The sequence below is a fragment of the Oncorhynchus mykiss genome, chromosome 10 (genome assembly GCF_013265735.2).
Source record: "Oncorhynchus mykiss isolate Arlee chromosome 10, USDA_OmykA_1.1, whole genome shotgun sequence".
Lineage (NCBI taxonomy): Eukaryota > Metazoa > Chordata > Actinopteri > Salmoniformes > Salmonidae > Oncorhynchus > Oncorhynchus mykiss.
Genome location: NC_048574.1, coordinates 36,667,103 through 36,807,789, shown reverse-complemented (window position 1 = coordinate 36,807,789; position 140,687 = coordinate 36,667,103). Strand labels below are relative to the sequence as shown.

Genomic DNA, 140,687 nt, shown 5'->3' with positions numbered 1-140,687 from the left:
GCCACTAGATGGCAGCAGTGTATGTGCAAAGTTTTAGAGTGATCCAATGAACCATTGCATTTCTGTTTTTTGTTTTTTTAAATCAACACTGCCCAAATATGCCTAACTTGTTTATTAATAACTTTTTATGTAAAAAATTGTGCACTCTCCTCAAACAATAGCATGGTATTATTTCACTGTAATTGCTACTGTAAATTGGACAGTGCAGTTAGATCAACAAGAATTTAAGCTTTCTGCCAATATCAGACATGTGTATATCCTGGGAAATGTTATTGTTACTTACAACCTCATGCTAATCGCATTAGCCTGCGTTAGCTCAACCGTCCCATGGAAGGGACACCGATTCCGAAGAAGTTTTAAATAGTACCCGCAAAACACCTGTCTCAACGTCAACAGTGAAGAGACGACTCCGGGATGCTGGCCTTCTAGGCAGAGTTCCTCTGTCCAGTGTCTGTGTTCTTTTGCCCATCTTAATCTTTTCTTTTTATTGGCCATTCCGAGATATGGCTTTTTCTTTGCAACTCTGCCTAGAAAGCCAGCATCCCGGAGTCACCTCTTCACTGTTGACGTTGAGACTGGTGTTTTGCTGGTAATATTTAATGAAGCTGCCAGCTGAGGACTTGTGAGGCGTCTGTTTCTCAAACTAGACACTCTAATGTACTTGTCCTCTTGCTCAGTTGTGCACCAGGGCCTCCCACTCCTCGTTCTATTCTGGTTAGAGACAGTTTGCGCTGTTCTGTGAAGGGAGTAGTACACAGCGTTGTACGAGATCTTTAGTTTCTTGGCAATTTCTCGCATGGAATAGCCTTCATTTCTCAGAACAAGAATAGACTGACGAGTTTCAGAAGAAAGTTATTTGTTTCTGGCTATTTTGAGCCTGTAATTGAACCCACAAATGCTGATGCTCCAGATACTCAACTAGTCTGAAGAATGCCAGTTTTATTGCTTCTTTAGTCAGAACAACGGTTTTCAGCTGTGCTAACATAATTGCAAAAGGGTTTTCTAATTATCAATTAGCCTTTTAAAATTATAAGCTTGGATTAGATAACACAACGTGCCATTGGAACACAGGAGTGATGGTTGCTGATAATGGGCCTCTGTACGCATATGTAGATATTCCATAAAAAATCTGCCATTTCCAGCTACAATAGTCAATGGGGCGGCAGGGTAGCCTAGTGGTTAGAGCGTTGGCCTAGTAACCGAAAGGTGGCAAGTTCATATCCCCGAGCTGACATGGTACAAATCTGTCATTCTGCCCCTGAACAGGCAGTTAACCCACTGTCATTGAAAATAAGAATTTGTTCTTAACTGACTTGCCTAGTTAAATAAAGGTAAATAAGTTGACAACATTAACAAAAAGTATTTTTTTTTATATAACACAGTATTTCTGATCAATTTGATGTTATTTTAATGGACAAAAAATGTGTTTTTCTTTCAAAAACGAGGACATTTCTAAGTGATATTTATATTCCAGACTCTGGTCCAGAAGCAAAGTGACATAGCTCACTAATATATCTACTGCTGTTCATATAATTCTTAGTGTGCGTTGTGTTTTTTAAATGTTTATTATTATTTGTGTACTTGTTTGACATTTTACTGTATTGTTAGGAGCTAGGAACATAAGCATGTCGCCGCACCCGCTGTAACATCTGCTAAACTGTGAACGCGACCAATAAACGTTGATTTGATCTCACTATAACAGCAGTACAGTCAAATATGTTTTTCTCATTGTTCTGTCCGTGGTACCGTAATAAAGGACCTATCCGATATGCAATTTCACGCATGCGCACAGGACCTACTCCTTCTAACAGACTTGGCTGGAGAGGCTTGGGAATTCCCCAGGACATCTCCTTTCGCGAGACGACTTGACCTGTAAACAATTTAGCACGGTAACGTTAATATTTATTTTACTCCGTGAAAAACCATCAAAGATGAACTTTGATGATATCAGTTAGAGCTTAGATGCAGCGCCCTGTACTGTTTTCGTAGACTTGGTCCTCTAGCACCTTTAGCGTGCTAGCTAGCTAACTAACTGCTTGGACATCAGTTACCAGCTTGAAAGCACAGCTAGCCTGCTACATTGCTTTCGCAAACTGGTTACTAGAATCAATCGATTTTAACCAGCTGTTGCAAAATAGTCTTATAAAAAACGAATAGCTAGCTAGCAACAGTATTCGTGATGGCTGGTATTCAGCCCAGGTGCGATTTTGGAAAGCAGCATGCACGGCCTATGCTTGGCTTCGGGCTTGACAAACACGAAACTCTGGGTACTTCTGCACCGGATGATTGGTGCGACAGTGGGCTAGAATGTCTGAGTGGAACAGCGCTGAGCCTGGATGACTCCTTCAGCAATGAGACATCCAAAACCTGGGGGCCCAGGTCCCCTCCTCACACGGCCTCCTACCCCTCACTGGATGACACTGACAAGCACCCTATGGACTTTAGTTCACTGGGTGGTGGAGAGAGGTTGGACTCGGCTATAGGGGACTCAATTACAGATGAGACGGTGGGGAGTATATCACAGGGGCTGGGGACCATGCACCTGAATGAACCAGTTATCAGTTACACAGTCGACGACCGTGGGAGGCAAGCAGCACCGAGCCTGGAGGAGGAAAGACAAAGGAGAGACGAGATGCTCAACACACTGAACTTTGTGTCTGAGGATGGAGACACGTGAGTAGGCTCTCGTTACTATTCACATGATGAACAGCAGTTTGTTGGCTATTTGTCATTGTTATCTCAAACATCTCCTTTGTTCATAGGGCTCTTCACTTGGCTCTTATCCACGAACACTGGGCCTTCGTACAATACTTACTGGGGGTGATCGCTCTGGACAGGAGCTGGGTGCCTTACCTGGACATCCAGAACCACTTGGGACAGGTAAGCACAGGGACACACTGCTCTTCTGAGCTGAGATCAGCCACACCAGCATAGGGAGGTTTCCCAAATGGGGGGGTTTATTAACATGTAATTAACATGTCCACTTTCATTTTATTGGTCTCCTCACTCTTCATTTGGCCCTCTCAAATCTCCTACTTTGGGGACTTTTTGTCTCTATTGTGTTTTCCTCTATTTTCAATGTCCACTTCTTTTCTTCCTCCTCCTTACTTCCTCTGTCAGACTGCCCTCCACCTGGCTGTCATAGTGGACCAGTCCCAGTGTGTGCGGGGGCTGCTGTGGGGCGGTGCGAGTGCTGAGCTCCAGGAGAGAGGAGGGAACACACCACTGCACTTGGCTGTCAGGGAGCTGAGGCAGGACTGTGTACGAGAGATCACCTCCAACTGCCAGAACACCGACTATCTATACGTCACCAACTACTCGGGTACACAGATCGCCCAGACGACGTGTAGCCTGTCGTTGTACCGTTAGAAACTTTACATACCGTAACTTTATCATCCCTGTTTTACCTTTTAGGTTTCTCTATTTGTAATGTCACCTTCCCTCTCTCTGTCCCTCCTTTAGGGGTGAGTGCACTGCATTTGGCAGTACAGAGGGGCAAGGAGGACATAATCAGCATGCTGATTGAGGCAGGAGCTGATGTTAACCAGAGGGTGAGTAGACTGATATAGACAGGGTGGGTCCTCCATGCCTGCTGGGTTCCAACATGCCTCAGCACTTCATTCAATAAAGTCATTAAAGGTCCCCTCACCTGCTGAGCAAGATAATTACACTTAAAGGTTATGATGATCCACTCACTGCCTCTCTCTCCCTTTCTGCACACCCAGGACCCAGGCTCAGGCCGTTCCCCTCTCCATTGGGCCGTGGAGTCCCAGAGCCCCAGGGTGGTGCAGTTGCTGCTGCAGAGGGGAGCCAATGTAGACCAGCCCTCCTATGCAGGCCACACAGCCCTCTACTGCTCCCTGCACAGGCCCAACAAGGAGGTACAGGCCCTGCTCAAGGCTGGAGGGGCCTCTGACGCACAGGCCCAGGACGAAGAGGAGAGGGAGAGTGAAGAGGTGAGGGTGGTCTGGGGGAGTTAGTTGGCACTGCAGATATGAACTTCTTTATTTGTCTGTCATAGATCTATTGACATTTCAGAAGTCACAGTGTCCATCATGGCTGTAAGTGTTACTATTGGGTTTATATGACTCCATGACACTGGAGTCATATTAACTCTGCTGTTCTCTGCGTTTGCCTCCTGTAGGAGTTTGATGACGTTGTTATCAATGGACAACGAGTGCACTAACCATGAACATGGAACCTGAGCCACATGGAGTCATGGCGCTGCTGTTGGGCTAAGCGATTGATGTGCATCATGTGCATTTGTGTGTGTGTGGTTCGTGTATGTATGTGTGCCTGTAAATTGTATATAGCAAGGCTGCAGAGTAGGTAAAGTTCTCAACCCAGTCCGGACTTAAGTCATTCGATTTAATTGATCAGTTCCTGTGTCAATTTAGTTCCTTTACATTGTGCAGGGGGTAAGCTAATGTTAGTTGGGTCACATGGTTTTAGTGTTTGTCTGGAGCTTGCCAAGACTAGTGTTGCCTACCTTACGCATGGGAGAATGATCCAAACAAAAGCTGTGTTCTGTCAAACTATTTGCCAGTTTCACCACTACAGATTCCAACTTTAAAGCTGGAGTCCTTCATGTTGAAACTGCCACACCCGTTTGCGATATGACAACAAAGAAGTTACTGCAAACAATGAACTGTGTTTTTCTCTCGAACATGATTGGACGCGAGATAGAACAGCAGTGTATATAGTGCATTTATTTTTACCATGAGACCCAACGCTCCTCGGCTCTGCTTCGTCAACAAAACAAAAACAGCCGTGGCGCAGTTTCCCCTACTGCGGATTCTATCTTTAAGGCTATAGATGAGAGATGTGGGTTTGGGACTAAAGCAGTTAGAAGGATCTGATATGTTACCATTATTAACAAGGCAGGGTTAGGGGAAGATGTGAATGTATATAAGGTAGAGAGAGGTTTATGCATGCCAAGGTAAGTAGTTAACAAGGGATGGGAGGAGAAAAGAGAGGGGCAAACTCAACACATTGCTAAATCATCTTTGCCTCAAGTTGAAATAAATGATCGTTTAACGGCATTTGGGAACCTTTGCAAGTCTATATGAGTTGAGATTTTTTGACCTATCACATGGGTAGAGGGTAATGTGATGTGACAATTTCAATAATGAATCAGTTCCTGACTATGAGTGCTCTAACCAGGGCCTGACGACTATCCCTGGAATACCCTGGAGTGATGTCATTCAGTTCATTTGATGTATAGTTCACAAATTAAAGACAGAGCTACAAAAAGCAGACACGGAGACCCGCCAGAACAAGGGTTTAATCTGGTGTATATTCGCTTTCTGTATTTTTGACTTATTTTTGTATTCTTTTGAAAAAGGATTGACTGGTGATTTGACAGGCTAGGATGCCTCTGTATTTGCTCGTCAGCAGGAGCATGATGTCTACATGATTATTGTAATAAAAATGTATAGAGTATTGTTTATTTTCCCTGAACACTCATCAGTATGGATTCTGTATCAAAGTTGTAGCCAAGCTTTACTTCCATGCACAGCTTCGATACAGATACAGTTACAGCATCCGGGAGCCGAGGCTCCATAATTATACTGAATAAAAATATTAATGCCAAATGCAACAATTTCAAAGATTTTACTGAGTTACAGTTCATATAAGGAAATAAGTCAATTGAAATAAGTCTCTTATGGTAGAGAAATTAACATAAAATTATCTTACAACAGCTCTGGTGGACATTCCTACAGTCAACATGCCAATTGCAGGCTACCTCAACTTGAGACATGTGGCATTGTGTTGTGGGACAAAACTGCACATTTTAGAGTGGCCTTTTATTGTCCCCAGCACAAGGGGGACAATGATAATAATAATGATGATCAATAATGATGATCATGAATAATCATGATGTAATGATCATGCTGTTTAATATCTGAGGGGTGCGGGGACTGCCTTAATCGACATCCATGGCACCCGGGGAACAGAATAGCTCAGGGATTTGATCCAGCAACCTTTGGGTTACTGGCCCAAAGCTCTAACCACTAGGCTACCTGCCGCCCGTTACAATCATAGTACCTACACCCATTGGTCACACTTGCCAGGGACTCAGTCTGTAGATCCAAAATAGTCTTTGTGCTTCTTTAAATGTTCATCATGGGGAAACTGGTGTAGTAACTTAAATGTTGCTAGATTAATGTGGATAATAAATGATGTCCACTAAAGTAGGCTGATGTTAAATGTTTATTGTTGAACATATGGAGTAATTTAGTTAGCTGGTTTGGGACTAAAGCAGTTGAAAGGATCTGAGATGTAAGCATTATTAACAAGGCAGGGTTAGGGGAAGATGCCCTTCCGCTGTCCCACATCCAAGGGAGCATGCTTTCATTGTGCACCGTCCTCAGATGCCTCAGCATCTTGTCATTGAGGTTAAAGCTCTTTCCACAGCGGGTACAGAGGAAGGGCTTTGCCTGGGAGTGAAGAAGCTTGTGTTTTGTCAGGTTGTGGCTGTGATGGAAGCCCTCCCACACACACTGCAGCGGAATGGCCTTTTTCTGTGTAGATGTTGCTGCCCTTTCAGCTGAAAACAGACGTCCCCGCAGTCTATACATGTATAAGTGGTCTCACCTGTGTGGGTCCTCGTAAGATTTCTGATTACACTTGTCCCTGAACTGCTTTCCACACTCAGGGCAGCCCACAACCGTATTATTGATTCTGGGGTGGTGGGTCAGGCATGTCTGAGAAGTAAAGGTTTGGTCACAGTCAGTGGAATTTAGGGAAGGCACTGCAACTGTGTTTACTGACAAAGTCAGCCTGTTTGTAGTTCTTACCACAGTCAGGACAGCAGTGGCTTGGTCTATGGGAGGGATCTTTTGTTTTTACGTTTCAGGTAGGAGAGGGTCTCTCTCAGCGGTGTTAGGGCTGGACGAGGAGATGATGGGCAGATACACATCTCTTGGCCCTCCCAGAGACAGGCATCTGATTTGCTATGTTTCTTAGCTGACCCCTCTCAACCTTCTCAGTATTTCTAGCCATGTCAATAGACTGTCCCATCTCAGAGGCTGACCCGATCTCAACCTTTACTTCAGACTGGCTATTGTATTTTATCTCCTCCTTAACCCAGTCCTCATGTTCAGCAAAATCATCTTCCCCATCAAGTCTCCTATCCTCACTGTAAATGTCATCAGATGTCTGGCATCTATATTGAAACTAAAGTACAGGCAGACTCGACACATCTATCCTCTTCAGAAACAACCCTGGGCACAGTCCTGTGACTTTAATCTTCTCACAGTTAACTTTAGGTTCTGCATGTCTGAAAATAAATTGAAATAGACATATCAACAAATGCATTCCAATAAACCCACAATATTTGTAGGCAACATATGAGTAAGAAATACTCAAAACATGATCTGTCCATACCCTGCTGTTTCTTCTCTCTGTTGGTCTACAGAGTACCCCTCTCCATCAGAGTGGTTGTCCATCTCACTACTCTACTCCCCAGGTGTGTTGTTCAGGTACTCCTTAGCCATGCAGATAGTTTCCTCCATCTCCTGGGGGAACTGTTTCAGCACTCAGTCTCCAACGTCTTTGGGGAGAAGGGATACAGAACTCTGCAGGGCCACACACCTCACCACATCCACAGCTGTCCTCCTCGGAGACAGTAATGGGCAGCACTCTCCAGCCCTTTCCCCAGCTCCCTGGGCGGTCTCTCTGGGTCGTACCTTATAGAGCTGAAGCCCTGCTGCTGTAGTCTCTGTTCTGCCCTGACTGGGCTCAGGCTTGATCCTCCACTTCCTCCAGCTTCACATTGGGCTCCATTCTCCTGAGCACCTCCTTCTCCAGTAACTGTACCATAGAGTCTGGATCTCTCCCTGTACAGTCAGGGCTTGTAGCTGCTGTCTGTGCACTGCTAGTAGGTCTGTAAATAACCGCACCACTTCCATGGTTCCACTCTTGGAGTCTCTATGATTATAAACATTTGGTAATGATTGTGCCACTGGGCAATGACGATAACTTGGATGTAACTTTATAATACATTCTGTGAAAATACAATGTTGATAGCCACCTAAGCCTTGATTGGCTATGTTTCTAACACGTGATCTAAGAGGTTGTGAAAGTTTAAAAGGCTGTACATCTGGCTAGCTAACTCATTTAAATGTATCTCTGGATGAGGGATAACGTTAGCTAACTGGCCTAGCTAACCAGCTAACGTTAGCGCAGTTCAGTAGGCTAGCTAAGTTAACGCTAGCTGACCAGACAGGCTATAGACAACTTTCACCGACTATCAAGCTGACCAAAACCACAGGTAGAAAAATAACGTTACTGACCGTAAAGCTAAGGCTTCTTTTGGTATTTTACTCGTATTGTATTTCGTGCAAGTTAGTCTACAGTTAGCTAGATAACGTTACGTAAACAGTTTTATATTGTTTCCGGGGTACCATTTGATTGTGACGACGCCTGTGTGGTGTAACATTGTAAACATTCCTCACGTCTATTGTTGTCAAAATATTATTTGTAGCTAGCTAGCTAGCTACTGAAACGTCCACGGCGAGTAGTTAACAATCACAGGTAAATTCTATTACTTTGAGTTATGTTCTATTCTGTGTAATATATTTTCAGATAATATCATTTTGCTGTCGTTTAAAAAAAAATAAAATACGTTTAAATCTCCCACTTAACGTTGTCCACCTTGCTAACTAGTTATGTTGCCGTGAAGCTACTGGAAATTTGACTCTAATAATTAGCTAGCAATGATTTTGGGGTAATATATGCCTTTGTGATCCAGTAGTCCATTTATTTGACTGCTCTCACCATAGGCACCTGCAATCAATATGAATGTAGTTGAGTTCCTGGTGTCCCTGCTGGATGTGCATAAACAACAGCTGAAAGCACTGACCAGACAGGGGGAGATCCAGGAAAAGGTCCTCAGCCAGCTGGTCAAGGATGGTTTAACCAAAACCCTTGACCGGTCTTCACCGCAGGATGAAGAGGAACAGAGAAGGCCTGGGATGACAACAGGGAGAGATAAAGACCCAGAGGACTGGGTTGCTAGGCTGGCTGGGCTGCTGCAAGAGGAGACACAGAAGAAGAGTCAACCGATCAGACCCCAGGGGTTGACTAATGCCTCCCAGACCAGGGTACAGGGACAGATGTGGACTGTGGAGGACAAGAGCAGGCAGGACTTCCTGTCCCTGAGGTACGACACCCAGAAGGGAGCCAGAGAGCTGGGGCAGAGGCTTGACTCAGCTGCTAAGCACTGGCTTAGGCCTGACCTAAGGACTGCTGCACAAGTAGAACAGTGTGTTGCCATGGAGCAGTTTCTGTCCCTATTGCCAAAGGAGGCTGGTGCCTGGGTGCAGAAGCAGCAGCCCAGGGATATGGAGGAAGCAATCAGCATGGCTGAGCAGCGGCTTGGGTCTGGGGTCTTCACCGTCTCCTCGCCTGCCCCTACACAGACTGACACAGCACAGAGCTCAACAGAGGCACATGAACAAGGGTAGGTCAATGTGTGGCTGCTATTGATCTTATCGTATCTTCAGTTATTCTATCATCCTCAGTGTTTTACATTTTTAAATGTTTAGTCACATTCATATCACAACAACGATTCACTATGATTAACCTTTATCTCTTGAAATGTAAGTGCCCTTGATTGTATTTCATTTTTTTAATTTAAAGGAGTGTCAAGATGCAGAGCACCAGTGATCAGCCAGATGCTTTGACCAAGTCATTTCTCAACCAGCTGGAGACAGTTAAACTGGAGTCTGTCCATTTCAGCCTGGAGATTCCTGACGTGGGGATGACCAGCTATCAGGAGGAGCAGGACGAGCATAAGAGGGTCCCAGAGGAAGGGTCCATCTTTGTGTGTAAGCAGGAAGTGGAAGATCCTGACTGGCATCAGGAGAGTGCTCCTCCAGAGCCCATCCAAATGTCTGTGAGAACAACAGAACATGAAAGCATGTCTGTGGACACACCTTACATCTTCCTTCCCAGAAACAACCCTCTCTCCTCCACCATGTACACGCATCCAACACCCACAGTGTCCAGTCAGATCCCCTCCCCACAGTCACCCCCACCCCTAGCTCCTGATGCCTATCATCCACATGTCCAGGACAGCCCAGTGATAGACGGACTGCGGAGTAATGCTTCTAGTGACGAGACTGAGCTTACTGCCAGGTACACAAGGCTAATCTCTGAAGATGGACAGTTGACCTGGGGGACCCTCTCGGGTGTTCCTTCACCCTCCTTCCACACTCGCCAGCCATCACCCTCGCCCTCCCATCAGTGCCCAGACTGTGGCTGCTGCTTCGCCCAGCAGAGGAACCTGGAGGAGCACAGGAACATTCACACGGGAGCGAGGCCCTTCGTCTGTGGGGTGTGTGGGAAGGCCTTCTGCCACCGCCGCACCCTCAACAAACACACACGCATCCACTCCTGGGAGAGACCCTTTCAATGTACTGACTGTGGACAGACCTTCAAACTCAAAGACACCATGAAGAGGCACCAGGTTTCCCACAGCAAGCCAGGGCCAGGGGCACGTCACCTCTCTCACTCACGCTGATACTCTAACTATCAGCACTTCACCTGGCTGGGAGGAGGCCTCATGAGAATTGACACACAACAATGACTTGAAGTAGGACTGGTCAGGTGGCTTTCTCTGTAAATGTCCTACGTAGGCAGATGTATTTGTGAGAACTACCAGTGTTTTCTGTTGGCGTGTTCCATAAACAGAGGACACTGCTTTGGGTTTCACAGGTGAACTGGTTGGTGGAACATCGCTCCCATGTTTCCATGTAAACAAGCTCAAATTACTTGTTCTTTATTTATAATTTTTTTGTAGATGCCCTTGATCCAAGATATAGGTATTTCATGCATTTTGATATTGTGATAGTTAATCTTTAATTATTTGTTTGTGATCATGGTAGTACTTATTTTCAGAACAGAGATCAGAAAACATTGTGTGACAGTGTACTGTATTTATTTTTAGAATCAATATGTTTTATGCATGATGTATGTACAGTACCAGTCAAAAGCTTGGACACCTTCATTCAAGGGTTTTTCTTTATTTGACTATTTTCTACATAGTAGCATAATAGAAGACATAAAATCTATGAAATAACACATGGAATCATGTAGTAACTAAAAGTGTTAAGTAAATCAAAATATATTTTAGATAAGTAGCCACCCTTTGCCTTGATGACAGCTTTGCACACACTTGGTATTCTCTCAACCTGGAATGCTTTTCCAACAGTCTTGAAGGAGTTCCCACATATGCTGAGCACTTGTTGGCTGCTTTTCCTTTATTCTGCAGTCCAACTCATCCCAAACCATCTGAATTGGGTTGAGGTTGGGTGATTGTGGAGGCCAGATCATCTGATGCAGCATTCCTTCACTCTCCTCCTTGGTCAAATAGCCCTTACACAGCCTGGAGGTGTGTTGGGTCATTGTCCTGTTGAAAACAAATGATAGTCCAACTAAGAGCAAACTAGATGGGATGGCGTAACGCTGCGGAATACTTTGGTAGCCATGCTGGTTAAGTGTGCCTTCATTTCAAAATAAATCACAGTGTCACCAACAAAGCACCATCACACCTCCTCTGTTCTTCACAGTGGGAACCACACATGCGGAGATCATTGGTTCACCTACTCTGCATCTCACAAAGACAGCGGTTGGGGTAAAAAAATGTAACATTTGGACTCGTCAGACCAAAGGACAGATTTCCACCCGCCTAATGTCCATTGTCGTGTTTCTCGGCCCAAGCAAGTCTCTTCTTATTATTGGTGTCCTTTAGTAGTAGTTTCTTTGCAGCAATTCGACCATGAAGGCCTGATTTTCATGCAGTTTCCTCTGAAAAGTTGATGTTGAGATGTCTGTTACTTGAACTCAAAGCAGTTATTTGGGTTGCAATTTCTGAGGTTGGTAACTCTAATGAACTTATCCTCTGCAGCAGAGGGAACTCTGGGTCTTCCTTTCCTGTGGCGGTCCTCATGAGATCGTTTCATCATAGCGCTTGATGTTTTTTTTTTGACTACACTTGAAGACACTTTCAAAGTTCTTGAAATTTTCCGTATTGACTGACCTTCATGTCTTAAAGTAATGGTGGACTGTTGTTTCTCTTTGCTTATTTGAGCTGTTCTTGCCATAATATGGACTTGGTCTTTTACCAAATAGGACTGTATTCTGTATACCACCCCTACCCTGTAACACAACTGATTGGCTCAAACACAATAAGATTGAAAGAAATTCCACAAAATAACTTCTTTGGGATAGGGGGCAGCATTTTCACTTTTGGATGAATAGCGTGCCCAGAGTAAACTGCCTCCTACTCAGTCCCAGATGCTAATATATGCATATTATTATTAGTATTGGATAGAAAACACTGAAGTTTCTAAAACTGTTTGAATGATGTCTGTGAGTATAACATAACTAATATGGCAGGCAAAAACCTGAGAAAAAATCCAAACAGGAAGTGGGAAATCTGTTTGTAGTTTTTGATCTCAGCCCCTATCGAATACACAATGGGATATGGGTTATTTTCCACTAGATGTCAACAGTCTTTAGAACGTTGTTTCAGGCTTCTACAGTGAAGGGGGGCCGGATGAGAGCTGTTTGACTAAGGGGTCTGCCAGCAGCCTCGTTCTCAGTCACACGCATTTCACATGAGAGGTAGCTCTCGTTCTATTGCTTTTCTACAGACAATGGAATTCTCCGGTTGGAACATTATTGAACATTTATGATAAAAACATCCTAAAGATTGATTCTATACTTAGTTTGACAAGTTTTAGCGCAGTGCACGCTAACCAGGTCGCCAGGTGTACCGTGTTTCCTCCGACACATTAGTGCGGCTGGCTTCCGGGTTGGATGCGCGCTGTGTTAAGAAGCAGTGCGGCCTGGTTGGGTTGTGTTTCGGAGGACGCATGGCTTTTCAACCTTCGTCTCTCTCCAGCCCATATGGGAGTTGTAGCAATGAGACAAGATGGTAACTACTAACAATTGGATACCACAAAATTGGGGAGAAAAGGGGGTAATTTTTTTTTTTTTAAAATGGTGCCTAATACTTGTATGTTTGAGAAATTTGATTTATGGGATTTTTGTTGATTTGTATTTGCCGCCCTGCAATTTCATTGGCTGTTGGCGAGGAACCCCAGTCCTAGACGGGTTAACTTTAAACCAGGCACACCTGTTAACTGAAATGCATTCCAGGTGACTACCTCATGAAGCTGGTTGAGAGAATGTCAAGAGTGTGCAAAGCTGTCAAGGCAAAGGGTGGCTACTTTGAAGAATCTCAAATATAAAGTATATTTTGATTTGTTTAACTCTTTTGGTTACTACATGATTCCATGTGTTATTTCATAGTTTTGATGTCTTCACTATTATTCTACAATGTAGAAAATAGTACAAATAAAGAAAAACCCTTGAATTAGTCAGTGTTCAAACTTTTGACTGGTTACTGTAAGTATTCAGACCCTTTACTTTGCTGAAGCGCCTTTGGCAGCGATTGTAGCCTTGAGTCTTCTTTGGCATGACGCTATAAGCTTGGCACACCTTTATTTGGGGAGTTTCTCCCATTCTTCTCTGCAGATCCTCTCAAGCTCTTTCAGAGACTTGTTCCTGAAGCCACTCCTGCGTTGTCTTGGCTGTGTGCTTAGGGTCGTTGTCCTGTTGGAAGGTGAACACTCGCCCCAGTCTAAGGTCCTGAGCGCTCTGGAGCAGGTTTTCATCAAGGATCTCTCTGTACTTTGCTCCGTTCATCTTTCCCTCGATCTTGACTAGTCTCCCAGTCCCTGCCGCTGAAAAGCATCCCCGCAGCATGATGATGCTGCCACCACGCTTCACCTTCGGGATGGTGCCAGGTTTCCTCCATACGTGACACTTGGCATTCAGGCCAAAGACTTCAATCTTGGTTTCATCAGACAAGAGAATCTTGTTTCTCATGGTCTGAGAATACTTTAGGTGCCTTTTGGCAAACTCCAAGCGGGCTGTTGTATGCTTTTTACGAAGGGGTGGCTTCCGTCTGGCCGACTCTACCATAAGGGCCTGATTGTTGGAATGCTGCAGAGATGGTTGTCCTTCAAGAAGGTTCTCCCATATCCACAGAGGAACTCTGGAGCTCTGTCAGTGACCATCAGGTTCTTGGTCACCTCCCTGACCTTTCTCCCCCGATTGCTCAGTTTGGCCAGCCAGTCAGCTAACTCTAGGAAGAGTCTTGTTGATTCCAAACTTCTTTCATTTAAAAATGATGGAGGCCACTGGGTTCTTGGGGACCTTCAATGCTGCAGTAATTTTTTGGTACTCTTGCCCAGACATTTACCTTCAACACAATCCAGTCTCGGAGCTCTACAGACATTTCCTTCGACCACATGGCTTGGTTTTTGCTCTGACATGCACTGTCAACTGTGGGACCTTAAATAGACAGGTGTGTGCCTTTCCAAACCATGTCCAATCAATTGAATTTAACACAGGTGGACTCCAATCAAGTTGTAGAAACATCTAAAAAATGATCAATGGAAACAGGATGCACCTGAGCTCAATTTCTTTCTTTTTTTATTTGTATTAAATTTGCAAAAATGTCAACCTGTTTTCACTTTGTCATTATAGGGTATTGTGTGTAGAATGAAGAGATTTTTAAAAATCCATTTTAGAATAAGGCTATATTGTAACAAGATGTGGAAAAAAGGGGAGGAGTCTGAATACTTTCCGAATACACTGTATACACATTTGTATCAGATACTGTAGCTGGAGGATGTTCATATTTATTTACTTGCACAGTTTGTAAAGAGAACCATTGATATATTTCCAATTTAGGAATGATCTTTGACTAAGATTACATGTCACAGTAATAAAGTCAAAGGAATGATTTGATTATAGTTTCTGTTTTTATCATTTGCAATATCCTTAACTCTTCACTCATACAGTTTTATATTTTATTGAAATGTGTTAAATTTAAATGTTTCGTAATGTGTGCAACATTAGCAATGTGTAGTTTACATAGTCGTATTTTCACTGAGTAGATGCCCTTCAGTCTGTTATCACTGTGCTCGGTAAGGTTGGAGGTTCTCCTTTAGTTGGCAGAGGGACACGGAAGAACCCACTCCAAAGCCTGCATACAGGGGCTCAGAGAACTGGGCCTTGAATTTGTGGATCAGCTCCATGGCCTCTGACACAGAGTAGAAGGCCACCGTGTTGGCAGTGTAGTCCAAGTACACTCCAACCCGTGTGGCCCGCGGGGCCTCTGGCAGGTCTTTGTCCATCTTGTTGTGCCATGCGGAGTAGCCCGAGTCAGAGCAGAGCAGACTCCAGGACTTGTCGTTGTAGCCCAGCAGACTGTGAGAGTTCTTACTCTTGCGGCTGATGCTCTTATAGGCCACTCCGATTGAGAACTCCCCGCTCCACTCTGCTTCCCAGTAGTACCTGAACCCACCTAGTGACTCCCTGCATAGAACCTGGGAGAAGCCATCGAATCGCTCGGGGTGGTCCGGGTAAAACTGGACTGTTTTCTTCCGCATCACTTTGTGGTTCCCTTCAAACAGAACCAGTTCTTTGTAGGCTGTGTTGGGGTCAAAGGTGAGCGGACAGGAATCTGATGGAAAAGTAATATTTATTGGCGTTATCAGAAAATGATATGATTGAGTTGGTATGAAGAACAGACAAGAACAGACCACTCACATCTCAGGAAGTCTGCCCTAGTTTTGGGTTCCTGAAAATCTGCCCTGGAGGGTGCTGTATTAGTGCCAGAACAAATGATGGATTATATCATCAGAGATAGTCAGATTGAACAAATTATAATTTTTCACAGATAATAAACCAGTGTAAACTTCATAAATATATACCTTTGAATTGTTTGTCTCCACCTCTTGGTGAAAGTATGTAAACAGGGGTATCACTTACTGTAAATGTAAAATTACAGTTGGTTATCACAATGTAATGCTATATTCTTGCTGTACAAAGGCTGTGTTATAGGCGTCTAAGTCGCATTAATATACTAACCTAGCTTGGAGATTTTGCTCAGCTCCTTCTTACAGATGTCATCTAGATGCTCCTTCATGTCGGTGGCAGTCTTCGTGATCTCTCCGAAGGAGAACTGGGGGTTGATTAGTACTTTGGGCACCATGGGCTCAGGAGGAACACACAGCGTGGGGAAATTCTACGTAGTGCAGAAGTAAGAAATGAAATACTGTTTCAGTGAGTCATTTTTTATTAAATAGACACAAGGAGAATAACATATTTGAATTGAATAGACTTGCTTTTCATTGTAATGCCAATGCTAGAGTCATAATATTTTGTTAAATATTGTACTGATCCTTGTTCCGACAGCCGTGTGTCCCCCCTCCCTCTAGTCCACTACCTGTAGGAAGTGGATGTTATCCTCTGTGTCCAGGATCTGGCGCAGCTCAACATCTTTGCGCTGCAGCTCCAGGATCTCCTGCTCCAGCCGCTCCACGTATCCCTCAGCCTGTGACATGGCCACCTGCATGTTGGCCTTAGTCAGCTGGCTCACCTCAGCGTGCCATCGCTCCACTGCCTGCAACATCTCACTGAAGATCTTATCACTGTCCGATATCACCCGCTGGGCATTACTCTGACGTTAGGGGAGGGAGATACTGTATATTACACAAATATCATTGTGTTGTTTTATATGTATGTATATATATATATATATATACAGTGCCTTGCGAAAGTATTCGGCCCCCTTGAACTTTGCGACCTTTTGCCACATTTCAGGCTTCAAACATAAAGATATAAAACTGTATTTTTTTGTGAAGAATCAACAACAAGTGGGACACAATCATGAAGTGGAACGACATTTATTGGATATTTCAAACTTTTTTAACAAATCAAAAACTGAAAAATTGGGCGTGCAAAATTATTCAGCCCCTTTACTTTCAGTGCAGCAAACTCTCTCCAGAAGTTCAGTGAGGATCTCTGAATGATCCAATGTTGGCCTAAATGACTAATGATGATAAATACAATCCACCTGTGTGCAATCAAATCTCCGTATAAATGCACCTGCACTGTGATAGTCTCAGAGGTCCGTTAAAAGCGCAGAGAGCATCATGAAGAACAAGGAACACACCAGGCAGGTCCGAGATACTGTTGTGAAGAAGTTTAAAGCCGGATTTGGATACAAAAAGATTTCCCAAGCTTTAAACATCCCAAGGAGCACTGTGCAAGCGATAATATTGAAATGGAAGGAGTATCAGACCACTGCAAATTTACCAAGACCTGGCCGTCCCTCTAAACTTTCAGCTCATACAAGGAGAAGACTGATCAGAGATGCAGCCAAGAGGCCCATGATCACTCTGGATGAACTGCAGAGATCTACAGCTGAGGTGGGAGACTCTGTCCATAGGACAACAATCAGTCGTATATTGCACAAATCTGGCCTTTATGGAAAAGTGTCAAGAAGAAAGCCATTTCTTAAAGATATCCATAAAAAGTGTTGTTTAAAGTTTGTCACAAGCCACCTGGGAGACACACCAAACATGTGGAAGAAGGTGCTCTGGTCAGATGAAACCAAAATTGAACTTTTTGTCAACAATACAAAACGTTATGTTTGGCGTAAAAGCAACACAGCTGAACACACCATCCCCACTGTCAAACATGGTGGTGGCAGCATCATGGTTTGGGCCTGCTTTTCTTCAGCAGGGACAGGGAAGATGGTTAAAATTGATGGGAAGATGGATGGAGCCAAATACAGGACCATTCTGGAAGAAAACCTGATGGAGTCTGCAAAAGACCTGGGACGGAGATTTGTCTTCCAACAAGACAATGATCCAAAACATAAAGCAAAATCTACAATGGAATGGTTCAAAAATAAACATATCCAGGTGTTAGAATGGCCAAGTCAAAGTCCAGACCTGAATCCAATCGAGAATCTGTGGAAAGAACTGAAAACTGCTGTTCACAAATGCTCTCCATCCAACCTCACTGAGCTTGAGCTGTTTTGCAAGGAGGAATGGGAAAAAATTTCAGCCTCTCGATGTGCAAAACTGATAGAGACATACCCCAAGTGACTTACAGCTGTAATCGCAGCAAAAGGTGGCGCTACAAAGTATTAACTTAAGGGGGCTGAATAATTTTGCACGCCCAATTTTTCAGTTTTTGATTTGTTAAAAAAGTTTGAAATATCCAATAAATGTCGTTCCACTTCATGATTGTGTCCCACTTGTTGTTGATTCTTCACAAAAAAATACAGTTTTATATCTTTATGTTTGAAGCCTGAAATGTGGCAAAAGGTCGCAAAGTTCAAGGGGGCCGAATACTTTCGCAAGGCACTATATATAAAATTAAAAACAAAACATTGCTAACTCACATTGTTTTAATTCATATACTATATCATAGTAATGATTTTGTGCCTCTAAGACAAAAGTTTATGATCAACCAAATATACCATTAATGAAGGGATGTAGTCTCATAAAAAGTACCATATTGACCTAGGAAATGGACCTAACCTTGAGAACGTTAACATTGTGTCTCAACTCCTGCAGTTCCTTCATCTGCTCCTGAATGATGTGCTGGACCTCAGACTGGGTCACTGCCAGGTTTTTCTGTTGAAGAAGAGGAAGAGGAACCACAAGACCCTTTTGTCTTTAGAAGTTTCAAATGAGTTTCAGCCATAGCATTGCAGTTGTCATGTACTGGTAGAGCGGTGAGGGTAGGTATGTGTGTAAGAGCAGTCTTGCCTGTTTCTCAGCGCGCTCCTCCTCAGCAGAGATGATGTTGTGGCTGCGGTGCTCCCGGACTGTACACAGCACACAGATACACATCTGGTCCGAGCGACAGAAGAGCTCCAGGCCCTTCTGGTGCTGCGGACAGATTTTCCTGTCCAGGTGACCCGTCTCATCCACCAGCTTGTGCCTCTTGAAGGTGGCCGACTCGTAGTGAGGCTTGACGTGTGTCTCGCAGTAGTAGGCCAGGCACATCAGGCAGGACTTGACAGCCTTGCTGCGGCGGCCTACACAGAAGTCACACAGTGAATCCCTCTGGAGGTAGGGGAAGGGCTGCAGCTCGAGCTCATGGGTCACGTTGGGCACATTGCGTCTCAGCACGGGGCGAGGGCTGAAAGTGGCCCGGCACTGTGGGCAGCTGTACACCCCCAGGTGGTCGTACTGGTCCCAGTAGATCTTGATGCACTCCAGACAGTAGGTGTCTCCACAGGAGATGGTGACGGGGTCTCGCAGCATGTCTGCACACAGAAGACATGTGTAGCCATCTGGAGGCAGGGGGAAGTTAGACTCAGCCATGGTCCTGCTGGGTCAGACTGTCTGAGACAGGGAAATAACCTGTTAGGAGAAAAGAACTGACTGATCACAGAATGATTCTCCACTGACCTGTGTTTAAAGAGAGTAAAGCCAGAGCCCAGTCCCCCTCCACAGGTATTTAAAGGTGAGGCTGTGTTTTAGTGTAAACAGAGAATACATGAAAAGACACTCAGATGTTTTTGTTGACACAACAGCAGTGAGAGTTTAATGGTGGCCGACAACGTCCACGGTCAAAACAGTCTGTCCTGCTTCTTCTCTGTAAAATAAATCTAGGACCTCTCCTCTGGGACCCCCAGATGTTTCCCAATGTTGTTGTAGCCCTGAACTAACTCACCTGATTCACCTAGTTAAGGGCTTGATGATTAATTAGTTGACAATTTGAATCAGGTGTGCTAGTTGTGTAATAGTTAAAATACATGGACCGTCTGGGAGTCCCTGCGGAGAGGTTTGAGAACCCTAAATCTAGGACACAGCACCATCATGTTTATACGTACACAACACAGTTACAGTAAACATAGCCTAAAGGACAAGGTCAAATCTCTGCCTGTCCCATCTGGGTCAACATGCCCTCTGAATCACACAGTTTAATAATCTACAGTTGAAGTCGGAAGTTTACATACACCTTAGCCAAATACATTTAAACTCAGTTTTTCACAATTCCTGAGATTTAATCCTAATAAAAATTCCCTGATTTAGTTCAGTTAGTATCACCACTTTATTTTAAGAATGTGAAATGTCAGAACAATAGTAGAGAGTGATTTATTTCAGCTTTTATTTCTTTCATCACATTCCCAGTGGGTCAGAAGTTTAGATACACTCAATTAGTATTTGGTAGCATTGCCTTCAAATTGTTTAACCTGGGTCAAACATTTCGGGTAGCCTTCCACAAGCTTCCCACAATAAGTTGGGTGAATTTTGTCCCATTCCTCCTGACAGAACTAGTGTAACTGAGTCAGGTTTGTAGGCATCCTTGCTCGCACACACTTTTTCAGTTCTGCCCACACATTTTCTATAGGATTGAGGTCAGGGCTTTGTAATGGCCACTCCAATACCTTGACTTTGTTGACCTTAAGCCATTTGGCCACAAGTTTGGAAGTATGATTGGGGTCATTGTTCATTTGAAAGACCTATTTGCAACCAAGTTTTAACTGATGTCTTGAGATGTTGCTTCAATATATCCACATAATTTTCCTCCCTCATGGTGCCATCTATTTTGTGAAGTGCACCAGTCACTCCTGCAGCAAAGCACCCCACAACATGATTCTGCCACCCCCATGCTTCACGGTTGGGATGGTGTTCGTCAGCTTGCAAGGCTCCACTTTTTCCTCCAAACATAATGATGGTCATTATGGCCAAACAGTTCTATTTTTATTTCATCAGACCAGAGGATATTTCTCCAAAAAGTACGAACTTTGTCCCCATGTGCAGTTGCAAACCGTAGTCTGGCTTTTTTATGGCGGTTTTGGAGCAGTTGCTTCTTCCTTGCTGAGTGGCCTTTCAGGTTATGTTGATATAGGACTCGTTTTACTGTGGATATAGATACTTTTGTACCTGTTTCCTCCAGCATCTTCACAAGGTCCTTTGCTGTTGTTATGGGATTGATTTGCACTTTTCACACCAAAGTACGTTCATCTCTAGGAGACAGAACGTGTCTCCTTCCTGAGCGGTATGACGGCTGCGAGGTCCCATGGTCTTTGTACTTGTGTACTATTGTTTGTACAGATGAACGTGGTACCTTCAGGCGTTTGGAAATTGCTCCCAAGGAGGAACCAGACTTGTGGAGGTCTACAATTATTTTTCTGGGGTCTTGGCTGATTTCTTTTCATTTTCCCATGATGTCTAGCAAAGAGGCACTGAGTTTGAAGGTAGGCTTGAAATACATCCACAGGTACACCTCCAATTGACTCAAATTCTATCAATTAGCCTATCAGAAGCTTCTAAAGCCATGACATAATTTTCTGTCGTTTTTCAAGCTGTTTAAAGGCACAGTCAATTTAGTGTATGTAAACTTCTGACCCACTGGAATTGTGATACAGTGAATTATAAGTGAAATAATCTGTCTGTAAATTTTTTGGGGACAAATTACAAAGTAGATGTCCTAACCGATTTACTAAAACTATAGTTTGTTAACAAGAAATTTGTGGAGTGGTTGAAAAACGAGTGTTAATGACTCCAACCTAAGTGTATGTAAACTTCCGACTTCAACTGTATGTGTATCTTGTAAACAGAACATTATTCTAGATAATTCCCACTCTCTAGAACGGAACAGAACATTATCCACATGATATTTGTGGTGCCAGTACCAGATTAGCCACTAGAGGGTGGGGTTTCATCCTACATCCTTTCTCATGAAAGGAATGGGTTTCACTGTTCAATTATAATGACCACGTGTTAAAGATGTGTCGAACATGGGGTGAGGGTTATGATTGAGTCAGTGTTAAAAAAAACTAATATGCTTCATAGACAGAGCGAAAGGCAGTGAATAGTAACAAATAAACAGAATTGCTGCGTATGGATTTGTGTATCATGTTAGTTTAAATAAGGTCCTGACTGGCGCAGGGGTCAAAGACACTGTATCTCAGTGTAAGAGGCATCACTGCAGTACCTGGTTTGAATCCAGGCTGCATCACGTCCGGCCGTGATTGGGAGTCCCATCGGGCGGCGCACAATTAATTAGTCCAGCGTCGTCCAGGGTAGTCGTTGTAAATAAGAATTTGTTCTCAACTGACTTGCCTAGTTGAATAAAGGTTAAATAAATAAATACAAGTATTAGATGTTTACTGTTCATGTACAGATTAGTGCTATCCTCATTTTATAGGCTGTTCTTCATGTTTGTCAAAACAAGGGCCCTCTTTGTTGCTCTGGACAGGCAGACAGCGAACAGACAGAGGACAGGGCGTGGTTGCACCAGTTGTGAGCCAAATCATAAAGGACAGAGAGGGGAGGGGGAAGGAGCCCGGGAGGGGGAGAAAGGGAGGGGGTAAGGTTGAGAGAAAGAGGGAGTGAACGAGCAAACGCATGCGCCCAAGAGTGACAGGCAGCATATGATGTCATGGCTTGTGCTGGTCTGTGCTCTCTCTCTCTCCCCACCCTCTGTTCTTCATCTCCCTCCCCTCTCTCTCCACCTCTCTCATCATTGTTAAGGTGGTGTGAGTGGCAGGGCTAGGAGGAGGACACACAGCATTAGCACGGGCATCCCCAGCATCATCACTCAGCATCCCTTCACCTAAAAGGTAAACATGTCTATATTTATAGTTATTCTGTACCGAGTCTATGGACCAGAAATGAAGAGGTTCAAACACAATGCATGACAGAAAATCATAGAAATGAGAAGCCATTTGTTTGACATCATTTAATGTGCTCACTGTCCTCTTTTCGGTTTACTTCTTTTTTGTGCTTTCAGGCATCTTTACTAGACTCCGTTGTCATACTTCATTTGAAATTAACATACGTGTAGACATACATACACTGAGTGTACAAAACATTAGGAACACCTGCTCTTTCCATGACATCAACTGACCAGGTGAATCCAGGCGAAAGCTATTGTCCCTTATTGATGTCACTTGTTAAATCGACTTTAATCAGTCTAGATGAAGGGGTGGAAACAGGTTAAAGAAGGATTTTTAAGCCTTGAGACAATTGAGACATGGATTGTGTGTATGTGTGTCATTCAGAGGGTGAATGGGCAAGATTAAAGAGTTAAGTGCCTTTGAATGGGGTATGGTAGTAGGTGCCAGGTGCACCGGTTTGAGTGTGTCAAGAACTGCAACGCTGCTGGGTTTTTCACACTCAACAGTTTCCTGTGTGTATCAAGAATGGTCCACCCCCCCAAAGGACTTCCAGCCAACTTGACACAATTGTGGGAAGCATTGGAGTCAACATGGGCCAGCATCCCGTTGGAACGCTTTCGACACCTTGTAGAGTCCATGCCCTGATGAATTCAGGGCTGTTCTGAGGGCAGAAGAATGTGTTCTTAATGATTTGTACACTCAGTGTATATTATATGTTATGGGGCTATATTGCATAATGTTTGTGTTTAACTTGTGGAATGTTCCTGTACTGTAAAAAATGACTTCAAGATAATAATAATAATATTTCTTTACATTTTGAATATCAAATGCTCCATGGCCCAGTCTTGGATAAAATACATGAACTTGTTAGCCATCATGAATGGACAAGACCCATTATAAAACAGAGAGAGTGAGCAGTCTGGTGGTCTCATTTAGTGAAAATAATTGAGATATTTTCCGCAACAACAGGCTGATCTCCAGGAATGATACATCATGGAACGTTATTTAATTAAGTAGCTGCCAGAGAGTAGCTGAAACAACAGTAACAGTTCAAGATGGGTGTGTGTGTGGATATGGGTGTGTGTGTGTGGATATGGGTGTGTTTGTGTGGATATGGGTGTGGGTGTGTGTGTGTGTGTGTGGGTGGGTGGGTGGGTGTGTGTGTGTGGATATGGGTGTGTGTGTGTTCACCATAAGTCAGCGACCACAGCAGCCATTTCTTGGTGGGGCAGGGAATCAATCCAGCTAATGGATTTATTACAAACAAGTGAGCATGTGAGTAATGCCCAGAAGACATGGTGTGCTGAATGTCTTGCCTTAACGACCAAATCTCTCCCAATAGTTAATACCTCATTTCCTGTTCGTGGACACACCGCGTCCTCCCAATGTTCTTTCAATATTATGGCAGGGAACCTGGTCTTTGTGTGAGAAACAACAACCCTCTCAACTGTATGCCTTTCTCATACATCCCATCCTTAATGTTGTACCTCTCCCTCTCATCATCTCTCTCTCTCATCATCCGCTTCTATCTCTCTCTCATCACCCCCCTCTCTCATCACCCCCCCCCTCTCTCTCTCTCTCATCATCCCCCCTCTCCCTCATCATCTCTCTCTCTCATCATCCGCTTCTATCTTTCTCTCATCACCCCCCTCTCTCATCACCCCCCCTCTCTCTCTCTCTCCCTCTCTCTCTCTCATCATCACCCCTATCCCTCATCATCTCTACCCCTCTCTTTCTCATCATCTGCCTCTCTCTCTCTCTCTCTCTCTCTTTCTCATCATCCGCCTCTCTCTTTCTCTCTCATATCATCCCCCTCTCTCTCATCACCCCCCCTCTCTCTCACCCCCCTCTCTCTCATCATCCGCTTCTATCTCTCTCTCATCACCCCCCTCTCTCATCACCCCCCCCCCCTCTCTCTCTCTCATCATCCCCCCTCTCCCTCATCATCTCTCTCTCTCATCATCCGCTTCTATCTTTCTCTCATCACCCCCCTCTCTCATCACCCCCCCCTCTCTCTCTCTCCCTCTCTCTCTCTCTCATCATCACCCCTATCCCTCATCATCTCTACCCCTCTCTTTCTCATCATCTGCCTCTCTCTCTCTCTCTCTCTCTCTCTCTCTCTCTCTCTCTCTCTTTCTCATCATCCGCCTCTCTCTTTCTCTCTCATATCATCCCCCTCTCTCTCATCACCCCCCTCTCTCTCACCCCCCTCTCTCTCATCATCTCTCTTGCTCTCATCATCCACCTCTCTCATCATCCCCCCTCTCTCATCATCCCTCTCGCTCTCTCATCCTCTCTCTCTCTCTCATCCCTTTTTCATCCCTCTCTCATCCTTCTCTTGCATCATCCCTCTCTCTCCCTCCCTCTCTGTATAGGACAGAATGGCAGAGGGCTCAGTATCAGAAGCAGAGGTAGAGACGGCCTTCAAGAAGTTTGCCATTCATGGGGACACCAAGGCTACTGGGAAGGAGATGAACGGCAAGAACTTTGCCAAACTCTGCAAGGACTGCCGGGTTATCGACGGCAAGAACGTCACTGCCACCGACGTGGACATCGTCTTCACTAAAGTCAAGTGAGAAACTCCGTACAGTTTCAAATCTCCACACTGAAAGATCCACAGTCATCTTTCTAGTGAGAGGGAAAACGAGAGGGAAAACGACCACAACATTTTGTGTCTATGTATTTTAGGGCGAAGACAGCTCGTGTGATCACCTTTGAGCAATTCAGCCAGGCCCTGTCAGAGTTGGCCCCGAAACGTTTCAAAGGGAAGGGCCAGGAGGAGACGCTGCAGCAGCTCTATGGCCTCATAGCAGGGAAGGAGCCCTCCAACGCGGGCGTCACCGTGAGTGTCTACCTGTCAGCAGCACACTGCCTGATAATGCTGGTCCCAGAGAGAGCAAGAGTGTGTGTGTGTGTGCGCTGTGTGTTTGCATATGTGTAAGGGGTGGGTAAGTTCTTGCTTTGTATGCTCATCTCTCATTCTCTCTTTCCTTCTCTCTTTTTCCTGCTCATAGAAAGTGGCCAAGGCAGCGGCGGTGGACAGACTGACAGACACCACCAAATTCACGGGGGCACACAAGGAGCGTTTTGACGAGACTGGCAAAGGGAAGGGCAAGGCTGGGCGAGAGGAGATCCCAGATGCCAGTGGCTATGTGGGGGCCTACAAGGGCAAGGGCACCTATGAGGATAAGGTCAAGGAAGCATAGGCAGGATAAAGGAAACAGAGTGAGAGCTACTCAGACCCTACCATTTACCCCAAAGGCACCCTAAATACTGGACTTTCAATTAGAACTGAGAACTGAACAGGTACAGGAGGATGGACTGTTCAGTCACTGGATACCATAGTATCAGGGGAGGCCGCAATTGTCAACAATAATTTCTTCTTAACGGACTTGCCTAGTTAAATAAAGGTTACATTTAAAAATGATAAATATATCCTCAGAGTTACAGGGTGGGGTTGGGGTGGTAGGATGGAGAGGGCAGGTGTAACGCTTCCAGTGGGGAGTAAACCTGAATATGAAACATTACCTGTATTAGTTGATAAAGAATAATGATTTCGTAGGGAGAAAATGTACTTAAATAATCTATATACTCCCCCTTCGTAAATGCTCCAGCCCAACCCCTGACCCCATCCCTCCCAGCTTTACTAAACACCTCAGTCAGCACACTTATTACTACAGGAAGTAACTCAGCTCCCTACTACTACAGAAAGTAACTCAGCTCCCTACTACTACAGAAAGTAACTCAGCTTCCTACTACTACAGGAAGTAACTCAGCTCCCTACTACTACAGGAAGTAACTCAGCTCCCTACTACTACAGGAAGTAACTCAGCTTCCTACTACTACAGGAAGTAACTCAGCTTTCTACTACTATACACATTGTGCCTTATCATTGAGGTTGCTTCTAACACTAATGCCCTGGTATTATGCACTTCCTTCACCCACATCCTTCTCAACTGATGTACATAGCTTAATCTGCTCTGCTATAATAACTGTATATTGGAAATGTAAATGGATGAATTAATAAATACATTATTAGATGAAGTAATAGATTAATGAATGGTGAATACATTCAAATATATATCAACTGTATCTGGACATTATAGTCCTTTGCTTGTGCTGTAGATTGGACACATGGAATAAGAGACAGATGAGTCCTCTCCTCCTCTGAGAAGATGAGAACACTGTCTGTTGGAGGACTGGGAGCCTCCTGACTGCACTGCATTGTTGTTCTGTCCTTCCTGATCACTGTCCAGTCTAGCTGTGTCTCCCTCTGTTCTGAAGAGCTGGAAAATACTATGTAAACTCTAAAATAAATCACTGAGCAGCAAATCAGACCATGTGAAATAGTTATTTTTTTTCTCTCTGTCACACACACACACACACACACACACACACACACACACACACACACACACACACACACACACACACACACACACACACACACACACACACACACACACACACACACACACACACACACACACACACAAATCTCTATCAATTCATGTCAAAGTCACAGGGATTAGTACTATTCCTTTGGGTACTGCACACCCCAAAACACAGTATCTGTCCCTAATATCTTTACAAAGCCAGTCTGCTTCCTCTGTTATTAAGTCCCATACTGGTGCAACAAGGCAACAAAGTGAATGAGGACCTCCCCAAGACATAGTCACCCCCTGTCTATCTGAGACCTGTGCTGAGCTGAAAGATGTGAGGTGAGACACATGGAATGGTGTTTATGGTAGTTGACTGTCCTCTGTAGTATGTTGCTATGGGTGGAACATCCCTCTGGAGTAGGTGATGAATGATGCTCTGCTTGCATGTGACATTCTATGTCATGTTCAGTGGGAGAGTGCTTTGGTGAATGTTCAGATCAGTTCAGCATAGTTCAATCCACTACTGTGTTATGAATGTACTTAAAAATAAATGCCTTGTGTGTGAGGGTGTGTCTGTGTCGTGTTCTGTCTTCTCTCCCCGGTATCGTGCTGCTGTGTGTTTTGTAGACAGGATCTACTCCTGGAACAGCCCGGGACAACACTGTGAGAGACAAAGAACAAAGAGGAAGTGTCTATACTGTATATAAGTGTTTATAATAGTAATGGTTTGAATCTCAATGAGGATGTGTGTTAGTGTGTACAGAGTGTTAGTATGTTAGTGTGTACAGATTGTTAGTGTGTTAGTGTGTACAGTGTGTTAGTGTGTACAGTGTGTTAGTGTGTACAGAGTGTTAGTGTGTACAGAGTGTTAGTGTGTACAGATTGTTAGTGTTTACAGAGTGTTAGTATGTTAGTATGTTAGTGTGTACAGATTGTTAGTGTGTTAGTGTGTACAGATTGTTAGTGTGTACAGAGTGTTGGTATGTCAGTGTGTACAGAGTGTTCATGTGTACAGAGTGTTAGTGTGTACAGATTGTTAGTGTGTTAGTGTATACAGATTGTTAGTGTGTACAGATTGTTATAGTGTATATAGAGTGTTAGTGTGTTAGTGTGTACAGATTTTTGGTGTGTTAGTGTGTACAGATTGTAGGTATGTTAGTGTGTACAGAATGTTAGTGTGTACAGATTGTTAGTGTGTACAGATTGTTAGTGTGTACAGATTGTTAGTGTGTTAGTGTGTACAGATTGTTAGTGTGTTAGTGTGTACAGAGTGTTAGTGTGTTAGTGTGTACAGAGTGTTAGTGTGTAGAGATTGTTAGTGTGTACAGATTGTTAGTGTGTACAGATTGTTAGTGTGTTAGTGTGTACAGATTGTTAGTGTGTTAGTGTGTACAGAGTGTTAGTGTGTACAGAGTGTTAGTGTGTACAGATTGTTAGTGTGTACAGATTGTTAGTGTGTTAGTGTGTACAGAGTGTTAGTGTGTACAGATTGTTAGTGTGTACAGATTGTTAGTGTGTTAGTGTGTGCAGATTGTTAGTGTGTACAGAGTGTTAGTGTGTTAGTGTGTACAGAGTGTTAGTGTGTTAGTGTGTACAGAGTGTTAGTGTGTACAAATTGTTAGTGTGGACAGATTGTTAGTGTGTTAGTGTGTACAGATTGTTAGTGTGTACAGAGTGTTAGTGTGTACAGAGTGTTAGTGTGTACAGAGTGTTAGTGTGTACAGATTGTTAGTGTGTACAGATTGTTAGTGTGTTAGTGTGTACAGAGTGTTAGTGTGTACAGATTGTTAGTGTGTACAGATTGTTAGTGTGTTAGTGTGTACAGATTGTTAGTGTGTTAGTGTGCACAGAGTGTTAGTGTGTACAGAGTGTTAGTGTGTACAGAGTGTTAGTGTGTACCGAGTGTTTGTGTGTACAGATTGTTAGTGTGTTAGTGTTTACAGATTGTTAGTGTGTTAGGGTGTACAGAGTGTTAGTGTGTACAGAGTGTTAGTGTGTTAGTTTGCACAGAGTGTTAGTGTGTACAGAGTGTTAGTGTGTACAGATTGTTAGTGTGTACAGATTGTTAGTGTGTTAGTGTGCACAGAGTGTTAGTGTGTACAGATTGTTAGTGTGTACAGATTGTTAGTGTGTTAGTGTGCACAGAGTGTTAGTGTGTACAGAGTGTTAGTGTGTACAGAGTGTTAGTGTGTACCGAGTGTTAGTGTGTACAGAGTGTTCATGTTTACAGATTGTTAGTGTGTTAGTGTGTACAGAGTGTTAGTGTGTACAGAGTGTTAGTGTGTTAGTTTGTACAGATTGTTAGTGTGTACAGATTGTTAGTGTGTACAGATTGTTAGTGTGTTAGTGTGTACAAAGTGTTAGTGTGTACAGAGTGTTAGTGTGTACAGAGTGTTAGTGTGTACCGAGTGTTTGTGTGTACAGATTGTTAGTGTGTTAGTGTTTACAGATTGTTAGTGTGTTAGGGTGTACAGAGTGTTAGTGTGTACAGAGTGTTAGTGTGTTACTTTGCACAGAGTGTTAGTGTGTACAGAGTGTTAGTGTGTACAGATTGTTAGTGTGTACAGATTGTTAGTGTGTTAGTGTGCACAGTGTTAGTGTGTACAGATTGTTAGTGTGTACAGATTGTTAGTGTGTTAGTGTGCACAGAGTGTTAGTGTGTACAGAGTGTTAGTGTGTACAGAGTGTTAGTGTGTACCGAGTGTTAGTGTGTACAGAGTGTTCATGTGTACAGATTGTTAGTGTGTTAGTGTGTACAGAGTGTTAGTGTGTACAGAGTGTTAGTGTGTTAGTTTGTACAGATTGTTAGTGTGTACAGATTGTTAGTGTGTACAGATTGTTAGTGTGTTAGTGTGTACAAAGTGTTAGTGTGTACAGAGTGTTAGTGTGTACAGATTGTTAGTGTGTACGGATTGTTAGTGTGTTAATGTGTACAGAGTGTTAGTGTGTACAGATTGTTAGTGTGTACAGATTGTTAGTCTGTTAGTGTGTACAGATTGTTCGTGTGTACAGAGTGTTAGTGTGTACAGAGTGTCAGTGTGTAGAGATTGTTAGTGTGTTAGTATGTAGAGATTGTTAGTGTGTACAGATTGTTAGTGTGTTAGTGTGTACAGATTGTTAGTGTGTTAGTGTGTACAGATTGTTAGTGTGTTAGTGTGTACAGAGTGTTAGTGTGTTAGTGTGTACAGAGTGTTAGTGTGTACAGAGTGTTAGTGTGTACAGAGTGTTAGTGTGTAGAGATTGTTAGTGTGTTAGTATGTAGAGATTGTTAGTGTGTACAGATTGTTAGTGTGTTAGTGTGTACAGATTGTTAGTGTGTTAGTGTGTACAGATTGTTAGTGTGTTAGTGTGTACAGAGTGTTAGTGTGTTAGTGTGTACAGAGTGTTAGTGTGTACAGAGTGTTAGTGTGTACAGAGTGTTAGTGTGTACCGAGTGTTAGTGTGTACAGAGTGTTCGTGTGTACAGATTGTTAGTGTGTTAGTGCGTACAGATTGTTAGTGTGTTAGTTTGTACAGGGTGTTAGTGTGTACAGAGTGTTAGTGTGTTAGTGTGTACAGAGTGTTAGTGTGTAGAGATTGTTAGTGTGTTAGTGTGTACAGATTGTTAGTGTGTTAGTGTGTACAGAGTGTTAGTGTGTACAGATTGTTAGTGTGTACAGATTGTTAGTGTGTTAGTGTGCACAGAGTGTTAGTGTGTACACATTGTTAGTGTGTACAGATTGTTAGTGTGTTAGTGTGCACAGAGTGTTAGTGTGTACAGAGTGTTAGTGTGCACAGAGTGTTAGTGTGTTCAGAGTGTTCGTGTGTACAGATTGTTAGTGTGTTAGTGTGTACAGATTGTTAGTGTGTTAGTGTGTACAGAGTGTTAGTATGTACAGAGTGTTAGTGTGTTAGTGTGTACAGATTGTTAGTGTGTACAGATTGTTAGTGTGTACAGATTGTTAGTGTGTTAGTGTGTACAGATTGTTAGTGTGTTAGTGTATACAGAGTGTTAGTGTGTACAGATTGTTAGTGTGTACAGATTGTTAGTGTGTTAGTGTGTACAGATTGTTAGTGTGTACAGTGTTAGTGTGTACAGATTGTTAGTGTGTTAGTGTGTACAGATTGTTAGTGTGTTAGTGTGCACAGAGTGTTAGTGTGTACAGTGTGTTAGCGTGTACCGAGTGTTAGTGTGTACAGAGTGTTCGTGTGTACAGATTGTTAGTGTGTTAGTGTGTACAGATTGTTAGTGTGTTAGTGTGTACAGAGTGTTAGTGTGTACATAGTGTTAGTGTGTTAGTGTGTAGAGAGTGTTAGTGTGTACAGATTGTTAGTGTGTTAGTGAGTACAGATTTTTAGTGTGTAAGTGTGTACAGAGTGTTAGTGTGTACAGATTGTTAGTTAGTACAGATTGTTAGTGTATTAGTGTGTACAGAGTGTTAGTGTGTTCAGAGTGTTAGTGTGTACAGAGTGTTAGTGTGTACAGAGTGTTAGTGTGTACCGAGTGTTAGTGTGTACAGAGTGTTAGTGTGTACAGATTGTTAGTGTGTACAGAGTGTTAGTGTGTACAGAGTGTTAGTGTGTACAGATTGTTAGTGTGTACTGATTGTTAGTGTGTTAGTGTGTACAGTGTTAGTGTGTACAGATTGTTACTGTGTTAGTGTGTACAGATTGTTAGTGTGTTAGTGTGCACAGAGTGTTAGTGTGTACAGAGTGTTAGTGTGTACAGAGTGTTAGTGTGTACCGAGTGTTAGTGTGTACAGAGTGTTCGTGTGTACAGAGTGTTCGTGTGTACAGATTGTTAGTGTGTTAGTGTGTACAGATTGTTAGTGTGTTAGTGTGTACAGAGTGTTAGTGTGTACATGGTGTTAGTGTGTTAGTGTGTACAGAGTGCTAGTGTGAACAGATTGTTAGTGTGTACAGATTGTTAGTGTGTTAGTGTGTACAGAGTGTTAGTGTGTACATAATGTTAGTGTGTTAGTGTGTACAGAGTGTTAGTGTGTACAGATTGTTAGTGTGTTAGTGAGTACAGATTTTTAGTGTGTTAGTGTGTACAGAGTGTTAGTGTGTACAGATTGTTAGTGTGTACAGATTGTCAGTGTGTTAGTGTGTACAGAGTGTTAGTGTATACAGAGTGTTAGTGTGTACAGAGTGTTAGTGTGTACCGAGTGTTAGTGTGTACCGAGTGTTAGTGTGTACAGAGTGTTCGTGTGTACAGAGTGTTAGTGTGTTAGTGTGTACAGAGTGTTAGTGTGTACAGAGTGTTAGTGTGTTAGTGTGTACAGATTATTAGTGTGTACAGATTGTTAGTGTGTACAGATTGTTAGTCTGTTAGTGTGTACAGATTGTTAGAGTGTTAGTGTGTACAGAGTGTTAGTGTGTTAGTGTGCACAGAGTGTTAGTGTGTACAGAGTGTTAGTGTGTACAGCGTGTTAGCGTGTACCGAGTGTTAGCGTGTACAGAGTGTTCGTGTGTACAGATTGTTAGTGTATTAGTGTGTACAGAGTGTTAGTGTGTACAGATTGTTAGTGTGTACAGATTGTTAGTGTGTACAGAGTGTTAGTGTTTACAGAGTGTTAGTGTGTACAGATTGTTAGTGTGTACTGATTGTTAGTGTGTTAGTGTGTACAGTGTTAGTGTGTACAGATTGTTACTGTGTTAGTGTGTACAGATTGTTAGTGTGTTAGTTTGTACAGAGTGTTAGTGTGTACAGAGTGTTAGTGTGTACAGAGTGTTCGTGTGTACAGAGTGTTCGTGTGTACAGATTGTTAGTGTGTTAGTGTGTACAGATTGTTAGTGTGTTAGTGTGTACAGAGTGTTAGTGTGTACATGGTGTTAGTGTGTTAGTGTGTACAGAGTGTTAGTGTGAACAGATTGTTAGTGTGTTAGTGTGTACAGATTGTTAGTGTGTTAGTGTGTACAGAGTGTTAGTGTGTACAGATTGTTAGTGTGTTAGTGTGTACAGAGTGTTAGTGTGTACAGAGTGTTAGTGTGTACAGATTGTTAGTGTGTACTGATTGTTAGTGTGTTAGTGTGTACAGTGTTAGTGTGTACAGATTGTTACTGTGTTAGTGTGTACAGATTGTTAGTGTGTTAGTGTGCACAGAGTGTTAGTGTGTACAGAGTGTTAGTGTGTACAGAGTGTTAGTGTGTACCGAGTGTTAGTGTGTACAGAGTGTTAGTGTGTTAGTGTGTACAGATTGTTAGTGTGTACATGGTGTTAGTGTGTTAGTGTGTACAGAGTGTTAGTGTGAACAGATTGTTAGTGTGTTAGTGTGTACAGATTGTTAGTGTGTTAGTGTGTACAGAGTGTTGGTGTGTACAGATTGTTAGTGTGTACAGATTGTTAGTGTGTTAGTGTGTACAGAGTGTTAGTGTGTACCGAGTGTTAGTGTGTACAGAGTGTTCGTGTGTACAGAGTGTTCGTGTGTACAGATTGTTAGTGTGTTAGTGTGTACAGATTGTTAGTGTGTTAGTGTGTACAGAGTGTTAGTGTGTACAGATTGTTAGTGTGTACAGATTGTTAGTGTGTTAGTGTGCACAGAGTGTTAGTGTGTACAGAGTGTTAGTGTGTACAGAGTGTTAGTGTGTACCGAGTGTTAGTGTGTACAGAGTGTTCATGTGTACAGATTGTTAGTGTGTTAGTGTGTACAGAGTGTTAGTGTGTACAGAGTGTTAGTGTGTTAGTTTGTACAGATTGTTAGTGTGTACAGATTGTTAGTGTGTACAGATTGTTAGTGTGTTAGTGTGTACAAAGTGTTAGTGTGTACAGAGTGTTAGTGTGTACAGATTGTTAGTGTGTACGGATTGTTAGTGTGTTAATGTGTACAGAGTGTTAGTGTGTACAGATTGTTAGTGTGTACAGATTGTTAGTCTGTTAGTGTGTACAGATTGTTCGTGTGTACAGAGTGTTAGTGTGTACAGAGTGTCAGTGTGTAGAGATTGTTAGTGTGTTAGTATGTAGAGATTGTTAGTGTGTACAGATTGTTAGTGTGTTAGTGTGTACAGATTGTTAGTGTGTTAGTGTGTACAGATTGTTAGTGTGTTAGTGTGTACAGAGTGTTAGTGTGTTAGTGTGTACAGAGTGTTAGTGTGTACAGAGTGTTAGTGTGTACAGAGTGTTAGTGTGTAGAGATTGTTAGTGTGTTAGTATGTAGAGATTGTTAGTGTGTACAGATTGTTAGTGTGTTAGTGTGTACAGATTGTTAGTGTGTTAGTGTGTACAGATTGTTAGTGTGTTAGTGTGTACAGAGTGTTAGTGTGTTAGTGTGTACAGAGTGTTAGTGTGTACAGAGTGTTAGTGTGTACAGAGTGTTAGTGTGTTAGTGCGTACAGATTGTTAGTGTGTTAGTTTGTACAGGGTGTTAGTGTGTACAGAGTGTTAGTGTGTTAGTGTGTACAGAGTGTTAGTGTGTAGAGATTGTTAGTGTGTTAGTGTGTACAGATTGTTAGTGTGTTAGTGTGTACAGAGTGTTAGTGTGTACAGATTGTTAGTGTGTACAGATTGTTAGTGTGTTAGTGTGCACAGAGTGTTAGTGTGTACACATTGTTAGTGTGTACAGATTGTTAGTGTGTTAGTGTGCACAGAGTGTTAGTGTGTACAGAGTGTTAGTGTGCACAGAGTGTTAGTGTGTTCAGAGTGTTCGTGTGTACAGATTGTTAGTGTGTTAGTGTGTACAGATTGTTAGTGTGTTAGTGTGTACAGAGTGTTAGTATGTACAGAGTGTTAGTGTGTTAGTGTGTACAGATTGTTAGTGTGTACAGATTGTTAGTGTGTACAGATTGTTAGTGTGTTAGTGTGTACAGATTGTTAGTGTGTTAGTGTATACAGAGTGTTAGTGTGTACAGATTGTTAGTGTGTACAGATTGTTAGTGTGTTAGTGTGTACAGATTGTTAGTGTGTACAGTGTTAGTGTGTACAGATTGTTACTGTGTTAGTGTGTACAGATTGTTAGTGTGTTAGTGTGCACAGAGTGTTAGTGTGTTCAGAGTGTTCGTGTGTACAGATTGTTAGTGTGTTAGTGTGTACAGATTGTTAGTGTGTTAGTGTGTACAGAGTGTTAGTGTGTACAGAGTGTTAGTGTGTTAGTTTGTACAGATTGTTAGTGTGTACAGATTGTTAGTGTGTACAGATTGTTAGTGTGTTAGTGTGTACAAAGTGTTAGTGTGTACAGAGTGTTAGTGTGTACAGATTGTTAGTGTGTACGGATTGTTAGTGTGTTAATGTGTACAGAGTGTTAGTGTGTACAGATTGTTAGTGTGTACAGATTGTTAGTCTGTTAGTGTGTACAGATTGTTCGTGTGTACAGAGTGTTAGTGTGTACAGAGTGTCAGTGTGTAGAGATTGTTAGTGTGTTAGTATGTAGAGATTGTTAGTGTGTACAGATTGTTAGTGTGTTAGTGTGTACAGATTGTTAGTGTGTTAGTGTGTACAGATTGTTAGTGTGTTAGTGTGTACAGAGTGTTAGTGTGTTAGTGTGTACAGAGTGTTAGTGTGTACAGAGTGTTAGTGTGTACAGAGTGTTAGTGTGTAGAGATTGTTAGTGTGTTAGTATGTAGAGATTGTTAGTGTGTACAGATTGTTAGTGTGTTAGTGTGTACAGATTGTTAGTGTGTTAGTGTGTACAGATTGTTAGTGTGTTAGTGTGTACAGAGTGTTAGTGTGTTAGTGTGTACAGAGTGTTAGTGTGTACAGAGTGTTAGTGTGTACAGAGTGTTAGTGTGTTAGTGCGTACAGATTGTTAGTGTGTTAGTTTGTACAGGGTGTTAGTGTGTACAGAGTGTTAGTGTGTTAGTGTGTACAGAGTGTTAGTGTGTAGAGATTGTTAGTGTGTTAGTGTGTACAGATTGTTAGTGTGTTAGTGTGTACAGAGTGTTAGTGTGTACAGATTGTTAGTGTGTACAGATTGTTAGTGTGTTAGTGTGCACAGAGTGTTAGTGTGTACACATTGTTAGTGTGTACAGATTGTTAGTGTGTTAGTGTGCACAGAGTGTTAGTGTGTACAGAGTGTTAGTGTGCACAGAGTGTTAGTGTGTTCAGAGTGTTCGTGTGTACAGATTGTTAGTGTGTTAGTGTGTACAGATTGTTAGTGTGTTAGTGTGTACAGAGTGTTAGTATGTACAGAGTGTTAGTGTGTTAGTGTGTACAGATTGTTAGTGTGTACAGATTGTTAGTGTGTACAGATTGTTAGTGTGTTAGTGTGTACAGATTGTTAGTGTGTTAGTGTATACAGAGTGTTAGTGTGTACAGATTGTTAGTGTGTACAGATTGTTAGTGTGTTAGTGTGTACAGATTGTTAGTGTGTACAGTGTTAGTGTGTACAGATTGTTACTGTGTTAGTGTGTACAGATTGTTAGTGTGTTAGTGTGCACAGAGTGTTAGTGTGTTAGTGTGTACAGATTATTAGTGTGTACAGATTGTTAGTGTGTACAGATTGTTAGTCTGTTAGTGTGTACAGATTGTTAGAGTGTTAGTGTGTACAGAGTGTTAGTGTGTTAGTGTGCACAGAGTGTTAGTGTGTACAGAGTGTTAGTGTGTACAGCGTGTTAGCGTGTACCGAGTGTTAGCGTGTACAGAGTGTTCGTGTGTACAGATTGTTAGTGTATTAGTGTGTACAGAGTGTTAGTGTGTACAGAGTGTTAGTGTGTACAGATTGTTAGTGTGTACAGATTGTTAGTGTGTACAGAGTGTTAGTGTGTACAGAGTGTTAGTGTGTACAGATTGTTAGTGTGTACTGATTGTTAGTGTGTTAGTGTGTACAGTGTTAGTGTGTACAGATTGTTACTGTGTTAGTGTGTACAGATTGTTAGTGTGTTAGTTTGTACAGAGTGTTAGTGTGTACAGAGTGTTAGTGTGTACAGAGTGTTCGTGTGTACAGAGTGTTCGTGTGTACAGATTGTTAGTGTGTTAGTGTGTACAGATTGTTAGTGTGTTAGTGTGTACAGAGTGTTAGTGTGTACATGGTGTTAGTGTGTTAGTGTGTACAGAGTGTTAGTGTGAACAGATTGTTAGTGTGTTAGTGTGTACAGATTGTTAGTGTGTTAGTGTGTACAGAGTGTTAGTGTGTACAGATTGTTAGTGTGTTAGTGTGTACAGAGTGTTAGTGTGTACAGAGTGTTAGTGTGTACAGATTGTTAGTGTGTACTGATTGTTAGTGTGTTAGTGTGTACAGTGTTAGTGTGTACAGATTGTTACTGTGTTAGTGTGTACAGATTGTTAGTGTGTTAGTGTGCACAGAGTGTTAGTGTGTACAGAGTGTTAGTGTGTACAGAGTGTTAGTGTGTACCGAGTGTTAGTGTGTACAGAGTGTTAGTGTGTTAGTGTGTACAGATTGTTAGTGTGTACATGGTGTTAGTGTGTTAGTGTGTACAGAGTGTTAGTGTGAACAGATTGTTAGTGTGTTAGTGTGTACAGATTGTTAGTGTGTTAGTGTGTACAGAGTGTTGGTGTGTACAGATTGTTAGTGTGTACAGATTGTTAGTGTGTTAGTGTGTACAGAGTGTTAGTGTGTACCGAGTGTTAGTGTGTACAGAGTGTTCGTGTGTACAGAGTGTTCGTGTGTACAGATTGTTAGTGTGTTAGTGTGTACAGATTGTTAGTGTGTTAGTGTGTACAGAGTGTTAGTGTGTACAGATTGTTAGTGTGTACAGATTGTTAGTGTGTTAGTGTGCACAGAGTGTTAGTGTGTACAGAGTGTTAGTGTGTACAGAGTGTTAGTGTGTACCGAGTGTTAGTGTGTACAGAGTGTTCATGTGTACAGATTGTTAGTGTGTTAGTGTGTACAGAGTGTTAGTGTGTACAGAGTGTTAGTGTGTTAGTTTGTACAGATTGTTAGTGTGTACAGATTGTTAGTGTGTACAGATTGTTAGTGTGTTAGTGTGTACAAAGTGTTAGTGTGTACAGAGTGTTAGTGTGTACAGATTGTTAGTGTGTACGGATTGTTAGTGTGTTAATGTGTACAGAGTGTTAGTGTGTACAGATTGTTAGTGTGTACAGATTGTTAGTCTGTTAGTGTGTACAGATTGTTCGTGTGTACAGAGTGTTAGTGTGTACAGAGTGTCAGTGTGTAGAGATTGTTAGTGTGTTAGTATGTAGAGATTGTTAGTGTGTACAGATTGTTAGTGTGTTAGTGTGTACAGATTGTTAGTGTGTTAGTGTGTACAGATTGTTAGTGTGTTAGTGTGTACAGAGTGTTAGTGTGTTAGTGTGTACAGAGTGTTAGTGTGTACAGAGTGTTAGTGTGTACAGAGTGTTAGTGTGTAGAGATTGTTAGTGTGTTAGTATGTAGAGATTGTTAGTGTGTACAGATTGTTAGTGTGTTAGTGTGTACAGATTGTTAGTGTGTTAGTGTGTACAGATTGTTAGTGTGTTAGTGTGTACAGAGTGTTAGTGTGTTAGTGTGTACAGAGTGTTAGTGTGTACAGAGTGTTAGTGTGTACAGAGTGTTAGTGTGTTAGTGCGTACAGATTGTTAGTGTGTTAGTTTGTACAGGGTGTTAGTGTGTACAGAGTGTTAGTGTGTTAGTGTGTACAGAGTGTTAGTGTGTAGAGATTGTTAGTGTGTTAGTGTGTACAGATTGTTAGTGTGTTAGTGTGTACAGAGTGTTAGTGTGTACAGATTGTTAGTGTGTACAGATTGTTAGTGTGTTAGTGTGCACAGAGTGTTAGTGTGTACACATTGTTAGTGTGTACAGATTGTTAGTGTGTTAGTGTGCACAGAGTGTTAGTGTGTACAGAGTGTTAGTGTGCACAGAGTGTTAGTGTGTTCAGAGTGTTCGTGTGTACAGATTGTTAGTGTGTTAGTGTGTACAGATTGTTAGTGTGTTAGTGTGTACAGAGTGTTAGTATGTACAGAGTGTTAGTGTGTTAGTGTGTACAGATTGTTAGTGTGTACAGATTGTTAGTGTGTACAGATTGTTAGTGTGTTAGTGTGTACAGATTGTTAGTGTGTTAGTGTATACAGAGTGTTAGTGTGTACAGATTGTTAGTGTGTACAGATTGTTAGTGTGTTAGTGTGTACAGATTGTTAGTGTGTACAGTGTTAGTGTGTACAGATTGTTACTGTGTTAGTGTGTACAGATTGTTAGTGTGTTAGTGTGCACAGAGTGTTAGTGTGTACAGTGTGTTAGCGTGTACCGAGTGTTAGTGTGTACAGAGTGTTCGTGTGTACAGATTGTTAGTGTGTTAGTGTGTACAGATTGTTAGTGTGTTAGTGTGTACAGAGTGTTAGTGTGTACATAGTGTTAGTGTGTTAGTGTGTAGAGAGTGTTAGTGTGTACAGATTGTTAGTGTGTTAGTGAGTACAGATTTTTAGTGTGTAAGTGTGTACAGAGTGTTAGTGTGTACAGATTGTTAGTTAGTACAGATTGTTAGTGTATTAGTGTGTACAGAGTGTTAGTGTGTTCAGAGTGTTAGTGTGTACAGAGTGTTAGTGTGTACAGAGTGTTAGTGTGTACCGAGTGTTAGTGTGTACAGAGTGTTAGTGTGTACAGATTGTTAGTGTGTACAGAGTGTTAGTGTGTACAGAGTGTTAGTGTGTACAGATTGTTAGTGTGTACTGATTGTTAGTGTGTTAGTGTGTACAGTGTTAGTGTGTACAGATTGTTACTGTGTTAGTGTGTACAGATTGTTAGTGTGTTAGTGTGCACAGAGTGTTAGTGTGTACAGAGTGTTAGTGTGTACCGAGTGTTAGTGTGTACAGAGTGTTCGTGTGTACAGAGTGTTCGTGTGTACAGATTGTTAGTGTGTTAGTGTGTACAGATTGTTAGTGTGTTAGTGTGTACAGAGTGTTAGTGTGTACATGGTGTTAGTGTGTTAGTGTGTACAGAGTGCTAGTGTGAACAGATTGTTAGTGTGTACAGATTGTTAGTGTGTTAGTGTGTACAGAGTGTTAGTGTGTACATAATGTTAGTGTGTTAGTGTGTACAGAGTGTTAGTGTGTACAGATTGTTAGTGTGTTAGTGAGTACAGATTTTTAGTGTGTTAGTGTGTACAGAGTGTTAGTGTGTACAGATTGTTAGTGTGTACAGATTGTCAGTGTGTTAGTGTGTACAGAGTGTTAGTGTATACAGAGTGTTAGTGTGTACAGAGTGTTAGTGTGTACCGAGTGTTAGTGTGTACCGAGTGTTAGTGTGTACAGAGTGTTCGTGTGTACAGAGTGTTAGTGTGTTAGTGTGTACAGAGTGTTAGTGTGTACAGAGTGTTAGTGTGTTAGTGTGTACAGATTATTAGTGTGTACAGATTGTTAGTGTGTACAGATTGTTAGTCTGTTAGTGTGTACAGATTGTTAGAGTGTTAGTGTGTACAGAGTGTTAGTGTGTTAGTGTGCACAGAGTGTTAGTGTGTACAGAGTGTTAGTGTGTACAGCGTGTTAGCGTGTACCGAGTGTTAGCGTGTACAGAGTGTTCGTGTGTACAGATTGTTAGTGTATTAGTGTGTACAGAGTGTTAGTGTGTTCAGAGTGTTAGTGTGTACAGATTGTTAGTGTGTACAGATTGTTAGTGTGTACAGAGTGTTAGTGTGTACAGAGTGTTAGTGTGTACAGATTGTTAGTGTGTACTGATTGTTAGTGTGTTAGTGTGTACAGTGTTAGTGTGTACAGATTGTTACTGTGTTAGTGTGTACAGATTGTTAGTGTGTTAGTTTGTACAGAGTGTTAGTGTGTACAGAGTGTTCGTGTGTACAGAGTGTTCGTGTGTACAGATTGTTAGTGTGTTAGTGTGTACAGATTGTTAGTGTGTTAGTGTGTACAGAGTGTTAGTGTGTACATGGTGTTAGTGTGTTAGTGTGTACAGAGTGTTAGTGTGAACAGATTGTTAGTGTGTTAGTGTGTACAGATTGTTAGTGTGTTAGTGTGTACAGAGTGTTAGTGTGTACAGATTGTTAGTGTGTTAGTGTGTACAGATTGTTAGTGTGTACAGAGTGTTAGTGTGTACAGATTGTTAGTGTGTACTGATTGTTAGTGTGTTAGTGTGTACAGTGTTAGTGTGTACAGATTGTTACTGTGTTAGTGTGTACAGATTGTTAGTGTGTTAGTGTGCACAGAGTGTTAGTGTGTACAGAGTGTTAGTGTGTACAGAGTGTTAGTGTGTACCGAGTGTTAGTGTGTACAGAGTGTTAGTGTGTTAGTGTGTACAGATTGTTAGTGTGTACATGGTGTTAGTGTGTTAGTCTGTACAGAGTGTTAGTGTGAACAGATTGTTAGTGTGTTAGTGTGTACAGATTGTTAGTGTGTTAGTGTGTACAGAGTGTTGGTGTGTACAGATTGTTAGTGTGTACAGATTGTTAGTGTGTTAGTGTGTACAGAGTGTTAGTGTGTACCGAGTGTTAGTGTGTACAGAGTGTTCGTGAGTACAGAGTGTTCGTGTGTACAGATTGTTAGTGTGTTAGTGTGTACAGATTGTTAGTGTGTTAGTGTGTACAGAGTGTTAGTGTGTACATGGTGTTAGTGTGTTAGTGTGTACAGAGTGCTAGTGTGAACAGATTGTTAGTGTGTTAGTGTGTACAGAGTGTTAGTGTGTACAGATTGTTAGTGTGTACAGATTGTTAGTGTGTTAGTGTGTACAGAGTGTTAGTGTGTACATAATGTTAGTGTGTTAGTGTGTACAGAGTGTTAGTGTGTACAGATTGTTAGTGTGTTAGTGAGTACAGATTTTTAGTGTGTTAGTGTGTACAGAGTGTTAGTGTGTACAGATTGTTAGTGTGTACAGATTGTTAGTGTGTTAGTGTGTACAGAGTGTTAGTGTGTACATAATGTTAGTGTGTTAGTGTGTACAGATTGTTAGTGTGTACAGATTGTCAGTGTGTTAGTGTGTACAGAGTGTTAGTGTATACAGAGTGTTAGTGTGTACAGAGTGTTAGTGTGTACCGAGTGTTAGTGTGTACAGAGTGTTCGTGTGTACAGAGTGTTAGTGTGTTAGTGTGTACAGAGTGTTAGTGTGTACAGAGTGTTAGTGTGTTAGTGTGTACAGATTATTAGTGTGTACAGATTGTTAGTGTGTACAGATTGTTAGTCTGTTAGTGTGTACAGATTGTTAGTGTGTTAGTGTGTACAGAGTGTTAGTGTGTTAGTGTGCACAGAGTGTTAGTGTGTACAGAGTGTTAGTGTGTACAGCGTGTTAGCGTGTACCGAGTGTTAGCGTGTACAGAGTGTTCGTGTGTACAGATTGTTAGTGTATTAGTGTGTACAGAGTGTTAGTGTGTACAGAGTGTTAGTGTGTACAGATTGTTAGTGTGTACAGATTGTTAGTGTGTACAGAGTGTTAGTGTGTACAGAGTGTTAGTGTGTACAGATTGTTAGTGTGTACTGATTGTTAGTGTGTTAGTGTGTACAGTGTTAGTGTGTACAGATTGTTACTGTGTTAGTGTGTACAGATTGTTAGTGTGTTAGTTTGTACAGAGTGTTAGTGTGTACAGAGTGTTAGTGTGTACAGAGTGTTCGTGTGTACAGAGTGTTCGTGTGTACAGATTGTTAGTGTGTTAGTGTGTACAGATTGTTAGTGTGTTAGTGTGTACAGAGTGTTAGTGTGTACATGGTGTTAGTGTGTTAGTGTGTACAGAGTGTTAGTGTGAACAGATTGTTAGTGTGTTAGTGTGTACAGAGTGTTAGTGTGTACAGAGTGTTAGTGTGTACAGATTGTTAGTGTGTACAGATTGTTAGTGTGTACAGAGTGTTAGTGTGTACAGAGTGTTAGTGTGTACAGATTGTTAGTGTGTACTGATTGTTAGTGTGTTAGTGTGTACAGTGTTAGTGTGTACAGATTGTTACTGTGTTAGTGTGTACAGATTGTTAGTGTGTTAGTTTGTACAGAGTGTTAGTGTGTACAGAGTGTTAGTGTGTACAGAGTGTTCGTGTGTACAGAGTGTTCGTGTGTACAGATTGTTAGTGTGTTAGTGTGTACAGATTGTTAGTGTGTTAGTGTGTACAGAGTGTTAGTGTGTACATGGTGTTAGTGTGTTAGTGTGTACAGAGTGTTAGTGTGAACAGATTGTTAGTGTGTTAGTGTGTACAGATTGTTAGTGTGTTAGTGTGTACAGAGTGTTAGTGTGTACAGATTGTTAGTGTGTTAGTGTGTACAGAGTGTTAGTGTGTACAGAGTGTTAGTGTGTACAGATTGTTAGTGTGTACTGATTGTTAGTGTGTTAGTGTGTACAGTGTTAGTGTGTACAGATTGTTACTGTGTTAGTGTGTACAGATTGTTAGTGTGTTAGTGTGCACAGAGTGTTAGTGTGTACAGAGTGTTAGTGTGTACAGAGTGTTAGTGTGTACCGAGTGTTAGTGTGTACAGAGTGTTAGTGTGTTAGTGTGTACAGATTGTTAGTGTGTACATGGTGTTAGTGTGTTAGTGTGTACAGAGTGTTAGTGTGAACAGATTGATAGTGTGTTAGTGTGTACAGATTGTTAGTGTGTTAGTGTGTACAGAGTGTTGGTGTGTACAGATTGTTAGTGTGTACAGATTGTTAGTGTGTTAGTGTGTACAGAGTGTTAGTGTGTACATAGTGTTAGTGTGTTAGTGTGTACAGAGTGTTAGTGTGTACAGATTGTTAGTGTGTTAGTGAGTACAGATTTTTAGTGTGTTAGTGTGTACAGAGTGTTAGTGTGTACAGATTGTTAGTGTGTACAGATTGTTAGTGTGTTAGTGTGTACAGAGTGTTAGTGTGTACAGAGTGTTAGTGTGTTAGTGTGTGCAGATTATTAGTGTGTACAGATTGTTAGTGTGTACAGATTGTTAGTCTGTTAGTGTGTACAGATTGTTAGTGTGTTAGTGTGTACAGAGTGTTAGTGTGTTAGTGTGCACAGAGTGTTAGTGTGTACAGAGTGTTAGTGTGTACAGCGTGTTAGCGTGTACCAAGTGTTAGTGTGTACAGAGTGTTCGTGTGTACAGATTGTTAATGTGTTAGTGTGTACAGATTGTTAGTGTGTTAGTGTGTACAGAGTGTTAGTGTGTACATAGTGTTAGTGTGTTAGTGTGTACAGAGTGTTAGTGTGTACAGATTGTTAGTGTGTTAGTGAGTACAGAGTTTTAGTGTGTTAGTGTGTACAGAGTGTTAGTGTGTACAGATTTTTAGTGTGTACAGATTGTTAGTGTGTTAGTGTGTACAGAGTGTTAGTGTGTACAGAGTGTTAGTGTGTACAGAGTGTTAGTGTGTACCGAGTGTTAGTGTGTACAGAGTGTTCGTGTGTACAGAGTGTTAGTGTGTTAGTGTGTACAGAGTGTTAGTGTGTACAGAGTGTTAGTGTGTTAGTGTGTACAGATTGTTAGTGTGTACAGATTGTTAGTGAGTACAGATTGTTAGTCTGTTAGTGTGTACAGATTGTTAGTGTGTTAGTGTGTACAGAGTGTTAGTGTGTACATGGTGTTAGTGTGTTAGTGTGTACAGAGTGTTAGTGTGAACAGATTGTTAGTGTGTTAGTGTGTACAGATTGTTAGTGTGTTAGTGTGTACAGAGTGTTAGTGTGTACAGATTGTTAGTGTGTTAGTGTGTACAGAGTGTTAGTGTGTACAGAGTGTTAGTGTGTACAGATTGTTAGTGTGTACTGATTGTTAGTGTGTTAGTGTGTACAGTGTTAGTGTGTACAGATTGTTACTGTGTTAGTGTGTACAGATTGTTAGTGTGTTAGTGTGCACAGAGTGTTAGTGTGTACAGAGTGTTAGTGTGTACAGAGTGTTAGTGTGTACCGAGTGTTAGTGTGTACAGAGTGTTAGTGTGTTAGTGTGTACAGATTGTTAGTGTGTACATGGTGTTAGTGTGTTAGTGTGTACAGAGTGTTAGTGTGAACAGATTGATAGTGTGTTAGTGTGTACAGATTGTTAGTGTGTTAGTGTGTACAGAGTGTTGGTGTGTACAGATTGTTAGTGTGTACAGATTGTTAGTGTGTTAGTGTGTACAGAGTGTTAGTGTGTACATAGTGTTAGTGTGTTAGTGTGTACAGAGTGTTAGTGTGTACAGATTGTTAGTGTGTTAGTGAGTACAGATTTTTAGTGTGTTAGTGTGTACAGAGTGTTAGTGTGTACAGATTGTTAGTGTGTACAGATTGTTAGTGTGTTAGTGTGTACAGAGTGTTAGTGTGTACAGAGTGTTAGTGTGTTAGTGTGTGCAGATTATTAGTGTGTACAGATTGTTAGTGTGTACAGATTGTTAGTCTGTTAGTGTGTACAGATTGTTAGTGTGTTAGTGTGTACAGAGTGTTAGTGTGTTAGTGTGCACAGAGTGTTAGTGTGTACAGAGTGTTAGTGTGTACAGCGTGTTAGCGTGTACCAAGTGTTAGTGTGTACAGAGTGTTCGTGTGTACAGATTGTTAATGTGTTAGTGTGTACAGATTGTTAGTGTGTTAGTGTGTACAGAGTGTTAGTGTGTACATAGTGTTAGTGTGTTAGTGTGTACAGAGTGTTAGTGTGTACAGATTGTTAGTGTGTTAGTGAGTACAGAGTTTTAGTGTGTTAGTGTGTACAGAGTGTTAGTGTGTACAGATTTTTAGTGTGTACAGATTGTTAGTGTGTTAGTGTGTACAGAGTGTTAGTGTGTACAGAGTGTTAGTGTGTACAGAGTGTTAGTGTGTACCGAGTGTTAGTGTGTACAGAGTGTTCGTGTGTACAGAGTGTTAGTGTGTTAGTGTGTACAGAGTGTTAGTGTGTACAGAGTGTTAGTGTGTTAGTGTGTACAGATTGTTAGTGTGTACAGATTGTTAGTGAGTACAGATTGTTAGTCTGTTAGTGTGTACAGATTGTTAGTGTGTTAGTGTGTACAGAGTGTTAGTGTGTACAGAGTGTTAGTGTGTACAGATTGTTAGTGTGTACAGAGTGTTAGTGTGTACAGATTGTTAGTGTGTACAGAGTGTTAGTGTGTACAGAGTGTTAGTGTGTACAGATTGTTAGTGTGTACTGATTGTTAGTGTGTTAGTGTGTACAGTGTTAGTGTGTACAGATTGTTACTGTGTTAGTGTGTACAGATTGTTAGTGTGTTAGTGTGCACAGAGTGTTCGTGTGTACAGAGTGTTCGTGTGTACAGATTGTTAGTGTGTTAGTGTGTACAGATTGTTAGTGTGTTAGTGTGTACAGAGTGTTAGTGTGTACATGGTGTTAGTGTGTTAGTGTGTACAGAGTGTTAGTGTGAACAGATTGTTAGTGTGTTAGTGTGTACAGATTGTTAGTGTGTTAGTGTGTACAGAGTGTTAGTGTGTACAGATTGTTAGTGTGTACAGATTGTTAGTGTGTTAGTGTGTACAGAGTGTTAGTGTGTACAGATTGTTAGTGTGTACAGATTGTTAGTGTGTTAGTGTGTACAGAGTGTTAGTGTGTACATAGTGTTAGTGTGTTAGTGTGTACAGAGTGTTAGTGTGTACAGATTGTTAGTGTGTTAGTGAGTACAGATTTTTAGTGTGTTAGTGTGTACAGAGTGTTAGTGTGTACAGATTGTTAGTGTGTACAGATTGTTAGTGTGTTAGTGTGTACAGAGTGTTAGTGTGTACAGAGTGTTAGTGTGTTAGTGTGTGCAGATTATTAGTGTGTACAGATTGTTAGTGTGTACAGATTGTTAGTCTGTTAGTGTGTACAGATTGTTAGTGTGTTAGTGTGTACAGAGTGTTAGTGTGTTAGTGTGCACAGAGTGTTAGTGTGTACAGAGTGTTAGTGTGTACAGCGTGTTAGCGTGTACCAAGTGTTAGTGTGTACAGAGTGTTCGTGTGTACAGATTGTTAATGTGTTAGTGTGTACAGATTGTTAGTGTGTTAGTGTGTACAGAGTGTTAGTGTGTACATAGTGTTAGTGTGTTAGTGTGTACAGAGTGTTAGTGTGTACAGATTGTTAGTGTGTTAGTGAGTACAGAGTTTTAGTGTGTTAGTGTGTACAGAGTGTTAGTGTGTACAGATTTTTAGTGTGTACAGATTGTTAGTGTGTTAGTGTGTACAGAGTGTTAGTGTGTACAGAGTGTTAGTGTGTACAGAGTGTTAGTGTGTACCGAGTGTTAGTGTGTACAGAGTGTTCGTGTGTACAGAGTGTTAGTGTGTTAGTGTGTACAGAGTGTTAGTGTGTACAGAGTGTTAGTGTGTTAGTGTGTACAGATTGTTAGTGTGTACAGATTGTTAGTGAGTACAGATTGTTAGTCTGTTAGTGTGTACAGATTGTTAGTGTGTTAGTGTGTACAGAGTGTTAGTGTGTACAGATTGTTAGTGTGTACAGATTGTTAGTGTGTTAGTGTGTACAGAGTGTTAGTGTGTACAGATTGTTAGTGTGTACAGATTGTTAGTGTGTTAGTGTGTACAGAGTGTTAGTGTGTACATAGTGTTAGTGTGTTAGTGTGTACAGAGTGTTAGTGTGTACAGATTGTTAGTGTGTTAGTGAGTACAGATTTTTAGTGTGTTAGTGTGTACAGAGTGTTAGTGTGTACAGATTGTTAGTGTGTACAGAGTGTTAGTGTGTACAGAGTGTTAGTGTGTACCGAGTGTTAGTGTGTACAGAGTGTTAGTGTATAGAGTGTTCGTGTGTACAGATTGTTAGTGTGTTAGTGTGTACAGATTGTTAGTGTGTTAGTGTGTACAGATTGTTAGTGTGTTAGTGTGTACAGAGTGTTAGTGTGTACAGATTGTTAGTGTGTACAGATTGTTAGTGTGTTAGTGTGTACAGAGTGTTAGTGTGTACATAGTGTTAGTGTGTTAGTGTGTACAGATTGTTAGTGTGTACAGATTGTTAGTGTGTTAGTGAGTACAGATTTTTAGTGTGTTAGTGTTTACAGAGTTTTAGTGTGTACAGAGTGTTAGTGTGTTAGTGTGTACAGATTGTTAGTGTGTACAGATTGTTAGTGTGTACAGATTGTTAGTCTGTTAGTGTGTACAGATTGTTAGTGTGTTAGTGTGTACAGAGTGTTAGTGTGTACAGAGTGTTAGTGTGTACAGATTGTTAGTGTGTACAGAGTGTTAGTGTGTACAGATTGTTAGTGTGTACAGAGTGTTAGTGTGTACAGAGTGTTAGTGTGTACAGATTGTTAGTGTGTACAGATTGTTAGTGTGTTAGTGTGTACAGTGTTAGTGTGTACAGATTGTTACTGTGTTAGTGTGTACAGAGTGTTAGTGTGTACAGAGTGTTAGTGTGTATAGAGTGTTCGTGTGTACAGAGTGTTCGTGTGTACAGATTGTTAGTGTGTTAGTGTGTACAGATTGTTAGTGTGTTAGTGTGTACAGAGTGTTAGTGTGTACATGGTGTTAGTGTGTTAGTGTGTACAGAGTGTTAGTGTGTACAGAGTGTTAGTGTGTACAGATTGTTAGTGTGTACAGATTGTTAGTGTGTTAGTGTGTACAGAGTGTTAGTGTGTACATAGTGTTAGTGTGTTAGTGTGTACAGATTGTTAGTGTGTACAGATTGTTAGTGTGTTAGTGAGTACAGATTTTTAGTGTGTTAGTGTGTACAGAGTGTTAGTGTGTACAGATTGTTAGTGTGTACAGATTGTTAGTGTGTTAGTGTGTACAGAGTTTTAGTGTGTACAGAGTGTTAGTGTGTACAGAGTGTTAGTGTGTACCGAGTGTTAGTGTGTACAGAGTGTTCGTGTGTACAGAGTGTTAGTGTGTTAGTGTGTACAGAGTGTTAGTGTGTACAGAGTGTTAGTGTGTTAGTGTGTACAGATTGTTAGTGTGTACAGATTGTTAGTGTGTACAGATTGTTAGTCTGTTAGTGTGTACAGATTGTTAGTGTGTTAGTGTGTACAGAGTGTTAGTGTGTACAGAGTGTTAGTGTGTACAGATTGTTAGTGTGTACAGAGTGTTAGTGTGTACAGATTGTTAGTGTGTACAGAGTGTTAGTGTGTACAGAGTGTTAGTGTGTACAGATTGTTAGTGTGTACTGATTGTTAGTGTGTTAGTGTGTACAGTGTTAGTGTGTACAGATTGTTACTGTGTTAGTGTGTACAGATTGTTAGTGTTAGTGTGCACAGAGTGTTAGTGTGTACAGAGTGTTCGTGTGTACAGAGTGTTAGTGTGTACCGAGTGTTAGTGTGTACCGAGTGTTAGTGTGTACAGAGTGTTAGTGTGTACAGAGTGTTCGTGTGTACAGAGTGTTCGTGTGTACAGATTGTTAGTGTGTTAGTGTGTACAGATTGTTAGTGTGTTAGTGTGTACAGAGTGTTAGTGTGTACATGGTGTTAGTGTGTTAGTGTTTACAGAGTGTTAGTGTGAACAGATTGTTAGTGTGTTAGTGTTTACAGTTTGTTAGTGTGTTAGTGTGTACAGAGTGTTAGTGTGTACAGATTGTTAGTGTGTACTGATTGTTAGTGTGTTAGTATGTACAGTGTTAGTGTGTACAGATTGTTACTGTGTTAGTGTGTACAGATTGTTAGTGTGTTAGTGTGCACAGAGTGTTAGTGTGTACAGAGTGTTAGTGTGTACAGAGTGTTAGTGTGTACCGAGTGTTAGTGTGTACAGAGTGTTAGTGTGTACAGAGTGTTCGTGTGTACAGAGTGTTCGTGTGTACAGATTGTTAGTGTGTTAGTGTGTACAGATTGTTAGTGTGTTAGTGTGTACAGAGTGTTAGTGTGAACAGATTGTTAGTGTGTTAGTGTGTACAGATTGTTAGTGTGTTAGTGTGTACAGAGTGTTAGTGTGTACAGATTGTTAGTGTGTACAGATTGTTAGTGTGTTAGTGTGTACAGAGTGTTAGTGTGTACATAGTGTTAGTGTGTTAGTGTGTACAGAGTGTTAGTGTGTACAGAGTGTTAGTGTGTTAGTGAGTACAGATTTTTAGTGTGTTAGTGTGTACAGAGTGTTAGTGTGTACAGATTGTTAGTGTGTACAGATTGTTAGTGTGTTAGTGTGTACAGAGTGTTAGTGTGTACAGAGTGTTAGTGTGTACAGAGTGTTAGTGTGTACCGAGTGTTAGTGTGTACAGAGTGTTCGTGTGTACAGAGTGTTAGTGTGTTAGTGTGTACAGAGTGTTAGTGTGTACAGAGTGTTAGTGTGTACAGATTGTTAGTGTGTACAGATTGTTAGTGTGTACTGATTGTTAGTGTGTTAGTGTGTACAGTGTTAGTGTGTACAGATTGTTACTGTGTTAGTGTGTACAGATTGTTAGTGTGTTAGTGTGCACAGAGTGTTAGTGTGTACAGAGTGTTAGTGTGAACAGAGTGTTAGTGTGTACCGAGTGTTAGTGTGTACAGAGTGTTAGTGTGTACAGAGTGTTCGTGTGTACAGAGTGTTAGTGTGTACAGATTGTTAGTGTGTTAGTGTGTACAGATTGTTAGTGTGTTAGTGTTGTTCAGAGTGTTAGTGTTTACATGGTGTTAGTGTGTTAGTGTGTACAGAGTGTTAGTGTGAACAGATTGTTAGTGTGTTAGTGTGTACAGATTGTTAGTGTGTTAGTGTGTACAGAGTGTTAGTGTGTACAGAGTGTTAGTGTGTACAGATTGTTAGTGTGTACAGATTGTTAATGTGTTAGTGTGTACAGATTGTTAGTGTGTACAGAGTGTTAGTGTGTTAGTGTGTACAGATTGTTAGTGTGTACAGAGTGTTAGTGTGTACAGATTGTTAGTGTGTTAGTATGTACAGATTGTTAGTGTGTACAGATTGTTAGTGTGTTAGTGTGTACAGATTGTTAGTGTGTTAGTGTGTACAGAGTGTCCGTGTGTACAGATTGTTAGTGTGTTAGTGTTTACAGAGTGTTAGTGTGTACAGATTGTTAGTGTGTTAGTGTGTACAGATTGTTAGTGTGTACAGATTGTTAGTGTGTACAGATTGTTAGTGTGTACAGATTGTTAGTGTGTTAGTGTGTACAGATTTTTAGTGTGTTAGTGTGTACAGATTGTTAGTGTGTTAGTGTGTACAGATTGTTAGTGTGTTAGTGTGTACAGAGTGTTAGTGTGTTAGTGTGTACTGAGTGTTAGTGTCTACAGAGTGTTAGTGTGTAAAGTGTGTACAGAGTGTTAGTGTGTTAGTGTGTACAAAGTGTTAGTGTGTACAGATTGTTAGTGTGTTAGTGTGTTAGTGTGTTCGTGTGTACAGAGTGTTAGTTTGTTAGTGTGTACAGATTGTTAGTTTGTTAGTGTGTACAGAGTGTACAGAGTGTTAGTTTGTTAGTGTGTACAGAGTGTTAGTGTGTACAGAGTGTTAGTTTGTTAGTGTGTACAGAGTGTTAGTGTGTTAGTGTGTACAGAGTGTTAGTGTGTTAGTGTGTACTGAGTGTTAGTTTGTTAGTGTGTGCAGAGTGTTAGTTTGTTAGTGTGTACAGATTGTTAGTGTGTACAGATTGTTAGTGTGTACAGATTGTTAGTGTGTTAGTGTGTACAGAGTGTTAGTGTCTACAGAGTGTTAGTGTGTACAGATTGTTAGTGTGTTAGTGTGTACAGAGTGTTAGTGTGTACAGATTGTTAGTGTGTACAGATTGTTAGTGTGTTAGTGTGTACAGATTGTTAGTGTGTACAGAGTGTTAGTGTGTACAGATTGTTAGTGTGTTAGTATGTACAGATTGTTAGTGTGTACAGATTGTTAGTGTGTTAGTGTGTACAGATTGTTAGTGTGTTAGTGTGTAAAGATTGTTAGTGTGCACAGAGTGTTAGTGTGTTATTGTGTACAGAGTGTCCGTGTGTACAGATTGTTAGTGTGTTAATGTGTACAGAGTGTTAGTGTGTCAGTGTGTACAAAGTGTTAGTGTGTACAGATTGTTAGTGTGTTAGTGTGTTAGTGTGTTCGTGTTTACAGAGTGTTAGTTTGTTAGTGTGTACAGAGTGTTAGTTTGTTAGTGTGTACAGAGTGTACAGAGTGTTAGTTTGTTAGTGTGTACAGAGTGTTAGTGTGTACAGAGTGTTAGTTTGTTAGTGTGTACAGAGTGTTAGTGTGTTAGTGTGTACATGTAACGGATGTGAAACGGCTAGTTTAGTTAGCAGTGTGCGGTAAATAGCGTTTCAATCGGTGACGTCACTTGCTCTGAGACCTTGAAGTAGTATTTCCCCTTGCTCTGCAAGGGCCGCGGCTTTTGTGGAGCGATGGGTAACGACGCTTCGTGGGTGACTGTTGTTGATGTGTGCAGAAGGTCCCTGGTTTGCGCCCGGGTATGGGCGAGGGGACGGTCTAAATTTATACTGTTACATTGATGCTGTTGACCCGGATTACTGGTTGCTGCGGAAAAAGGAGGAAGGTCAAAAGGGGGGTGAGTGTAACGGATGTGAAACGGCTAGTTTAGTTAGCAGTGTGCGCTAAATGTTAGTGTGTACAGAGTGTTAGTTTGTTAGTGTGTTAGTTTGTTAGTGTGTACAGAGTGTTAGTGTGTTAGTGTGTACAGAGTTTTAGTGTGTTAGTGTGTACAGAGTGTTAGTTTGTTAGTGCGTACAGAGTTTGACAGACCCAGCATCCTACGGTGTGATGCAGAGACAGGTGGGGCAGCTGCAGAACTATTACAACACTACTCTGACCCAACTAAAGACACACCTAGAGACAGACTGCACTGGCTGACATTAAGAGAGTCTTATCTATGCCTGCCTATCTGTGTGTTTTACAATCAGATTATGAACCACCCATGTGTTGCCTGGCGAAGGTAAACCCAGCACAGGACACAAAACTCCATTGGGGTTGTTTTTTCTGTCAAAGCTTGAGTTTAAAATAGGATCATGTTCTGTAGGAGGGAAGTCACCATAAAGTAAAGTTCAGTCTAAATCAATCAAGTGAAACACACATTAGTGAAGTGCACATACACATTATGTTAGAGTCGTGTGTATAGGTGGCAGGGAAGTCAGGCGCAGGAGAGTCAAACAGAGTGTAAATGGAGTCTTTTAACATAAGTCCACTTAACATGCTCCAAACACTAAATACGTATATACATAAATAAACATGGGTACGAGGACCCGTCGCTGACAAGGACATGAGGGGAAACAGAGGGTTAAATACACAACAGGTAATGAATGGGATTGAAAACAGGTGTGTGGGAAGACAAGACAAAATGGATCAATGATGGCTAGAAGGCCGGTGACGTCGACCGCCGAGCACCGCCCGAACAAGGAGAGGCAACGACTTCGGCAGAAGTCGTGACACATTAGTGAAGTGCATAAAAACACTCCTCTTCATGAGTAGAGTCTTTGTCTCTATCCTTCCTTCTCTAACGTTGTTCTTGTCCCAGATTCGGCTCTTATTAGCTCTATCACCTGCTCAACAAGCCCTGTGGGATAAAACACATTGTTAATGGCATATTACTCTAATAAATGTTTTACCAGACTTGGGGTTTCAACTAATCAATGTTAAAATATATTAAATGGAAATGGTTTGGAATTCTAACATGTATGAACACAACCCTTTGGTGTAGAAGTACACGATACAGGTGGCTGGCTGAAGAGAAAAGTAGATGCCATGAACCCAGCAGTGTTGGGGAGTAGTGAACTTCATGTAGTTCAACTAGTAATTAAACTACATTTTGCAGTAGCTTGGTGGTAGTTGTACTAAATGCAAATGCTGGTAGTGTTTTCAGTAGTTAATCATTTTTTGCCATTTGGCAGTGTAGCTAACTACTGAAACTACGCACTACTTTTTTGCTAAATTAAATATGGGTGGTAGGCAAGTAGGCAAGAATTGTATTTTTGTTTTCAGCATAAGACCTGCCTAATTCTCACTTCAAACATAGTTTTTGTGTTTAGTAGGCTAAATTACACATTATGTTAACATCACAAAGTAGTTTGGATGTAGTGAACTACTTTTCTAAAGTAACTTTAGTTAATCTGTGTCCCCCCCATGGGATGGTTGAGCTAATGTGTGCTAATGTGATTAGCATATGATGTTGTAAGTAACAAACAAAATTCCCAGGACATAGACATGTCTTATATGGGCAGAAAGCTTACATTATTGTTCATCTAACTGCACTGTCCCAATTTACGGTAGCTATTACAGTGAAAAAAGACCATGCTATTGTTTGAGGAGAGTGCACAACAACAAAACACTTTTACCACAACAACTGGTTTGATACATTCACCTCTGAAGGTAAATAATTCAGTAATTTTGCTCTGATTTGTCATCCTGAGGGTCCCAGAGATAAAATGTAGCATAGTTTTGTTTGAAAAAATTCATTTTTATATTCAAATGTAGGAACTGGGTTCTACAGTTTAAACCCTTGCTGTGTGTGCCGACCCACCCACATTGGAATTGTACACCTACTGTCATGTACTGAATGTACACTGTGTTGCCATGGTTTCAACTTTCCAACAACAAATTGCAGTGATGAGAAATATCAGACGGATTGCTCCATTATTGTCTCTGTTTCACTTACAAACACTCCTAATGGCACAACCATCAATCAAATTCAGTCAAATGCATTTATAAAGCCCTTCTTACATCAGCTGATGTCACAATGGCCAGAGTGATTCATTATTATTTGTAAAATGTCAGCATCAACGGTGTCAAAAATGTGTGTTTATTTCAGACAGATGTCAATGATAAGCTTTTTCTATTGTTCTGGGAATATGATTCAATTATGAAATACCAAGTGTTAACCACATATTTATACCTAAGACACCCGAAACCAGGCACAATATCCTAAAATTGAACCCTGAGTATGAACCAGAACTAGCCTACTTATAAACTCAAAAACACTTTCATTGCAGCATTGTGTCCTCCAAAACAACACAACCAGCCAGGTAGCAAGCATATTCAGGCCTTATATTTCTGTCTCCTATTTAGGGCTCATATTTAGTAATGAGGTGTGATCTCTCAGTTATCTGATCAGGGATCAGATATGGTAATAAGTTATTGGAAAACCACAGGACTATGATAGAGGAATATTAACCATCTTTACTGCCTTTTCCCCCCGTCTTAGATGAAGCTGATATCAAGTTGTGTTGCAGCTTTTGATCTGGGGGTTATAAAATACATAATTAGTTAAATGGATGACTGCACAGCAGGAGGACAATGGAGGAAGGAATATTTATAAATGATCAGATTTATCAACAGTTTAGTCCCAACAGTTACCTACAGTACCAGTCTAAAGTTTGGACACAGCTACACATTCAAGGATTTCTCTTTATTTGAACTATTTTCTACACTATAGAATAATAAGTGAAGACGTCAAATCTATGAAATAACAGAAATGGAATCATGTAGTAAACAAATCAAAATATATTTTACATTTGAGATTCTTCTAAGTAGCCACCCTTCGCATTGATGACAGCTTTGCACACTCTTGGCATCTCTTTTGATGTCTTCACTATTGTTCTACAATGTACAACATAGTAAAATAAAGAAAAACCCTTGAATGAGTAGGTGTGTCCTAACTTTTGACTGGTACTGTATGTGAGCATGGATGTCTATATTTTCTTCATACGTGTAATTAATGTACACTCTTCTAAAACGGAGTTTAGTCAGCAGACAATCCACCAGAATAGCAGCACTTTGCAAAGTGATCATATTACATGAGAGTGTAACTCCTCTACTTCCTCCTGTCTCTCTAATATGGTTATTATGAGAGGTAGTGACTGAGGTGATTAGTGAAGATAATAACAGTTCCTCAGGTCCATCAACTCCTCTCTCTGTCCTGTGTTCTCGGGGAGAGGTAAGGGGATTATAGCACAGAGAGCTTGGTGTCCATAACTTTAGCTTTCCCCCAGAAATCTTTGTTCAAGCGCAGCCTGTGCCAGCTTTCAGAAGATCCTAATCTCAGAACAATGTGCCCCTCAGAACCATTTTGATGTGAATTGGATGTGACGACACTGATCACGACAGTGAGCTAGGATAAAATGTCAATAGATAGATTACCTGCCCAGCGTGTTATTCACACAAACCATGACACCTTCACTGTCAGATTCACTACTTATTTACACCAATGAACCCTGGGAATGAGTGAGTAGGACAGGAAAGGGGGAAGGACAATCCCCTAAACTAGGCCCCCCCCCTTGATCAGGCATTATCAGTGTCCTACTGAAACCCAAGAACACTGGAACTGAGACAAAACCAGGAGGAACCCACTCACAGATCATAATCAACAACCTCACTGATGCTATCAGTCCACCTGCCACCAGTGACCTAATAATAATAATAATAATACACACAGACAGCTACAGTAACTGTACACATTACACACTGCCTGATAAACTAAGTGGACCCTGCAGGTTCCTGCCTTCACACCTAGTTTGGGTGTCCTGTCCAGGGACCTGGGATTGGATGTGTGTGTGGAAAGGGATTTAGGGGATTGTGCTGGCAGTGGGGTGTGTCAGAAAGGAAAATAACTTGTTTGGGTGTCCTGTCCAGGGACCTGGGATTGGATGTGTGTGTGGAAAGGGATTTAGGGGATTGTGCTGGCAGTGGGGTGTGTCAGAAAGGAAAATAACTTGTTTGGGTGTCCTGTCCAGGGACCTGGGATTGGATGTGTGTGTGGAAAGGGATTTAGGGGATTGTGCTGACAGTGGGGTGTGTCAGAAAGGAAAATAACTTGTTTGGGTGTCCTGTCCAGGGACCTGGGATTGGATGTGTGTGTGGAAAGGGATTTAGGGGATTGTGCTGGCAGTGGGGTGTGTCAGAAAGGAAAATAACTTGTTTGGGTGTCCTGTCCAGGGACCTGGGATTGGATGTGTGTGTGGAAAGGGATTTAGGGGATTGTGCTGACAGTGGGGTGTGTCAGAAAGGAAAATAACTTGCATTACTGTTTTTGCTGTGTTGTGCATGTTAAATGGATGCTGTGTTTGTAGATTTTCTACTCTATATTATAAGCAAGATAACATTGTATTTTAGGGCTATAAAATGATATTTCTCCCCACATTTTCCAGTGCTGTCTGTGTCCTTTGGGTCTCAGATGAGTGTTCACTATGTTCCTCTTGGGGGCGCTGAGTCTCAACGCGAGAGTCCAGACCTTCCTGAAGGAAGCAGCAGGTAAAGCATTCATCATCATCATGCCTATGAAAGTTTATGAACTCTGGGACTTTATACTCTGTAAAACAGTACTAAAATCCCTGTACATGTTTACAAAACATTACAAATCAACACGTGTTAAAGTAGCTACTTTGCATCATCCAACATCAGTTACAGTAGGCTACATTAATGTCTCAACCCTCCTCCCTCCGTCTCTTCCCTCCTCCCTCCTCCCTCCGTCTCTTCTCTCTCTGCTGTGGTCAGTGGCATGAGAGGGTTCTTGGTCACCTCCCTGATCAAGTCCCTTCTCCCCTGATTGCTTAGTTTGGCCGGGCGGCCAGCTCTAGGAAGAGTCTTGGTGGTTCCAAACTTATTCCATTTAAGAACGATGGAGGCCACAGTGTTCTTGGGGACCTTCAATGCTGCAGATATTTGTTGGTACCCTTCTCCAGATCTGTGCCTCGACACAATCCTGTCTTGGAGCTCTACGGACAATTCCTTTGACCTCATGGCTTGGTTTTTGCTCTGACATGCACTGTTAACTGTGGGACTTTATATAGACAGCCTTTCCAAATCATGTCCAATAAATTTTATTTACCACAGGTGGACTCCAATTAAGTTGTTGAAACATCTCAAGGAAGATCAATGCAAACAGGATGCACCTGAGCTCAATTTCAAGTATCATAGCAAAGGGTCTGAATACTTATGTAAATAAGGTGTTTCTGTTTTCGCTTTGTCATTATGAAGTATTGTGTGTAAATGTTTTATTTATTTAATACATTTTACAATAAGGCTGTAACGTAACAAAATGTGGAAAAAGTCAAGGGGTCTGAATAATTTCCGAAGGCGCTCTATAAGTGCAGTGGAAACGTCTAGGAGCAACGACGGCTCAGCCGTGAAGTGGTAAGCCACAAAAGCTCACAGAACGGGACCACCGAGTGCTGAAGTGTATAACATGTAAAAATCGCCTGTCCTTGGTTGCAACACTCACTATCGAGTTCCAAACTGCCTCTGGAAGTAACTTCTGCACAAGAACTGTTCGTCGGGAGCTTCATGTGATAAGTTTCCATGGCCAAGCAGCCACACACAAGCTTAAGATCACCATGTACAATGCCAAAGGTCGGCTGGAGTGGTGTAAAGCTCGCCGCCATTGGACTCTGGGGCCGTTGAAATGCATTCTCTGGAGTGATGAATCATGCGTCACCATCTGGCAGACCAACAGACAAATCTGGGTTTGGTGGATGCCAGGAAAAGCTACCTGCCCCAATATATAGTGCCAACTGTTAAGTTTGGTGGAAGAAGAATAATGGTCTGGGGCTGTTTTTCATGGTTCAGACTAGGCCCCTTAGTTCCAGTGGAAAATCTTAACACTACAGCATACAGTGACATTCTAGACAATTCTGTGCTTCCAACTTTGTGGCAACAGTTTGGGGAAGGCCCTTTCCTGTTTCAGCATGACAAATCCCTCATGCACAAAGCGTGGTCCATACAGATATGGTTTGTCGGGATCGGTGTGGAAGAACTTGACTGGCCTGCACAGAGCCCTGACCTCAACTCCATCGAACACCTTTGGAATGAATTGGAACGCAGACTGCGAGCCAGGCCTAATCACCAAACATCAGTGCCTGACCTCATTAATGCTCTTGTGTCCCCTCAGCAATATTCCAACATCTAGTGGAAAGCCTTCCCAGAAGAGTGGAGGCTGTTAAAGTAGAAAGGGGGGGGGGGGGGGGGTGGGGGGCAACTCCATATTAGTGCCCATGATTTTGGAATGATGTTCAACGAGCAGGGGTCCACATACTTTTGGTCATGTAGTGCACACTCCCACATACAACAGTACTTCACAGTCAATACCAACACGTAAATTGCAGTTGACTGATCATCCTCCTTAAAAAAACGCTTTCTATGTATTATTCAGAAAAATAAAATAAAAATTCTTAAAAACCCAGCTGTTAATTTTGTTTAATTTCACATCACCAAAGCAACTGCTACAAGGTTTCTGTGATTTAGCATGATGTACAGTGTAAAACGGAAATCATTAAACGTAGTCATTAACTTTAGCTCCAGTGCTGCTGGTTGCTAAACATTATCGAAGGTCATGAATAAATGCTAAAACAGCAGAAGAACTCTTCTACCACCAGCTCAAGGACTCAGGTCTCATACACACGTGGTATTTCTCATCGGTGTGCACTGGGACCATTCACAGGTTGGCTGGCCATGTTCACACACACTGTTTGCTTATCTTTCCTCTACCTTTGCATTTTCCCCCTTCCCCTCAATCTGTCTGTCCATCATTTTCCCCCTTCCCCTCAATCTGTCTGTCTGTCATCCTCTGCCTTATATAGGATAATTTCAATCAATCAATCAAATGTATTTATAAAGCCCTTTTTACACCAGCAGATGTCACAAAGTGCTGTACAGAAACCCAGCCTAAAACCCCAAACAGAAAGCAATGCAGATGTAGAAGCAGGGTGGCTAGGAAAAAATATCTCGGAAGGCAGGATGCTAGGAAGAAACCTAAAGAGGAACCATGCTCTGAGGGGTGGCCGTTCCTATTCTGGCTGTGCCGGGTGGAGATTATAACATTATACTTGGCCATTTAAGAACAGATTGTTCTTTAAGATGTTCAAACATTCATAGATGACCAGCAGGGTCAAATAATGATCACAGTGGTTGTAGAGGGTGTAACAGGTGCATACAAACGCCCATCAGTAACCTTTGTTTTGCCAACGCAATAAGCTACAGTCACAAATACACTGTAAATAGATCAAGACTATGCCCTGAGCCAACCCAGGAAAGCTGGAATATCTAATCAGAATAATTAGGGTCTTCAGTGGACCAATTCAGTTTAGGATGGGGTAAGGACTTCCATTAAACAATGTTGTAGTTTTACTAGCTCAGTTGCCCAAGGCCTGGTGCCTAAAGTGATATTTTTCAGTCTGGTGCCTTTGAATGGAGAACAATAGGCAATATAGACAAATCACACATGGCACCTCTACACAGAGTAGCCTCTGATACAACATTACCCAATAACTTTCCTTGGAATGACCTTTGAGGTCAGACAGTTACTTCATACTAAAGCTGACTCTTCCCACTCTGTGATGTCAATGTTTAACCTCAATGGCTTCTCAAGCTATAGAATGCCCCACCAAGGCTGTTGAGGGTGTGATTGTGTGATTGTGTGTGTCAAATCAAATTTTATTGGTCACATACACATGGTTAGCAGATGTTAATGCGAGTGTAGGGAAATTCTTGTGCTTCTAGTTCCGACAGTACAGTAATATCTAATAAGTAATCTAACAAATTCGCAACAACTACCTTATACCCACAAATGTAAAGGGAATAATAAGAATATATACATATAAATATATGGATGAGCGATGGCCGAATGGCATAGGCAGGATGCAGTAGATGGTATAGAATACAGCATACATATATGAGATGAGTAATGTAGGGTAAGTTAACATTATATAAAGTGGCATTGTTTAAAGTGACTATTGATACATTTATTACATCCAATTATTCATTATTAAAGTGGCTAGAGATTTGAGTCAGTATGTTCGCAGCAGCCACTCATTGTTAGTGACGGCTGTTAAACAGTCTATAGGCCTTGAGATAGAGGCTGTTTTTCAGTCTCTCGGTCCCAGCTTTGATGCTGTCAGTAATTAGAGTGTGTCTGTAATGCTGTCAGTAATTAGAGTGTGTCTGTAATGCTGTCATATACCACTGGCATGGGTGTGTTTATATGTGATTGGGGTTTATGTTCTTTAGAACCAGGGAAACGTTCAAAAGAAGGATAAGGAATTTAACTAAACACCCAACAAAGCAAATCAAATCAGCAGTATTTGCACTTTGACTGACATTATGGTTCCTCTCATTTGCTCAAGCCCTCACTTAGGTACTTATCGTACTGTACTTCTCTCATGGAACAAAAGTACATTCCATGGCTACCAGACATTTTCTTTTACCTTTTATGAAAGACTTCATAAACCACAAATAACACAATATTAATATAGAGGCAATAAAGTCAACTTCCCCCTAGAAGTGCCTCCTTCCTTACACTCTCTAATTAGTGAAAGCATCTCCCTCCCCCTGGTCTCCCTAAACCACCGTACTCTCTACTTTATTCCCCATTCATCCCTCCTTCCCTCTCTCCCTCCCTCCGTCTGTTCTCTAGACAAAGTGGTAGATGGAGATATTTGGAGAATTCCTCAAGCTGACCAAACCAACCCCTTTGGCAGCGGCCCTCTCACTCCCCGTCCTTCTCCCAAATAAGGAGGTACACTTACAGGGGTGAAAAGAGAGAGAAAATAAAAAGATGTGTCATAGAATGAAATAAGAGGACTAGAAGCTCATAGAAAAATCTAGAGAAAAAAAGTCCATATCCTTTTAAGGCTGTGGTTTCCTCCTCCCCTTCTGTCCCCTCCTCCCCTCTTTCTCTCTCACTCGCTTTTTCTCTTGAATGTGGTGAAGTCATTTAAGACAAACGTGTTTGTTCTTTTTAAGCCGGCACTCCCTGAGAGCAGACTCTGTACTCTGTTGTAAAGGAGACGAGAGGAACTATTTTACACCAGCTCACAGAAACACAGGCCCAAAGCCACTTGCACGCATCTGAACAACTAAAGCTGCTCCCAACTAAACACTGTAAGTACATACCTGGCTCCTTCTTAACACATTTGTCTCTTATTCATACTGTTACATTTCCTGGTGTATCAGACATTGTCAAAATGGTGACTAGTACTTTCTCTAGCATGCTTGATAAGTTGCTACTGACAGCGTTCTATAGTTTTGGACAGTCTATTTTAGGATTACATGGATGAGAGAGAGGGCGAAAAGGCTGTAGACATACTCACATGGGGTACACCTTCATCTTTTTATATTCAGCCTCTAAACACACACACACACACACACCAGTGGCGGTCGGTGCCGTACTCAAAATAATAATGAGTATGGCCTTATTTCTATTACAGCATATTGGATGACTGTCATTCATATTCCATTCACCCAGCTCAATGTACCATTGATTCTTTTAGGGTACTACATGATACTAAACTTTTCCCTAATTCCATCACGAGGTTGCTACAACCTAGCTTATGAATTAAAGTTACCAACATACAACAGGTCGAGAGAACAATTTGAGGTGACAGACATTGACACATTCAATACTGCCTTGTACACTCTGGCCTGCATCTAGCCATTATTCCAACAGTTGCAAACAAGAGTTTCTATTGGACAAATTCAGGTATGTTTATCCTTGTTTTTTTCCGTTTGCTTCCATTTAGAATTTTTTTTCAACAGGATCAGCGGAATGAATACACCCCTTATCACATGTAAGCACAGATCACTTTCATGGCAGCCACGTTGTATTCCTTCTCAAATCTATGCGCGCTCCTCCTCTCACCTTTTCCCCTTCACCTGTGGACTTCAATGAATGTGACCAGGTGAAAAAACCTTTCCAAGACAAACCATCTCATAACTGCTACAGTCATAGCCTTTTAGCTAACATAGCATCCCTCTGTTTGAGCCGGGTGTTTGAGTAGGATAAACTAGCTAGCTGCATATGCCAGCTAAGTAAGTGAAAGTCTCCTTCATTTTTTTCTGCTTCTCCTTCATTTTTGAAGACATTAAGTTGTTCAAAACTGTTCAACCATTGTCTTTCTCTCTCTTTGAGTCAACTACTCACCACATGTTATGCACTGCAGTGCTAGCTAGCTGTAGCTTATGCTTTCAGTACTAGATTCATTCGCTGATCCTTTGATCGGGTGGACAACATGTCAGTTCATGCTGCAAGAGCTCTGATAGGTTGGAGGACGTCCCCTTGAGGACGTCCCCTTGATAATTTCTGTGTAAGTCTATGGAAGGGGTGAGAACCATGAGCCTCCTAGGTTTTGTATTGAAGTCAATGTACCCAGAGGAGGACGGAAGCTAGCTGTCCTCCGGCTACACCACGGTGCTACCCTACAGAGTGCTGTTTTAATCGATTATCTGGTGGTGTGAATATATTTAGCATAGTTTTATCTAAAAATTATAACTTTTAAATGTTTCAATATTATTATTTTTATGAAATTCACTGAGGAAGATGGTCTTCCCTGACTCACACACATCCTGCCCTCTCTCATGCCGTCTCTGCATGGCATGTATCTAATTAATTAATTAATTCCATAATAACAGAATGTTGCGGTGACTCAGATTCTTCACTTTTTTTTCACTTTTAGTACTTACTGCAAAGATTGGTAAAATAATGAAGGTTTGTGCTGTTTGTGCCGTCATTCTGTTACCAAACTTTGCATCTGTTCTACAAGTAAATGTGTTTTTGTAAAATTTTCAGTGGAAATTGTTAAAAGAGGCCTTTGTGCATACAGCTGTATGTTTTGTTTAACTTTGCAAGCATTGGTTTTTGTTTGGCATACATTTTACAGTGAAAAATGTGAGTGTAAGCATCAATTTGTTACCATGGAATTGTCCTCAGTTCATGCGTACAAAAGTCTCTCTTCACTCTGCCCAGAGAGGCTCTATCAGATGGATCCTGTTCACTATCAGATCCTGCATCATCAGATCCTGCTTCTTATCAAGTCCTGCTCTCAGCACTCTCACACACATTCAACTAGCTCGAAGTGTTTAAGGTTCCGAAGTGTTTTCGAAGTGTTTAAGGTTAAGTTTAGGCATTAACTCAGAAATCTTAAGGTTAGGCATTAACTCCGAATGGTTAAGGTAAGCGTTAAGGTTTGGGATAGGCTTAGAACAAAATTCTCAAAACGCCGGATTCAAACTTCCAACCTTTGGAATCAGAAGCAGATGCTGACACCCATCCACCATCCCCTTCCACAACACCCTAGCTAAACCAAAATCTACTTGAAGGTAACAACGCTCACTGTTGCCCCGAGTGGCCGGTTTCCACGTCATCTCCCAACGTCGAATACTGACTTGTATCACGGGAGTCACACTAGCTACACCCCTTTTTAAAACGGGCAGCTCCATGCAAGACAAATGGAATGATATAGGGGCTTTCTTTCTCATGATGTATGTACTGTATCTTTGAGATGGAGAAATGGCTATCTATCTCAACATGCGGTCAGAGAGTGTTGTGTAATACATGGTTCCTCTTCATTCCCTGTCTATCTGCCGGTACCAGACTAGATTAGTGTAGCTGTGGTGTGGGAGTCAAACCTTATATGTGAGGGATGTTTAAGTGTATTCCCTGAAAACACTGTGACATGACATTTACAAGTTGCTTTGGAAACATTGAATGATGGATCTTTTGTGCAGTGACCCGAGTAGCTTTCACACTCTGTTTCACATCCCTGTAATAAAGTCACCTGTAACAGCAATGATTGAGCCATGTTTGAATGAGGACACAGAGCACATATTGGGTAATAGGAGGTACAAATGGCTTTACAGGCTGAGTAAGGGCAGACTGTTGTTTTGAGAAGCCTGGCCTGAGCCTGTAGCAGAGGGCCTTGTCAGGAGCCAACAGCTCTATCCTGCCCCCCTCCTCCCACTCCAAGCATATACAATAGCAGACTATGCTAGCAGCCCTCCTCTCCTTCCTCTTTTCCCTTCCTGGGGAAAAGTGCAGTAAACAGATTTATCAACTCTCAATCACACATGGATGTATTCCGGTTCTTTGACGCAGAACACAGGTTTAACCCAAGGCTTTTCACACAGTTTATAGAACCTGTTAGAAACTTTCTATAAGGTTTGAGTGAGGTTTGGGAGGGTTAGGGGTATCTGTAGTAATCTAACTGCCCCTGCCATTAACCCATAACGGTCCTCATCAGCCAATCAAGAGCCTCCATGTTGAGAAGGCCTGATCCAGCCAGTGATGTGTGCCTGTACTAGTGATGCGTCAATCGCAAACAAACGGTTATTTTTGAACGTCGGTTCCCTGATTTGCATTCTGTTACTACAGCTTTTTGAGGTCCAGATAACGATTATCTGCAGATAACACATTTTTATCCAAACACATTTTTGGAGTGTGTAAAAAGAATGGCAGGCCATCTAATGATTTGGTCAGGTAAAAATGTATATGAACTCACGTCACGACCTGACATAATGGCAGGCATCTATGTAGGCTTTACATTTGCAGTTTTTTAATGGTTTCAGGTACACGTTTAAGTGCTACTGAACGAAACCCGGTTAGGAGGCAAATTAACGTCTCTTTTTGAACGGAGACAAATGAGCCGGCTCACTGAAAATACTCAGAATGTCCATCACTACTCTGTACTGAGCTGAAGGCGGATCCTCTCTGGGCATGCTACAACAGTGCTCTGAGGCAGATCATCAGATTGAGAAACAGCCCTTCAGATTGGTTAGAGCAGAATCGGGTATTTATGATGATATTTACAAGAGTTGTTGTCGGGCAATTCCATGGTAAGAGAATGACGTGGAGACTTTTCCCTTTAAATGTATGCCAAACAAAAACCATTGATTGCAAAGTTAAACAAACCATACAACTCTATGCAAAATGACTACTTTTAACAATTTCCACAGAAAATCTTACAAAAACACATCTACTCGAAGAACAGTGCGGATGTACAGTTTGGTAACAGAGTGACGGCAAACTCTCCCTCAGTTTTTTATGTGATCACATTTTCCCAAAACTCTGTTAAATATCTACTCTGAATTAAGATTCAAAGATGTCTGCAGACAGAATTGGGTGTCAGCTATGATACGACACCTTGAATTTGAGAAATGCTTGATGACGAGCCCTTCCCAACGATGCAGAGTAAAAAATAAATAAATAAGAGGAATACAATACACAGATTGAAGCTATATACAGGGAGTACCAGTACCAGATCGATGTGCAGGGGTACGAGGTATTTGAGCTAGATATGTACATAAAGTCAAGGTAAAGTGACTAGGCATCAGGATAGATAAGAATAAGGTATTTGAGGTAGATATGTATATGAAGGCAGGGTAAAGTGACTAGGCATCAGGATAGATAATGATAAGGTATTTGAAGTAGATAATGTACATAAAGTCAGGATAAAGTGACTAGGCATCAGGATAGATAAGAATAAGGTATTTGAGGTAGATATGTACATAAAGTCAGGATAAAGTGACTAGGCATCAGGATAGATAAGAATAAGGTATTTGAGGTAGATATGTACATAAAGTCAGGATAAAGTGACTAGGCATCAGGATAGATAAGAATAAGGTATTTGAAGTAGATAATGTACATAAAGTCAGGATAAAGTGACTAGGCATCAGGATAGATAAGAATAAGGTATTTGAGGTAGATATGTACATAAAGTCAGGATAAAGTGACTAGGCATCAGGATAGATAAGAATAAGGTATTTGAGGTAGATATGTATATGAAGGCAGGGTAAAGTGACTAGGCATCAGGATAGATAATGATAAGGTATTTGAGGTAGATATGTACATAAAGTCAGGATAAAGTGACTAGGCATCAGGATAGATAAGAATAAGGTATTTGAGGTAGATATGTACATAAAGTCAGGATAAAGTGACTAGGCATCAGGATAGATAAGAATAAGGTATTTGAGGTAGATATGTACATAAAGTCAGGGTAAAGTGACTAGGCATCAGGATAGATAAGAATAAGGTATTTGAGGTAGATATGTATATGAAGGCAGGGTAAAGTGACTAGGCATCAGGATAGATAAGAATAGGGTATTTGAAGTAGATAATGTACATAAAGGCAGGGTAAAGTGACTAGGCATCAGGATAGATTATTGCAAAACTACCATTCCAGTGTTTTACTTGCTATATTGTATTTACCTTGCCACCAAGGCCTTTTTTTGCCTTTACCTCCCTTCTCACCTCATTTGCTCACATTGTATATAGACTTGTTTATACTTTATTATTGACTGTATGTTTGTTTTACTCCATGTGTAACTCTGTGTTGTTGTATCTGTCGAACTGCTTTGCTTTATCTTGGCCAGGTCGCAATTGTAAATGAGAACTTGTTCTCAACTTGCCTACCTGGTTAAATAAAGGTAAAATAAAAAATAAAAAAATAAATAGATAAGAATAGGGTATTTGAAGTAGATAATGTACATAAAGGCAGGGTAAAGTGACTAGGCATCAGGATAGATAATAATACGAGTAAGAATAAAGAACAGATCAGCAGCAGCATATGATGAGTGTAAAAGTGTGTATGTGTGTGTGTTAGCATGTGTCGGTATTCGTGTCTGTCCGTATGTAGTGTACAGTATGTGAATGTGTGTGGTATTTGTGTGTGAGTGAGTGTGTATACTGTATAGGGTGTATATATAGTCTTGTGAGTGTGCAGTCTTGTGAGTGGGTCACCATTTAATTAACTACAGTGCCTTCCTAAAGTATTCACAATCCTTGACTTTTTCCACATTTTGTTGTGTCACAGCATGAATTTAAAATAGATTACATTGAGATGTTTTTGTCACTGGCCCACATGCAATAATGTTAAAGTATTGTGTTTTTATGTTTTTAATTATGTTTTTAGAAAATGGTTTTAAATTCATTAAAAAGGAAAAGATGAAAGGTCTCGAGTCAATAAATATTCAACCCCTTTGTTATGGCATGTCTAAATAAGCTCAGGAGTATACATTTGCTTAACAAGTCACAGAATAAGTTGCATGGACTCTATGTGCAATAATGGTGTTTAACATGATTGTTGAATGACTACCTCCTCTCTGTACCCCACACATACAATTATATGTAAGGTGCCTCAGTCGAGCAGTGAATTTCAAACACAGATTCAACCACAAAGACCAGGGAGGTTTTCCAATGCCTTGCAAAGAAGGGCACCTATTGGTAGATGGATAAAAAAAACAGACATTGAATATCCTTTTAAGCATGGTGAAGTTATTAATGACACTTTGGATGGTGTATCAATACACCCAGTCCCTAAGATACAGATGTAGAAAGCTCTTAGAGACTTACCCAGAAAGACTCACAGCTGCCAAAAGTGCCTCTTCAAAGTATTGACTCAGGTGTGTGAATATTTATGTAAATGAGATATTTCTGAATTTCATGTTCAATACATTTGGTTTACATCAGGTAAATATAACCAAATATTTCATCTATTATGAAATGGGGCTGTAACACTAGAATGTGGAAAAGGTCAAGGGGTATGAATACTTTCTGAAGGCTCTGTATTTATCATTCTTATGGCTTGGGTTAGAAGCTATCTCTGTTGATCTGAAAGCCGATGCTCCTGTACTGTTTGCTAGACGGTAGCAGCGTGAACAGTATGGCTTAGGTGGCTGAATAAGTACACAAAGGTAGAAACATGTCAAATAATCCGTTGCATGTTTGGGTATTATTCTACACACTGCCTATTATACTAATGAGCTCCGCCCCCAAGCAAGACCCAACCTGGACCAATCATAGACATCTATGTTTCACAAGTTTGGACATCACAGTGCAGCACAGTAGAGTACAGTACAGCACAGCAAAGCATAGTACAGTACACTACAACACAGTCAATTATACTGCACTCTACTCTAGTGTGCTCTACTGTACTGTACTGTCCAAACTTGTGAAACAGATTGGTTCAGATTTGGACTGACCAAATTTTAACTAGCACTACTTTCCAACTTCCAAGGACACCTGGTGTCGGTCGGTGCTGAGAGGGTGATTACAGTGAGGGCTGACTACAGTAAATGGAAAGAGAGGGGGCTCATGGGTAGGTGTCAGTAAGAGCCAGGAGAGGTGATGTTAACTGCAGAAAAGGAAAGAGGGAGCGGTTGTCCAGACTGTTTTCACACTCTTGCTTTGACCACCAGACGACAGAAAGAGACAGAAAACAGTTATGAGCTGAACGTAACAGTATGCCAGTGGAAGGGAGGACAGTAATGAACTTCCCTTGTAGCCATTGAAGTTGCAGTCATTCTGTTACTGATGTTTGATTTGGTAACCGAATGATGTGTTTTAATCACTTAATAAATCCTAAACCAAATGTTATCAGTCAGAACACTAATGATTTAGTAGGTCTACCTATACTTGTTAATTCTGTTTAATTTCATTACCGTCCCCCATCACGAGGGAGAGAAATTAGAAAACATTTTAAATATATCTGGGTTTTTGGTAAAAGAATGACAAGACATTAGGCAATATTTCTGAAACTTACAGAAGGGCAAAAAATTCAGCAAAACTAAATATAATTGTTGGTATTAGTTTTCAGGAGTCTTTACATCAACATTATTGTGCTTAGATGTATTTCTAATACCTTAAAAAAACTATACTAAATGTTTTCTAAGATCACTTTTCCATCTGTTTGACCAGAATTCAAAGCCTTTGCTTATTCCAAATGTTTACATTTAGAAAAATGTACATATATACAATATATATGCCTTAATTTGTAAAAAATATAGACCCTGACCAACCACCCTACTCTTGTTTTTGCCTTCAAGATGTACTATGCAGAAATCGCTCCTCCAATTCCTGGTTGCTAAAATTATAATAGTTAGCCTAATGTCAGTATATGTGACTAAACAAGCAAGTATAGTGTAGAGAATCATTGTACCATCTAAACAGCTGTGAAATATATTTTCCAGAACCAAAATATTGTATTTTCAGCTGTTTAAAGCTCGTGTACAAAACCATAAGTAAAAGATGCAAAAATAAACTAGAAAACGGGAAGCATAGAAATAGAGCACATAGAACCAATCTACCGCTTCTTAGACTTGTTTTCAATGAGAATGACAGATCTATAACTCATATCGCCCCAAAAAGTTACATATTACAGCTTTAAGTAACCTTTCGTCTTATGTAACCAGACCAAACGTAACATATCATACTAATTTGAGTGTCACATCCTGTTACAAACTCTGGTTGTGACATAACTAGTCGGACAGATAAGAGAACAACAGGACCTTCCTCTGCATCCCATATAACATATGTAGTAATATCCCTACACTGCTCTGCTTTTCTCTGGGTGCGGAGAGACACTGACATTGAACTATTAGCTATTAGCTCTTATAGCTCTGGTCTGGGAGTCATTAGCTACTGGATGACAGCTAGTGAATTAGGATTAGGAAGTAATGCTTTCTCTGTGTTAGAGCTGACCAACATCAATAAATGCTAACAACTGTCACAAACAGTACGGCAGTGCATGCAACCACTCATATTGAGAAACACTTACAAACCTCTTGTGAAAGAATCAAGATAGTTGTGGCCCGGCCAAAACAGAATCATTAACACAATGGATTGCACAAATAAAATGCAAGCATGGCCAATCTGAAATTCTGTCTTGGATTCTATTTTAGACACAATCAATCTTTGTGTGTGTGTGTGTGTGTGTGTGTCTGTCGTTGCTAAGGCCAGAGAGATCATAGAGGATCTCTCACAGATGTTTCTCTCACTCTGCACAAAAACAGGAAGCAGAGCATTGAGGTGCTTAAGGAAGAGAATGTGCTCTCCAGTTTCACTGTAGTCTGGTTTGCCAGTGCCATTTCAAACATCACTTACAAGCTCTGTGAACGAACAGACGTGTACCTGCATGCTACAGTGTCATATTGGGCCTGTCTTCAAATACAACTATGCTCCTACACACACACACTGACATTGACATATGCACTCAAGCAGTGCCTCCACCTCCTTTCCAAACAGTTTTAAGCCATTATTAAAGTGCTTGTCCTTTTCTTTTGCATGTTGATACCCCTATACAGCACAGGAGGTTGGTGGCACCTTAATTGGGGAGGACGTGCTTGTGGTAATGGCTGGAGCGGAATGAGTGGAATGGTATCAAACACGTGGTTTATATTGTATGTGTTCGCCAATTCCATTTGATCCATTCTAGTCATTCTTATGAACCGTCCCCCTCTTAGCAGCCTCCACTGCTATACAGCCACAAGACCTGATTGAATACTATTGTGATAGCATGAATCAATGTGGTTTGATAACTGATACCTGAATGTTTACTTTAGAGGCAAGTGAAGAGGAGAGGGGAGGATGTTGCTGTTAATTCTAGCTGCTCGTGATAATATCTCTTACTAATATCTCATATGTTTCACACACCATGCAGCAACATGAGTCATCCTTTGAACAATGTCCTGTTCAGAGGGGATATTCAGTATGCCTCACTTTGAGACATGCAGTAAGATCATAAGGTAATTGCGGATGTAGACATTTAACCTAACAATCTCATCTAGCTAGCATTATACTCTGTGCATTTACAGACGTTGCATAGTATTGACTGGGGAATAGGGTTTGCCGTTTGCCACAGTGTCCTTTGTTGGGCACTAATACGCAGAAGAATCAATACACATATCAGAGTGAGTATGTCTATGAAGGTTAACTGTAAAAACTACCGCAGTGAGAAAGGAAGGAAGTGACAGAGGAGAACCAGCTGGGAGGACTAAGCCAAACAGGATGTAGACAGCAGGGTGTGGCCGGGGAGGACAGGAAGCAGCTAGGAGCCTATGAGAGCAGCAGGCTCACAGAGAGATGACATTAACCTTTGACCCTCAGCTCTGAGCTGTTCAGTGATAGTAATGATTCAAGATACCATCACAGGAGCTGAGACTTTTCGATTCCACAGTCCAAGAATTAGGTATAGATTTGAAGTCTCCATCTTGTGGTCTGTACTATGGCCATGTTTATTTTTTAAATTTAACCAGGTAAAATCAGTTAAGAACAAATCCTTATTCACAATGACGGCCTAACCCAGCCAAACCCTACCCTAACTCAGACGACGCTGGGCCAATTGTGTGCCGCTCTATAGGACTCCCGATCACGTCCGGTTGAGATACAGCCCAGGATCGAACCAGAGTCTGTGGTGACGCCTCTAGCACTGAGATGCAGTGCCTTAGACCGCTGCGCCACTCTGGAGACCCCACTACTATGTGCCCCCCTAGCATAGTAGTCTTCAAGTTGGTAGGCATTTAGGGTCTCTGTTATAAGTTCTGAACTCCAGATCAGATCAGAGGGCCTGACAAATATATCTGCACACATACACACACACAGACAGAGAAAGAGATCATCAGACTCTGATTACGGACCTATTTGTGTTGGCTCAGGGCCAGTTTTGAGGGTGTCGGCAGGCCAGGGACATGAATGTGAGTCCTGTTCCATCTATTAAGTGTCCCTGTTGAGCCAAGACAAAACCAAAAATAGTTACACTGCTACTGTTACACATATAGACAACCTATCACAGTATTCATGGAATTCTCTATGTGAGGAAGTTGCTCCTCACCTACAGACATTTCTGGTTTATCATATTTACGCAAAGTATATATATTTCTTCAAGTTATTTATTTAAGATCAAGTTGTGTTTTGTGTATGTATTTATTCAGTCAGTCACTTCCACAGTTCTACGTTTACTTGTCCACCATATCAAACCTCTACAGCAAATTGTTGTCATGTGTTTGATCATTTCTTTATTTATAATGGCTAAGCAGTAATGATGTGGCTAACTGACACAGCTGATTTCATCCCTGGTAATTAGGTCACCTGCCATTTAAATAGGTGTGCCCAAATTGTTTTCAGTCGGTTGTATTGTAACCCAGGTGAGCCATGGTTTTAAGCTGCCGATGCATTAGGGGTTTACTTCATTCTGGAAAGCATGGTTAATGGTTTAAAAAAATATATTTTACCTTTCTTTAACTAGGCAAGTCAGTTAAGAACATTCTTATTGTGTTGAAATATGATACCTTTGAACAGTTGTTCAATCTTTAAAGCTGTTTAAGGAGTAATATCTTGTATGATGTATATGTAGGCTGTTCTGTTGTGATTGTTTGGACCCCAGGAAGTAAGCAGCAGCTAATGGGGATCCTAATAAATCTTACCACTATGGGTTAGAGTAAGGCCAATTATTTTATTGTCTTAGATACTTCGTCTTTACCTTTTATGTTAGCTTCTATGGAATTCAAGTGTATGGAATTGTCAATACTACCTACAACAAAGAGAACACACCAATGTTTGCCTGCCCTATCTGAAACAATCTCTCTCCTTGCAGGAACAGTCATGGCAAACAAAGGTCCCTCCTACGGTCTGAGCCGTGAGGTGCAGAGTAAGATCGATAAGAAGTATGACCAGGATCTGGAGGAGAGGCTGACCGAGTGGATCATCGCCCAGTGTGGAGCCGGAGTGGGCCAACCCGAGGCAGGCAAGACTGGTTGGCAGAACTGGCTCAAGGACGGATGTGTGAGTGCCTCTTTCTCATACCTTGTGGGAGGGGGGGGGGGGTGGAGGTAGCTGTCTGCTTGAATTTGTCTGCCAGTCTTGCACAGGTAGTGAATGCCCTCTCCCTGTCTCCCCCTCTCCAGGTGCTGTGTGAGCTGATAAACAGCCTGTCCAGTGGGAACAAGCCCATCAGGAAGATCCAGAGCTCAGGCATGGCCTTCAAACAGATGGAGCAGATCTCCCAGTTCCTCAACGCGGCTGAGAAGTACGGCATCACCAAGACCGACATGTTCCAGACAGTCGACCTCTGGGAGGGTATGTACATCCAGCCAGCTGCCGTCAGCTGTACCCTCCCACATTACACCAAATACACATCACTTCTATCCTCAGTTCAACTAGCTGCTCTACAGAGCATTTAAAATACTATTGCTGCTTATTCACCATGTCTAAAGGAGCTACATTCATTGTTTCATAGAATATTCTGCACAGTAGTTGCATTTCCATCTTACTAAAGTGTATTAATGTCTACTGTGTGTTCATGTCTGCAGGGAAAGACCTGGCTGCAGTCCAGAGGACCCTGATGGCCCTGGGAAACCTGGCTGTCACCAGGGATGATGGGACTTACCGTGGCGACCCCAACTGGTTCCATAAGTGAGTCAGAACCTCCTTGTCCTGTCATTAAACTGATCTCAAAGGGAAACGTTTGCTTACTTGAACAGTGACTATAAATGTAGTGTGGTGTACATGACGGTTTCTGTCTGCAGGAAATCGATGGAGAACAGACGTGATTTCTCAGAGGACCAGCTGAATGAAGGCAAGAGCGTCATCGGCCTGCAGATGGGCACCAATAAGGGGGCGTCTCAGGCTGGCATGACAGGGTATGGGCGACCCAGGCAGATCCTAAACAACAACCCCTAAAACCATGACAATGCCCTGTCACCCCACACCTCAGTACATTCCTCCCTCTCTGGGCCAGTCACTGAAGACAGAAGCTCTCTAACTCAAACAGGAGAGACTCCAAAAATAAATAAATGTAAGACCAAACTGGACCAAAACAGGGACTATAAAACATACTCCTACACACAAACCTAGTGACCAAAGTCTGTAAAATAATATTTTATTGAATATGTCGACTAGACATGGCTACATAAGAAAGAAACAGACGTTTCATTTAGATTCTGCTTTTAAAACGGCACTCTGATGGTAGTAAGTCTAAATGTTGGGTTTGTACTGGGAAAGATGCTGTCAATAATAGATGTTAGGCCACCTTTCAAGAGCTCTGTAGTTCTTGTATGTTGATTCTGAAATAAAGTTAAGTTTAATTTGAAAAATGCTTCTCATTCTTTACAACGCCTTGATACCAAAAATCTACACTGTACGATGACTATAATGAAATATAAACTCAACATTGTAAAGTTTTGGTCCAATGTTTCATGAGCTGAAATAAAGTCTTCCAGAAATTTTACATTTTCAAAGCTTATTTCTCATTTTGTGTACAAATGTTTATAGCACTGTTAGCATTCCTGCATTGCCAAGATAATACATCCACCTGACAGGTGTGGCATATAAAGAAGCCTATTAAACAATGATCATTACACAGGTGCACCTTGTGCTGGAGACATGGCCACTTTAAAATGTGCAGTTTTGTCACAACACGATGACAGTTTTGAGGGAGTGTGCAACTGTCATGCTGTCCAGCAGCGCTGTTGCCAGAATTTAATCATTTCTATACCATAAGCTGCCTCAATGCTATTTTTAAAGAATTTGGCAGTCAGACCACGTGGAACCATGCCAGCCCAGGACCTCATCCGGTTTTAACTGTGGGATTGTCTGCAACAAGCCACCTGGACAGGAGTATTTCTGTCTGTAATAATGCCCTTTTGTGGGGAAAAACTCATTCTGATTGGCTGGGCCTCTGCCCAGTCATATGAAATTCATAGATTAGGGCCTAATGAATTATTTCAATTGATAGATTTCCTTATGAACTCTTAACTCGGTAAAATCTTTGAAATTGTTGCATGCTGCATTTTATATTTTTGTTCGGTATAGTTAGACCGGGATTTTGTGGTTTATTTATATACCGGTTTATACATTGAGGTTAGGACAGTTGCTGTAGGCTACTCTCAATATGATTTGTACAGTCAGATGAGAAAGTACAGAACTAATACAGTGCCTTGCGAAAGTATTCGGCCCCCTTGAACTTTGCGACCTTTTGCCACATTTCAGGCTTCAAATGGGAAAACTTGATTACACACAGGTGGATTGTATTTATCATCATTAGTCATTTAGGTCAACATTGGATCATTCAGAGATCCTCACTGAACTTCTGGAGAGAGTTTGCTGCACTGAAAGTAAATAGGCTGAATAATTTTGCACGCCCAATTTTTCAGTTTTTGATTTGTTAAAAAAGTTTGAAATATCCAATAAATGTCGTTCCACTTCATGATTGTGTCCCACTTGTTGATTCTTCACAAAAAAATACAGTTTTATATCTTTATGTTTGAAGCCTGAAATGTGGCAAAAGGTCGCAAAGTTCAAGAGGGCCGAATACTTTCGCAAGGCACTGTATGCAGCATAGTAACATACTTTTCTCTTATCCATATTTTTTGAAACTGCACTAAGGGGCTCGTAAGTAAGCATTTCACTGTAAGGTCTATTCGGCGCAGGTGACTAAAACAATTTGATTGGATAAGGCCTAGTTTAAATGAAATCCAACTCTCTTTGCCATCTAACCCTGCTGCAGCCGGTTGGTCATTACAGGAGAACTCTAGGATCTTTGGCGGGGCCCTTTCTCCACACTCCTGGAGATATAGGTATGTGATAGGGAAAGACTATTACAAAAAAATGAAAATCAGACGAGTATGGTGGGAGGGAGGGAGAGGTATTGGCTGGCTGGATTCTTTAACTGCTGATACTAAGTCTTTCTGACAGGGCACACTAACCCTGACTGCCAGCACACAGATTATTTTCTAACTGACAGTGAGGCAGGGAGAGAGGAAGAGGGACAACAGGAGTGAGGGGAGGGATTCAGTGGAGGAGCATTACCCTTCCCTCTCCTGCCAAGGATTTGTTTATACTGTGTTCAGCCTGAGTGCCGACTAAGCTGTTCAGCATGATGTTAGGAGGAAAGGCCAGGGACAGAGAAAAGGAGGTTGGGAACAGGAAAGGTTAGGTGGGATAAGACCGGGAGAGAAAGAAAGGGAGATGGAAGAGATGGTGAAGAGAGTGAACATGAGGATACTTAGGGCATACATGGTGTCAGATATGGGAGAGTGAATGGATATGTATAAGAGTGATAGCTCTCTACATGGTGTCAGATAGAGAGAGTGAACGGAGATATATAAGAGTGATAGCTCTCTACATGGTGTCAGATAGGGAGAGTGAATGGAGATGTATACGGGTGATAGCTCTCTACATGGTGTCAGATAGGGAGAGTGAATAGAGATGTATAAGAGTGATAGCTCTCTACATGGTGTCAGATAGGGAGAGTGAATGGAGATGTATACGGGTGATAGCTCTCTACATGGTGTCAGATAGGGAGAGTGAATGGAGATGTATACAGGTGATAGCTCTCTACATGGTGTCAGATCGGGAGAGTGATTGGAGATGTATAAGAGTGATAGCTCTCTCTACATTGGGGTACAGTGTCTGGAATCAGAGAACATTTCCTAAAAAGGACTGATCACAGCAGGGTACCAGGTACCACCTCTCATTCTTTCGTTCCATTTCTTAGAGATGGCATGTATACACACAGTAACACAGTGTGGGGAATACAGTCTTACCACCTCTGACCAGCTAAACAATATCAGCTAACCTCATATCAACTCTGACCTGGCTGGAGGCACACACACACCAACTGGATCAACTCTCAGTTCAAAAAGAAAGGACATTTTCCTACTGCCCCTATTCTCCAGCCAATCTACATGAAAGGTTCACAGTGTTCTCAGAGGTTCTAGAAAAGAGGAGGGAATATAGAAGGTGAGATGAGGTACAATGTAGAAAGGGAGGCACAGGAGGTTGCTGGCACTTTACTTGGGGAGGATGGGCTCGTGGTAATGGCTGGAGTGGAATAAGTAGAGTGGTATCACATGGTTTGATACCATTCCATTTGCTCCGTTCCAGATATTATTATGAGCCGTCCTCCCCTCAGCAGCCTCCCCTGAAAGGAGGTGTATGTGTCCCAGAGCTGTGTGCCAAACAGTGGCGTCAACCACATCTGCTAATAATCCATTAATACAATAGCAGTAAAGGACACAGTGTGATCCACTGTAAAACCAATAACCTCTGAATAGCATATGATGCTATGCCCTAGTAGTAGACGAAGAGGTCTATTTTTCCGCCAAAGTACACACACTTTCTCGAACATAAATATGTTTTGACGTGTTTACCATAGAAACAAAGTGAGGCATATAGCGGTGTGACCTATTCCCTCTAGCTGCGGTAGAAAGTAACAGTAGGTGTGACCTATTCCCTCTAGCTGCGGTAGAAAGTAACAGTAGGTGTGACCTATTCCCTCTAGCTGCGGTAGAAAGTAACAGTAGGTGTGACCTATTCCCTCTAGCTGCGGTAGAAAGTAACAGTAGGTGTGACCTATTCCCTCTAGCTGCGGTAGAAAGTAACAGTAGGTGTGACCTATTCCCTCTAGCTGCGGTAGAAAGTAACAGTAGGTGTGACCTATTCCCTCTAGCTGCGGTAGAAAGTAACAGTAGGTGTGACCTATTCCCTCTAGCTGCGGTAGAAAGTAACAGTAGGTGTGACCTATTCCCTCTAGCTGCGGTAGAAAGTAACAGTAGGTGTGACCTATTCCCTCTAGCTGCGGTAGAAAGTAACAGTAGGTGTGACCTATTCCCTCTAGCTGCGGTAGAAAGTAACAGTAGGTGTGACCTATTCCCTCTAGCTGCGGTAGAAAGTAACAGTAGGTGTGACCTATTCCCTCTAGCTGCGGTAGAAAGTAACAGTAGGTGTGACCTATTCCCTCTAGCTGCGGTAGAAAGTAACAGTAGGTGTGAACTAACTGGTGAAGTGAGGTGAGGTGACAGAAAGGATATATGAGATGTTTCAGTTTTCTGTCTGATTGAGAAACACACCAATCATGTCAAATCAAATCAAAATCTATTTTATTTGTCACATGCACCAAATACAACAGGTGTAGACCTTACCAGGAAATGCTGACTTACAAACCCTTAACCAACAATGCAGTTTTAAGAAAAATACGTGTTAAGTAAAAAATAAGAAATAAAAGTAACAAATAATTAAACAGCAGCAGTAAAATAACAATAGTGGGGCTGTATACAGCTATATACATGTCCTGACTCTTTCTCTGACTGCGGAATGGTGGCAACGTTTTGAAGATTGTGTCGGTTTTCCTGGTTCTCTCTGTGATGTCATCATTATACTGACCTCAACTCTCCCGCCTCACAGTGGGAGGGCAGTGCAGTGTAGAGCCTGGGAAGACATTAGTAGAGGTGGGATGGAGGCGGGGGTCCTGTACAGCTGTAATGAGGTATTATTAGGATTTTAAAAAGGTGGGAAGACTGAAAGTGTATGTGGATAAGACTGTAATTGAAGAGGGAGGGGTCTGGGTGGAGTGTACAAAGTTTATATTATGACCCAGCCAAAGACAGTGTCCACGATATCAGTGTCACTCTCACACACCCTCACAGCCCATGACATCATCAGACATGGTTTGATCACCAGGGAAACAGCAAACAACAGTAAGCAAAGCAGTCATCTCTTCCTTCCTTCCCTCCTTCCTTCCTTTCTCTGGTGATGACTATCAGCATTTGTTTTTAGCCTATCACAGCAGAACACATATATTACCCGTGGGGTGGGCGGCTTTAGGGTCATTAAATATTGTGTGGATGAAGGGCGGGTAGGTGGCGGGAGAGTTGAATACAGAGAAAACAATACCTTAAAAATCAATAAATGTATCATTCTTGTGCAATTTATATCTGTAAGCCACATTGAGGTTTTTCTTTCATTATTTTAGGCTGTCTGGCATTAGTGCTTGTGCTTAAACTTAAGCTTTAGGGCCTAACCAAAAATATTTATAACTAACTCAATATAGACCAGAGCCTGTCGTTTTCAATGGGAGCAAATTAATCATAGTGGTCAGAACAAGCAAGGAGGTGGGCAGAGCCAAGTACGAGCTAGTGAGATCCTATTTGCGTGTTCTAGCATTTATTTGCATATTTTCATTAGGGAACACATACTCTGTGAAGTGTGCATGTAGTTATTGCACATGCACACTTCACAGAGTATGCCTTCCCTAATGAAAATATGCAATTTGCCCTTGCACTCCTTCTAAACAACACCATTTTTTTTTTTTTGGCAAATGTACAGTACCAGTCAAAAGTTTGAACACACCTCCTCATTCAAGGGTTTTTCTTTATTTGTACTAGTTTCTACAATGTAGAATAATAGTGAAGACATTAAAACTATGAAATAGTTATGTAGTAACCAAAAAAGTGTCAAACAAATCTAAATATATTTTAGATTTGAGATTCTTCAAAGTAGCCACCCTTTGCACACTCTTGGCGTTCTCTCAACCAGCTTCATTAGGTAGTCACCTGGAATGCATTTCAATTAACAGGTGTTAAAAGTTAATTTGTGGAATTTATTACCTTGTTAATACATTTGAGCCAATCAGTTGTGTTGTGACAAGGTAGAGGTGGTATAGAGAAGATTTGAAAAATAGAATAATAATGGCGCCGGAGGAGATGGCTGACCTTCTATGTCCCCTAACCAATTGTGTTATTGTGTGTTTTTCACGTTATTTGTGACTTATTTTGTACATAATGTTTCTGCCACCATCTCGTATGACCAAAAAGAGCTTCTAGATATCAGGACAGCGATTGCTCACCTCGTACTGGACGAAGATTTTTTCATTAACGAGTCGGATACGAAGGATTTACTTCAGATGCCCGACAAGGCCCTCATTCCCGTCATTCGCAGGAGAAAGAGACGGGGATAATGGGGATGTAGGTCTGGGTGCCTTGTAAGGATCCAACGGCGAGTGGGTAATTTGCCTTTACCATCAGTCCTATTAGCCAACGTACAATCATTGGATAATAAAATAGACAAACTACGAGCACGTATATCCTACCAACGGGACATTAAAAACTGTAATATATGTTTCACCGAGTCGTGGCTGAATGACGTAGCTGTCTATTTACCACCACAAATCGATGCTGGCACTAAGACCGCTCTCAATGAGCTGTATAAGCAAACAGGAAAACTCTCATCCAGAGAAGACACCCCTAGTGGCCGGGGACTTTAATGCAGGGAAACTTAAATCCATTTTACCTCATTTCTACCAGCATGTTAAATGTGCAACCAGAGCGGGAAAAAAACTCTAAATCAACCTTTACTCCACACACAGAGATGCGTACAAAGCTCTGCCTCACCCTCCATTTAGTAAATCTGACCATAATTCTATCCTCCTAAATCCTGTTTAGCAGCAAAAACTAAAGCTGGAAGCACCAATGACTCGCTCAATTCAAAAGTGGTCAGATGAGGCAGATGCTAAGCTACAGGACTGTTTTGCTTGCACAGACTGGAATGTGTTCCGGGATTCTTCCGATGGCATTTAGGGGTACATCACATCAGTCACTGGCTTCATCAATTAGTCCATCGATGAAGTCGTCTCCACAGTGACTGTACGTACATACCACAACCAGAAGCCAAGGATTGCAGGCAATAGCCGCACTGTGAGCTAAAGGGTGAGCTGCTGCTTTCAAGAAGCGGGAACCTGAGCCATATACAGCGTTCCTTACTGAGTTCTCTGAATTCCTATCGGACCTTATGTTCATGGCAGATAATATTATAATTTTGGATGACTAATTTTCACATGGAAAAGTCCACAGACCCACTCCAAAAGGCTTCCGGAGCCATCATCGACTCAGTGGATTTTGTCCAACATGTCTCCGGACCTACTCACTGCCACAGTCATACTCTGGACCTAGTTTTGTCCCGTGGAATAAATATTGTGGTTCTTAATGTTTTTCCCCATAATCCTGGACTATCGGACCACCATTTCATTACGTTTGCAATCACAACAAATAATCTGCTCAGACCCCATCCAAGGATCTTCAAAAGCCGTGCTATAATTTCTCAGACACCCCAAAGATTCCTAGATGCCCTTCCAGACTCCCTCCACCTACCCAAGGACGTCAGAGTACAAAAAACAGTTAACCACCTAACTGAGGAACTAAATTTAACCTTGCGTAATACTCTAGATGCAGTCACACCCCTAAAAACAAAAAACATTATCATAAGAAACTAGCTCCCTGGTATAAAGAAAATTCCAGAGCCCTGAAGCAAGCTTCCAGAAAGTTGGAACGGAAATGGAGCTACACAAAACCGGAAGTCTTCCGATTAGCTTGGAAAGACAGTACCGTGCAGTATCAAAGAGCCCTCACTGCTACTCAATCATCCCATTTTTCCAACTTAATCGAAGAGAATAAGAATGTATTTTTGATACTGTCGCAAAGCTAACTAAAAAGCAGCATTCCCCAAGAGAGGATGGCTTTCACTTCAGCAGTAATAAATTCATGAACTTCATTAGAAAGCGAATTACAGACTCCTCTTTAAACCTGTGTATTTGTCCAAAGCTCAGTTGTCCTGAGTCTGCACAAAACTGCCAGGACCTAAGATCAAAGGAAACACTCAAGTTTTTTAATACTAAATCTCTTGACACATTGATGAAAATAGTCATGGCCTCGAACCCTTCAAGCTGTGTACTGGACCCTATTCCAACTAAACTACTGAAAGAGCTACTTTTTGTGCTTGACCCTCATATGTTGAACATAATAAACGCCTCCCTATCCACCGGATGTGTACCATACTCACCAAAAGTTGCAGTAATAAAGCCTCTCTTGAAAAAGCCAAACCTTGATTCAGAAAATATAAAAACCTATTGGCTTACCTCGAATCTCACATTTTTTGAAAAAGTTGAGGGGAATGCCTTCCTCATTGCCTTCCTGTAGACAAACAACATATACAAAACACTTCAGTCTCGTTTTAGACCCCATCATAGCACTGAGACTGCACTCATGAAGGTGGTAAATTACCTTTTAATGGCGTCAAACCAAACTCTGCATCTGTCCTCATGCTTCTAGACCTTAGTGTTGCTTTTGATACCATCGATCACCACATTCTTTTGGAGAGATTGGAAACCCAAATTGGTCTACATGGACAAGTTCTGGCCTGGTATCTGTCGGAAAGATATCAGTTTGTCTCTGTGGGGTGTTTGTCCTCTGACAAATCAACTGTACATTTCGGTGTTCCTCAAGGTTCCGTTTTAGGACCGCTATTGTTTTCACTATTATTTTACCTCTTGATGATGTCATTCAGAAACATAATGTTAACTTTCACTGCTATGTGGACGGTACACAGCTGTATATTTCGATGAAACATGGTGAAGCCCCAAAATTGCCCTCCCTTGAAGCCTGGGTTTCAGACATAAGGAAGTGGACGGTGGCAAATGTTTTACTTTTAAACTCGGACAAAACAGATATGCTAGTTCTAGGTTCCAAGAAACAAAGAGATCTTCTGTTGGATCTGACAAGTAATCTTGATGGTTGTACTGTACTGTTGTCACAAATAAAACTGTGAAGGACTTTGGCATTACTCTCTCTTTTGACAAACATACCAAGACTGTTTCAAGGGCAGCCTTTTTCCCATCTACGTAACATTGCAAAAATCTGAAACTTTCTGTCCAAAATTATGCAGAAAATTAATCCATGCTTTTGTCACTTCTAGATTAGACTACTGCAATGCTCTACTTTCTGGTTACCCGGATAAAGCACTAAATAAACTTCAGTTAGTGCTAAACACGTATACTAGAATCTTGACTAGAACCACCATTTTTTATCATATTACTCCAGTACTAGCCTCTCTACACTGACTTCCTGTTAAGGCTAGGGCTGATTTCAAGATTTTACTGCTAACCTACAAAGCCTTACATGGGCTTGCTCCTACCATTCTTTCCGATTTGGTCCTGCCAAATCGGCTTTCTCCTATAGAGCTCCATTTTTATGGAATGGTCTGTCTATCCATGTGAGAGATGTAGACTCAGTCTTGACCTTTAAGTCTTTATTTGAGACTCATGTCTTCAGTAGGTCCTATGATTGAGTGTAGTCTGGCCCAGGAGTGTGAAGGTGAACGGAAAGGCTCTGGAGCGATGAACCACCCTTGCTGTCTCTGCCTGGCCGGTTCCCCTCTCTCCACTGGGATTCTCTGCCTCTAACCCTATTAAGGGGGCTGAGTCACTGGCTTACTGGTGCTCTTCCATGCCGTCCCAAGGAGGGGTGCGTCACTTGAGTGGGTTGAGTCACTGACGTGATCTTCCTGTCCGGGTTGACGCCCCTCCTTGGGACGGCATGGAAGAGCATCAGTAAGCCAGTAACTCAGCCCCCTAAATAGGGTGCCGACCTGTTGCACCCTCTACAACCACTGTGATTATTATTATTTGACTCTGCTGTTCATCTATGAATGTTTGAACATCTTGGTCATGTACTCGTATAATCTCCAACCGGCAAAGCCAGAAGAGGACTGGCTACCCCTCAGAGCCTTTTTCCTCTCTAGTTTTCTTCCTAGGTTCCACCCATTCTAGGGAGTTTTTCCTAGCCACCGTGCTTCTACATCTGCATTGCTTGCTGTTTGGGATTTTAGGCTGGGTTTCTGTATAGCACTTTGTGACATTGGCTGATGTAGAAAGGGCTTTACAAATAAATGTGATTAATTGATTGACATCAACACCATTATCCCAGAAACCCTAGACCAATCCCAATTTGCAGATCCACAGATGATGCAATCTCTATTGCACTCCACACTGCCCTTTCCCATCTGGACAAAAGGAACACCTTTGTGAGAATGCTATTCATTGACTACAGCTCAGTGTTCAACACCATAGTGCCCTTAAAGCTCATCACTAAGCTATGGACCCTGGGACTAAACACCTCCCTCTGCAACTGAATCCTGGACATCCTGACGGGCCGCCCCCAGGTGGTAAGGTTAGGTAACAACACATCCGCTATGCTGATCCTCAACACGGTGGCCCCGCAGGTGTGCGTGCTCAGTCCCCTTCGGGACTCCCTGTTCACTCATGACTACATGGCCAAGCACGACTCCAACACCATCATTAAGTTTACAGATGACACAACAGTGGTAGGCCTGATCACCGACAACAACAAGACAGCCTATAGAGAGGATGTCAGAGACCTGGCTATGTAGTGCCAGGACAACAATCTCTCCCTCAATGTGATCAAGACAAAGGAGATGATTGTGGACTACAGGAAAAAGAGGACCGAGCATGCCCCCATTCTCATCGACGGGGCTGTAGTGGAGCAGGTTGAGAGTTTCAAGTTCCTTGGTGTCCACATCACCAACAAACCATCATGGTCCAAACACACCAGGACAGTCGTGAAGAGGGCACGACAAAGCCTATTCGCCCTCAAGAGACGTGAGAAGATGTGGCAGGGGTCAAAGTTACGCAGCTGCACCATCAAATCAAATCAAATCAAATCAAATTTGATTTGTCACATACACATGGTTAGCAGATGTTAATGCGAGTGTAGCGAAATGCTTGTGCTTCTAGTTCCGACAATGCAGTAATAACCAACAAGTAATCTAACTAACAATTCCAAAACTACTGTCTTGTACACAGTGTAAGGGGATAAAGAATATGTACATAAGGATATATGAATGAGTGATGGTACAGAGCAGCATAGGCAAGATACAGTAGATGGTATCGAGTACAGTATGTACAAATGAGATGAGTATGTAAACAAAGTGGCATAGTTTAAAGTGGCTAGTGATACATGTATTACATAAGGATACAGTCGATGATATAGAGTACAGTATATACGTATGCATATGAGATGAATAATGTAGGGTAAGTAACATTATATAAGGTAGCATTGTTTAAAGTGGCTAGTGATATATTTACATCATTTCCCATCAATTCCCATTATTAAAGTGGCTGGAGTTGAGTCAGTGTCAGTGTGTTGGCAGCAGCCACTCAATGTTAGTGGTGGCTGTTTAACAGTCTGATGGCCTTGAGATAGAAGCTGTTTTTCAGTCTCTCGGTCCCAGCTTTGATGCACCTGTACTGACCTCGCCTTCTGGATGATAGCGGGGTGAACAGGCAGTGGCTCGGGTGGTTGATGTTCTTGATGATCTTTATGGCCTTCCTGTGACATCGGGTGGTGTAGGTGTCCTGGAGGGCAGGTAGTTTGCCCCCGGTGATGCGTTGTGCAGACCTCACCACCCTCTGGAGAGCCTTACGGTTGAGGGCGGAGCAGTTGCCGTACCAGGCGGTGATACAGCCCGCCAGGATGCTCTCGATTGTGCATCTGTAGAAGTTTGTGAGTGCTTTTGGTGACAAGCCAAATTTCTTCAGCCTCCTGAGGTTGAAGAGGCGCTGCTGCGCCTTCTTCACAATGCTGTCTGTGTGAGTGGACCGATTCAGTTTGTCTGTGATGTGTATGCCGAGGAACTTAAAACTTGCTACCCTCTCCACTACTGTTCCATCGATGTGGATAGGGGGGTGTTCCCTCTGCTGTTTCCTGAAGTCCACAATCATCTCCTTAGTTTTGTTGACGTTGAGTGTGAGGTTATTTTCCTGACACCACACTCCGAGGGCCCTCACCTCCTCCCTGTAGGCCGTCTCGTCGTTGTTGGTAATCAAGCCTACCACTGTTGTGTCGTCCGCAAACTTGATGATTGAGTTGGAGGCGTGCGTGGCCACGCAGTCGTGGGTGAACAGGGAGTACAGGAGAGGGCTCAGAACGCACCCTTGTGGGGCCCCAGTGTTGAGGATCAGCGGGGAGGAGATGTTGTTGCCTACCCTCACCACCTGGGGGCGGCCCGTCAGGAAGTCCAGTACCCAGTTGCACAGGGCGGGGTCGAGACCCAGGGTCTCGAGCTTGATGACGAGCTTGGAGGGTACTATGGTGTTGAATGCCGAGCTGTAGTCAATGAACAGCATTCTCACATAGGTATTCCTCTTGTCCAGATGGGTTAGGGCGGTGTGCAGTGTGGTTGAGATTGCATCGTCTGTGGACCTATTTGGGCGGTAAGCAAATTGGAGTGGGTCTAGGGTGTCAGGTAGGGTGGAGGTGATATGGTCCTTGACTAGTCTCTCAAAGCACTTCATGATGACGGAAGTGAGTGCTACGGGGCGGTAGTCGTTTAGCTCAGTTACCTTAGCTTTCTTGGGAACAGGAACAATGGTGGCCCTCTTGAAGCATGTGGGAACAGCAGACTGGTATAGGGATTGATTGAATATGTCCGTAAACACACCGGCCAGCTGGTCTGCGCATGCTCTGAGGGCGCGGCTGGGGATGCCGTCTGGGCCTGCAGCCTTGCGAGGGTTAACACGTTTAAATGTCTTACTCACCTCGGCTGCAGTGAAGGAGAGACCGCATGTTTTCGTTGCCGGCCGTGTCAGTGGCACTATATTGTCCTCAAAGCGGGCAAAAAAGTTGTTTAGTCTGCCTGGGAGCAGGACATCCTGGTCCGTGACTGGGCTGGATTTCTTCCTGTAGTCCGGCATCTTGACTGGTTGCATCACTGCCTGGTATGGCAACTGCTCGGCCTCCGACTGCAAGGCACTACAGAGGGTAGTGCGTACGGCCCAGTGCATCAAGCTTCCTGCCATACAGGACCTCTATACGAGGCGGTGTCAGCGGAAGGCCCTAACAATTGTCAAAGACTCCAGCCACCCTAGTCATAGACTGTTGTCTCTACTGCCGCACGGCATGCGATACCGGAGCATCAAGTCTAGGCCTAAGAGGCTTCTAAACAGCTTCTACCCCCAAGCCATAAGACTCCTGAACATCTAGTCAAATGGCTACCCAGACTATTTGCCTTGCCCCCCCCCCCCCCCCCCCCCCCCCCCCCCCCCCCCCCCCTCTTTACACCACTGCTACTCTCTGTTGTCATCTATGCATGGTCACTTTAATAACTCTACCTACATGTACATACTACCTCAACTAACCGGTGCCCTCGCACATTGACTCTGTATCGGTACCCCCCTGTATATAGTCTCCACATTGACTCTGTACTGGTACCCCCCTGTATATAGTCTCCACATTGACTCTGTACTGGTACCCCCCTGAATATAGTCTCCACATTGACTCTGTACTGGTACCCCCCTGTATATAGTCTCCACATTGACTCTGTACTGGTACCCCCCTGTATATAGTCTCCACATTGACTCTGTATTGGTACCCCCCTGTATATAGTCTCCACATTGACTCTGTATCGGTACCCCCCCCCCCCCCCCCCCCCGTATATAGTCTCCACATTGACTCTGTACTGGTACCCCCCTGAATATAGTCTCCACATTGACTCTGTACTGGTACCCCCCTGTATATAGTCTCCACATTGACTCTGTACTTGTACCCCCCTGTATATAGTCTCCACATTGACTCTGTACTGGTACCCCCTGTATATAGTCTCGCTATTGCTTTTTTACTGCTGCTCTTTAATTACTTGTTACTTTTATCTCTTATTCTTATCTGTATTTTTTTAAACTGCATTGTTGGTTAGGGGCTTGTTTGTAAGCATTTCACTTTAGTTTCATTTTAGTGTTCTTGTGCACGGGCACTATGGTGGTCTGCTTAAAACATGTTGATATTACAGACGGGAAGGGAAAGGTTGAAAATGTCAGTGAAGACTGGTGCTGGTGCTCTCGTGCATGTTTCAGTGTTCGTAGCAGCAGTGTAAAAGAGGGGTTGGGGGGGAACACAATGCAAATAGTTTGGGTAGTCATTTGATTACCTGTTCAGGAGTCTTATGGCTTGGGGGTAAAAACTGTTGAGAAGCCTTTTTGTCCTAGACTTGGCACTCCGGTAATGCTTGCCATGCGGTAGTAGCGAGAACAGTCTATGACTGGGGTGGCTGGGGTCTTTGACAATTTTTAGGGCCTTCCTCTGACACCGCCTGGTGTAGAGGTCCAGGAAGCTTAGCCCCAGTTATGTACTGGGCCGTACCAACTACCCCCTGTAGTGCCTTGTGGTCGTAGGCCGAGCAATTGCCGTACCAGGCAGTGATGCTCTCGGTGTTGTAGCTGTAGAACCTTTTGAGGATCTCAGGACCCATGCCAAATCTTTTTAGTTTCCTGAGGGGAAATAGGCTTTGTCGTGCCCTCTTCATGACTGTCTTGGTGTGTTTGTACCATTCTAGTTTGTTGTTGATGTGGACACCAAGGTTTGCAAGCCCTTCCACATCTGATGAGCATCAGAGCCGGTGTAGTACGATTCAATATTAGTCCTGTATTGAAGCTTGGCCTGGTGCGCCGGAGGGCATAGCGGGATTTCTTATAAGCTTCCGAGTTAGAGTCCCGCTCTTTGAAAGCGGCAGCTCTAGCTCAGTGCGGATGCTGCCTGTAATCCATGGCTTCTGGTTGGGGTATGTACGTACGGACACTGTGGGGACGACGCCATCGATGCACTTATGGATGAAGCCAATGACTGATGTGGTGTCCTCCTCAATGCCATCTGAGGAATCCCGGAACATATTCCAGTCTGTGCTAGCAAACCAGTCCTGTAGCTTAGCATCTGCTTCATCTGACCACTTTTTTATTGATCTAGTCATTGGTGCTTCCTGCTTTAACTTTTAGTTGTAAGCAGGAATCAGGAGGATAGAATTATGGTCAGATTTGCCAAATGGAGGGCAAGGGAGAGCTTTGTATGCGTTTCTGTGTGTGGAGTATAGGTGGTCCAGAGTTATTTTTCTTCTGGTTGCACATTTAACAGGCTGATAGAAATTTTGTAAAACGGATATATATTTCCCTGCATTAAAGTCCCCGGCTACTAGGAGCACCGCCTCTGGGTGAGCGTTTTCTTGTTTGCTTATGGCGGAATACAGCTCATTCAATGCCGTCTTAGTGCCAGCCTCTGATTGTGGTGGCATGTCAACCGCTACGAAGAATACAGATGAAAACTCTCTCGGTAGGTAGTGTGGTCTACAGCTTTTAATGAGATACTCTACCTCAGGCGAGCAATAGCTCGAGACTTCCTTAGATATCGTGCACCAGCTGTTATTTACAAAAATACATAGTCCACCTCCCCTTGTCTTACCAGACGCCGCTGTTCTATCCTGCCGGTACATCGTATAACCAGCCAGCTGTATGTTGATATTGTCGTCGTTCAGCCACGACTCTGTGAAGTATAAGATGTTACCGTTTTTTTATGTCCTGTTGGTAGTTTAATCTTCCTCGTAACTCGTCGATTTTATTCTCCAAGGATTGCACGTTTGCTAGCAGAATGGGGGGAAGTGGGGGTTTATTCAAATGCCTACAAATTCTCAGAAGGCCCCTCTTTCTCCACCTCCTCTTCACGCAGATCATGGGGATCGGGGCCTGTTCCCGAGGAAGCAGTATATCCTTCGTGAAAGGAGTCGTGAAAGGAAAAAAAGGATTCTGCTAGTCCGTGGTGAGTAATCATAGTCATGATGTCTAGAAGTTATTTTCGGTCATAAGAGACGGTAGCAGCAACGTTATGTACAAAATAAGTAAAAAAAATAAGTGCACGAACCAGGTTAGCCTACACGCCAATCACTTTTGGGAACAGGCAGAAAAAGTTAACGTCAATCCACAGAAGCAAAAAGGACAATGTCAGAGTTTAATTCAATACGAGAAAAGCTGTGAAATGGAGAGTTAAAAATAAAGAGAAGAAATGTCCAGAAAAGTAGGCTAATATGTTTTGGAAAGATTTGGTGAAGTGGTAAAAGAGGATGATTGTGAGGTACTATACAAATTCAAGAGTCGCAAGACGGGACATCAAATAGGGAAATTCAAGGGAACTGTAGCAGCCTACTTTCAGACGGGTTAAATGGAAACTGAAATATTGACAACGACTGTAGGTCTATAACGTCTCACATAGCCTTAAGCATTTCTAGCCATAAAAGCATACACCAAATGTAGGACAAATGTACTCTGAAATAGGAGTGGAGAAATGTGATTTATTTATTTCAGCATCTTGAGAGAATGTGAATGCTTAGTTATGCTGAACAAAAATATAAAACGCAACATGCAACAATTAAAAAGATTTTACTGAGATACAGTTCATATAAGGAAATCAGTCGATTTAAATAAATTCATTAGGCCCTAATCTATGGATTTCACATGGCTGGGCAGGGGTGGACCTATAGGTGGGCCTGGGAGGATATAGGCCCACCCACTTTCCCCCCCCCCCCACAAAAGGGCTTTATTACAGAAATACTCCTCAGCACCCCCTAGATGGATTATCTTGGCAAAGGAGAAATTCTCACTATCAGGTGATGGAAACACATGTGTTCACAACATTTGAGAGAAATAAGCTCAAGAAACATTGAACCAACGCTTTATATGTTGTGTTTCTATTTTTGTTCAGTGTAGATACCGTCTGTAGAGGTGCTATCTTTATCATGACCATCACATATTACTTGGTCACCAGGGAAACAGCAAACAGTAAGCAAAGCAGTCATTGTCAGCTCCTCCTCTACATCTCCTCACCTCTTCCTTCCCCTCTCTGGAGATCACTATCAGCATTTATTTTAGCCTGTCACAGCAGAACCTTCCCCCCCAATTGTTTTTATTTCTTCTGAAAACCATTGTATACACCCATTATGGAGTCTACCTACAGTATGTCAATAATTTACATCTGATTTGTGGTCAAAAGATCTATATTCCATGTCAATCATTGTACGCCTATATCATAAGCATATACTGTAGGCCTATCTACCCACAGACAGTAGGCTGTTTTTCCAAATAATTAGTTAAGACACATTTTCCCAGAAGTATTAGAACCGGGGAATGTGAAGTAACATGAAACTAGCCAGAGAGGACGCAAGAAGTTTTACTCTGCCCAAAATCTGTCCATGAACATATTTGTATGTAGTTCAATGACAGTGTTGAATTTGGTCAACAAAAAATATATTTGTAGAGATTATGATTTTCATAGTCTAGGTCAGGACAAGAGATTAGCACTGGAGTCAGGTGGTGTAAAGAGTGCCTGGCTGTCTGTCAATCACTTGTTCAGGGACAGCAGTGTGTGTTCACTATGGTTCATTCATTTTAAGCAGAAGTCAGAGAAAATGATTGACAATAGGTTATGCCCTCTAGTGGCTGTGAGGTTTGCTAGTTTCTTTTACACCTGCTACGTTAGGTCAGAAAGGGAAGCGAGACGTTTTACCCAAAATCTGTCCACGAAAATAAGCCCATGAAGTGAGGATTTTTTTGTATGGAGTTGCAATGAGTGTCGAATGTGGTCAACAATAAAAAAAAATACTTGCTAATTTCCTACGTGGGGCCTATTTGATTAAAGATAAGTTTCGTAATGGTTTGGTTGTTATGAATGCACTGATATAAGTGGATGCACGTGGCATTTTAGCAACGGTATTGTTGTCATAGAGAAGATAGAGGGCTCATACTGGATATAAACCGCTTTAGTATGGACATTGGCACCCCCGCTTGGGTTGTGCCGTGGCGGAGATCTTTATGGGCTATACTCGGCCTTGTCTCAGGATGGTAGGTTGGTGGTTGAAGATATCCCTCTAGTGGTGTGGGGGCTTTGCTTTGGCAAAGTGGGTGGGGTTATATCCTTCCTGTTTGGCCCTGTCCGGGGGTGTCCTCGGATGGGGCCACAGTGTCTCCTGACCCCTCCTGTCTCAGCCTCCACTATTTATGCTGCAGTAGTTTGTGTCGGGGGGCTAGGGTCAGTTTGTTATATCTGGAGTACTTCTCCTGTCCTATTCGGTGTCCTGTGTGAATTTAAGTATGCTCTCTCTAATTCTCTCTTTCTTTCTCTCTCTCGGAGGACCTGAGCCCTAAGACCATGCCTCAGGACTACCTGACATGATGACTCCTTGCTGTCCCCAGTCCACCTGGCCGTGCTGCTGCTCCAGTTTCAACTGTTCTGCCTGTGATTATTATTATTTGACCATGCTGGTCATTTATGAACATTTGAACATCTTGGCCATGTTCTGTTATAATCTCCATCCGGCACAGCCAGAAGAGGACTGGCCACCCCACATAGCCTGGTTCCTCTCTAGGTTTCTTCCTAGGTTTTGGCCTCTCTAGGGAGTTTTTTCTAGCCACCGTGCTTCTACACCTGCATTGCTTGCTGTTTGGGGTTTTAGGCTGGGTTTCTGTACAGCACTTTGAGATATCAGCTGATGTACGAAGGGCTATATAAATACATTTGATTTTGATTTGATTTGACATTGCCATTGAGAGCTTCCACAATTATTAAGTAGTCTACTTGGTGGGTATTCTTATGAGTTGGGAGCAATCAGCCAATGAAAAAGAAAATGTATTACTTGAAAATTGAGAGGGCCTCAATGGCGCTGCCTGTGCTGTCACAGACGCTATAGTATAATGGCACAGATACAAAGTTGTATGTATCTCTATGGCTTGTTGTTCACACGTGTATCTGCCCTCTCATTGGCTAGAATGGTCCCACCTGATTTATCCTCCTCCTGCCTGCCTTCCATCTTTGAGGACATGTATTTCCATTGTTAATGTGGTCACTTGACTATCTTGTCAATAGACAATATTTGGTTAGGTTAGCTGTAGATATACCATGTTCACATGCAGGTTGAACCTATGAGACGCTGAAATTTCCGACTTGCTGATTCGTTGAACGTGACAACTATAATGACAACTAGTTAGCAAGTCGAACATTTCTGAGTTTCCTTGTTCTGACTAGCACTTGAACGCGGAATTAGATACTAGACTTAGTGTTGTAGTCATCCAGGGCCCTGTTTCAGAAAGTGTGTTTAGTGAAAACTCAGAGTGAGTTGACTCAGAGTTGAAGGAAACTCAGGGTTTTCTGTTTCACAAAGCCAGTTCAGCTCAACTCTGAGTCAGTTACTATGGCAACATACTCTCTGAAGCTAACCTGCTCCCTGGAAGGTTTTCAACTAACCCTGAGTTTCTCCTCCTCTTTAGCTAAAGCTTGCAGGAGGTGTCAGACATGGTGTGTCCTTTTCTTGAAGAGCTAGTTGATATTGAAGCACAAGCACTCTGCAGAAATCTCCATAGGGAGAGGGTAATCAGACCATGTTTGGATGTTTTATCATTCCCTGATGATTATCTGTTTGAGTGTTTCTGTACAATCGATCAATCATCTGAACAATATTCTCAGCCCTCATGTAGTTAATTTGACACATCGTGGACATGCTCTCAGTTCTGAACAAATTCTTTGTGTTGCACTTTTTTCTTTTGACGACGGGAGTTTTCTATATGATGTCGGTGACGCTGAGCATATTTCCAAGGCAACCATCTGTCAGGCTGTCATGTGACTTGCACTGAAACATTTCCTGTACACTTCTGTGGTGTTCACAAGTCACAGACCCACAAGAATCAACAAAGAAGAATTCCACATAATTGCAGGTATCAGTCTAAGCAATAATTAATTTACTTAGTATGAAGCTTTGAGACATGAAGTACTAATCAGTTCATTTGATATATTTGAGGGTTTCCAGGTATGATTGGCTGCATAGATAGCGCTCATATTCCTATCACAGCTCCTTCAGTAAACGAAGGAGATTATGTGAATAGGAAGTCTTTCCACAGCATTAATGTGCAAGTAGGCCTAAATAGTAGCCTTTAGCATTCCAAATGAAAGATACTTCACAATACAGCTAATTACTGTTCTGCACTGTGAAGATCATATGTGATGCAGCCCACATCATCAGCATCGTGGAAGCAAAGTGGCCTCGGTCTGTGCATGACTCGCAAATTGTTCATGAGTGTACACGGAGTTAGATTTGCCCGTGGTGAGTTATATATAGCTATATCCTATTATATCAATATTTTGTTTCTTTCGATTGCAATTAAAAATGAAATGTATCCTCGTATTATCATAGGAGAGTTCGATGGTTACCTGCTCGGTGACAGAGGGTACACCTGCCAGCCCTATTTGCTGAGCCCTTACCCTGATCCTGAGCACGGCCCACAGCAACGTTATAACTTGGCTCACTGCAAGACACGAGCCAGGATAGACATGACCATTGGGATGCTCAAGGCCCGGTTCCAGTGCCTTCGTAGGCTCAGGGTCACCCCAGAAAGGGCATGTGACCTTATGTGTGATTCTCCACAATATTACCACAATTAGAGGAGAACAATGTCCTACTCAACCAGTGAACGATCCTGATAACGATCCAGGCCACCCCGCTGACACACGAGAGACAGTCAGAGACACAATATGCTACCATCATTTCTGATTGACCCATCACCTCTCCAGTGTCAAATTAAGACAATATGCCTTTCTTTTTATGAAGTCTTCTTTATTTCCTGCAAGTACAAATGCAGTACAGTAGTTTGTATTGTTTTATGTTGTTCAAACAAGTAAAATCATCCACCATCCACCTTAAACTGATGTTCTAGCAGTTGTATTTCTATTTGTATCTTTTGCATCTGCAGCCTTGTGGACAATTTCTAGATGACATTTGTCAATTTGTTTCTCTAAGTACACCCTGTACAGCTGTTTCACAGGAATACAAAATGACATTGAATTTCACAGTGCCAGGTCTACTTAGTTTCATTCTAAGTAATGGGCCAATGCTGAACAACATCTTACGGAGGAGGTAAGTTGTGCTGTGGAAGTGGATGGACCCCCCCTCTTCCTCATTGTAAATTCCAGCATTGCTGTTAGAGAAAAATAAGGTACCAAGTTTTATTATGGTACAACACTATCATCAACTGTTCGATGTTATTGTTAAGGTGTAAACCTCAATAGACCTCTCTGTATCTTCCCTCTCTGTGGCAGCTGACAAGGTGTCTCCATCATTATCCTGTAATGAAAATGAACCATTTTGGTTCTACTCTAACCCATTATGACAAATCTGTGGAGTATTACGAGTACTTCCAGTTCAGAGATGCCTTCAGCAATAGGTCACCCACTGTTTTGACTGAGGGCCATCTACTCAGCCTCCGTGGTGGTGAACCCTCACCTGTATTTCATTCCTCAGACTTTTTCTATTGGCTATAATGGAGGTCAAATTTGAACATGTCCAGTAAGCACAAATTTGGAGACATGTAAAAAGGCATTTAGGTGTTAATTTCCAATAGACAATATGAAATACTGACAATGTTGGGATGGCTGACAAATGTACTTTTTTTGCTTAGGCAATTTCACTAACTACTTAAATATATCACATGTTGAATGTAGCCACTGAATGCTGTTTAATTGGGTAGGGTAGGCTAAACAACATCACAAGTCCTTGTAATGAAATTATACCTTACCAGTTGGAAGTATATTTTTACATTTCATCTTCAGTTGCTGCCAAGTACGTTTTGTGCCTGTTGGGTTGCACCTGCATAAATATTAAAACACACATATATATACACACACACAAAATATATAAAATGTTGAATAAGTAGAACACCCGAGATAAAAACGTTTCTTTTTTATTCAATTAATACTCACGCATTGACTCGGTCAGCAATTTTCTGCCACGCCAGCTCACGCTCTTTTGCTGCTGCTACTGTATTGCTTTTTAAAATAAATATAAACTCATATTCTGCATACGCATTCATTAATATTTCTAACTCCACTGGGGAGAAGTAGGAGGTTCAAGCCCTTTTTTCTCCTGTTGCTATGATGAATCATGTTATCGGTGTTCCATTCATGAGGGCTTTTTATCTCCTCATGCACATGCTTCACTCAGGGTTAACTTAACAATTAGTTCAATCAACTCTGAGTTATCACCTGTTCTGAAAATGAAAACGCTTGAGTTTGACAGCTCAGAGTTAGTCAACCTAGAGTTCAGGTTTAAAACTCAAGAGTTTGTTAAACCAGCTTTCTGAAACAGGGTCCAGGATATGGATTCCATCAGTGGTCTACCAACTACCAATAAATACAGTAAATGCATCCCATGACATTTTCACATGTAGGCCTAACACTTTTTACTATGACACTTCTGTAGTGGTCATGTAGGAATTACAATTTACATAATTTGAAGCTACATTATTTGTCTACCAATCATACCATGTTTGCATACATTCAGAACAAACTCACCTCTCTCTGGACAACATGAATCACAAGAATGTCAAACATTATGAATAAACTCATTTGGACGGCGCTTGCGCAAGCGTAGCAATGATCTGCGTGTGTTTACCCGGAAGTGCACGTCATCAAACGTGCAATGTTTATAATTTTCCAACGTGGGATGAGGAAACAGACAATTCAAAATATGAATTGGCCGTTTTTGATGACTACTAAGATGTACGTTGTCATTTAAGTTTCAGTTTCCTAACAAGCTTACCGCTGTTTCATTTTCATTTGTAGTCGAAGAAACTAACTAACTAGCTAGCTAGCTAGCAAACGATGGACGACATCGACTGGGGATTGGCGCTGGAGGAGGACATGGCGCGGTAAGTGCGGTGACTGTTATCGTAGGGGTAGTTGCTTATGAGGAGTGGGTGATGACATGCTGGTATATCAAGAGCAGAGTACCTCACCAAATATTTACCCTAGCTCTGTCTCCCAGCGAAACCTCCGCCATGGGAAACCCTGAGCAGCAATACAACCCCTGGTCCAACCAGTCCAACCCCTGGTCCGAGCCTGGCTACACCTCGGAATCTGTAGGGGAGCTGGACAAGCTGGCCTCGGGAGATGGACAGCATGTCACTCACAAGAAGAAGCAGGAGGGGCAAGGCGTTCAGGTAGTATACGTTGGTATAGGACAGCAGTAATTTACGAAAGTGAATCGTGAGCATATGTGACAGCAAGTAATCCTAAGTGTTTGGTATCTTGCAGACAGACGCCTGGACAGCAGACAAAGATGTTAACACCGATCTGGATTGGGAGTCACTGATGGTAATGTATTCACTCTGGGTGCATACCTGGGGCAATTATTGTGGTAACACACACAACTTCTATATGTGTGTCACAGATGTTGATAACCTTTTTCATTTTTACTCTCTCTCCTTACATTTCTCCTCTCTCTTTCTCCTCTTTCCACCCTCCCTCACTCTCTTTTTCCTATCTTTTCTCCCTTCCTATTTTTCTCAACTCTCTCTCTCTCTCGCGCTCTCTCTGTGCAGCGGTCAGTGGATGAGTACAGCACCCACCTGGCCATGCAGTATGAGGAGCTGATGAAGCACCAGGAGGAGGATGAGGCTGATCATGGCAGCCAAGTAGACAGTCTGGTGCAGAAGAAGGATGAGGGGGTCCACCAGCAGCAGGTCTGTTCACACGTCTCTGTACTGTAGGCTACATACGGTGCATTCGGAAAGTATTCAGACCCCTTGACTTTTTCCACATTTTGTGTTACAGCCTTATTCTAAAATGTATTAAATAAATACAAATGATCGATTTACACACAGTACCCCATAATGACAAAGCGATAACAGGTTTTCAGAAATGTTTGCAAATGTATTAACATTTTTCAAAACAGATACCTTATTTACATAAATATTCAGACCATTTGCTATGACACTCAAAATTTAGCACAGCTGCATTCTGTTTCCATTGATCATCATTGAGATGTTTCTACAACTTGATTGGAGTCCACCTGTGGTAAATTAAATTGATTGGACATGATTTGGAAAGGCATACACCTGTCTATATAAAGTCCCACAGTTGACAGTGCATGTCAGAGCAAAAACCAAGCCATGAGGTCGAAGGAATTATCTGTTGAGCTCCGAGACAGGATTATGTCGAGGCACAGATCTGGGGAATGGTACCAAAAAAGGTCTGCAGCATTGAAGGTCCCCAAGAACACAGTGGCCTCCATCATTCTTAAATGGAAGAAGTTTGGAACTACCAAGACTCTTCCTAGAGCTGGCCGTCCAGCAAAAAATGAGAAATCGTGACCCGATGGTCACTCTACAGAGCTCCAGAGTTTCTCTGTGGAGATGGGAGAACCTTCCAGAAGGACAACCATCTCTGCAGGTCTCCACCAATCGGGCTTTACGGTAGAGTGGCTAGACGAAAGCCACCTCAGTAAAAGGTACATGACAGCCCACTTGGAGTTTGCCAAAAGGCACCTAAAGAATCTCAGATCATAAGAGACAAGATGCTCTGGTCTGATGAAACCAAGATTTAACTTTTTGCCCTGAATGCCAAGTGTCACGTCTGGAGGAAACCTGGCACCATCCCTAAGGTGAAGCATGGTGGTGGCAGCGTCATGCTGTGGGGATGTTTTTCAGGGACTGGGAGGCTAGTTAGGATTGAGGAAAAGATGAACGGAGCAAAGTACATGGAGATCCTTGATGTAAAGCGCTCAGGACCTCAGACTGGGGTGAAGGTTCACCCTCCAACAAGACAACACAGGAGTGGCTTCGGGACAAGTCTCAATGTCCTTGAGTGTCCCAGCCAGAGCCCAGACTTGAACCCTGATTGAACAGCTCTGGAGAGACCTGAAAATAGCTGTGCAACGATGCTCCCCATCCAACCTGACAGAGCTTGAGAGGATCTGCAGAGAAGAATGGGAGAAACTCCCTAAATACAGGTATGCCAAGCTTGTAGCGTCATACCCAAGAAGACTAGAGGCTGTAATCGCTGCCAATGGTGCTTCAACAAAGTACTGAGTAAAGGGTCTGAATACTTGTGTAAATGTGATATTTCAGTTTTTTTATATAAATGTACAAACATTTAAACTGTTTTTGCTTTGTCATTATGGGGTATTGTGTGTAGATTGATTAGGGGATAAAACAATTGAATCCATTTTAGAATAAGGCTGTAACGTAAGAAAATGTGGAAAAAGTAAAGCAGTCTGAACACTTTCCGGAAGCACTGTATAAGCCTAATTGTGTCATTACGTCTTTGGGTTTATAACCTGTGAGTGACAACATTAATATTTTTAGGCGCTGCTGGACAAAATTGAGTCCCTGCATGTGAAGCTTCAGCTGAACTGCTGCAAGACCACCCGCAAGAACTTTGCGGTCCAGAAGCAGGAGCTCAGCATGGAGAAAAGCAAAATGGAGGAGGAGAGGAACAGGTAAAGGAGAGAAAGTGAGAAGGTGGAAAAAGACAGAACTGTGACATTATGTGCTGTCTGCCATGTTCCTCTGTTTGTCCCTTTACCAGACTGTCTCAGGAGCTGGAGGAGACCACCAGGAAGCTGGCTTTGCTGATAGAGGAGCAGAACCAGGAGAAGTAAGACACTAAGCCACAGTCCTACCCCTACACTTATAACATAACTATAGACACCACATACTAGTCCACGTTATTTCGCTATACAATACACCTACTGTGATCATCTCCAGGCTGATGTGGGAGCGGGAGCTAGCAGACCTGAACACTGAGATGGAGCGTCTACAGGAGGAGTCAGAGGAGACCACACAGAGAGCTCTACAGGAGGAGGTCAGTCTGTACATATTTATTAACTCAATAAGTCAACCATCACAACCCTATGACCCTGAACGTTCACTCTCATTCACCTATCCACACTTGTCTCCATGGAGTTGGATTTAAAGACAATCATCGATTAACGCTGATTTGTATTCTGATTTATGTTCAACAGATTGCAGCTCTGGAAATGCAGAGAGATGTGACCATGTCTGAGGTGGACGACTGGCTGAAAGAGGCTGACCAATACATAAACACACTTGGGTACTGTACTGAGCATGACCTTATGACCAAAGCTGGATATCGTCTGTATATTGTAACTTCTCCCATAAAGGCTGTGCTTCAGTGATTGGTTGTGTTCCCTCTGTCTGCAGGTTAGACTCCTCCCAACAGCAGCACATGCACCACAGGCTGGAGTGGGAGAATAATGTGGCTGTGGTTCACAGCAGTTTGGCGGGACTACAGGTGAGGGACAAAAGAGCGGCTAGACTGCGTTAAGAACTCGACTAGGGGGTTGAACTGCCCCTAGACAACTAGGGGACTTTATTGACTGTCCCCTCTCATCTACTCTTTCTCTCTCCCAGAATCAGTTCAAGGATTACCTTCACTTGCTGCAACAGGGCCAACCAATGGAAAGCCTCCCTGGAATCACATTACCACCCTTACCCCAGGTCCCCATGGTGTGTGTGCAATTGATTCTGACGAAGACAGTCAATGCCAGGTGGACTTGTTGATGAGTCTGATGATATGCACCCCGCCCCCCTTTTCAACATTTCCAGATGGGCCCTCCTAAAGCCATGGGGATGACCTTCACATCCCAGCCGCACCACCGTGCTGCTTTCACAGCCCCAGCCAGAGTAACCCCCCCACCTGCCCCCTCCTCCACTCCCCCTGCCTCTGCTCTAGCCCAACACCCAGCCGCCCCACCTGTCTCCCAGTCCACCACTACCATGGCCTCCGCCCAGTCCCTGCCCTCCAATAACCCCCCCGCTGCTGGCAAACTGGACAATCTGCTGAAGAGACTGGGAGACAGATTTCCACAGTGCAACAGGTGAGATCAAAGTCTGTCACTTACTCTGAATGTGCTGGTCAGTAAAAGATCTTGCAGACTATAATCAATACGGAGTGGCTGCGGTTCCAGTTTTTCCGGAACCTGACTTGCCGTGGCTATAACCTGACTTGCCGTGGCTATAACCTGACTTGCCGTGGCTATAACCTGACTTGCCGTGGCTATAACCTGACTTGCCGTGGCTATAACCTGGCTTGCCGTGGCTATAACCTGGCTTGCCGTGGCTATAACCTGACTTGCCGTGGCTATTGATACAGAGATTACGTAGCTGATGCACACTCTGCCTCTGCTCGATTTCAGGTTATTTTTTCAGGAGGTGTGTTAGGCTACATGCAGCTATCATGTTGTACGCAGAATACATGAGCGACATGTTCGTACAAACTTTTTTGTCTGTTGTATATTTAGGCAAGCATATCAAACAAAAGCAAGACATACAGGCAGTAAAAAATAGTGATTATTTTCTCATTATCATTGCAAACACTGGCTAGTTCTTTTTTCAGCAACTCTCGCTACGATAAGGCAGCATAACTATGAAGATATTCATCAGACATCGTAGGCAGTCTAAAGCGGTAGTTAAGAATAAATGTGTTTTGGGCGACGCTAAGCGAACCCATTGTCAGACTGGTTTCCAGGTCCGGATACACATGCTTGGGTTGCCTAGAACGTTCGGCGGCCCAGAGGTGGAACCGATGGGTACGTGCTTCTACACCTGCATTGCTTGCTGTTTGGGGTTTTAAGCTGGGTTTCTGTACAGCACTTTGAGATATCAGCTGATGTAAGAAGGGCTTTATAAATACATTTGATTTGAGGCATGATCGTTGAGAAGCAGCAGTTAGTAGGGACTGTGGTTACAACGCAGATCATCAACTCAAATGGGGAGTCACATTGTTTTTTCAGGAACTCTGGCTAGGGGCTACGAAATGACAGCAACTATAAAATGTTCCTACATTATCACACAACGCTGATTGTTTTTGCTCCATTGCAATGTGTAGGGACTAGGGCTGACCTCAATTATTTGACGGGTCGATTGTTTGATCGATAGGCTGTTCGTCGACCAAGATTTTTTTAGTTGACCAGTAGCATATTATATTTTATGGCACACGAGACACCTGTCTTATTCGCGCCCATCTCTGTGAACTAATCCATGCACAATGCACTTCTCTCTCCAGAATGCACTCTCTCCCACCAATTTGTGCACATTCATTGTTTCATAACTTTATTGTATCAATTGTTTGCATTTGATTGTTAGTGTATATCAATTCCCCATTACATATATCACCAGTAGGACATTTAGTAGGACTAAGTAGGACTAATTCCTATAACACGTGCGCAGAACGTGATCCTTACCTTTGACAAAGTTTTCCGGGAGTAGGCGAAAACTCGTTATTGGCAGCCACGGTCTCATTCTTTCAGTTTACCTCCCTCTCTCTCCCTCTCTCCCTCCAGAACCCAGCTTATGTCAGTTCTGCAGCAGATTAAGAATTCTCGGGGCACCATGGCTGGCATGTCTATTGATGACGTCACAAAGCAGGTGGCACAGAGACTGGCACAAAATGAGAAACCGGTAGGACAGTCATTAACACTGAGACATACACACTTAGGGAGCACACACGTTCGTGCACACACCAACACAGTCTAAACCAGGGTTCCCCAACAGGCCTCCACACAATACTGTTTTTTTGGGGGGGGGTGCATTTTGCTTATGTGATCATATACAAATGTAAGCAAGGTTTGAAATTAATGTTTTAATTCAAATATTAAATCTATTTGGGCTTCTTGCAGTCAATCTGCAGTCACAAATGATTTACAATTATGGTCCGGCCCCCCTACCCACCCGCACAAGAAAAAAATTGGCCCGCGGCTGAATCCAGTTGATGATCCCCGGTCTAAACCTAACCCTTATCCTCCAAAGGCACCAGGGCCTATCAGGCCTCCCTCTGCAGACAGGGGCGTTCCTGGCTACCCAGACCCAATCCAGCGCCCTCTAGGACCCATCCAGAGACCTGCAGTGGCCCAGGTCTTCCAGACCAGGCCCCCACAGGTACAAACCACTACCAACCTGCAGAGGGCACTAACAACCATAGTTAGAGAATTTTAGACTTGGCTGACGAGATGTACATAACCCTTGTGTGTTTGGCTATTGATGTACTGCTTGTCTCTCGCCAGCCTGTGGCTGTCAGTAATCGTAAGCTGTGCTTGATGTGCCAGAAACACTTGGAAGCAGACAGCCAGCACCCCATGAGCTGCGCACACACTGTACATAAGGATGTAAGTCCTACACTAAAAAAAACTTATATTACTGCAAACTACAGTGTCGATGAGGTGAGGCCTACCCTAAGACTTCCTCATATTCTACACAATACTAGGCACAATAAGATGATGCTTCCTTTTTACATTGCTATAACCCTGACTCTTAAGCTACTGAGGCACTTTTAGCTGATGGAAAGCTGATGATTTGCCTCTGTCTGTGTTTCAGTGCATCAGTGTATGGCTGCAGTCGAGCAAGTACAATGCCTGTCCCTTCTGTCCAGCAAAGTGAGAGGAGTAGCCGATCAGACCGAACGGAGAATACAACAGAAGACATGACGGGAAAGAGGAACACTGATATCGTTCTGGTCAGCTTCACACAACTGAAGTGGGAGATGGTGGAATATGATTCTCACCTACACAGAGCAGTCATGGTGACTTATTACTATTCACCTATGTGACACAATAAACACAAGTCGTTCATATTATTCATCCCTATATCTAGACTTGACTTTATGTAAATCATTTAGTACATCTTGTTAAAACAACTGCAGTGATAATCTGGCACTGACCAGAACTTTATTTTCTCTTTTTAAAACGTTCCTGATTTAACCCATAGGGATATCATGTTTGTTGTGTATGCCCTTTTGAACAAGCAGTGTGTTTCTTGTCAAATATACCTCTGATACCCGCTGACATAATTATATCAACTGTTACATGCACGTTATTTCTAACTACCAAGCATTTTCTATGTTTATAATGTTTCTAACTTCCACGATTCTGTGTAAAATGTTTTTTTCTATGTCTAAAAATACACTAAAGTGTTATGTTAATAAGTGCCTTACTAAAAGTCACATGAATTATGACTCATTGAATTAACTTGTTTGAATGAGCAGGAAATACTTCAGTGGAAGGGAAATGGCAATAACTATTTGGACTTGTTTAATTAACATATGTGATGAAAGAGAACGATAAAATAAAACCATTACACCAGTATTTTGGAGACCCTTTGTATTTCATTGACAAGATGTCTGGAGTAGAGATCCAAGGACAATATTTTATCAGGTACACCATGTTTCTTTCACCAAGCATGACACTGACACTGGCCATGTTCATGTGGATGGAATCACACTGAAGGTGGCCACTACGTGGAGACAATCTACAGATGGTGTGTGCGAGTCTCAGCACTTCTTGTTGTGAGGAGTGTGTGTGTTACACAGTTGAGGGGAGGGGAAATCCTATCTGACCAGGATCTGAGGTTTTTATGCCTTCATGGCCGTGGAGGCGGTATCATAGAAGGTCATGAACCTGCTCTTCAGGTCCTCGAAGTAGGGCTCCAGCTTGCTCTGGAGGTCAGCGGTGTGTGGGGACACCTCCCTCACCGACAGACTTCACAAGCTGATCCCTGTACTCCTCAGCGTAGGGGGGGGGGCAGATTTCTCCGCTCCTCCAGACGATTGGTCAACTTGGTGCGGACTATCTCAACCATGGGGAACAGCTTTGACTTGGTCACCTCAACCTTGGCGCGCATCTAATTGACCAGCTCCTCACAGTTCTTGAAGATGGGCTTTAGCTTCTCGCGGTACACCTCAACATGCTTCTGGAGGACCTGCTGCAGCTCCTCACTCTTGGGCTTCAGCTTGGTGCAGAGGTTCTCAACACCAGCCATCACCTTTTCACACAACTGTTTGGAAGTGGAAGCAGTCTGGGTATACTCGTGCAGCTTGTCGAAGCTCTCGGACAGCTTCATCCTGGGGGGAGATGAGGAGAGGGGGTGTAAAATGAGGGAGAGACCAGTGCAATACATTGATATGATGGAAAGAAGGATGAGGGGTTGTTGGAAAGGGAATATTAAGGCAGAACAATCTGGTGAAAGTTACCAAGTGGAGCAATGTGTTTCTTTTACTTGTACTCAGTGTATTCAGTCCATCCAGGTGGTCCAGGGTCTTCCGGGCGGTCTCCTTCAGCTGAGTGAGGTACTCTATGATGGCTGCCTTGATGTGCTCCATCTGGGAGGGGGCATCATTCTGCAAGGCCTGGGAGTCTGGTGGGCGAACAACCACATGACAGACCCAGGCTTTAGCTATAGTGCTCAGGCCTCCACCCAAGACTGTACTATGTTATATAACATTAGAGCTCATATTGACCTACTGCCAACAAGAGCGACGAACTTCATGGTGAAGGGCTGAGAACGAGAGAGAGAAGGGGAGGGGCAGATAAAACATGTGAGAAGCAACAACTTAACATTCAATGTTTCACACAACCAAAAACAATTGAACTCTACCAAACATTCAAAGTCAAACTCAGAGTACAAAAAGCAAGTAGCTTTTTATGCATTTGATCCATATTTCAAAATCTAACACATTTCTTTCCAAGAACCGAAATTCAAAAATAATATCTGATGTCTTTCAGCAACTTTCATCTGTCTAATATTGGTCCTTCAATTCCTCATATTTTATTCCTTTTCTCCTATGTTGTCTGTCTCCCATGCTTCCCATAAGCCCCATACCTCCCTATGAGTGTCCCAGCGAGGCTAGTTTTCTCTTACCTGGGGGGTATGGTCCCTGATCAGATGTGTGTGCTGTCTTGGACATGGACCTCAGCCCCTCAGTACAACTGTAGGGGCATGTCCAAGGGTCAGAAAACTAAGAGGGAAGAGGAGGGGGAGATGTTTTATTACAAAGTAAATTTTTATGAGCAAACAGACAAACACCTACATGTACATGAGTGGGTTACTGGGTTTACCTAATGTTACCACCATACGGTGCAGGAACTGGGGTTACTATCAGTCATCTGAATGTCAAAGTCTTTTTCTGGAAAGATTCAACAATGTGTTTCTGGCACATGCAATGTAAGTACATCAATTGTAAACATTAATAATGACATACTTTACATATATAACTGGATATATTCAATATCCCTATATGCCCCAATGTTGAACATCACCAGTCATCATAAATAATATTTGTTAGATCCATATACAACATGTTTAGTAAGTACATGTAAATGGTTATGCAATCCGACTGGATAGGAAACTTGTCATATAATTTGATATTTGCATCATCCTATTGACAATGAGACCAGAAGTAGCCACTTGTGGCTATCTGTCCACTGTGGCCTTTTAATCTTTCTGGCTACTATGTGTGACCCATAAAGCCATCATAGGGCCATTAGATCATTGCCTCTAAAACCCTAAGGCGTAAAATAAATGCCTGAGCTGCGTTTCTTCTTTCTGTTCCTGACAAGAGAAAACTTTTTGGGTGAGATTCTCTTCGGCACTGTTCAACCAATCCAGTAAATGTGGAGGAGGAGATGGACTGTCGCCTTGTTAACAGTGAGGGATACGTTAACGCCCAAAAGCAGAAGTTGTGTCACAAAAAAAATGAGAGCATCCGGATGTGTCCGGCCTTGCCGAGGGTAACCCAACCCTATTAATTGTATAAACCTATTGGCCACTACACCATGTGGACTGTGTGTGTGTGTGTGTGTGTGTGCGTGCGTGCGTGCGTGCGCACATGTCCAGTCATTGATGCCTCAGACAATGCGTGTGTGTGTGAAGTCATAGACTAGGAGTGTGTGATAATACAGTTCTACTGTAGCAGATAAGATATTGCTGCGCTGGCACAGGACATACAGCTAGCTATACATCCCCATAACCTCTCTGGGACAGTGCATCCCTTATCACACATAGCAACATGTTACAAACCTTGTCCCTCCTGTCCCATAAACAGAATCTTTCCTTTTGGGTCAATGGGTTTTCTTTCTGGTGGGTTGATGAATACCGGCATACATTCAGTTGGCACATTCATTCTTTGCCATTTCAGTTCATGGTAGTCTCTCTTGACAGCCTAATCGAATAGCTGGCCAGTGTGCACACAATATTTATTTCCAGGGGCCACTGCTGAGAAGTTCATACAGTCGGGTCTGGAATTATTGAATCTCTTGATAAAGATAAACCAAAAAGACCGTATTAAATTAATATTTCAAATACTGAGCTATATTGTATTCTATAAAATAAATGGAAATGTTTATTTTATTTTAGTACAATTGCCCAGATAAAGAGATTTTGGTTAGCATTTTAGAAAAAGGCTCAGTGTCGTAATCCTCGCAAGGTGAGGGTGCTGGAGTATTGAAAACAGGGGTTCCAATCCTTTTGACTGATAGATTGTTTAGATTTTTTTTTAAATGACTTAAACAAAATCTCATTCTCTGAGCAATTGTATTTGTATTAAGAATATCATTGTTCAATTTTTTTAGCATACTAATCATTAGGAACACCTTCCTAATATTGAGTTGTACCCCCCCCCCCCCCCCCACCCCTTTTGCCCTCAGAACAGCCTCAATACGTGGGGCATGGACTCTACAAGGTGTTGAAAGCGTTCCACAGGGATGCTGGCCCATGTTGACTCAAATGCTTCCCAAAATGAAGTTGGCTGGATGTCCTTTGGGTGGTGGACCATTCTTGATACACACAGGAAACTGTTGTGTGAAAAACCCTGCAGCGTTGTAGTTCTTGACACAAATCGGTGTGCCTGGCACCTACTACCATACCCCGTTCAAAGGCACACACATATTTTGTCTTGCCCATTCACACTCTGAATGGCACACAAACAATCCATGTCTCAGTTGTCTCAAGGCTTAAAACTCCCTTCTTTAACCTGTCTCCTCCCCTTCATCTACACTGATTGAGGTGAATTTCACAGGTGACATTAGTAAGGGATCATATCTTTCACCTGGATTTACCTGGTCAGTCTATGTCATGGAAAGAGCAGGTGTTCATAATGTTTTGTACACTCAGTATTTGTATTCATTATTTTACTGTCTTTTTTGCTCATCTTTATCAAGGGATCCAATCATTCTGGACCCCACTGGGTATGCTGGATCCTTTTCTATTTAATCTGTCCTGTGTGATTGGCCTATCCCACCTGTGTGTACTGTACCATGCAACATAGATGTAAACTTTGCTTAAAACCCTGAGTCTGCACCACTGTGCTTTGTCACGGTCATAGTCTGTCTGACACACAGTATTGGTTGGCTGAATAGGGACCATTAATGTAATATGGTACTCCTCAGGGACCACTGACTAGATCTGAAACACTACTCTCATCCTTGGTGAATGGATGCTTCCTCTGTCTTCTTCTCATCTTGACCTGCCTCTCGTTTCCCCTCACCACCTCTCAATACCCCCTGTACCCTCGGAGTTGTGTTGCACTGCACATGGAAACCTGGTGATGAGGTGGAAACATGGATATGTTTTCATGGTATCACTGCTGTGTCATAGGCCTTGAATAAGGTTAAACCAAGTCCTTATGCCTTTTAAAGGGTAAATACAGGAGACCTCTGTGTGTGTTAAAACCTGTTTTGAGTGTTGTGGCCTTCAGACACTATCAGAAGACGTCCAACATTCAGACTCCTCCTGTCTGGATCCCACCGTGGTTATCTGGTTTCCCGAGGACACAAAGCTGCCACAGACCTGATGAAACCAGTCCCTTGTCAGAAGATGCTTACACTCGTTCACATCGTTATGATTCTATACTTGTGATGAAAGGTCAAGTTTCGGTCAAACCCAGTACTGAGTTTTTACTTGCTGATAAGATGGTTCCTGCTGTCAGGGGGAGGTCAGATTTATTAAAATGTTGTTGCCAGGGAAGGCTACGTAAGGGGGATTGGGGAGGCTACATAAGGGGGATTGGGGAGGCTACGTAAGGGGGATTGGGGAGGCTACGTAAGGGGGATTGGGGAGGCTATGTAAGGGGGATTGGGGAGGCTGTATGAGTTACAGGATGTCTTAAGACATTTTGCAGAACTTGGGGAGAACTATCATATACTGTTAAACTGTACTCTATAGCCTACAATTGTATTACTAAAAGGAGTATCTTAATACTTCAACAAAGAGCCTGTTTCCTTTCCTTTACTAATGTATGTTTGATAATATAGACCTGATCATGTTGAAGAAATTGACCAACAACCTAGTCTTACCTCAGACTACTGTATAATGCTCCATGAACCGCATCTCATTAACCTTCCTCCCCTCCTCTTTCAGTGGTGAGGGGACAGAGGAGTGATAAGACTGACTTCCACGTACCAGGTTAGCCATAGCAATTTATCCGTTACAGTAAAACAGAAATGGTGTCTTCCTATTGGTGCAGTAATCTGAATGGTACTATTAACTTCTAGTCAAAGTGAATCCTCGTTCTATTGCTGATGTGCATTAATGGTCACCAATATAATAGTTTTGGCAACAAGCTATTTCATTTATTTCTTCAATTTGACTACCTTTATCCTCTCATTTTTACCATTTCTGTTGTGAGCCTTAGTAAAGGTTCCATCATAAAATTGTGCAAACCACCACCACACCATTGCAGCAGAGATATCCAACAGGTAACTCGTAATTGTCAGCCAGGGATAAAGGAGGGGGTTTATTCAAGAATTCTTAAAACAGCAAGACAACCATCCTCTCTCCCTCACAATATCACTGATAATTACCAGATTTATCTGCGTAACAGTTACCATAAATTGTGCAAGCGTTTGCTTGCCATCAGTGTCTGTCCCATTGACAGTAAGAGGTCTGTCCCACATAAAAGGTCTCCCTCTAGAGGTTAAATGGGACTCCTGCAAGTTAATTATGCAGTGACAATCACAGATACTAATCTGTTAATCACAAACCTTGATGATATAATACCTTTCCCCCACATTTACACCTTAAATACAACCGAAATGAAGCAACACCACAAATGATATACATCCATGGTCCTTTATTGGATTGCGCCGTCTTCTCAGCATGTGACAATAAGCCAGATATAGTGCACAGTTTGCACCAAATACAGATGCTCACTAATGGTCATTCTCTTACAAACACTACCACATTCGCAACACAAGGCCATCTATCCAAGCTTCACACACACACATATATATGTATTATATACAAATGGGCCATTTCTAAACAGTCATACAACCAATGCACAGACTCAAACATAAGTGACATACACACTTCTCATTTCTCACCTCCAGCTATGTTTAAGGTTTACTCACACACGCGTATACAGAATGTAGATCAACATAGCGCAAGAAGAATACGTGTAGACGGTTATAACATGAGAGCAGTCGATGCTCAGCAAGAGGACCTCTAACCACTTCAGTTCAACTGCACCAGGAAACAAAACAGGGTTGAAAGGTCAAACACATGACATTCTCTATGTGACCTGTGGTTGGTTTTTAGTGTAGTAGACTAGTAATTCAATCAATGTTGTGTGTCAATAGCTTTATCATGATGCTACTGTTTAAGTCGTCCTGCGACAATGTCATGTGTTAGGAGGCAGGTGGTAGTGTGGCCAGGGCTGGGTGGGGGTTCTGTATACTACACAACAAGACAAAATAAGGACAAAAATGAAGAGCGGCGAGAGTGAGCAGGAGAGAGAAAGTGCAGGGATTTTAGTTAGTTTTTTCTGTGTGTAAGAGAGGCAGTGTCTGACAGTGTGTGTATGGCAGAAGGCCATTACGGGAAGATAGCTTTGACTTCACTGCTGTGTGTGTGTGTCAAAGCAGAGAGAGGGGGAGGAGAGAATATTTCGCAGTTGGTCCTCAGATGGTAATTTAGAGCTTTTAAAAAGTCTGTTGGGGCAAATGGAGCCAACTCAAACTGATTTCTGAGAGAGAACGCATCGGAGTGCTTATTACTGTGCAGCTAAACTGTGACCGAATAGGAAGCTACTTTACATTACATATGGCAAAACTGACATTTTACAGTGTTTTTTTTGGGGGGGGGGGGGGCCATGTGTGCCATTGGCCTCTCTATAATGCTTGTGCAGGTGTACTTCAGAAATGTCCCATCTCTCTCTCTATCCTCCCACTATCAGATCTCTCTGACCGCAAGTGCTACTGTTGCTGCTACAGCATGTATGTATATCTCTCTGGAAGTTGTTGACTCTCTCCACACAGTCACCCCGCACACATGCACATGATCCCATGCACTCTCCCTCCTGCAGTTTCAGTTCCACTCACATGAGAGTGCCCATTCTCTCTGCTTGGCCCAGCCCCCTCATGTGAGTGACATATCTTGATCTGACCCCTTCCCCAGACAGGAGCATGCCTCACCCCTGACTATCCCCCCTCCCCTGTTCCCAGTAGAGACTCCAGGTAGAAGTCGCCCCTAACCACAGATCTAGGACCAGACCCTGGAATAGTGGTTTGGGGAAACTTCCAGCTACTCCCCAACAGAAGGAGGGAGTCAGTGAAGCATGTGTGGCCCCTGGGGTGTGGGCCTCAGACCAGCGAGGCCCTCTTCTCCTCAGGCGTCTCATCCAGTATCTGCAGCAGTAGGTCACTGAGGGGCTTGGCGATGGCCCGGTAGCCCGCCGCCGTCAGGTGCAGGAAATCAAACATGTCCCGTGTGGAGATGGTCCCGTCAGAGTGCACAAAGCCCGCCCCCACGTCCAGGAACTGGGCCTGGCCCAGCCGCGGCAGCCAGGAGCGCAGGAAGCCATTCACCGCTGCGTTTTTCTCCCGCAGCGGGTTGGGCCCGTCACCCCGTGCCAACAGACCCTGAGATTTACAGACAGAAGAGGTTAGTTACTAAAAGGACAAACATCTGTAAATGCATAATCCTAAAATCAGGGTTGGGCACAATTCAGAATCAGTTTGCACTATTCTGTGAAGGGAATAGTACAACAGCGTTGTACGAGATTTTCAGTTTCTTGGCAATTTTTCGCATGGAATAGCCTTAATTTCTCAGAAGAAGAATAGACTGACGAGTAGCAGAAGAAAGTTCTTTGTTTTTGGCTATTTTGAGCCTGTAATCGAACCCACAAATGCTGATACCCCAGATACTCAACTAGTCTAAAGAAGGCCAATTTTATTGCTTCTTTAAAATCAGGACAACAGTTTTCAGCTGTGCTAACATACTTGCAAAAAGGTTTTCTAATGATCAATTAGCCTTTTAAAATGATAAACTTGGATTAGCTAACACAACTTGACATTGGAACACAGGAGTGATGGTTGCTGATAATGGGCCTCTGTACATCTATGTAGATATTCCATTACAAATCTTTACAACATAAACAATGTCTACACTGTATTTCTGATCAATATGATATTTTAATGTCCATTTTGTTGTGCTTTTCCTGCAAAAACAAGGACATTTCTAAGTGACACCAAACTTTTGAACGGTGGTGTATTTATTTTGTTTTCCTTGATCATTCATTTTAAGAGTTTGTCCTGAAAATCTACTGTTTCAACAATATTTTATATGCATTTATATAACGTGTTTGATGTTATTTCCTTAAATTCAAACTCAATTGCATATCTGTATCCTGTTTCCTGCTTTGATTCAACTCTAATAAACATTTAAAATATATGAAGCATCCTCAATTCAATTCTGAATTGAGCCCAAGCCTGATTCTAATATACAGTGGGGCGAACAAGTATTTGATACACTGCCGATTTTTGCAGGTTTTCCTACTTACAAAGCATGTAGAGGTCTGGAATTTTTATCATAGGTACAACTTCAACTGTGAGAGACGAAATCTAAAACAAAAATCCATAAAATCACATTGTATGATTTTTAAGTAATTCATTTGCATTTTATTGCATGACATAAGTATATGATCACCTACCAACCAGTAAGAATTCCGTCTCTCACAGACCTGTTAGTTTTTCTTTAAGAAGCCCTCCTGTTCTCCACTCATTACCTGTATTAACTGCACCTGTTTGAACTCGTTACCTGTATAAAAGACACCTGTCCACACACTCAATCAAACAGACTCCAACCTCTCCACAATGGCCAAGACCAGAGCGCTGTGTAAGGACATCAGGGATAAAATTGTAGACCTGCACAAGGCTGGGATGGGCTACAGGACAATAGGCAAGCAGCTTGGTGAGAAGGCAACAACTGTTGGCGCAATTATTAGAAAATGGAAGAAGTTCAAGATGATGGTCAATCACCCTCAGTCTGGGGCTCCATGCAAGATCTCACCTCGTGGGGCATCAATGATCATGAGGAAGGTGAGGGATCAGCCCAGAACTACACGGCAGAACCTGGTCAATGACTTGAAGAGAGCTGGGACCACAGTCTCAAAGAGAACCATTAGTAACACACTACGCCGTCATGGATTAAAATCCTGCAGCGCACGCAAGGTCCCCCTGCTCAAGCCAGCGCATGTCCAGGCCCGTCTCAAGTTTGCCAATGACCATCTGGTTGATCCAGAGGAGGAATGGGAGAAGGTCATGTGGTCTGATGAGACAAAAATATTGCTTTTTGGTCTAAACTCCACTTGCCGTGTTTGGAGGAAGAAGGATGAGTACAACCCCAAGAACACCATCCCAGCCGTGAAACATGGAGGTGGAAACATCATTCTTTGGGGATGCTTTTCTGCAAAGGGGACAGGACGACTGCACCGTATTGAGGGGAGGATGGATGGGGCCATGTATCACGAGATCTTGGCCAACAACCTCCTTCCCTCAGTAAGAGCATTGAAGATGGGTCGTGGCTGGGTCGTCCAGCATGACAACGACCCGAAACACACAGCCAGGGCAACTAAGGAGTGGCTCCGTAAGAAGCATCTCAAGGTCCTGGAGTGGCCTAGCCAGTCTCCAGACCTGAACCTAATAGAAAATCTTTGGAGGGAGCTGAAAGTCCATATTGTCCAGCGACAGCCCCGAAACCTGAAGGATCTGGAGAAGGTCTGTATGGAGGAGTGGGCCAAAATCCCTGCTGCAGTCTGTGCAAACCTGGTCAAGAACTACAGGAAACGTATGATCTCTGTAATTGCAAACAAAGGTTTCTGTACCAAATATTAAGTTCTGCTTTTCTGATGCATCAAATACTTATGTCATGCAATAAAATGCAAATTAATTACTTACAAATCCTACAATGTGATTTTCGTTTTAGATTCCGTCTCTCACAGTTGAAGTGTACCTATGATAAAAATGCCAGACCTCTACATGCTTTGTAAGTAGGAAACACTGCCGATTTTGCAGGTTATCAAATACTTGTTCTCCCCACTGCACATGCTCATAGTATTGACACTGAGGTGATAATGCAAACTTTCTGAATGCAAACACTGCATGAGATTGAAATGTTATACTCCAGATACACTGTAGACAAAAAAACAAAAAAAAATTCACTTACCAGAACAACAACCTTAGTCTTTGGAAGACGGGAGGTGAGCAGCTGTGCAATTGCAAGGATTCCCCCTGCAACTTGCTCAGCTGAGTGCTCATGATTGTTGGTTCCGACCCACACCACAGTCACCTGGAGGGGACCATTGAGGTATTGATTAGGTGTTCTGATCTGGATGAAAAGCATTGCAGGCCCAAAACTGTCCCCCTGTGCTGTGCCCTTTTCCCTCTCAGGGCCTGTGCTGGCCCAGTTGAATCTCACCATGGGCCTGATGTTGTCCAGTTCTCCATTCTGCAGCCTCCACAGCACATTACAGGTGGTGTCTCCCCCGATTCCAAAGTTGAGCGCGTGCAGTGGAGAGAAAAGCTCCCGCCAGATCTGTGGACACACACAGGTTTTTTTTCTGGAACAAAAAAGGGGCTTAGGTGGTGGGTGTGGCTATAGGTTTGGTCAGCCAGTCTGAATTTTAGAGAACATTTTAGAAGCCCCCATCCTGGCAGTGTAGGAGAAATGTTTGCAGTTTTAAAAGTGAATCTCGCAATTCTACACATTTTGCCATAGAGCTCACTTTTGACCTTATGGCATGGCATCCAAATTGGTATTTAGTCTTGTCTCATTGCAGCAACTCCTGAACGGACTCAGGAAAGGTGAAAGTCGAGAGCCGTGCTTCCTCTGAAACACGACTCAACCAAGCCGCACTGCTTCTTGACACAATGCCCGCTTAACCCGGAAGCCAGTCACACCAATGTGTCAGAGGAAACACTGTACACCTGGCAACCGTGTCAGCGTGCATGCGCCCGGCCCGTCACAGGAGTCGCTAGAGCGCGATGGGACAAGGACATCCCTGCCGGCCAAACCCTCCCCTAACCCGGACGACCCTGGGACAATTGTGAGCCGCCCCATGGGTCTCCCGGTCGTGGCCGGCTGCGACAGAGCCTGGCCTTGAACCAGGATCTCTAGTGGCACAACTAGCACTGCGATGCACGACTCGACCACTGCACCACTCTGGAGGCCCCAAAATGTTGCAGTTTTGATATGTCTATGGTGTTCTTTTTGCTAAAACATAAAATCAATACTGCTAAATTCAATATTTTGGGAATGTTCAACTGATGCGAAGTCCTGTGATATGCACAGAGGAGCATGGAGAAATCCTGGGTCATGGAAAAGTACATCTTTGTGGCGGGGGTTGACGCCTGATTCAAGGGTTTTTCTTTATTTTATTTTTACTATTTTCTACATTGTAGAATAATAGTGAAGACATCAAAACTATGAACTAACACATGGAATTATGTTGTAATAAAAAAAACAACTTTAAAATGTTGAACAAATACAAATATATTTTAGATTCTTCAAAGTAGCCACCCTTTGCCTTTATGACAGCTTTGCACACTCCTGGCATTCTCTCAACCAGCTTCACATGGAATGCTTTTCCAACAGTCGGAGTATACTCAGCACTTGTTGGCTGCTTTCCTTCACTCTGCGTTTCAACTTATTCCAAACCATCTCAATTGGGTTATGGTCAGGTCATCTGATGCTGCCCTCCATCATGTTCCGTCTTGGTCAAATAGCCCGTACACAGCCTAGAGGTGTATTGGGTCATTCTCCTGTGGGAAAACAAATGATAGTCCCAGTAAGTGAAAACCAGATGGGATGGCGTATCGCTGCAGAATGTGGTTGTAGCCATGCTGGTTAAGTTTGTCTTGAATTCTAAATAAATCACTAGTGTCACCAGTAGAGCACCATCAGACCTCCTCTTCCATGCTTCACGATGGGAACCACACATGTGGAGATCATCCGTTCACCTACTCTGCATCACAAAGACACGGCAGTTGGAACTAAAAAGGTCAAATTTGGACTCAACAGACCAAAGGACAGTTTTCCACCGGTCTAATGTCCATTGCTCGTGTTTATTGACCCAAGAAAGTATCTTCTTATTATTGGTGTCCTTTAGTTGTGATTTCTTTGCAGCAATCCGACCATCAAGGCCTGATTCATGCAGTCTCCTTTGAATAGTTGATGTTGAGATGTGTCTGTTACTTCAACTCTGAAGCATTTATTTGGGCTGCAATCCGAGGTGCAGTTAACTCTAATGAACTTATCCTCTGCAGCAGAGGTAACTTTGGGTGTTCCTTTCCTGTGGCGGTCCTCATGAAAGCCAGTTTCATTATATCGCTTGATGGCTTTTGTGACTGCACTTGAAGAATCTTGAAATTTTCCAGATTATCGCCATAATATGGACTTGGTCTTTTACCGAATAGGGCTAACTTGTCACAACACAACTGATTGGCTCAAATGCATTAAGGAAAGAAATTCCACAAATTAACTTTTAACAAGGCACACCAGTTAATTTAAATGCATTCCAGGTGACTACCTAATGAAGCTGGTTGAGAGAATACCAAGAGTGTGCAAAGCTCTCATCAAGGCAAAGGGTGGCTAATTTGAAAAATCTAAAATATATTTTGATTTGTTTAACACTTTTTTGGTTACTACATGATTCCATGTGTTATTTCATAGATTTTATGTCTTCACTATTATTCTATTAAAAACCCTTGAATGAGTAGGTGTCCAAACTTTGACTGGTACTGTTTTTGTTTATTTTATTTTAACAATGTTTGGACTTAGTTGTTGTTATGAAAAACACCAGGGTCATAGCACAAAGAAAAACGAACACATGCACTGAGGTCAACACACACAGGATTCTAAGTGACATAACACAGTATGTATACAGAGGCAGCTGTCCTCCCTCACCTCGTACTGCTGCATTAGCTGCACCATGGAGTCTCCTATAAACAGCACCTCCGGCTCCGCGTCCTTACACTCTTGAACAAATCTTGTGTGCTGCACAAACACATGTCATCATCACCAGGCAGACACTACTACACAACAAGATAATGTTACACAATGGTGAAGATAGAGATGAACATAGGAGGGTCATGACTGTTTCAGCCATGTTAGGTTTCCTCTATGCTAGGGATCATCAAGTAGATTCAGCCATGTTAGGTTTCCTCTATGCTAGGGATCATCAAGTAGATTCACCCAGCCATGTTAGGTTTCCTCTATGCTAGGGATCATCAAGTAGATTCACCCAGCCATGTTAGGTTTCCTCTATGCTAGGGATCATCAAGTAGATTCACCCAGCCATGTTAGGTTTCCTCTATGCTAGGGATCATCAAGTAGATTCACCCAGCCATGTTAGGTTTCCTCTATGCTAGGGATCATCAAGTAGATTCACCCAGCCATGTTAGGTTTCCTCTATGCTAGGGATCATCAAGTAGATTCACCCAGCCATGTTAGGTTTCCTCTATGCTAGGGATCATCAAGTAGATTCACCCAGCCATGTTAGGTTTCCTCTATGCTAGGGATCATCAAGTAGATTCAGCCATGTTAGGTTTCCTCTATGCTAGGGATCATCAAGTAGATTCAGCCATGTTAGGTTTCCTCTATGCTAGGGATCATCAAGTAGATTCAGCCATGTTAGGTTTCCTCTATGCTAGGGATCATCAAGTAGATTCAGCCATGTTAGGTTTCCTCTATGCTAGGGATCATCAAGTAGATTCAGCCATGTTAGGTTTCCTCTATGCTAGGGATCCTCAAGTAGATTCAGCTGTGGGGAAAAACATTATTTTGAGGGGATGGTCAGGGGCCGGACCGACTGCAAGAGGCCCAAACAGATATAATATCGGAATTAAAACATTCATTCCATTTTTGTATATGATCACATACAGTATCTATATTACTTTGGAACAGATTTACAAAATGTTTATCTCTTGGAGTTGATTTGCCCGGTATTTTTACAGTCTTATGCCCAACAATAATAATACAAATTAGGGAAGCACAATATAAATTGGTGAACATATCGGAATGGGCTGATATTAGCTAAAAATGCCAACATTGAGCAGTCATTTGAAAGAGTAAGACAATTTCAGCGAGGCAATTCAAAGGCGTAATCCATTAAAGCCAAGATAATGGAATTCATTCTCATTGACAATCGTTCTCTGATAGCCAAAAACTCAAACAAAACGTGAAACAATTCTCAATTGCGGTAATTCTGGAGACAGTTTCATATCAAATCAAAATAATTTCACAAATACTAAATTCACACTTACTGTACACTGTCTTAACAGTTGCAGCAGACAGTATTTTTCAGTGACAACACGTTTGTGTAGGCCTGGGCGATATATCAAATTAATGTTTTTTTTTTTTTTTTTTAAATAGTATTTTTGGTCTCGCCTTCGCTCCTTCTGCACTGCGTACCTTCCATCTCACACAGACACCAAGCCCCTCCCACTGCGTACCTTCCATCTCACACAGACACCAAGCCCCTCCCACTGCGTACCTTCCATCTCACACAGACACCAAGCCCCTCCCACTGCGTACCTTCCATCTCACACAGACACCAAGCCCCTCCCACTGCATACCTTCCATCTCACACAGACACCAAGCCCCTCCCACTGCGTACCTTCCATCTCACACAGACACCAAGCCCCTCCCACTGCGTACCTTCCATCTCACACAGACACCAAGCCCCTCCCACTGCGTACCTTCCATCTCACACAGACACCAAGCCCCTCCCACTGCGTACCTTCCATCTCACACAGACACCAAGGCCCTCCCACGGCATACCTTCCATCTCACACAGACACCAAGCCCCTCCCACTGCGTACCTTCCATCTCACACAGACACCAAGCCCCCCCCACCGCGTACCTTCCATCTCACACAGACACCAAGCCCCCCCACCGCGCACCTTCCATCTCACAGACACCAAGCCCCTCCCACTGCGTACCTTCCATCTCACAGACACCAAGCCCCTCCCACTGCGTACCTTCCATCTCACAGACACCAAGCCCCTCCCACTGCGTACCTTCCATCTCACACAGACACCAAGCCACTCCCACCGCGTACCTTCCATCACAGAGACACCAAGCCCCTCCCACCACATACCTTCCATCTCACAGACACCAAGCCCCTCCCACCGTGTACCTTCCATCTCACACAGACACCAAGCCCCTCCCACCGTGTACCTTCCATCTCACACAGACACCAAGCCCCTCCCACTGCATACCTTCCATCTCACACAGACACCAAGCCCCTCCCACTGCATACCTTCCATCTCACACAGACACCAAGCCCCTCCCACTGTGTACCTTCCATCTCACACAGACACCAAGCCCCTCCCACTGTGTACCTTCCATCTCACAGACACCAAGCCCCTCCCACCGCGTACCTTCCATCTCACACAGACACCAAGCCCCTCCCACTGTGTACCTTCCATCTCACACAGACACCAAACCCCTCCCACCGCGTACCTTCCATCTCACACAGACACCAAGCCCCTCCCACTGCGTACCTTCCATCTCACACAGACACCAAGCCCCTCCCACTGCGTACCTTCCATCTCACACAGACACCAAGCCCCTCCCACTGCATACCTTCCATCACAGACACCAAGCCCCTCCCACTGCATACCTTCCATCTCACACAGACACCAAGCCCCTCCCACTGCGTACCTTCCATCTCACACAGACACCAAGCCCCTCCCACTGCATACCTTCTATCTCACACAGACACCAAGCCCCTCCCACTGCATACCTTCCATCTCACACAGACACCAAGCCCCTCCCACTGCATACCTTCCATCTCACAGACACCAAGCCCCTCCCACTGCATACCTTCCATCTCACACAGACACCAAGCCCCTCCCACTGCATACCTTCCATCTCACACAGACACCAAGCCCCTCCCACTGTGTACCTTCCATCTCACACAGACACCAAGCCCCTCCCACTGTGTACCTTCCATCTCACACAGACACCAAGCCCCTCCCACTGCGTACCTTCCATCTCACACAGACACCAAACCCCTCCCACCGCGTACCTTCCATCTCACACAGACACCAAGCCCCTCCCACTGCGTACCTTCCATCTCACACAGACACCAAGCCCCTCCCACTGCATACCTTCCATCTCACACAGACACCAAGCCCCTCCCACTGCATACCTTCCATCTCACACAGACACCAAGCCCCTCCCACTGCATACCTTCCATCTCACACAGACACCAAGCCCCTCCCACTGTGTACCTTCCATCTCACACAGACACCAAGCCCCTCCCACCGTGTACCTTCCATCTCACACAGACACCAAACCCCTCCCACCGCGTACCTTCCATCTCACACAGACACCAAGCCCCTCCCACTGTGTACCTTCCATCTCACACAGACACCAAACCCCTCCCACCGCGTACCTTCCATCTCACACAGACACCAAGCCCCTCCCACTGCGTACCTTCCATCTCACACAGACACCAAGCCCCTCCCACTGCATACCTTCCATCACAGACACCAAGCCCCTCCCACTGCATACCTTCCATCTCACACAGACACCAAGCCCCTCCCACTGCGTACCTTCCATCTCACACAGACACCAAGCCCTTCCCACTGCATACCTTCTATCTCACACAGACACCAAGCCCCTCCCACTGCATACCTTCCATCTCACACAGACACCAAGCCCCTCCCACTGCATACCTTCCATCTCACAGACACCAAGCCCCTCCCACTGCATACCTTCCATCTCACACAGACACCAAGCCCCTCCCACTGCATACCTTCCATCTCACACAGACACCAAGCCCCTCCCACTGTGTACCTTCCATCTCACACAGACACCAAGCCCCTCCCACTGTGTACCTTCCATCTCACACAGACACCAAGCCCCTCCCACTGTGTACCTTCCATCTCACACAGACACCAAACCCCTCCCACCGCGTACCTTCCATCTCACACAGACACCAAGCCCCTCCCACTGCGTACCTTCCATCTCACACAGACACCAAGCCCCTCCCACTGCATACCTTCCATCACAGACACCAAGCCCCTCCCACTGCATACCTTCCATCTCACACAGACACCAAGCCCCTCCCACTGCGTACCTTCCATCTCACACAGACACCAAGCCCCTCCCACTGCATACCTTCTATCTCACACAGACACCAAGCCCCTCCCACTGCATACCTTCCATCTCACACAGACACCAAGCCCCTCCCACTGCATACCTTCCATCTCACAGACACCAAGCCCCTCCCACTGCATACCTTCCATCTCACACAGACACCAAGCCCCTCCCACTGCATACCTTCCATCTCACACAGACACCAAGCCCCTCCCACTGTGTACCTTCCATCTCACACAGACACCAAGCCCCTCCCACTCACAACAATGAAAGATAACTTACTCTTCTCTGACAATAAGCAGTTTAAACTCAATATTTGCATTTGAGGATTGGTCCAACAGAATGGGTCATATGGACACCGAAACGCTTAGACATTATTTTACTGTAATAAAGGAGAACTAAACCGTTCTAACGATACTCAAAATACAGAACACAGCAGACCCTACCAAAATGAGTATCAATTAACATGATTGTGGAAAATGAATGCTCGGTTTCTGTTGCACGTGGCATTGCGGTACCACTAGCACAATTTTAGACTTAAGTGCTAGCTGTCTAGTCTGTGTTTTAGAACTGTGTGCAATGAGCATAAAGACTCATTTATATCAGGAATTGGCAACTCGTTCTCATTCTGAGAACTGGGCATCTTCTTATCCGGGTAGGCCATTTGACTTCAACATCTGTGGACAGGCTAGCATGCTGTTCAGTTGGAGACGGACAGGAAGGTGCATACATTCAACTGTTTTGCCTCGTTAGCAAGCAAATAGATCCAAGTTGGCTAGACTTTAAATACACTGAACAAAAATATAAAACACAACATGTAGTGTTGGTCCCATGTTTCATGAGCTGAAATAAAAAAAGAGCCCAAAAATATGGCAGTACCTTCAACCAGCCTCACAACTGCAGATCACAAATGGTTTGCCGATGTACACGTTGTGAACTGAGTGCCACATGGTGGCGGTGGGGTTATGGTATGGGCAGGCATAAGCTATGAACAATGAACACAATAGCATTTTATCAATGGCAAATTGAATGCACAGAGATACTGTGATGAGATCCTGAGGCCCATTGTCGTGCCATTCATCTGCCGCCATCACCTCATGTTTCAGCATGATAATGCATGGCCCCATGTCACAAGGATCTGTTAAAAAAATTCTGGAGGCTGAAAATGTAGCAATTCTTCAATGGCCTGCATACTCACCAGACATGCCACACATCGAACATGTTTGGGATTCTCGGGATGGACGTATACGACAGCGTGTCCCGCCAATATTCAGCAACTTCGCACAGCCATTGAAGAGGAGTGGGACAACATTCCACAGGCCACAATCATCAGCCTGATCAACTCTGTGAGATGTGTCTCACTGCATGAGGCTAATGGTGGTCACACCAGATACTGACTGGTTCTGATCCACACCTCTACCTTTTAAGGTATTCTATCTGTGTCCAACAGATGCATATCATTATTCCCAGTTATGTGAAATCTGTACATTAGGGCCTAATGAATTTATTGACTGTTTTTGACTGATTTCCTTATATGAACTGTAACTCAGTAAAATCTCTGAAATTGTTGCATTTATATTTTTGTTAAGTATATAAGATTAGCTTGCTACTCACGCGGGGTTGTGCTAAGAGATTTATGAGACCTGTGTTAATGTTCTAGAATGCCTGCTACCAGAAGTTGGCCATTGTTAGTGGATGTGCTAAGCTCTGGTTAAATGTGTAAAAAAATGAAAAAAAATGTATAGACTTGAAAGCCTGGTTAAACAAATTATTACATCATTAGCGAGTCTTATTGTTGTGTAAGGCTTATATTTAGCCTATATATAATTTTACAAGCACAGAATTCATTAGATTATTCCTGACTGTTTGAAATTAACTGTGCAACAAAGTTTATTAGAAAAAAACGAGATACTGCATCTCATGAATCAGCCATATGTGTGTGTGTGTGTGTGTGTATGTATATATATATATATATATATATATTTTTTAAAAGTTTTAATATCCCCCAGCATTATGGCCATATCCCCCAGCATTATGGCCATATCCCCCAGCATTATGGCCATATTCCCCAGCATTATGGCCATATCCCCCAGCATTATGGCCATATTCCCCAGCATTATGGCCATATTCCCCAGCATTATGTTTGCGGCGTCCGTCTTCTGGTTTACACACAGGTGTTCGAGACGCAGATAGAAAATTAGCACAATAGTCCACTCAGTCTTCCGTAATCTAGCACAGCAACATGGAAATATGGCCATGTGGGAACAATAACCCTATAAAAAGGTGTGTATCAATTTAACCTTGTGTTTTTTGAAAATTATTTCTTGGGGATATGAAAGATACGGTCCTTATTTTTCCAAAACCATACCGCAAGCGATGTGTTAATGTTCAGACCAAGCGTAGGGCTCTCTAAAAAACTCCCCCGTACAGAAGAGACCTTCGTCCAATAACTCTTATGTGTAATAGAACTAAGAATCAAAATCCAAGGCTAGCAGTAAGGTAGACTAACCTGGGACATCCATCGGTCGTCTCCCTGTACGTCCTCTACTGCCTGGGCCACCGCTGCGGGGTTAATCTCATCACCACTCATCCTATCAGAGACACAGAGGAGTTAAATCACACACACACAATTAAAATAATAGCCATGTCCTTTAATATGCCCTGAAGAATAATGTCATCTGGTAGGTTATTGTCAGACAGTTGATGAGGCTAGCGACTGGCTTTCAGTCCCCCTGCTGTGCACAGAGCGAGTGCTGATGGAGGTGGAGATAACAGCGCCTGCTCACTAGGGAGGCCCCACATAGACAGGCAGGCCAGGATGCGAGTATCTAATGACAACACCTTATATGAAGCCAAAGGGCTGGAATTGAGCACAACAATATGAATCGACTACTGATACTAACTTTACAATCATGGGTTGTTGCTAAGTGCTAGCAATTCAGAAAGCTTAAATTGAGTTTGAATTATGAAATCGTGGCATATGCGCTTCATTTTCACGGCCCAAGCCAGACGACCAAGTAAGCACCAGTAATCACTGCGGACTGTCGCTGTTCTCTCTCCCGAGCAACACACAAGGCACGCCCATCGGACAAGGGTCAGTCAATCCGTGAAACCGCCAGTACCCTACACACTTACCTGGAGGTCTCTGATGATGGTTAATTGTTGCCAATATAACCAGAATATTCCCTCGCGCACGGAGGCTGCACGGCTCCGATGTGCGTGTGCGATCAATGATGGCTTGCTAACGTAGTGCTTCGGTGCGGATGCTGCGGTCGGGGCGGGCGCTAGTTAGCTACTAGCTGGCTAGCAACTCACCCGGACACAATCAACTCCTTGTTTTCAGTCAATAAACTACGATATAGCTTATATGTTGTTCTAACTCTAACAACCATCTGCAAAATAAATGTGAAATGTATTGGTCGAGTCAACCCAACCTCCCGCTCTTCAGCATGCAACGTTTCCTCTACCCTCCCTCCTTTTCTCTCTCCAGTCTCAATGGTCCACTTCCGCTTTGGAATTGCCCAGCGACAGAAGTCTTCTTCTTTGGTGTAATGGCGTTTGCAACAATTACATGTGCATTCCACCACCTACTGTACAGGTGGATAATAAGGATACCATTTTAAAAATAATAATAATATATATATATTTAAATTAAACAATCCATACTATCAGCAACAAAATGTTAATTATACTAAATCAGCCTGCTTTTCTGTTTTAAATCAGGTCCCTACAAGGATCCTGTGATGGCGGGACATTTCCTGGCGACAATAGTCAGTGTTAAATGCTCTACAGCAAAGCTTTCTTAGTGTCCAACAAGCTTTCTCTACCCTTAACCTTGTTCTGAACACCTCCAAAACAAAGGTCACGTGGTTTGGTAAGAAGAATGCCCCTCTCCCCACAAGTTTGATTACTACCTCTGAGGGTTTGAGATGAGTCGTATCTCCCATTGAAGCATGTTCCGCCTCTTGGCTTTCATTTAATACTAGGTAGGTATCACATTTAAAAGCATTATCTATTGACATGATTTCCGATCATTATTATATCAGTATCTTTATTTAGTGGGTTGGAATGTAAATTATAGCTTGAAGATGATTTTCAGGTTTTAGTGTAATACACAGAAATGTCCACCGGGTGGCAGCAGTCGCTGGCTGCATAGTGCACCCAATAAAGTAACAAAACCTTTACTTTAGTTGTTTTGAAAATAAACAATATGTTGTCCCAGAGACCTCATTTGGAACATTATACGTAAATGTTGTCCCAGCGTGGGAGATCGTACCTTAATATTGGTTCTGGCGCTTGGGGCATAATACCTTTATATTATCCCAGGGACATCAAATGCCTAACTAGTATGTGCATTGCTACTGCCTGCACATGCATGCACAATTGGATGGAAATTACCGGAAGAAAAACAGATTTTGCCTGCGGGTAAAAGTAGGCCTGCAGCAGCAGTAGGAATACTTTACACATAGTTTTGGTCAAACAGGTTTGACAAGAGTGTACATCACCCGCCCTCCAGACTGGCAAAGGCAAAAAGTGTGTGATGCTGCCTATTTATGACGCCGCCTACAGTCCTAGTGCGCACATCGCCTGTGCTTTCAGACTCCCGAGTCCATAGCGCTAAATTACTTTATCAAAAACCTGTTGAGGTAATCCTTGCATGACCCTTAGAACTTTCAATTTTGGAGGTTTCTAGTAACTGTTTGACATTTTGTCAGTCTTTAAGGCCTGAGCAAACTGCCAATCCGATGTATCGGACATGGCTACAGTTCCTCGCGCTTCTGGGTGGATTTGCAGTGCCAGGTGAGTTCGAAGTTACTTCCTTAATTTCTGATTTCAGTCCAATTAGTCACCATTTGGAGTTATACATGAACACTTGGGCCTAGTATTATTCTGTGAAAACATTGATTCCAGCAACTGTAGGGCTCAAATGGCTACAGAGCCCCTATCTAATTTCCATCATAATGATAATGAGTAACCAACTCTTGATTCTGTATACTTTATCATTATAGAATAGCTTCGACATTGACATGTTTTTCAGGTAGACCAGGCCAAAGATCTCGGATAATTATTAGAGTATTTTAAATAATCCCACAGCACCCCCTCTCGCACCCATCTACACTGAACAAAAATATAAATGCAAAGTGCCACAATTTCAAAGATTTTCCTGAGTTACAGTTCATATAAGGAAATCAGTCCATTTAAATACATTCATTATGCCCTAATTTATGGATTTCACATGACTGGTAATACAGATATGCATCTGTTGCTCACAGATACCATTAAAACATTTTTAGGGGCGTTGATCAGAAAAACAGTCAGTCTATGACCACCATTTGCCTCATGCAGTGTGACACATCTCCTTCACATAGAGTTGATTGTGGCCTGTGGAATGTTGTCGCACTCCTCTTCAATGGCTGTGTGAAGTTGGCGGATATTGGCAAGAACTGGATCACGCTGTCGTACACGTCAATCCAGAGCATCCCAAACATGCTCAATAGGTGACATGTCTGGTGAGTATTCAGGCCATGGAAGAACTGGGACATTTTCAGCTTCTAGGAATTTTGTACAGATCCTTGCGACATGGGGCCGTGCATTATCATGCTGAAACATGAGGTAATGGCGACGGATGGATAGCACGACAATGGGCCTTAGGATCTATCACGGTATCGCGGTGCGTTCAAATTGCCATTGATAAAATGCAATTGTGTTCATTGTCTGTAGCTTATGCCTGCCCATACCATAACCCCACCGCCAACATGGGGTACTCTGTTGACAACGTTGACGTCAGCAAAACGCTCACCCACACAACGCCCGGTACAGTTAAAACCGGGACTCATCCATGAAGAGTACACTCCTCCAGCGTGCCAGTGGCCATCGAAGGTGAGCATTTGCCCACTGAAGTTGGTTACGACGCCGAACTGCAGTCAGGTCAAGATCCTGGTAAGGACGACGAGCATGCAGATGAGCTTCCCTGAGACTGTTTCTGACAGTTTATGCAGACATTTTTCGGCACTGCAAACCCACAGTTTCATCAGCTGTGGTGGACATTCCTGCAGTCAGCAAGCCAACTGCACGCTCCCTCAACTTGAGACATCTGTGGCATTGTATTGCGTGACAAAACTGCACATTTTAGAGTGGCCTGTTATTGTCCCCAGCACAAGGTGCACCTGTGTAATTATCATTCTGTTTAATCAGCTTCTTGATATGCCACACCTGTCAGGTGGATTGATTATCTTGGCAAAGGAGAAATGCTCACTAACAGGGCTGTAAACACATTTGTGCACAAAATTTGAGAGAAACAAGCTTTTGTGCATAATATAAATATTATGGAAAACGTCTAGGATTTTTTATTTCAGCTCATGAAACATGGGACCAACACTTTACATATGGTGATTAGATTTTTGTTCAGTGTATAAAAACTAAGAATTCAGGTAGGTCCATCCCAGTTTCGTTCTTCCTTGTAGCCCTTTTCTGCAGTCAAATTACCTAGTGGCCTCATGGGTGGAATGTTATTAATATTTTATTAATAACATTATTTCTTTTAAATAGCAGGAAATCGAGTGTTTCTATGTCAAACAGTTCTGTTATTTTTCTGTGATGCATATAATGTGTAATATTGGGATGCAAACTCAAAATTTAATACATTTAAACTCTATATCTGACATTGTACAGGTGTCTTCTTTTTAAGAATTTATTTTATTTAAGACTACCAAGAAATTCTGTGTGACCCTGATTTAGCCCACTGCAGTCAAATATTAAGAAACGTTTTGCAACAGAATTGGCGGAATGAATACACCCCTGATCACCCGCAGCATCACATCTATGCTCTCTCCCCCTCGCACATTTTCCCTTCGCTTGTGGAGTTCAGTGCAACACAACAGCTGTCTGTGATCAGGCGAAAAAACCTCTCCAAGCCAAACCTTCATACCATAACTACAACACACAGCCTACATCGGTGTCACCATATTAGCTAACATCATATACATTACCAAAAGTATTTGGACACCTGCTCATCGAATATCTCTTTCCAAAATCATGGGCATTAATATGGAGTTGGTCCCACCTTTGCATGCTATAACACTTTTCTGGGAAGGCTTTCCACTAGATGGAACATTGTTGCGGGGACTTCCATTCAGCCACAAGAGCATTAGTGAAGTCGGGCACTGATGTTGGGCAATTTAGGCCTGGCTCGCAGTCTGTGTTCCAATTCACCCCAAAGGTGTTCGTTGAGGTCAGGGCTCTGTGCAGGCCAGTCAAGTTCTTCCACACCGATCTTGACAAACCATTTCTGTATGAACCTTGCTTTGTGCACGGGGGCATTGTCAAGCTGAAACAGGAAAGGGCCTTCCCAAACTGTTGCCACAATGTTGAAAGCACAGAATCGTCTAGAATGTCATTGTATGCTGTAGCGTTAAGATTTCCCTTCACTGGGACTAGGGACCCAGCCCGACGCATTAAAAACAGCCCCAGACCATTATTCCTCCTCCACCAAACTTTACAGTTGGCACTATGCATTGGGGCAGGTAGCGTTCTCCTGGCATCTGCCAAACCCAGATTAATCCGTCCGCCTGCCAGATGGCGAAGCGTGATTCATCACTCCAGAGAACGAGTTTCAACTGCTCCAGAGTCCAATGGTGGCGAGCTTTACACCACTCCAGCCGAACCTTGGCATTGCGCATGGTGATCTTAGGCTTCGGCACTTGGCGTTCCCATTCTTGTGTGGCCTACCACTTCGCCGCTGAGCCGTTGTTGCTCCTAGACTTTTCCACTTCACAATAACAGCACTTACAGTTGACCGGGCCAGCTCTAGCAGGGCAGAAATTTGACAAACTGACTTGTTGGAAAGGTGCCATCCAATGAAGGTGCCAATTTCGAAAGTCAGTAAGGCCATTCCACTGCCAATGTTTGTCTATGGGGATTGCATGGCTGTGTGTTCAATTTTATACACCTGTCAGCAGAGTGCAACTTTCACATGTGCCCCCCCCCCCCCCCAGTTTTATAATTGGAATGTGATACAAAACGAAGCAACGGTGTGCTTTAGGACCATGCGGACACCTCCGAGCAGTCGGGTAGGAGTGTTTATCCGACAGTTTGGAGTGTTTATCCGACAGTATTAAATATTATGCCCCCCCCCCACTTCTAAAACAAAAGTTGCGCCCCCTGCCTGTCAGTGTGGCTGAAATAGCCAAATCCACTCATTTGAAGGGGTGAACACATACTTTTGTATACATAGTGTAGCTACTAGAACTAAAGCGTTAGTAAACCCACAATCCAATCGATGTGTAGAATCACGCAGTAGTGTACAGCTAGCAGTTACACCGCCTGGACCCGGTGACGATAAATTGTTAAAATCAAAAGCTTGCCTTGAATTGAAAGAGTTGGCGTATTGGATAGCCTTAGCCAGCTAGCTAACAAAAATATAATTCCTGTCCGTTAGAGTCAGGTCCTTGAGTAGGCTGCATTAGCTTGTATAAGTAAAACTGAAACTGGAGGGAAAAAAATACAATGTCTCTCTTTGCTGCTTCTCCTTCATTTTTGAAGAAATTAATTCGTGCAACACTGTTCAACTATTGTCTTTCTCTCTTTTTGAGTCAACTACTCACCACCATAGCCTTGGGGTCTTTATTACTCCTGTATAAGTGGACAAAAATAGTCATCAGCATCATGGAGAAAAAATACTGCTGTTGACACACTTGTTGAATTATGCAACAGAACGTAACAACAACAGTAATTTATGAGGCAGTCTAGACAGCGCAGGTGAGTACAGGTAGGCCTAGAGTGACAGAGCAAGGATTTTGGTGGCTCAGTAGACAATGGTTTTGGTGGTTGCAGCCCTCTTCCTATTTATGTTAATGTTTCATGTATGCAAATACACCTGTTGTATTTATGCAAATGAGGCATATAATTGTCTTTATTTTAACACAAAATATATTTTTTAAATACTGTACCTGATACAATTAGAATATGCATAGGCTATATCAGTGTATTCTAAGAAACAAATAGTTAAATTTGATAATAAATTGAATAGGCTACCTGAATTCCCACCAAAATCCCTGAATACCATTAATTATTTGTCCGTACCAATGGATACAGATGTAAGATTGAATGTTTGCCAGAACAGCTTTATCAGAATCCTTTAATAGTCCCTGGCTGGTTCAGTCTCCCACAGGTGGACCTCTGGACTGAACACCTACAATCATTAACCACACACACACACACAATATAACACAGTGAGGGCCTGGCACAGCAGTGGAATGCTGAGTGAATCATTACAGGGCCATTCCACCTGCTTTCTAATTTTATTATTATTATTATTTTATTTATTTAACCTTTATTTAACTAGGCAAGTCATTTAAGAACATATTCTTATTTACAATGATGGCCTACCCCAGCCAAACTTGGACAACACTGGGCCAATTGTGCGCCGCCCTATGGGACTCCCAATCACAGCCGGATGTGATACATCCTGGATATATAGTTTATTTGCTCTTTCAGTTTTCTTTGTGTTTGATTTAAGTGTGAATTAGAACTCTAGCTCAGCTTATTGTCGTGATTAGTCCACACTGGACTACATAAAGTACTGTAGGAGAGGAGACACGCTTGAAGAGTGTGACTGTGTACAAAATGCATCATTTGTGAGCTACATTACAACTCCAGTGATTTGAGGAGTGTAGTCAGTGAACCAATTGGTTCTTGGAAGTCAAGGCCATGTTTACTGAAGATACACGGTATAGTACTGTGTATACTGAAGCAAGTGAGCTACGTTTAAACGGAAGATATGTAAACAGACATTTTGTTTTAAAAACCACTATCAACCTTCTCATGGTCATATGCATCCTCGAAGCTGTGAAATAAAGATTTCTGTGTTTAGTAGTGTACTCTGAACGTTCTGTGAGGACTTTGATAAGGTGCTTGCCAATGCTGTTCGCAGGGTTATTTAAATGCATTTATTCTATATAGTGTATACTGCACTGTATATCTGTGCCTGCGTGTCTCATTGGGTCCATTCTTTGTTTCAGGTGTGCTGCGAGTCGGTGGGATGGAGGTTTTTATGTCCAATGAGGTGGAGGCAGTGAACGGGACAGAAGTGAGACTGAAGTGCACCTTTAAGTCCAAACACCCCGTGTCCCTCTCCTCTGTGTCTGTCTCCTGGAACTTCCGTCCCTTGGGCCCGGGAGACGAGGAGTCGGTGGGTGACCTTTCCACACTGGAAGCCGGATTAACAGTAGACATGCAGCGAATGTGTCCGAATTAGGGGGAAGACGGGGTTAGACATGCAGTGAATGTGTCTGAATTAGGGGGAAGACGGGGTTAGACATGCAGTGAATGTGTCTGAATTAGGGGGAAACTGGGTTAGACATGCAGTGAATGTGTCTGAATTAGGGGGAAGACGGGGTTAGACATGCAGTGAATGTGTCTGAATTAGGGGGAAACTGGGTTAGACATGCAGTGAATGTGTCTGAATTAGGGGGAAAACGGGGTTATACATGCAGTGAATGTGTCTGAATTAGGGGGAAAACGGGGTTAGACATGCAGTGAATGTGTCTGAATTAGGGGGAAAACGGGGTTAAACATGCAGTGAATGTGTCTGAATTAGGGGGAAAACGGGGTTATACATGCAGTGAATGTGTCTGAATTAGGGGGAAACTGGGTTAGACATGCAGTGAATGTGTCTGAATTAGGGGGAAAACGGGGTTATACATGCAGTGAATGTGTCTGAATTAGGGGGAAGACGGGGTTAGACATGCAGCGAATGTGTCTGAATTAGGGGGAAGACGGGGTTAGACATGCAGTGAATGTGTCTGAATTAGGGGGAAAACGGGGTTAGACATGCAGTGAATGTGTCTGAATTAGGGGGAAAACGGAGTTACACATGCAGTGAATGTGTCTGAATTAGGGGGAAAACAGGGTTACACATGCAGTGAATGTGTCTGAATTAGGGGGAAACTGGGTTAGACATGCTGTGAATGTGTCTGAATTAGGGGGAAAACGGGGTTATACACGCAGTGAATGTGTCTGAATTAGGGGGAAGACGGGGTTAGACATGCAGCGAATGTGTCTGAATTAGGGGGAAGACGGGGTTAGACATGCAATGAATGTGTCTGAATTAGGGGGAAAACGGGGTTAGACATGCAGTGAATGTGTCTGAATTAGGGGGAAAACGGGGTTAGACATGCAGTGAATGTGTCTGAGTTAGGTGGAAAACGGGGTTAGACATGCAGTGAATGTGTCTGATTAGGGGGAAAACGGGGTTAGACATGCAGTGAATGTGTCTGAGTTAGGGGGAAAATGGGGTTAGACATGCAGTGAATGTGTCTGAATTAGGGGGAAAAGGGGGTTAGACATGCAGTGAATGTGTCTGAATTAGGGGGAAAACGGGGTTAGACATGCAGTGAATGTGTCTGAATTAGGGGGAAAACGGGGTTAGACATGCAGTGAATGTGTCTGAGTTAGGGGGAAAACGGGGTTAGACATGCAGTGAATGTGTCTGAGTTAGGGGGAAAACGGGGTTAGACATGCAGTGAATGTGTCTGAATTAGGGGGAAAACGGGGTTAGACATGCAGTGAATGTGTCTGAGTTAGGGGGAAAACGGGGTTATACATGCAGTGAATGTGTCTGAATTAGGGGGAAAACGGGGTTATACACGCAGTGAATGTGTCTGAATTAGGGGGAAGACGGGGTTAGACATGCAGCGAATGTGTCTGAATTAGGGGGAAGACGGGGTTAGACATGCAATGAATGTGTCTGAATTAGGGGGAAAACGGGGTTAGACATGCAGTGAATGTGTCTGAATTAGGGGGAAAACGGGGTTAGACATGCAGTGAATGTGTCTGAATTAGGGGGAAAAGGGGGTTAGACATGCAGTGAATGTGTCTGAATTAGGGGGAAAACGGGGTTAGACATGCAGTGAATGTGTCTGAATTAGGGGGAAAACGGGGTTAGACATGCAGTGAATGTGTCTGAGTTAGGGGGAAAACGGGGTTAGACATGCAGTGAATGTGTCTGAGTTAGGGGGAAAACGGGGTTAGACATGCAGTGAATGTGTCTGAATTAGGGGGAAAACGGGGTTAGACATGCAGTGAATGTGTCTGAGTTAGGGGGAAAACGGGGTTAGACATGCAGTGAATGTGTCTGAGTTAGGGGGAAAACGGGGTTAGACATGCAGTGAATGTGTCTGAGTTAGGGGGAAAACCGGGTTAGACATGCAGTGAATGTGTCTGAATTAGGGGGAAAACGGGGTTAGAGATGGGAACACACCTTTGTAGTACATGTTCTTAAATGAGTGAAATCAAAATCTAGTGAGTATTGAGTCATCACTTTATATTTCTTGAACCACTGTGAATGTGTGTCATGTTTATTCATGTATGTACTCTTTGAAACGTGTGTGTGTGTCAGGTGTTTTACTACCAGGATACGGCATACCCCCCTACAGAGGGGCGGTTTAAGGGCCATGTGGTGTGGTCAGGGGACATCCTGAGACAGGACGCCTCCATCAGCCTCCAGGACGTTCCCTTCACCTTCAACGGTACCTACACCTGCCAGGTTCGCAACCTGCCTGACGTCCACGGCATCAACAGAGAGGTCACCCTCAGGGTCGTCCACAAAGGTCAGTCAGCCAGTCAGTCAGCCTGACAATTAATGTAAGTTCACAAATAACTACTCTATGTTAAAATGTACTATATACTGTAAGTCTACCAGACACTTGTAAAGGGTTATTGAGGAATGCCAGTCAGTGCTAATGTATTGCTGTGTGTGTGTTTGTGTTGTGTTGTGCTGCTCCCTCCAGCCTCCGTCTCTGAGATAGGCATGCTGGCTGTAGCCATCGGGGCAGCCATCGCCATAGTCCTGGTGGTGCTGGGCATCTTTGTGGTGTTCAAGTACCGCAAACTCAACCGCCACGCCAACACAGACCTGGAGCTGCAGGGGAGGGAACTGCAGGAGAGAGAGTTAAATGCCAGGGTCCTAGAGGAAAGAGAGCTAAATGCCAGGGTCCTAGAGGAGAGAGAGCTAAATGCCAGGGTCCTAGAAGAGAGAGAGCTAAATGCCAGGGTCCTAGAGGAGAGAGAGCTAAATGCCAGGGTCCTAGAGGAGAGCGAGTTAAATGCCAGTGTCCTAGAGGAGAGAGAGCTAAATGCCAGGGAGAAGAAGGAGTGGAAGGACCCTACAGTGTGTTGAGGGGTCTAGGGGGGTCCAGGGGTCAGGGCCAAATCCCCTCCCTACCTCTGCTGGTGTGGGCGAGGTGTCCTGTTTGGATGGACTGGTCTCTGACTAGAGGGGCTGGCCATTCCAGGTCCACTCTGTTTGGGAGGACTGATTAATTTCTGGGGGGGGGGGGGGGGGGGGTCCTGCTTTCTTCTACCGTCTGCTCACATGAGTCGCCATTCAGACTCAACTTGCTACTGTAGTTGAACTTAACCCAGTATTAGTGATCCCTTTACATTCCACCACTTTTTTAGGCATCATTTCATGTTTTTTAACAAACAGCTATGTTATTGTATTTTAACTATGTAGTATTATGACTACTGGTAGTCTATTTGAGTCAATAATTTTACTGAGTAATAGTCCAAGAGATACCAGTATGTTGGAGGAATTTTTTTTAACCAAAATTGCTGTTCTTTGGAACTTTTTCACTAACATCAACTCACACTGGGACTGCTGGCCCAGCTGCCTGGCCTGGCCTGTTATGTCTGTCTGTCTGTGCTTCTCTCCATTAACTCTTGTTAGATATGGCTGAATTGGCACCAGCTGCAGTCTCTTGATGTGGTGGCATCCAACTCAACTAGCAGACTGGTTCAGCAACTCTTTGCTCCAGTATGCATCTTCTTCTTCATCACATTTGGGATGGTAGCCATTTGATCCAAATTTGTTTACAGAATTATTTTACCACTTGAATAATCAACATTCCTCTACAGTTGAGCTAATGGCTCATATGGACATCATTCCAAAATGAATGTTTTTGACAGCAAATTTGTGAGTGAGTTTTGTGGTTATGGTCAAGGTCCCATGGTGAGTTAAGTCAGTGAAACACTTTTGTTAAACCTGTGGTATCTGGGGGTTGCTAAGGTAAGGACAAGGGCTGGTGGAAGCCCTGTATCTGGCAGTGGCTAATGTTAAGGCTAAGGGCATTGGGCAGTAAGGCTTTTGGAAGCTTTCCTGGGCCAGGAGTTTTCTGTGACTATCTGCCATTTAGTTTTTCTGGCCAACGCTCTCCTGCTTCCTGCAAAAATGACAACTTAAATGACTGCCTATTACTTCTGGATATAAAAGGAACTGTGATACATCTTTGAATGTAGATGAAGAACCCCACCATTCCATGAAGAAGCCTGTTTACCATGAAGAAGCCTGTTTACCATGAAGAAGCCTGTTTACCATGAAGAAGCCTGTTTTCCATGGGTTCTGTCATTTTTGTGAACTGATGTTGCCACCATGTGTCCATTATAGGAAGCAGCTCCATCTTTCTCCATCTGTGTCCACACTGAGGATCATGGGTGTTGTGGTCTCAAAGGTTTCTCCCTCTCTCATATTCTGCCTCTCCTGTTGTATTACAAAGCTGCCCATGAGCCAAATGAACAGAGGAGTCTATCCAAGACACTGCCAACACCCCAGTCTGCCGCTCACTCCTACAGTGTACATGAGTATGACTTTCCGTTTAGGAGAAACATGAAGATGTCACTGACCCAATCATGAGGACATTGCCAGTCCATTCTAGCAGGATACTCTACAAGGTGCTGGTTCTGTTCACCTGCTTGTGCAGTTATCCAATCTGATGTGTTATGTCCCACCTGATCAATACCTGCCGCCACCCAGCCCCATTACCCTCCCATGGGACTGGAAACAGTATTCTCCTGGTAAAGAATTCCATGAATGATTCTATTGATTTATTTCATGTATGCGTTTGTAAAGATCAAAACTGTATATTTTATCACACGTTTTATAAGGTTGAGAGATTTATATTATTGTGTGTTTTTCAATAAAGGAATGCTTGTTTTGATGGTTTTAACTCGAAAGATGGTTTTCATGACATAAGATATAGGTTGTAAATCTGCCTTACCTATAAGACTAGAAAGGTTTTATAGCAAGATAGATACCGTACTGAAATGGGGGCATGAAAGAGAAAACAGAGAGGTGGCTGCCTGTCATTGGCTACCAATCACAGTGGCAGGGTCCTAACATTGGCTGCCTATCACAATGGCAGGGTCCTATCATTGGACCAGTTTTGTGAAAGAGGGTGCCACCTTGTTCCATGTTGTGTCCCATTTTAAAACACTTCACCAGAAGTATAATCTTTACTGTTTACTGTGCACATTAATATAAGCTTTCAAGTGTGTAGCCTTCCTGCTGTAGAGACAGCCACACCAACACGGCCGGGGTCAGGCCAGGCTGGGTAGTGCCTGTGTGAGCAGGCAGGTGTTGTGTGGTTTAAAGCAGAGTTTCCCAAACTCGGTCCTAGAGCTCCTCCTGGGTGCACGTTTTGGTTTTTGCCCCAGCACAACACAGCTGATTCAAATAGTCAAAGCTTGATGATTAGTTGGTTATTTGAACCAGCTGTGTGATGCTAGGGCGAAAACCAAAACGTGCACCCTCTGAGGCGAGCCCAGGACGGAGTTTGGAAAACCCTGGTTTAGAGAGTCTTGGACCAGCCCAGTGACATGTGAGGACCTGCCACTGGATGTGTATTTTGCAGGGCTTTGTTGGGCTGAAATAAAAGCTGCCTCCTTGATAATCTAACTAACTCTGACTAAGGACGATAGTATGTTCAGACAGATACACTGGGGGTGGAACAGAATACTCTTTATTCACACAACTCAAAACCTTGATTCACCTTTACATACAGTACACACCCAGAAAGAGTATGCACATTAAACACATATTACATAATTATACACATATTACATAAGTATACACAATTATATACACGTCATACAGAAAGACATGGAGATATCTCGAAAGATACAGTATCATTTGTTGGATTTACTGTGAAATAGGTTTTCCCTGATATTCTGAGTTACAGTTTGTGGTTAGGTCATTGTGTTTGTGTTTGAGAACTAGATCATTTATAGAGTAAAAGTACATGAGACAAAATTATTTGAATATTTATCTTAGTCGGTGACCTTGACCTTGAACAAAGGGAAAAGAGAGGAAGAGAGAGCAGGAAAGAGAGGGAAAGGAGGGAATCCGCAATATGTTGCAACAATTTAGGTCATGCATTCACTTTGCGAGAGTTTTGTTTAGCCTTGTCTGTTAATGGTTGTTCCTTACTTTAATGTTAACGCGGCAGGTACTTTTAGTGGTACTTATGCTTGAGTCTATGTGTGTTCACATGTGTGCAGCGGTGTACCTGTGTGTCCTCAAGATGGAATGCCTGGATTGCTGTCCTAAGCACAAAGTGATAAACTTAGTATGTGTAAGTAGGTATCTAGAATGTGCTTATAATAGTGTGTGTGATAGTGTGTTTGTATACATGAGGGGGTGTGTGTGTATACGTGTGTGTGCTCATGTGCTGCAGTAAATCAGTTTGTGCCCATCTCCTCCTCCTGGAGCAGACACTGTGCTGCAGTGACTGCAGAAATGAGGGTTTTAGAATGAGGGTGTCTCTTGTGGATGTATGGTTGTGAATATTAGTACGTTGAATGTATATTGTATGAGTGATGAAGGTGGTGCTTCTGAGTGTGTGTACATCTGATGAGTGTAATTCTGGGACCACTGCACAGGTCTGCAGCACCCTTCTCTTTCTGGTTTTCTTCTCTCAGTTCTGGAAGCGTTCCCAACTCTGATGCAATTATTCTCAGGTGGAAGAGCAATGTACCTAGTCACAGCACCTCCCATATGGGCCTTCCCCACAGACAGACAGACAGACAAACAGACACACACAGACAGACACACACACAGAAAGACAGACACACACAGAGACAGATGTAACAGATGTGAAACGGCTAGCTTAGTTAGCGTGGGCGCTAAATAGCGTTTCAATCAGTGACGTCACTTGCTCTGAGACCTTGAAGTAGTAGTTCCCCTTGCTCTGCAAGGTCCGCGGCTTTTGTGGAGCGATGGGTAACGATGCTTCGAGGGTGACTGTTGATGTGTGCAGAAGGTCCCTGGTTCGCGCCCGGGTATGGGCGAGGGACGGTTTAAATTTGTACTGTTACATTGGTGCCGTGACCCGGATTACTGGTTGCTGCGGAAAAGGAGGAAGGTCAAAAGGGGGGTGAGAGTAACAGATGTGAAACGGCTAGCTTAGTTAGCGTGGGCGCTAAATAGCGTTTCAATCAGTGACGTCACTTGCTCTGAGACCTTGAAGTAGTAGTTCCCCTTGCTCTGCAAGGGCCGCGGCTTTTGTGGAGCGATGGGTAACGATGCTTCGAGGGTGACTGTTGATGTGTGCAGAAGGTCCCTGGTTCGCGCCCGGGTATGGGCGAGGGACGGTTTAAATTTGTACTGTTACATTGATGCTGTTGACCCGGATTACTGGTTGCTGCGGAAAAAGGAGGAAGGTCAAAAGGGGGGTGAGTGTAACGGATGTGAAACGGCTAGCTTAGTTAGCGTGGGCGCTAAATAGCGTTTCAATCAGTGACGTCACTTGCTCTGAGACCTTGAAGTAGTAGTTCCCCTTGCTCTGCAAGGGCCGCGGCTTTTGTGGAGCGATGGGTAACGATGCTTCGAGGGTGACTGTTGATGTGTGCAGAAGGTTCCTGGTTCGCGCCCGGGTATGGGCGAGGGGACGGTCTAAATTTGTACTGTTACATTGATGCTGTTGACCCGGATTACTGGTTGCTGCGGAAAAGGAGGAAGGTCAAAAGGGGGGTGAGTGTAACAGATGTGAAACGGCTAGCTTAGTTAGCGTGGGCGCTAAATAGTGTTTCAATCAGTGACGTCACTTGCTCTGAGACCTTGAAGTAGTAGTTCCCCTTGCTCTGCAAGGGCCGCGGCTTTTGTGGAGCGATGGGTAACGATGCTTCGAGGGTGACTGTTGATGTGTGCAGAAGGTCCCTGGTTCGCGCCCGGGTATGGGCGAGGGACGGTTTAAATTTGTACTGTTACACAGACACACACACAGAGACAGACACACACAGACAGAAAGACAGACACACACACACACAGACAGACAGACAGACACAGACAGACAGACACACAGACAGACAGACAGACAGACAGACAGACAGACAGACCGACAGACACACACACAACTGCAAACTATTTTTTCAGAATTCTAGATAATCTTGCACTTATTTTGTAGTTCTATCCTATTCTATAATTTACCAGTCGTGTGTGTTTGCTGTCCTCTTGCCTGGTGCCAGCTCTGTTGCCGTAATGTCCTGCAGCCATGTGCTGACTAGACACAATCTCATATTTACGTATTGACGCTACGGATGGACGCAGACACTTTAATACACTCCACTTCCTATTGCATTGATTGATCATGATTTTTAACTGGGGTGAAGTTAAAGTGTCTGGCACCATCTCTCAGTAGCCCTCTCTCATCTCTGTCCACGTCACGTTAGCTTAGACCAGTGTTTCCCAAACTCGGTCCTGGGGTCCCCCCTGGGTGCACCTTTTGGTTTTTGCCCTAGCATTACATAACTGATTCAAATAACCAACTCATCATCAAGCTTTGTTTATTTGAATTAGTTGTGTAATGCTAGGGTAAAAAAACGAAATCCCCAGGACCGAGTCAGAGAAACCCTGGCATAAACAACCTCTACCTGCCCTCCCTCTCCCTGTCCGTGTCCCAACACACTGCATCTACATACCATTTACAGAAAAACTATACTTCTAATACTTCTTAGAAACTTCCCTGTTTTAACAGATTTTCAGAACATACAATTAGCAGAAACATCAGACCAAAAGCAGAGAGAAGTACTTAACTGACAGATGAAAGGCAAAACAACATACTTCATGTATCTGATTTAAATCAGTTTGAAAGAGAAATGTGTAGACGGCTCGTGAAATGTTCTCCACGCCCCCTTATAAAGACTATAAATAAATAGTTCCAAAACCCAGGAAATAACCTTCCTTATGAATAACAGATCACAATGCAATTAACTTACGACAGAAGCAGAACCATGCTTTACTGGCAGTTACCTCCAGCTGACCACTTCTGAAAGTCCAGTCACAGTTTTCAAAGTACAAGTCCTCTGCAGGTTAGTCAGATACCCATCCGGTTAGTTAATAATGACACTGATAAAGGTCAAATTGTGCCTAGCAGCTGTAGTAGAATCCTGTAGGTCCACTCCTGACAGGAACTGGGAGGTCCAGACTTGTACTGATTCTCTCCACAATGCAATCCAAAAAGTATGGGAACATGAGAGGGGGAGAGGCAAAGGAGTGAGATAGAAAATAATGAGTAAGGGTGTGTGTAAAAGAGAGAGAGGGGATGATATCCCCATCTCATATCTTAATGCACTGCCAGCCACATTACCTTAGTGTCAGTGCAGAGTTATGAGAACGTTATGCTATGTTCGCCGGTTTGACCTTCTGAGTGTTTACAGGGACAGGGACCGTTGCACAGGCATGCACTCTCACTCACACGCACATGCACACACACACACAAACACACATCCCGTCCCTCACACACATTCCCTGGCTCCTTGTTTACCAGAGGGTATGGTGGCTGTAGATGCTAATTATCCTGATGTAGGGGAATATAACACTGTCGTTAGATCTGGTCTGGCCGTGCAGGGCTGGGGACAGCCACTAATCCAGACCCCCACCTCCACCGTATCAATATCATCATGTGAAAACCTGGGGAGGGGGCGAGGGAAATGCAGTCAACTCTGTCAATCTATCATAGGGGGAGGATGAGTACAGAGAGAGGGAGTGAGGAGCGCACAGGAGGTTGGTGGCACCTTATTTTGGGAGGATGGGCTCGTGGTAATGGTTGGAGCGGAGTCAGTGGAATGGGATCAGGGTTTCCTCATCCCTTTTGTTATGGCAAGGCTAATTGAGTTCAGGAGTAGAAATATAACTACTCATGTAATAAGTTGCATTGACTCACTGGTTGAAATATTGTTTAAACATGATTTCTGAATGACTACATCATCTCTGAACCCCACACATACAATTATCTGTGTGACTATCTCATCTCTGAACCCCACACATACAAATATCTGTGTGACTACCTCATCTCTGAACCCCACACGTACAATTATCTGTGTGACTATCTCATCTCTGAACCCCACACATACAATTATCTGTGTGACTACCTCATCTCTGAACCCCACACATACAATTATCTGTGTGACTATCTCATCTCTGAACCCCACACATACAAATA

General features: G+C 42.9%; 8 protein-coding genes, 2 long non-coding RNA genes and 1 pseudogene across 17 annotated transcripts; 6 read left to right on the top strand and 5 right to left on the bottom strand.

The window, feature by feature from the left end:
- The first annotated feature begins 1,776 nt into the window (after positions 1-1,776).
- LOC110533787 (NF-kappa-B inhibitor alpha) lies at positions 1,777-5,594 on the top strand. Its single transcript, XM_021618304.2, has 6 exons — positions 1,777-2,673; positions 2,763-2,880; positions 3,121-3,322; positions 3,463-3,551; positions 3,726-3,956; positions 4,145-5,594. Exons 1-6 carry the CDS (start codon positions 2,180-2,182, stop codon positions 4,184-4,186), a joined length of 1,176 nt encoding a protein of 391 aa, XP_021473979.2. The 5' UTR covers positions 1,777-2,179; the 3' UTR covers positions 4,187-5,594.
- Positions 5,595-6,200: 606 nt separating this feature from the next.
- On the bottom strand, positions 6,201-8,414 carry LOC110533788. The gene is made up of 3 exons (XR_002475041.2): positions 8,298-8,414; positions 7,390-7,932; positions 6,201-7,282 (listed from the first exon to the last, which is right to left on the bottom strand). It is a non-coding gene; the product is annotated as an uncharacterized LOC110533788 (long non-coding RNA).
- On the top strand, positions 8,132-11,061 carry LOC110533786 (zinc finger protein with KRAB and SCAN domains 1). 4 transcript variants are annotated; one of them, XM_021618301.2, is made up of 3 exons: positions 8,132-8,275; positions 8,787-9,466; positions 9,646-11,061. In XM_021618301.2, exons 2-3 carry the CDS (start codon positions 8,802-8,804, stop codon positions 10,526-10,528), a joined length of 1,548 nt encoding a protein of 515 aa, XP_021473976.1. In that variant the 5' UTR covers positions 8,132-8,275; positions 8,787-8,801; the 3' UTR covers positions 10,529-11,061. The 4 variants fall into 4 exon arrangements, with proteins under 4 accessions (XP_021473976.1, XP_021473977.1, XP_021473974.1 ...); XM_021618302.2 differs by lacking the exon at positions 8,132-8,275 and adding an exon at positions 8,410-8,538 and having other exon boundaries at positions 9,745-11,061; XM_021618299.2 differs by lacking the exon at positions 8,132-8,275 and adding an exon at positions 8,410-8,538.
- A 3,649-nt stretch (positions 11,062-14,710) lies between these two features.
- Positions 14,711-19,330, bottom strand: LOC110533785 (tripartite motif-containing protein 16). Its single transcript, XM_021618298.2, has 7 exons — positions 18,651-19,330; positions 18,420-18,515; positions 16,313-16,546; positions 15,955-16,111; positions 15,798-15,854; positions 15,634-15,687; positions 14,711-15,547 (listed from the first exon to the last, which is right to left on the bottom strand). The coding sequence occupies exons 1-7, from the start codon at positions 19,209-19,211 to the stop codon at positions 14,997-14,999; spliced, it is 1,710 nt and encodes a 569-aa protein (XP_021473973.1). The 5' UTR covers positions 19,212-19,330; the 3' UTR covers positions 14,711-14,996.
- Positions 19,331-22,302: 2,972 nt separating this feature from the next.
- On the top strand, positions 22,303-26,856 carry LOC110533783 (tubulin polymerization-promoting protein family member 3). Of its 2 annotated transcripts, none has more exons than XM_021618296.2 (4): positions 22,303-22,462; positions 24,895-25,091; positions 25,208-25,361; positions 25,534-26,856. In XM_021618296.2, exons 2-4 carry the CDS (start codon positions 24,901-24,903, stop codon positions 25,723-25,725), a joined length of 537 nt encoding a protein of 178 aa, XP_021473971.1. In that variant the 5' UTR covers positions 22,303-22,462; positions 24,895-24,900; the 3' UTR covers positions 25,726-26,856. The 2 variants fall into 2 exon arrangements, with proteins under 2 accessions (XP_021473971.1, XP_021473972.1); XM_021618297.2 differs by having other exon boundaries at positions 22,335-22,462; positions 24,900-25,091.
- Positions 26,857-61,099: 34,243 nt separating this feature from the next.
- Positions 61,100-74,074, top strand: LOC110533103 (transgelin-2). The gene is made up of 5 exons (XM_036990192.1): positions 61,100-61,318; positions 72,577-72,764; positions 72,887-73,058; positions 73,292-73,394; positions 73,508-74,074. The coding sequence occupies exons 2-5, from the start codon at positions 72,585-72,587 to the stop codon at positions 73,659-73,661; spliced, it is 609 nt and encodes a 202-aa protein (XP_036846087.1). The 5' UTR covers positions 61,100-61,318; positions 72,577-72,584; the 3' UTR covers positions 73,662-74,074.
- Positions 74,075-93,926: 19,852 nt separating this feature from the next.
- LOC110533781 lies at positions 93,927-95,839 on the bottom strand. The gene is made up of 3 exons (XR_005053648.1): positions 95,165-95,839; positions 94,981-95,051; positions 93,927-94,529 (listed from the first exon to the last, which is right to left on the bottom strand). It is a non-coding gene; the product is annotated as an uncharacterized LOC110533781 (long non-coding RNA).
- A 21-nt stretch (positions 95,840-95,860) lies between these two features.
- On the top strand, positions 95,861-103,343 carry LOC110533780 (RING finger protein 214). 3 transcript variants are annotated; one of them, XM_021618294.2, is made up of 15 exons: positions 95,861-96,111; positions 96,228-96,402; positions 96,497-96,556; positions 96,784-96,924; positions 98,548-98,681; positions 98,771-98,839; positions 98,950-99,046; positions 99,207-99,295; positions 99,406-99,496; positions 99,616-99,711; positions 99,811-100,082; positions 101,547-101,664; positions 102,013-102,141; positions 102,267-102,368; positions 102,577-103,343. In XM_021618294.2, exons 1-15 carry the CDS (start codon positions 96,065-96,067, stop codon positions 102,637-102,639), a joined length of 1,683 nt encoding a protein of 560 aa, XP_021473969.2. In that variant the 5' UTR covers positions 95,861-96,064; the 3' UTR covers positions 102,640-103,343. The 3 variants fall into 3 exon arrangements, with proteins under 3 accessions (XP_021473969.2, XP_036846086.1, XP_021473970.2); XM_036990191.1 differs by having other exon boundaries at positions 96,215-96,402; positions 102,577-102,941; XM_021618295.2 differs by lacking the exon at positions 102,267-102,368.
- Positions 103,341-105,072, bottom strand: LOC110533102 (annotated as a pseudogene).
- Positions 105,073-109,087: 4,015 nt separating this feature from the next.
- Positions 109,088-123,924, bottom strand: LOC110533779 (platelet-activating factor acetylhydrolase IB subunit beta). Of its 2 annotated transcripts, XM_021618293.2 has the most exons (6): positions 123,550-123,924; positions 122,924-123,005; positions 116,212-116,301; positions 113,725-113,841; positions 113,473-113,595; positions 109,088-110,888 (listed from the first exon to the last, which is right to left on the bottom strand). In XM_021618293.2, the coding sequence occupies exons 2-6, from the start codon at positions 123,002-123,004 to the stop codon at positions 110,610-110,612; spliced, it is 690 nt and encodes a 229-aa protein (XP_021473968.2). In that variant the 5' UTR covers position 123,005; positions 123,550-123,924; the 3' UTR covers positions 109,088-110,609. The 2 variants fall into 2 exon arrangements, with proteins under 2 accessions (XP_021473968.2, XP_036846085.1); XM_036990190.1 differs by lacking the exon at positions 116,212-116,301.
- A 962-nt stretch (positions 123,925-124,886) lies between these two features.
- On the top strand, positions 124,887-135,423 carry LOC110533101 (myelin protein zero-like protein 2). Its single transcript, XM_036990189.1, has 4 exons — positions 124,887-125,214; positions 130,434-130,603; positions 132,812-133,022; positions 133,203-135,423. Exons 1-4 carry the CDS (start codon positions 125,160-125,162, stop codon positions 133,589-133,591), a joined length of 825 nt encoding a protein of 274 aa, XP_036846084.1. The 5' UTR covers positions 124,887-125,159; the 3' UTR covers positions 133,592-135,423.
- Positions 135,424-140,687: the final 5,264 nt, after the last annotated feature.

Excerpts from the sequence above, each read along its gene's own strand:
- LOC110533101 (XM_036990189.1), top strand. The coding sequence starts at position 125,160 with ATGTATCGGACATGGCTACAGTTCCTCGCGCTTCTGGGTGGATTTGCA. Across the intron at positions 130,604-132,811 it reads GCCCGGGAGACGAGGAGTCG|GTGTTTTACTACCAGGATAC; the intron begins GTGGGTGACCTT and ends TGTGTGTGTCAG. Across the intron at positions 133,023-133,202 it reads CCTCAGGGTCGTCCACAAAG|CCTCCGTCTCTGAGATAGGC; the intron begins GTCAGTCAGCCA and ends TGCTCCCTCCAG.
- LOC110533785 (XM_021618298.2), bottom strand. The coding sequence starts at position 19,211 with ATGGCTGAGTCTAACTTCCCCCTGCCTCCAGATGGCTACACATGTCTT. Across the intron at positions 18,516-18,650 it reads AGGAGCGCGCTGAGAAACAG|AAAAACCTGGCAGTGACCCA; the intron begins GCAAGACTGCTC and ends CTTCTTCAACAG. Across the intron at positions 15,548-15,633 it reads TAGGGCAGACTTCCTGAGAT|ATTCCTGTCCGCTCACCTTT; the intron begins GTGAGTGGTCTG and ends CTTTTCCATCAG.
- LOC110533780 (XM_021618294.2), top strand. The coding sequence starts at position 96,065 with ATGGACGACATCGACTGGGGATTGGCGCTGGAGGAGGACATGGCGCG. Across the intron at positions 96,403-96,496 it reads AGGAGGGGCAAGGCGTTCAG|ACAGACGCCTGGACAGCAGA; the intron begins GTAGTATACGTT and ends GGTATCTTGCAG. Across the intron at positions 100,083-101,546 it reads AGATTTCCACAGTGCAACAG|AACCCAGCTTATGTCAGTTC; the intron begins GTGAGATCAAAG and ends CTCTCCCTCCAG.
- LOC110533103 (XM_036990192.1), top strand. The coding sequence starts at position 72,585 with ATGGCAAACAAAGGTCCCTCCTACGGTCTGAGCCGTGAGGTGCAGAGT. Across the intron at positions 72,765-72,886 it reads ACTGGCTCAAGGACGGATGT|GTGCTGTGTGAGCTGATAAA; the intron begins GTGAGTGCCTCT and ends CCCCCTCTCCAG. Across the intron at positions 73,059-73,291 it reads GACAGTCGACCTCTGGGAGG|GGAAAGACCTGGCTGCAGTC; the intron begins GTATGTACATCC and ends TCATGTCTGCAG.
- LOC110533779 (XM_021618293.2), bottom strand. The coding sequence starts at position 123,004 with ATGAGTGGTGATGAGATTAACCCCGCAGCGGTGGCCCAGGCAGTAGAG. Across the intron at positions 116,302-122,923 it reads ACGACCGATGGATGTCCCAG|CACACAAGATTTGTTCAAGA; the intron begins GTTAGTCTACCT and ends GTGTTTGTGCAG. Across the intron at positions 113,842-116,211 it reads AGCTAATGCAGCAGTACGAG|ATCTGGCGGGAGCTTTTCTC; the intron begins GTGAGGGAGGAC and ends GTGTGTCCACAG.
- LOC110533786 (XM_021618301.2), top strand. The coding sequence starts at position 8,802 with ATGAATGTAGTTGAGTTCCTGGTGTCCCTGCTGGATGTGCATAAACAA. Across the intron at positions 9,467-9,645 it reads ACAGAGGCACATGAACAAGG|GAGTGTCAAGATGCAGAGCA; the intron begins GTAGGTCAATGT and ends TTTAATTTAAAG.
- LOC110533783 (XM_021618296.2), top strand. The coding sequence starts at position 24,901 with ATGGCAGAGGGCTCAGTATCAGAAGCAGAGGTAGAGACGGCCTTCAAG. Across the intron at positions 25,092-25,207 it reads ATCGTCTTCACTAAAGTCAA|GGCGAAGACAGCTCGTGTGA; the intron begins GTGAGAAACTCC and ends TATGTATTTTAG. Across the intron at positions 25,362-25,533 it reads CCTCCAACGCGGGCGTCACC|AAAGTGGCCAAGGCAGCGGC; the intron begins GTGAGTGTCTAC and ends TCCTGCTCATAG.
- LOC110533787 (XM_021618304.2), top strand. The coding sequence starts at position 2,180 with ATGGCTGGTATTCAGCCCAGGTGCGATTTTGGAAAGCAGCATGCACGG. Across the intron at positions 2,674-2,762 it reads GTGTCTGAGGATGGAGACAC|GGCTCTTCACTTGGCTCTTA; the intron begins GTGAGTAGGCTC and ends CTTTGTTCATAG. Across the intron at positions 2,881-3,120 it reads TCCAGAACCACTTGGGACAG|ACTGCCCTCCACCTGGCTGT; the intron begins GTAAGCACAGGG and ends TTCCTCTGTCAG.